The following is a 144179-nucleotide window of genomic DNA, read 5'->3' as shown; positions in this document are numbered from 1 at the left end:
TTTGTCTTTTTGTCCTTATTTGCTATATCCATGTGGTTGTTTGATGTAGAATTCTTCTTCTAGGTAGTTACTAAGGAATGCTAACTTCACGTCCATTTGATAAATCTTCTATTTATTTTGTGTTGCAATTGCCGTGAGAAGCTTTATAGTGTTAATTCTGGCGACCGGAGCAAATACCTCATCATAGTCCACTCCATATCTTTGCTTGCAACCTTTTACAACTAGTCTTGCTTTGTATTTCTCCATTTTTCCTTCTCTGTTGGTCTTCGTCTTGTACACTCATTTGACTCTAATTGGACTATGTCCTTCTAATAGACTTGTTAACTCCCATATGTCATTTCTTCTTATTGCTGCAATTTCTTCATCCATTGCCTTCTTCCATTTGACATCTTCAATTGCATCTTCATATGTTATCGGATCACATTCTGTCATTAAGTAGAATAAAGAATAATCGAGTGTTGTTTCTATGGGTTCTGTGAGATCATAAATATTGTGTAAACTATGCATTCTTGCAGGTGCTTCCTCTGAGCTGCTAGTACTGCTACGAATTAGTGATGATGATATTGTAGGAGTTGTTGCAATAGGACTTGATGGAGGGCTTTGATCGTTACCTCGTTCTTGATTAATGAAGTCGTCTTTGTCATCACTAAAAAATAATCCTTCAATTTTCTTTTCTTCTTTGTTCCATCTCTAATAATCAGCTTCATCGAATTCTACATCTCTTTAAATAATAAATTTCTTGGTGAGAAGGTTGTATAGCCTATATGTCTTGTTTCTTTTTTTGTAACCAATGAAAATACATTTCACTCCTTTATCGTCGAGCTTCTTGCTTGTCTGGTTAGGAACATGAACTTACGCGATGCATCCAAAATTTTTGAGATGTTTGACTCCTGGCTTTTCATTACTCCAGGCTTCATTTGGCATCTTGTATTTCACACTTTTTGTTGGATATCGATTCAATAAATAAACAGCACATTGAATAGCTTCAAACCAGACAGCTCTTGGTAAATGCTTACCTTTAACCATGCTTCTTGTCATATCAAGAATAATGCGGTTCTTTCTTTCAATAACTCCATTTTGTTGTGGTGTGTACATAGATGATAACTGATGAATAATTTCATGCTCTTTACAGAAGCTTTCAAATAGTTTTGAAGAATATTCACCGCTTCTATTAGTTTTAAATATCTTAATATAATGTCTACTCTATTTTTCTACCATAGCTTTGATCTCGATAAACTTGTCAAATGCTTCTGATTTTGTTTTAAGAAGATATATCCAAGTTTTTCTATTAAAATCATCAGTAAAAGTAAGATAGTACCTGTTTTCACCAAATGATGGTATATCAAAGGGACTTGCTATGTCAAAGTGCACAATCTCCAATGGTCTCCTAGCTCATTAAGATTTTCCAACTTCAAAACTCTGTCTGTGTTGTTTTCCTTTAATGCAAGCTTCACACAATTGATTAGGAGGATTAATTTCTAGAAATTCATTTACCATTTTTTCTTTTAACAATAGCTTCTGGCCAAAAAATCCAAGATACCCAAACCTTAAATGCCACAACCATGAATCATCGTTGATTGGATTCTTCATACACTTCACTTCTCCATATTTAATGCCAATAGTAAATAGACGGTTACGCGTCCATATCAACTTGGACAATTAATTCACCACTTTTATTTTTTAAAGCGAGCGTGCAATCCTTTATATGTATTTCATATCCTTTTTCTAGAAGTTGACCAAGGCTGATGATGTTGCTTTTCAAAGCTGGTACGCAATAAACATTTGATATGTACTTCTCTCGTTCTTTTATGTAATTGTAACTTTGCCTTTACCTGTGACAGTGGCGTGCTATTCATCTCCAAACATTACTTGTCATTGAATATTCTCGTCCAACTCTGAAAATAAGTTTTTCTGGCCACACATGTGATTGTTGACACAATTATCAAGATATCAAATATTTTTACTTAATTTTTCACTTTCTTTATAAAAAATACACTAGATTCTACGTTTTATTCTTCTTTAGCTGTTGATTTCTCTCATCAACCTTGGGAGTTAATCTACACTCATAACTAAACTGGTCATATTTATTGCATTTATAACATTGTATTTGAGATTTATTTCCTTGTTGAAATTTACCTCTACCTCAACCTCGACTTCAGCCTCGAACTCCTCATCCACGACTTGATGTCTGATATTATTCACTTGTTTGGCCTTTACCATATGATTGATTACCTCATCCACAGTTCCTTGTCCTCCTCTATTTCTACCTCTATATCCTCCATGACATCCTCCAAGATTGCTTGTACATTGTCTAAAACTATTGCTAGCTCCACTTTCATTAAAGGATAGCTTACTTTGCAAGACTTGCTCCAAATTTTCAGTACCATCATTTTGCTAGATTTTATGCTCATAGGCTTGGAGGGAACCCACAAGATCATCGATTGATATTTGTGACAAAACTTTTGATTCCTTCAATGGCGACCACCATATAATCAAATTTTCGTGTTAATGACCACAAAAATTTTTCCATTACTCTTATGTCTCTATTTCTTTTCATTTCATTTACCATTGCTTTCACTCGGGCGACATAGTCATCAACGCTTTCTAAAACTTTCATTTTCAACGTTTCAAATTCGGCTCTAAGGGTTTGTAAATGTACCTTTTTGGCCTTTTTCGCTCTTTGAAGGGATTTTTACAAGATTCCCAACACTTACTTTGATAGCTTCGCATCTGAAATTTTTTCAAAGGTTGATTCATCAACACCTTGAAAAGTAAAAAAAAAACATCGTCTTATCCTTTTTACGAGCTTATTTCAATACTCTCTTTTCTTCGTTTGTTAAAGTTTCTTCGGCAACTGCATTTTCAAGCTCGAAATATCCTTCTTCGACAATGTTCCAACAATCTTGAAAACTGAGCAATGCCTTCATCTGGATGCTCCAATTCTTATAATTTTTCTTTGTTACTTTTGGGACCTGTGGTAGAATCATGTTTTCCATTGTGACATCGACACAAACCTAGTTCAGATACCACTTGTTGGAAGCGTAATGGAAAATTACTAGCTAAAATAATTGTCGTAACCATTTTTTGAAAACAAAAAAAGTTTAGTTGTCGACTTGAAAATGAAATGAAAATTGGAGTCGCCACCGATCTTTTTAAAGATAAGGTGTGATCGGATCACCTTGAAAAGTGGTTGTTTTTAATAAACGATTTGATTTTATTAAAATAATGATTTTAGTCCACGAAATTCAGAAAAACAGGTTCGGGAGTCGATTACGTACGAGGAAGGATTAGCACCCTCATAACGCCCAGAATTGGTACCGAATTGATTGTTTAATATCTTAGTATCGAGAATTTGAAACGATTTTAAAATACGATCCTTTGAAAAGAAAATTTGAATGAAATAAATTGGATGATGAGACTCACTTATTTCAAAGAAATAAATTGTCACACTCAGTAAGTTAGAGTGTAACATTTTAAATCCTCAAAATTAAGTCTATCTTTTGATTTTCAAAACCTATGCATTTTAAGAAGGGTATTTGGTTATTTGTGTCAAATGAAAAATCAAAACCCAGTAAGTTAGGGTTCAATTTTCCAAAATTCCTAAATACCGCATATTGCCTTTATTTTAGAAGAATCTCGAAAAAATAACATGTCATATCCAATGCATTAGGACACAACGTATCGAATTCTCGAGAATGAGCTTTTATTTAAGTGTTTTGATTAAAGCATATCCTCGATTATTTAGATTCAACGAGAAAAATTGGATCACAATACGTTAGAGTTCAATCTTTTCGAAGATCCCAAATGCCGAGTATTGCGTCATTTTTGAAAACTTTGAATAAAAATGCTCTTGGTATTTGAATGATATTGAACGTAATCTTTTGAACAAATTAAACAATGAAATAATAACGTACAATGCGGAATGGTGATTCGTAAATTAGAATGTACATTAATGAATAATCAATAAATAAATTTAAACAAGCATAGCCTTAATTATCTCAACCATATATCATACAAATACCAACATTGGCAAGTAATAGAAGACTAATTGAAACCAAGTAAATTTACATAAACACTAACGAAATATACAAATTTAAACATAATTTAAGAAATAAGTATAATATATGAATTAAAATGTTAAAACAAATTTAAATAAATTAACAATATTGAAATAAGTTGAAATAAATTAAAAATGTCAAAATATTTGAAAGAGATAAAATATCTATATAATAATATGAAATTAATAATAGATTATGTATGTATGGATAATGAAAATAATTTAATATGAAATATGTACGCATATAATATTATTATATAATAGCATTATAAAAAATATTTACAAATCTAAAAGTATGTAATGAGTGAATTTAGAGGAAATATATTATAGAATAAAATATTAAAAACATGTATATAAAACATATTGAATTTACATGAAAATATATAAAAATGTGGAAATTTAGATAATGATATATATTAAATTTTGAACAATAGAACATGGTAAATTTTATAATATAATAATGATAGATTCAAAATAGTAATATATTATAATATTGAAATAGTATTGATAATAAAATTAAAAATATATTAAACTTAAACAAAAAAGAGTTAAATTTTAAAACAAATATATCAGAAAAAATAAAAATGTAAACAGCATAAAAAATCAAGTACATTAAATTAAATAAGTATGGGCAAAATTGTATTAAATTCGAAATAAAAAGGAAAATAAATGAAAATAAAGCAGAATTGAGGACCAAAAAAGGCACCCGCGAATAACATGGGGGCTAAAGAGGAAAATATCCTCAGCTCCAAAACGCCGCGTTTCAGCCTGGACAGAATTGAAACAAGCAATGAAATATATGGAAAAATTAAGAAACCTAAAAGGATCAATTTAAACATGTTACAAAAATAAAGGACCATTAACGAAAATTCCCCTTTAATCCATAGATGCGCGGATCCTCCCCGGGTCAAGTCGGATCATCGGGTCTCATATTTAAACGGTGTCGTTTTAAAGCTACTAACACAGGCTTTGAACGACACCGGTTTATACATTAATAAATGCCAAAGCAAAACCCTAAAACTATCAATCGTTTTCCTAATCTAAAAAAGAACTAAAGAAAAGAGAGAAAAACTCTCTTTGCACCGTTCCAAAGACTGGCCGTCCAAGGGCTCTCTGAACGATTGTCTGGCTCCGATTGCAGCGGAGTAAACGTCGCTCAGATGACAGGTAAACTCTCACTCTTCCTTTGTTTCTTTTTTTCCAACAGTGAATAAAAGAAAAAGAAAGCAAAGAATCGAAAAAAAGATCGAGAAAAAAAACAGAAAATAAAACTCGAAATCACCTTCAAAATCTGATTTTTTTTTCCTCTTTTTTCATTCAAAATCGTCCCTCTTTTTACAAACGAATCAACAGGCTTTATATAGCCCAAAATACAGAATAAAAAATAAAAGAAAAATACAAAATCCTCTCTGCTATTTTGTTTCTTTCTTTTTCGTTGTTTCTGTTGCGTTGTTTGGCTCTGTCTGCAGGTGCGGCATACGGGGACCTATGCGGAGGTACGGAGGTGTGCGTAGCTCGTAGGGTCTGTGAGTGAAGAGGCGCGTGCGGGCAGCGGCTCAAAGGCGCGGTTCGTGCGAGGGCAGAGCCTGGTTGCGGCGCTGGGGGTTTGCTGCTAGGGTTTCCGCAATCTCTTTGTGTTGGGCTTGTAACACAATTGGGCTAGGGATTGGGCCATTCGGGTTTAGTATTGGGTCAGATTAGGTTTGGGCTTAATTGGGTTTGGGTTATAATTTTGGGCTAGCTAAAATTTGTTAATAGACTGCTATTTCATTGGACTCTTTTTTAATTTGGTTTATTTTATTGTGTGGACCCGGGTCAAAATTGGGCATTACAATAATAATTTTATTTTTCACAAATAAACACAATACAAATGCAAACTCTCTTTTTCTCTCTATACTAGCTACTACTAGTTTTCTATCTCTCACAATTTTTTCTCACTTTTACTGCACTTTTTTTTTCTCTCAATGCTCTCTCACATTTCAGCAACTATTATACTAACCCATGAACCATATTTATAATAATGTTTAACCGACATTAACAATTTTTTTCGCCTAAGACCGTTCAAACATTGATGCCATAATTATCCTATCATCCTTATCCTTTAATATTTCATGAACCTTCCAGCACATTTATCATTATCATCATTTGTCACTATTGCCACGTTATTGATTTTTCCAAGTTGCAAAACCAATTTTGACAACTTGTTATCCACCTTGCAAGCCAATCTCTTTGCTTCCTCATCTACATACTTAATGTACTTAAGAAATTATATTAGTAAGTTGCCAAGTTACTAAGCCACCTTATCTGTATGCTTAGATGACTTTAAAAGTCGGTTTGATTTCTAGCATAATCTCTTCGAGGTTTGGTTTCTATAATAATCTCTTCGAAAATTTAGAACTCAATGATGGTTTTCCAATGGTAAGATTGGAGTTTAATAGAGAATTCACTTCTAAAGTAGATATTTATGACATTAGAATTCCAGTTTGTTTCTTTAACAGTGTAAAAAAACTAGTCAAAGGGGTGAGAGATGAACAAAAGTGTAATTCGTAGAGCCCAAAGCTATGTTCTTCCTAACCTCTCTTGGCTTGTAATTTTATATTTGCTAATGGGTGTTTGTTTACATGTTTTATTCTGAAGATTTTGACTACATGTTCTCCTCACCACTCATTCGATCCATACTCTTTTACGTAAGCACACCACAAAACGTATTCTTCAGTTTTCCACCACCATCTCTTCTTTAGTTTAATATATAGTTTAATATATAGTTTAATATAATGTTTGTCTCTTTTTGGCAGTAACCAGGGACAAACTATACTTATGAAAAACTAATGAAGATTTCAAGGTGTATATCAATACCACTTTCTTTAAGTTTTTATTTGCCTCCACCTATATCTTGGTATGCAAAAAAAAAAATCTAAAAAATAAACCTCAATGGTACAATAAAGCCTAATGATTGTCTACGTTTTGCACTAACGAAAACAATCCATTAAGCATTGACTGCAGTATAACAAAAATATCAATTTCCATAAAGAAATTTTGTAGTAATTTTTTTATAAAATAATCTAACAATAATAAAAAGTGGAGGAGAATCAAAAGAAACAAAAGTTTCTATCTTTTTTGTGTCAAACAAATGAAATTTGACTCCTATTTATAAGAGTTCCTCTCTCTTCATAAAGGTATAGCCATCTATAACATTTTTTAACAATAACACAATTCTTCAATAGATATCTATTTGAATAATTATAACTTTTTGTTAATAATTCAGTAGCATACCTTTTGGTAACAAGAAATATAACTCATCACTATGAATAGTAACAACTTTTGGTTAATAACAAAGAGACATAATGTTTGATTACTTATAACTTTTTATTTGCAACTATTGGAACACTATATATATTTTGAAAATGTTCCAATAATCTCCTCCCCATTTCAAAATGTTCCAACACTATATATATTTACAATTAAAAGCCCTTTTTTTTCAAAATTTACCAAAATGAGCTCGGTAAATAATTATTTATCGGAATGGGCCATTTACCCCGAAAACGCAACCACGTTAATGTGCTGTCAAGGTACGTGGACAGAAAGCGCGCTGACGTAGACGTGTTTTGTTGCCACTTCAGCGCGTCCCAGAGGACGCATTTTTCCCGCACGTGAACAATGCCAACGGTAAAAAAAACTATAAAAACCCCCCAGTCCTTCATTTTTTTCACAAATTAATCATTTCTAAATTATTTTCTCAATTTCCTCTCAATTTCCTCTCAAATTGCTCTCAATTTCCTTTCAAATTTCTCTCAAATCCATATTTAATCTCAATTTGCTCTCAATTTCCTCCTAAATTTCTCTTAAATCCCTATTTTTAATTATTTTTAAAAAAAATTTAATTTTTTTAAATCGTAAAAATTTGTACAAATTTAGTAATGGCCGGAGAATTGATTCATCTTGATAACAAGCACATATCCATCGAACAAATGAAAATGGTAAGTGTTAAATTTATTTTTTAAATATTATTTAAGATTTTTTTATTTATGCATTTTTAAATAATTATTAATTTATTATTTGTTATAAAAGTCTGTAGATCGGATATTGGAATGCTATATCCGAAATATGCATGGTCCTCCATCACCGTTGGTAGAGAATTACCTGCGGGAAGCGGGTTTTTGGCACGTGGAGACGGTAGGCTAGGGATGCAAGTTAGACCCGAAACTTATCAGTGTGTTGGTTGAGAGGTAGAGACCCTAGACGCACACATTTCATCTTCCATGTGGAGAGTGCACTATCACTTTGGAAGATGTCAATCTGCAATTGGGATTGCCGGTGGACGGGTACCCAGTCACCGGGTCTGTTCAATCTGGAGATTGGGGAGCGATGTGCTATGAGCTTTTGGGCGCTATTCCAAAGAAAATTAACGGAGGTCAGATCGAAATGGGCTGGTTATGAGACAAATTCCCAGATCCGAATGATGATTCAACTAAAGTAGAAAGAATCCGATATGCTCGGGCATACATTCTTCAGATAATTGGAGGTTATCTGATGCCGAACTTGTCACGGAACCTCATACATCTAAGATGGCTGCTGAAACTCGTTGATTTTAGAGCAGCTGGTGAATTGAGTTGGGGGGTCTGCCGTGTTGGCAACATTATATCGGGAGATGTGCGAGGCGACGTGACCAAGTAAAGCGAAAATTGGAGGTTGCCTGTCACTACTGCAATCATGAGCATGGTTTCGCTTTCCATTTTTACGTCCTCGAGTGGACCACCCATAAACATTCCCACTCATAACGAGGTAAATTTTATTTTAGATTTTACAATTATTACGTAGATTTTTAAAAATAATAGTATGCTAAAAAGTTTATTTAATTAGGTGGAACCATCCGGCAAGTTATGCTCGATTACCTTCCTCTCCTAAAGATATACGGCTTCTATTGGACCAACGATCGGAAGCACAAGTAAGTATTAAATAAAATAGATATTTCCATAATGAGATAGTCGATTGGTATTTAGTATTTAGTATTTAGTACATAACTAATGTTTCCATCATGGTCATATAGTTTGAATGGACACCATACGAGAATCTGGCAATTCGGGCAGTAATTCATGATGAGTACTTCTAAAATTGAAACGGTTAGCATGTGAAAGTCCCATTGGTCAACTTTACGACTGTAGAAATGCACCAGTCGGATAGAGTATTACAGCAATTTAGATTCCGACAACCGAATCCCATGGCACCTGAGGTGTTAGATGATCATCACAAAATCGATCTATGGTAATTGTATTCGGATTGGCAGAGATTCTGGTCACACTACATCCAAATGTGGGAAGATCGGTATGACTATATACCTACTTGGGAACCGATCATTGTTTCAGAATTAGCGTGCGTGCCGGAATACATGCCATGGTTTAGGATCAATGAGAAGCCGTATTTACTCTCACCAGATGAGAGGCAGCGGTAATTGCGTGTCCAAAGGGAACGACATGGCCATTAAAATCCAAGAAGAGGGGATGACGACGCAGGCCTATCAATGAGGCCCAGAAATTCACACAGTCCATCATCAGCGCCTATAACTTTATTAGGCCCGGCAACAGCACCAACACAGTCACCCGACCCAGTAGTTCAACTGACGATACCTACGGTACAACCTTTTCAGATGATGCCAGGTGCGTATCCTAGCCCTTTTATGTATCCTAACCCTTATATGTTTCCTTTTTCTAATCCCATGGCTGGTTAGAGTCAATGGCCCGGTTCATCTCCATTTTTGATTACGCCAATTGGACTGTCGATGTATAGGCCATCGTCGCAAGAGGGATCGCAAGAGGGGCCATCAGGGAGCTCTTCTTTTTACCAAATGCCATCACCATATGGGTTTCAAACACCTTCACCGTTGGTGATACAAACACCTCCACATTCACAATTCTATCAAGTTGGCTCATTGTCCCAATACCGACAACCAGATCCCCTACCGAATGAACCAGAATCCCCGCCAGAACAACCACAACCCCTGCCGAAAGTTGGACAAAGAAGAAATCTAACGCGTAACCGTCGACGACCACCATGTGGCACTGAATTCGGTGGGCACGGAGATTGATTTTTATTTTAAAATATTTGTGAAAAATAGTTTATTTTAATGTAATAAAATACAAAATAGTTTAATTTGAATATTTTGATTTTATTTGATGTAATAAAATACAAAATAGTTTATTTTGAATATTTTGATATTATTTGATGTAATAAAATACAAAATAGTTAATATTCTTAATAATAAAAATTATTTTAAAGAACTCAATATGTTGAACACTTGGCATATTATTTCATTTCACAAAATAGGAAAATATTCTTAATAATACAAATTTGTTTACAATGACATTCAACTATTGCGATTTGGCCATGATCAGCTTGTATGGCCTGGATTCCTACACCATCCGCACAACTTGCCTTGACTGGCTGTTTCTTGGATATCCATATTGTTACGTATTCTAGTCGAGCAAGGTTGACCCTTCGATTTGCAACGCAATTCTCTATCTGGTAACAGCTTAAAAGGAGCAATCAATACGGGCGACCACTTACGTTCATCTGGGACCGGTGGGAAAACGTGTCTCCAAACGTTGTACATGTTTTCTAATTTGTACACTTTGTCGACATAGCTCATCAGATCCAGACGGAGATTCTGACAAGCTGCAATTACATGAGCGCATGGATAACGAAGTGCATCAAACATCCCACAGTCGCAAGTCTTATTTCACAAGTGTACACGATATTGCCCACCGATAACACCTTGGTGCGGTCTGTCAAACTCTGTAACGTGAAACCATAAGTTATCTTGATCGTGACACAATGTGAGCATGGTGTTCGCCCGCGCCTTGGCCTTGTTAATTTCTTGCACTACCTTACTGCACCATACATGGCCTCCTTGCATCTGGCCTGCATAACTTGCTGCTCGCTTTGGAAATAGTGCTGCCAAACGAAAATATGCCTCTCACACGTAGATGACGCGTTCCTTTTAGAACAGAATTTATGCATTCAGGCAGGTTTGAGGTCATATGACCATATCGGCTATTGCTAGCAGTGGCACAGGATGTTGCAAAGGTAGTTCGCGCCTTCGCTGTTAATTGAACGCAAAACTGACAACATCTCGTGAAAACGGTCTTTATTTATTTCATACCCTGCCAATATAAGTTCATAGTGAATATTACATACCATTTTTTCATTTACAATAAATTTAAAATGACAAACGAAATAATATTAATAAAGACTAAATACCCATGTTGGTCACTTGTCGTCATTCGCTTTTAGATGGATATTGCCTGTAGTAGTTGGAAGCAACGTGCCTTAGGCAATATCGATGGTGTGTGCACTGCGATAAGCTTCCCTTCGATCAAATACAACTAGTATACCTGTACCCCGATCTGAAATAACACAGATATCAGGTTGGGGGTACACATGCCTCCTTAACCTAGATAGAAAGAAATCCCAGTCATCAGATGACTTCCCCGGTGTAATTGTAAACATAATTGGAAGCATTCTCCCACCGCCATCTTGTGCCACTGCAAGCAATAGTTGATGAGTATACCTACCAAACATAAAGGTACCATCAATTTGTACCAACGGCTTGCAGTATGGAAATGCGTCTCGACATTGTTTAAAGGTCCAAAATAGGCATTTGAACACTTGGCATCCATGTAGCAATCGGTCGTTGTAGTACGTATTTTTTGTTTCAAGGTCTGTGATGCGACTTGGGACGTATCTCTCTAGCACTTGACACCACTGTCATATTTTATTATATAAAGCGTCCCACCCACTATGCATCTTCTCCAACGCCTTCTGCTTAGCTATCCAAGCCTTGCAGTAAGAGGGCGTATACCTCATTTGACTACGAATATTGGCAATTAAGACCGGAACTGAAGTCCTGGGATTTGCCTTCATCGTGGGTAGTATTAAGCTAGCTAACACAGCTGAATTCATCTTGGGATGATCTTGTAAAATACCTATAAATGGAGTATATTAAATAATGCAACATTATATAATAACAGTATTATTCAGAAACCATCAATACTGTACCTGTAGCACATGTATGTGGACATTTGTACTCTTTTATCTCCCACAACCCTGTCTTTTTCCTCAACGAGGTGTAGATTTTTCATAAACATGTGCCGTCTTGCACTGCACACTTTACCTCAAGTTTATCAAATTTGGATTTAACCACGTGGTAGTTAATACCGTTGGTGATGCTATGTTGTTTCAAAGCACCAATAAAACTATCCTTGTTGAAAAACTGATTACCAACTTCCAATTCACCCGAATCCAGCCCCGAACTTGTACGATCACCCAACAAGTGTGGTAGCTTTAGAAACTCCAACGCATCATCTGCAGACAGATCGACATTATGCATGTGGGCTGGAGGTGAGTATGCTCTGAATCGTGGATTTTCTTCTTCATCTGAACTCATTTCAGCATCTTTAGGTTCTGGTGGAATAGGCTCCTATTCAGAAAATAAGCCAACTTCTGTACCATCGGGCTCGGGATCTCGAAGTGGATCCACATCGGAGTCATCTTCTAACCTAGCATCATCTGCAACGTACGAGGTCCCCTCACTGGTTCACGTCGTAGGGAATACATCATCCCTTCTTTTAGGTAATTCATAACGTCCCCAATTGGATGTAGATTGCCAACCACTAGAACTTGATGTCATTCCCCAGTACATATTTCCAGCATCATACATCGAGCCACCGACGTACATGTCCCATCCACTGACAGAGTGTCTTACAGGGGATGTGCATTCCACATCGCTACCAAACATGGCATGTCCGTGTTTTGTAACCCGCTAACCGAGTGTCGGCCAGGGGTCGTGTATACCTCTCGAACACCAGTCGTAAGTACATCATTTAGCGATGTAAATACATATAACTCAATATAAGGTGCTCCACTAGCAAGATGAGTCTGCACCATCGCCTCCAAGCTACGAGCACCTTTTATGTCGAACGAGTCATATGTCACCGGATCAACAGAAGAACAAAATCGATACATAATAGACAACTTTCATTAGCGTCATTTCAAAAATTTTACGCCTAATTCTTTTACGAAGTTCTATCAAATTTATGTTCTGGTTAAAAACTAGTCGTATTGTATTCTTCAATAAAAAACAACACTGTTCTCGGTGTGGCAAACCTCGCCATCATAGTAAATAACAGCACTAATATGTTTACTCATCTTTAATTTCTAACCTTCTTAGCCTCTCTAAATTTTTTTTGCTGTAACTTATGCAATCTGAGAACATTTTTTGCCTCATTTATAGCCTTAGCCCAAACATGTTACTATAGCAAAAGTGCGTCCACGTAGGAGCGATTTCAAAAATTCTTCTGATAAAGCATCCTGCTTGAAGCTTTTTTTATACTATTTGCTCAGAAACGTCAACTCAAAATTATTTTTTCAGGACCTACTGTAGCAAAAGCGCGTCCATGTGGGAGCGATTTTAAAAAATTCTTTTGATAAAACATCCTGCTTGAAGCGATTTTTATACTATTTGCTCAGAAACGTTAACTCGAAATTATTTTTTTAGGACTTATTGTAGCAAAAGCGCATCCACGTGGGAGCGATTTCAGAAATTCTTTTGACAAAGCATCCTGCTTGAAGCGTTTTTTATACTATTTGCTTAGAAACATCAACTTGGAATTATTTTTTCAGGACCTACTGTATCAAAAACGCGTCCACGTGGGAGTGATTTCCTTAATATATTTTTAATTAAATTACTCACGTAACCCTAAACCCTAATTTAATTGATTTTTTCTAAAAAACCATAAACACGAAACCTAATCTAATTTTGAAAAAATTTTGAAAAACCATAAATTTTTAATTAAATTACTCACGTAACCTTAAACCCTAATCCCTTATTCGTTTAATTTTTTTCTCTAAAACCTTAAAAATCCTAAAAACCCTAACCCTAACCCTAAACCTAAAAACCCAAAACCTAACGTAGTAGAAATGGGCAAAAAGCGTCCCCAGAGGAGTGCTTATGTGGCAGCAAAACGCGCCCTTGAGGGAGCGATTTATGTCCATATAAGCAAATCGCGCCCTCAGGGACGCGTTTTTCTGTCACATCTCTTGACATTGCGCTAACGTGGACGCGCTTTCGGGGAAAAGGGTCATTCCGGTAAATAATAAAATACCGGGCTCATTTCAGTAAATTTAAAAAAAGGGGCTTTTAATGGTGTTTTTCCTCTTCTCCCCATTTTCAAAATATTTCAAATTTTGAGAATCTTAAAAATCAATTACATAAATGAAAATGTCTTACGATTGAACCTTTACTTAGTGAGAACATGTTAAAGTTAATCGAAATTGCATGGTAGACTATGCTTTGAACCAGTTATTTCATTTGATTGACCGAACACATCTCACACAATGATTTCAACACCAGTCAATGCACACTATCCAGGGACATTGTTATGGTTATGTGCATGTAACCCCTGTAATATCCCGATTTTCAGTGATGTCAGAAATAATGGTTCGATGCCACCAAATCTGACAAGTAAGGTCGTAAATTTTATTATTTAATATTTACGAGTCAAATATGGTTTAAAATTTTTTTCACTTAGTAATTTATGTCTTATAATGAATTATTAAATTCGAGTAATAAAACTCTAGTTCAAGTGGTTTTAGAAAATGAGGTATCAGGACCTCGTTTCTATAAATCGAGTCATAAACATTTTATAAATATTTACGGAGTGTCATTAAGATAGTATGAAGGTTTCGTTGAAAAATTTTCATGTTTCAATAGTTAATTAATTAAAAAGGATTAAACTGAAAAAGGTGCAAAATTTGCTAATTATAATAATAATGTGACAAAATGGCTTGATTAATAAATAAAGAAATACCTAAACAGCACTTATGCCTAAATGAAAAAATGAGGGGGGCATAACATGGAAAAAAATAATAAAATAAAGCCATTAATAGCAAAATTGAAATTAAATTGAAAATAAAATAAAATAAAATAAAAGGGAAATTAGAAAGTTTTTAGGCAATTCTTTATTCTTCTCCCGATTTTCGGTTTGAAAACAGACCTGGGAGAGCTCCTTGAGCTAGTTCGTCAATTTTTCTTCATTTGAGTTCAATTCTTACTCATTTCTTGTAATTTTAATATTTTTGAGATTGTTACAATTAGGTCCAACTAAATCTTACTCTAGTTTTTTTATTTTGTTAAAGATTTTGAATGTTTCCATTGATGAATCTATATGATTTTAGTTATTAAATGATAAATTTGAGATGTTGGTTGATATTTAAAAGTATTTTATTAAGTAATTTTGATGAATTTTTTATTAGGGACTAATTTGTTGAAATAGTAAAAATACAAGGGTTTGTTGTGAAATTATTGAAAAATTTGGGCTGTACTAAATTCCATGAATATTCAGCTAGCATGGGTTTGCATTAAAAATGGTTAATTTGCATGATTTGGGCTTAGGGACTAAATTGAATAAAAGTAAATTTTTAAGGGTAATTTTGTGAAAATATCAACAATGACCAAATTGCATGAAATGAATTTTTTTATTATTTAAATTAATAAATTTAATGAAATATTAATTTAGATCAAGATCGGGTGGAAAATCAAGGAAATGAAAAATTACCAAAATACCCATGTATCTTGGTATTTCTGCAATTTAGCCTAGTAAGTTCGTATGAACTATATTCTGTATAATTTTGATTAAAGTGAATGTTATTTGGTGATGGATATTTTGTATATGTGTTCTATTGTTAGAATTGAATTATTATTGGAAATATATTATCGAATTTAATACTCAATTTGGATTGAACGCGGGATTGAGTACAATCGTTCTGTGGCAAAGGATGAATTGACGGATAAGACCATAATTGGGTTATGGCACTATGAACGTAAGACCATGGTTGGACCGTGGCAGTGTTTATATGTAAGACCATAGCTACGCTATGGCATTCTGATGATAAGACCATAACTGGGTTATGGCACTATGAAAGTAAGACCATGGTTGAACCATGGCAATGTTTATTGTAAGACTTGTAAGAGCCCATTTTTACCCGGCCCAATAACCCAAATGAAAAACCAAAAAAAAATAATACAGTCCAATTACAAAAAAACAAGCCCAGATTCCACTACCCAAATTACAATTCCCAAATAAACCAAAACCCTAAAGCCCAAATGGCCCAAAATCTAAAACAATTTCAGCCAAACAAAAAGAAAGGCAGAAACCCTAGGTGCGCTGCACCTAGGTCCACCCCGCATGCCATCCGCGCCTCTGCCGCTCCTCCTGCTACCAGCCATCGTTCGCGTGTGCGCCCCCGTACAGCTGGCCTTCGTACGTGCTACGTCTCTGACACCGTACGCCGTACCTCCACACAAGCAACAAACAAACGAGCAACAGAAGCAGCAAAAAAAGAAATAGAAAAATAGAAAAGAGAGAAAAATAGGAGGGGATTTTTTTCTTCATTTTTTTCTTTTTTCGATTCGGCTATAAAGCCAAATACTACAATGTAAAAGGGGGGGAACACACAGACACACACGCATATTGTAATAAAAAATATTCAGAGGAATCAAAAACAAAAAAAAATTGAGAAGGTGATTCGCCATTGTTTTTCTTTGTGTTTCTTCATTTTTTTTTTCTCTTCTTTCTTTTTTTATACGGAAAATAGAAAATAAAAGAGATTACCTTCATTTTCCACCGCAAAATCCTTGTTGCTTCGCCGTGATCGGAGTTTGGCAGAGATTTCAAAGCCGAAAATCAGCAGAGTTCTGAAACGGCGCATCCAGGCATGAGAGAGCCTAGGGTTTTTTTTTTAAACTTTTGTTTTAAAATGAAAGGAGGCTGCTGTTTCTAGGTTTTCCTTTAGTCTATATGCAGAGGAAGAAACGTCGCCATTTGATACCAATCTGATGGTTTCAAAACGGCGTCGTTTCAAGGCTTTTGGCCTCCGACCCGACGACCCGACCTAATGGGCAAAGGATCCGCACGTTTTAAAGACAAATGGGCTATTTGCTCTTTGAGTCCTTCTGCTTTGTCGCTCGTTTTCGATTCAACCCCCTGTCCCTTGTTTTGCGTTTTCTAATTTTGCCCCGTGGTCTTTATGTTTGTTTTAATTTGGTCCATTGGTATGGTACGAAAAGGGGGGAATAATTTCTTTTATGATCCCTGCTCTTTTCCACGCATTCGGTCCAAGTCCTTGATTTTTTTTATTTTATTTTACAATCTATCCCCTCAGGTTTCATTTTAATTTTTATTAGTCCTTATTTGTTATTCATTTATTACAATTTAGACTCTCAATTTCAATTTGATTTCGATTTAACCCTTAGCCTGTTTTGTCTCAATCTTTTCACAAATTCTTTATTTTATTTTGTTATTTCTTTATTTGTTTTATCCTTTTACCCTAAAAAATAAATTATTCGCATCTTTTAAATTGTGCATTTTATCGTTATCATTTTATTTTTAATGTTTTTATTCTTGTCATTTTATTATTTCGTTTATCGTTTTTGAATATCTTTATGTTGTGTTATCTTAAACATTTCATATATTACCTATATTAGATTATATGTATTATTTCTTTTAAGTTGTTATGTATATTGTTTATTTTTAAATTACTTAAAATTATTTATTTCAAACTATTTATGTTTTATTCATATCGAATTAACTTGTCTAATTTGAAACTTCTTATATCGTTCATTTTAAATATTCTATTTATATACTTTAAATTGTTTGTGCATATTATTTTGTCATTCATCTTTGATTATTGATTATTGTTAAAAATAATGTATGTTGTGTGCTCATTGCCATTGTGTGTACTATGAATTTTTTATTCATATTTTAATATTATTGTCATTCATCAACGTAATCATTTATTCGTACATCAAATTTAACATTACATCAATTTTTACCCAAATTCGTAAAAAAGGGAAAATTTTGGAAATAAAAGCAAATACTCGACATTTGGAATCTTCGAAAATTGAGCCCTAACTTATTAGGTTCCAATTCTCTTCGTCGAATCTAAATAAACGAGAATATTATTTAATCAAAATACATAAATAAAGAGCCCATTCTCGGGAATTCGACACGTTGTGTCCTAACGCATTGGATGTGACGTGTTGTTTTCTCGAGATGAGAATTTTTCTAACAAATAAGAATAAAGGCAATATTCTATATTTAGGAATTTTGTGAAATTGAACCCTAACTTACTGGGTTTTGATTTTCTCATTTGACCCGAATAATCAAATATCCTTCTCACATGCATGGGTTTTTAAAGTTAAAAGATAAACTTAATTTTAAAGATTAAAAATGTTGCGCCCTAACTCACTGGGTGTGACATTTTATTTCTTTGAAATAAGAGTGATTTGTTATTCAATTTATTCAAGTTAAAAGGATCGTATTTTAAAATCTTTTCAAAATTTTGACATTAAGACATTAAACAATCAATTCGGTACCAATTTTGGGCGTCACGAGGGTGCTAACCCTTCCTCGTGCGTAACCGACTCCCGAACCTATTTTCTCAAAATTCGCAGACCCAAAATTATTTTCAAGGTGATCCGGTCACACCTCAATAAAAGATCGGTAGCGACTCCCTATTTTTATTTTCAAAGTCGATCCCGTTTTTTTCGAAATCAAAAAAATGGTTTTGACAAGACTATAGCTGGGCTATGGCATTCTGATGATAAGACCATAATTGGGTTATGGCACTACGAATGTAAATGATGAATTGACAGAAAATGTAGCGGATGAATTGACAGCAAATTACCCAAGTAAACCGAAGTTCAGCATTTGTTATGAACTTTTTTGTTTACTTTCTGTTTAGCTTTCATGAGCTTCTGTTCAGCCTTCGGACTTCTGAAAATGATGTACTCATATTCGTAAGTCATTATTCGAATGGTAAAATAACAAGAGTTGTTTTGGGATGATATATGTATATGAAGAAACAGTAAGAAAATGATATGTGTCATGATATGTATATATATCAATATCTTGATATGTATATATATCAATATATTGATATGTTGATACATGGAAATTATGTAAGTTGTGATGAGTAATAAACTCAAGTGTCATATGTTGATAAAATAAGTTTATCAATGTTGAATTTATATGAAATATGTTTAAGTATGCTAACAAGTGTTGCTGTTGACGCTTAGACAAGTGCCAAGTTGCTGGTTAAATGGTAGTATGTTTATTATATGATGCGTTGAAAGGTTAAGTTCTCAAATAAAAATATACTTGTGCTTATGAAACAGTGGTAAGTATTTAGTTATGTAATTTTTTATAAAATTAGTTATCGTTTGATTAATTCGAAAAAGGACTATGTTTAAATGCACTAGCTTGTATCTATGGTTGAATGATATGCTTATGACTGGTGTGTTATACATATGGAATGAGTGTGGAAAGTAAAGAAACGCAAATGAAAAAAAAATTCATAATGTCCGTACCTCATTAGGAAAGCAATTTTTGGCACATTGGATTCTTTTACTCGCAACTGATAGTAACCAAATCTTAGATCTATTTTTGAGAACACAGTAGCCTCTTTCAACTGATCAAACAAATCATCTATTCTGGGCAAAGGATACTTGTTCTTGATTGTTACTTTATTGAGTTGTCTATAATCAATGCACATTCTCATAGTTCCGTCTTTCTTTTTCACAAATAACACCGGAGCACCCCAGTGAAAGAAACTCGGTTGTGCAAATTCTCTATCGATTAATTCTTACAACTGAGATTTCAATACTTTTAACTTGATCAGAGCCATTCTATGTGGAGTTATTGATATCGGAGTAGTTCTCTGCACTAGTTTAATACCAAATTCAACTTCTCGAATCGATGGTAATCCTTGTAGCTCTTCGGGAAATACATCTGGATATTTACACACAAATGGCACAGATTCAATCTTCTTTTCAATCACTTTTGTATCAAGAACATAAGCAAAATAAGTTTTATACCCTTTTCTCATATCACAGTCGATAACCCATTCAAATCATCTGACTCAATCCGGATAATCTCATTATTCTGACATCTCAAATCGATCGTCTTTCATTTGCAGTTCACAATCGCATCATGTAATGTTAGTCAATCCATACCCAGAATTATATCAAATTCATCAAATGGTAACAACGTCAGATCAGCCGAAAAACAAAGATCTCGTATCATCAGCGGACAGTTCTTGCACACTTTATCTACCAATACACACTTGCCTAAGGTTTTTGATACTCTAATCACAAATTCAGTAGACTCTACAGGCAAAGTCTTACTAGACACTATATTCGTACATATATAAGAATAAGTTGATCCTGGATCTATCAATGCAATTACAGTAGTATCATAGAGAGTCAAAGTACCGGTAATAACATCTGGAGACGAAGCTTCTTCGCGAGCGCGAATAGCATAAGCTCTGGCAGGTGCACGAGCTTCAAATCTAACAGCAGTGTTTTTACTTCCCTTCTGGCTACTACTCACATTACTCGTGTTTCTGGGTGGTCTACATCTAACTACTGTGTTACTCGGTCTCGTATTCTGCACAGTGCCTTTTTCAACCAACTCGGGACAATCACAAATAAAATGATCTAACGATCCACATTTAAAGCAGGCTTGATCACTCAATCTACAATCACTGGGGTGACGTTTACCACAATGTCTGCACTCGGGTCGATTAGGTCTGATGTTACCAATACTAGCTATTGAGGTCGCTTTCGAACTGACAGGTGGTCTGTTTCGATCTTGTCTAGAATAACCCACAGCAGCCTTTGAATGGTAAAAATCATTTCGAAACTTCTTTGATGTCGACTGAAATGGTTTACTCGATGATCATTTTCGTGAATCCCTAGCTTCAAAGTCAGCTTTTCTTTTATCTTTCCCGAGTTCTTCAGCTTTGTATGCTTGCTCGACAAGTACCACAAACTCTTTGATTTCCAGAATCCTGACTAATAACTTGATGTCTTCATTTAAACCATCCTCGAACCTCTTACACATGATTGCTTCAGTTTATACGCATTCCTAGGCATATCTGCTAAGTCTCACAAATTCTTTCTCATATTCTGTCACTGTCATGCGACACTGTTTCAACTCGAGGAATTCTTTACGTTTCTGATCTATAAATTTCTGACTAATATATTTCTGACTAATATATTTCTTCCAAAATTCAGTCTAAAAGAACTCCCAAGTAACAAGTTCCTTAGGAACCACAGATACTAAGGTATTTCACCAATGGTATGCTGTATCTCTAAGTAAGGAAACAGCACACTTGATGCATTCATTGGGAGTGCAAGATAATTCATCAAACACTCGGATAGTATTATCTAACCAGAACTCAGCTCTCTCAGTATCATCATCAAAGTAGCTCTGAACTCTTCGGCCCCATATTTATGAATCTTATCGACAGGTGGCTTACTAGAACGTATTGGATCAATAACTTGGGGAGCTACAAGAACTTGCAGAGGTAGAGGTTGTTGAGCAGTCAGATTCATTCGAATGAACTCTGTAAACCACTCATTCATTATTTGGAAAAAGATTTGCTTTGCCTCTCCTTCGTGGCTACTAGCAACAATTCTAGAATCAGATTGCACTACCTCTTGAGTGGGAGCGGGTGCATTACTTTCAACATCGTTAGCTACGGCTCGATCAGGATCCCTTTGCTATACGGAAACACATTTTGAATTGTCAGGAATTCATCACACTATCGCAGTATATAAATATGGCATGTATAGCTAAACTCTCACATGCTACTTTAGTCCTAAAATCGACTAAACCGTAACTCTAATACCAATTAAAATGTAACACCCCCTAACCCATATCTGTCGCTGAATTAGGGTTACGAGGCATTACCTAACACAACACAGTCTAACACAGTCATTTATCACAATTCATGTCTACTAATCATATCTCATATACAAACCATACTTCTTTTCTGTGCAAACCGATTTCACAATCCAATTCATACACTGAAATTTAACCAAGTCATATCCATTCTACTATTCAAATTTCGAACCAACTAACATACATTGAATCATATTACATTATACACCAACTAAATCATTACTTAAGCCAATTCTTATAACCAAACATTATCACACATATATATTTAGAAACATACTTCCCAAAAGAGCTTATAACATGACCGAATATATAGAATAATTAATATCTTTAACCAGCCATTTCTAGTATCGATAGTATAGATTGTTTAACTCAATCCTATTTCGAATATCATCACTTTTTGGGAGAAAAAGACACCTTACCGATGATAGTGTCAAACAAACTAACCAAAGATAAGGAGGAAAGTTTAGTTTGAGTTTTGATGGATTATAAGAAAGCTATTGGTTGGACAATAGTCGATATAAAAGGGCTAAGTCTATCCACTTGTATACATAAAATTTCCATCGAAGATAACATGAAACCAAATAGAGATGCTCAAAGGCGTCTTAATCCACCCGTGATGGAGGTAGTAAAGAAGGAGATCCGGAAACTATTAGATACTGGAATGATATACCCGATTTTTGACTGTGATTGGGTTAGCCCGATTCATGTCGTGCCCAAGAAAACTTGAATGACAGTGGTGAAAAACTTGTTAGGAGAGATGGTTCCCACCCAAGTCCAGAATGGATGGAGGGTTTGCATTGATTACAGGAAATTCAATGCAGCTACCCAGAAAGACCATTTTCTATTTCTCTTCATCGATCAAATGCTCGAACGATTAGCTGGTAAGACTCATTATTGTTGTCACGATGGGTACTCGAGATTTTTCTAAATTATGGTGCCTCTTGAGGACCAAGACAAAATAACTTTCACGTGCCCCTTCGAAACGTTTGCGTATAGATAAATGTCGTTTAAACTCTGTAATGCTCCGGCCACTTTCCAGAGATGCATGGTGAGCATATTCTCTGATTATGTCGAGAAAATCATTGAAGTCTTTATGGATGACTTCACGATGTACGATAACTCTTTTAATGAATGTCTTGATAATCTTGCTAAGATATTATAAAGATGCCTAGAATTCAATCTTGTTTTAAATCATGAAAAATGTCACTTTATGGTTGACAAAGGATTAATTTTGGGTTATATAGTTTCCTCAGAAGGTATTGAGGTCGATAAAGCAAAAACGGATATTATTAACTCATTATCTTACCCTACATTTGTGAGGGAAGTTCATTCGTTTCTTGGCCATGCAGGATTTTATAGACGATTCATGAAAGACTTTTTGAGAATCGCGCAACCACTTTACAGTCTGTTACAAAAGGATAAAGAATTTAAATTTGACCAGACTTGTAAAGACGCATTTGACGTGCTGAAGCAGAAATTGGTCTCCGCTCCTATAGTGCAACCACCAAATTGAAACTTTTCGTTCGAAATCATGAGTGATGCAAGTGACCAAAGTGTGGGAGCTGTTCTTGGCCAAATAATAGGGAAAGAGCCTCATGTTATCTACTATGCTTCGAAAACTTTGGATGTTGCCCAAAGCAATTACACAACCAGTGAGAAAGAATTATTAGATGTCGTGTTTGCTTTGGACATATTTAGATCTTACTTGTTGGGAACTAAAGTGATTATCTTTTCTGATCGTGCAGCTTTGAAATATTTGATAGGGAAGAAAGAGGCAAAACCTCGACAGATTAGGTGGATTCTACTCCTACAAGAGTTTGATTTTGAAATTCAGGATAAAAAGGGATGCGAAAACTTAGTAGCTGACTATATGTGTCGATTACCAATTCCAGTAGACGACACACCATTGAAAAATAATTTCCCAGATGAAAACCTATTTTCAGCAAATGTGATTCATCATTGGTATGTAGACATAGTAAATTATCTTGTTACAGGTACTGTTCCTTCGAAATTACCAGGGTTTAAGAAAGATAAAATAAAGAAAATGCCCGGTATTACATTTGCGACGATCCTTACCTTTGGAAACATTGCTCCGATCAGGTAATTCGACGGTGTGTAGCAGAAACAGAGGTACAATCTATCTTAACTTTTTGTCATTCTTATGCATGTGGAGGACACTTTGGACCAAAACGCACTGCACATAAAATTATCGAATGTGGACTATTTTGGCCAAACATATTTCCTGATGCCTTTTTATTCTGCAAAACCTATGAAAGGTGCCAAAAAGTTGGCAATCTCAGTCGTCGAAATGAGATGCCCTTTACTCTTATTCACATTTACGAAATTTTCAATGTGTGGGGCATCAATTTTATGGGTCCTTTGTTTCTTCTTTCGGTAATTTTTTTATACTCTTAGATGTTGATTACGTTTCTAAGTGGATAGAAGCGAAAGCCATTCGAAATGATAATGCTAAGACTATGGTTGACTTTCTTAAAAGTTCTATCTTTTCCAGGTATGGCACTCCACGAGCATTAATCAGTGACAGAGGAACTCATTTCTGCAATAAGCTCGTAAGTGCACTTATGGAGAAGTATGGAGTGACTCAATGAATTGCCACTGCTTACCATCCACAGAGAAACAGACAAGTTAAAGTCTCGAATCGAGAAATCAAGTCCATTTTGGAAAAAACTATTAAACTTAATAGAAAGGATTGGAGTTTGAGACTAAATGACGCACTTTGGGCTTATAGGACAGCTTACAATGGACTAATAGGCATGTCACCTTACCGACTCATTTTTGATAAACCGTGCCATCTCCCGGTCAAATTAGAGCACAAGGCATTTCGGGCAATTAAGCAGTGTAATATGGAGATAAAGTCTGTAGGAAGGTCTCGGAAGTTGGACATCCAAGAACTCGAGGAAATTAGAAATGATGCATATGAAAATGCTCGAGTTTATAAAAAAACGAAGGCGTTTCATGATAAGTTAATCAATAGGAAACAGTTTTCAATAGGATAAAAAGTTATCCTATACGACTCCACCTTAAAAATTTTCGCTGGTAAGCTTCGATCCAAATGGTTCATTATAACTAATTTATTCTCGAATAGTGCAATGGAAATTCAAAGCGAAGAAACTCGAAAATGCTTTAAGATGAATGGTCAACGACTGAAACCCTTTTACGAGAATTTTCAAATGCACATAGTTGAGGAGATTGTTCTCGAGGATCCCAGAACTTGAATAACAGGTCGTCGAGCTAACGACGTTAAACAAAGCGTTGTTGGAAGGCAACCCAAAATTTTCCCTTTATGCAAATAAAATTTTTAGAAGGTAAAAAGGAAAGTGAAAATGCATGTCGAAGATCGGTTCCGTCTAAGGAAATACTTGGTACTTAAGAATGTCCATTGTGACTTACCTCTCTTTCCTGGGAACTTACCTGGTGCATTTATCACGACTATTTTATTAAATCCCCTAATCTTGGTTTTTAATAATTTAAGCATAACATTAGCTAAGCTATAAATTCCAGAAATAAAAATTACACATTTTATTTTTATTTTTATTTTTATTCCTTCTATTTTATTTTATTTTGCAAGTAGACCTTGTAAGAAAATTTTGAAGCCCTCCACGTCTGTCGAAACTTGATTAACCCGAATCGAGGAAGGACTCGACTCTTTACGCACCTTAGTAACAGACGTTCTCACACACCTACGAGGCCACCCTCCACGACGTTGAAATACATGGGAAGTTTCTTTTTCCTTTCCCTACTTACTTTTACTTTTTGTCCCTTAATTTAATTCAAATTACATTGGGACAATGTAAAACAAGTAAGGGAGGGGAACATAAATTGATTCTAATTTGCTTATCCCTTGTCGCTTTTTGCATGTTTCTCGTGAAAGGTAAATAATTTCCTTGATAAATTGGGATGGTCCACTCATGGTTTGACATACTTAGCTAGTTAGATCTTTATGTATAAACTTTTCAATAGCCTTGACTTACTGTAAAAAAAGGAATAATAATAATAATACTCCTCTGATATGAACGTTAAGAGTGAAAACTGGGGTTGTACACTGGACCGAGTAACCAGAATATGGTGCTTAGGTTGTCATCACATCTCGCGTAAAAGGTTCGTGTGGCTGTCCAATTTCTTTCCACTCACTCCGCTAACAAGTTATCATGAGTAGGGCAAAATAACCCATTTAGAGACATCCGAATCGAGTAACTGGAACATGGTGCTTGGATTGTCATCATGTCTCGCGTCAAAAAATTCAAAAATGTCCTAAGTACAAAAAATAATAAAATGAGGGGTAGGTCCTTCTTATTTTTTAGGCTTGGTTATTTGAAATGATAATATGTAAGGACTAAATTGTTGAATTGTGCAAACCATGGGGGTTCAAGTCCTATTATGGAGTAAAATTTTCCTTTTGGAGATACATACAAAATGCTCGGGGACTAGCATGAATTAAGTAGGGGGATTTGATTAAATGCTAAAAATACATATTTCATGTAATTTAATTGGTCAATTTATGAGAATGCACCACTGATTTTTCCATGTTTATATTGAATTTTATACAGTGGTGCAATTTGGGGCTAAATAGAAGAAAAATGAAACAATTGGGCTAGATTGAAGAAAGGAGCAAAGAAGGCGGGCCAAAACGGAATTTTTCCAAGATGTAATTAGCTGAAATTTTATTTTGACTTAGTGGGAGATTATGTAAGGATTTTTGATATCATAGGAATATTTTTCCTTAATTTTCTATGGCTAGTGGCCTTTAATTGGGCAAATTTGTTCAAGGCCACTAGTATAAATAGGGGCTACTATGTTCATTCATTCATCAAGTTAGCAATCAAGCTTTCATCTTTGGAATGCAATCTTTCCTTTATTCTCTCAAAATTATTTGTTGTCTTTGGTTTCTTTACTTTCAACTTATTAATTCTAGCCTGTCCCCAACCTACACAACTTACATTTTTCTTTTCCAAACATTTTCCTCATTACGTGTAACCTAAAACTATTCCACATATTAAGCCACCCACTTTTCACCATTTCAACATTTTATTTCCATCCAACCTACTCAAGATATGACCAACTCCAGTATGCCCCAAACCTTAGTTAACTAAACCTATTTCAGCTTCAGGTCGGTGTTAGCTTCGTCAAGATCTGTGAGTTACGAACCCGAGCAATTCAATTCCTAATTTTTAGTATTTATTACTTCTCCGGATTAAGAGTATGACTTCATCAACTCACAAAGTCAAATCAACACTAAGTCAAAAAAGACGTCGTTTGAGTTATGTAGTTAGACGTACAGTTGGAATTCCGAAAGGATCGATTGTCTAATCGGTTTTCTGTGAACACATTGACGTGCCAAGTGGGGATTGCTGTTTGGTTCTGTCAAGGGAAGTAGTAACCGGATTTAAATGTCCTATGCGGTTGAGGACATTAGTTCGAGCTAGGCTCTTCTAGAATGCAAAGTTGTCGAAGTTCTAAACCACGAACGTGTTGTTGGTTGTTTGATCGGTAAGGGTTAGTTATTGGACGTTCAGTAACTAATTTACACAAGGAAGAGTTGGTGTCTGAGGCGTCCTTGGTAGCTATAACTAGCTTATTGGAAAAGAGGAGTTCATCTAATTTTGAGGACTGCTTCAAAGACGAGGAAAAACCCGTGTCTGAAGTTGAGCTAAGTTTAATTGATTTTTCTTCAGAATTATTTAACTATTTTTATTATTTTGTTTTTAGATTTTACTTTTTACGCATTTTTTCCCTTTTTATTTCAGATTTCAAATTTTATCCCCCCAAATTTCTTGGGCAAGACAACTGCCCAGACATAAATCTGGTCGAGAGAGAGAAATAATTTTCAGTAAATCCAGTCTCTGAGGGATCGACCCTACTCCCTATACTGCTCAAGTTTGCAAATTAGGTGTAGGATTATATTGGTGGAATCGACACCCATCAATGTGCTAGCTAGAACACGAAGCAACGATCTCAAAAACGTAAAAATTATCAAAAACTAAGCTCAAACTGTACCTTAATCAAGCTATATGTGTGTCAAACCCTAAGTGTTCATCAATGGTGTCCTTCTTCTTCAATATTCGGCTAAGGAAGAAAAGATGGACAAAATTTTAGCTTTGGTTTTATTTATTTTATCATTAATTTACTTATTTACTATTTTACCATTAAAAACATTAGTAATTACACCAAATGTCACTCCACTATCATCCATTAACTCACAAATGGTCTATTTACCACTTATATTCTATAGCTATTAGACACCTTTAGCTGATAGAACACAACTTTTACACTTTACGCGATTTAGTCCTTTTTACCAAATTAAGCATTCAAACAGTAAAATTTCTTTCTGAAACTTTCACACATATATAATCATATGCTTTAAATACTAAAAATAATATTAAAATAATTTTTTGACCTTAAATTTGTGGTTCTAAAACTACTGTTCCGATTTAACTAAAACCGGGTTGTTACATTTATTCACTTAGTGAGTTGTTAAATATAACTTCATGAGTATTGTGGTAGCAACATTAGATTATTCTTGATAAGTATAAATTTCATATTTGAAAAGGAAGTATTATGATTAAAGATTATACGAGCTTACTAAGCATTCATTTCTTATGTATTTGTTTTCTTCTACTTTTCAGATTGTCGGAAGCTTGATTAGGTTGGAAGCATTGTCAGAGATATATCACACTATCCATTGGCTCTATCGGTATTTTCAAATGTTTTAATTTTGATTAAAATGGCATGTATAGGTATTTTGTTTAATGATGGCTTATATATAGTGTGTTGAGTTTAGCCACTTATTTTGGCTTGTTTTGAATGTCTAACTATGGCTTGTTGATATATGTAATGTTGATTGTAGATAGACACAAAATTGGGTGAGAAATATGGCTTGTAAAATGGCTGATTTTCATTCACACGGGCAGAGACACGGGCATGTATCCCCTACTTCTAAGAAAATTTTTAAAATTTTAGGAAAAATTCCCTGAATGCCCAGTTTAGTCCCTATTCACATCTAAGGTAAATATTAGGCCTTGAAGGACCATCTAAGGGACAATATAAGTGGTATATAATTGATTCTTAATATGTGTAACAAAATTTGGTAAATGTCTGTATTTAAATCGTAAAGTTTGATAATGTTCTGCAACCCTTTTCTGATAATGGATGAGGGTTAAGGTTGTTACATAACCTCTTTTTATTAGTGTTCTTAGAGTCAAGCTCTTGAGCTCCTAGAAGCAACCACACTTCCACTCACATAGGTAGATCCCATCGAGAGCATTCCCGTAATTACAACACTCTAATATATTTATGTTATGAGATTATTAAGAGTGTAATACTCATCTTTCCCCTTATTGTTACAAGTACCTAGCAATTTTCACCAATTATGATATATTATATAATATTTTATAGTACTAGCAGTCACATACTGATGATGCAATTTGCCTTATTGAACTCAAGACTTGATGTTATACCAAGCGTTGAATCAAGTTTCCATTATGGGTGACTCAAATAGTATGGGTTTGTACCTCATCCCTATATTTTCAAATTTCTAACATAGTTATATTAATTTTCTATATCACATAGTGAAAACTTTAGATTTATTTGTGTCTTAAAAGTTCATAAAACCAACATCCTCACCATATTCAATTACTTATTCTTTCACAAAAAAAAAATGCTAAGAATATCATTTGTATGATTCTGAATTCATATTGATCACTTCATTGTTATTATCATGTTTTTGTTATCAAGTTGTTGTAAAGATAACTCAAATCCCTTGGTGAAATAAGACAACATATTTATTATTTTGATAGTTTCTCTTCATAATTAATACCTGACCTTTAAAACTTATCATGTATGCATATTCAAATAACATTATTTCTCGACAAACTAAGGGTGTTTCATATATTTTTGTACATAGTCATATTAAAAGACCATCAACTGTCCAACCATTTTACTATAACATCACATATTTATACTCCTTTTATTATGGACATTTTGTAGTCATTTTGTGATTACAATCCAAACTATGCACATCACCTAAATGGGTTAAATAGCTTCATATTGCCATTTTCATACCCCGGTATCATTTATTTATGGCTTCTAAAATATATTTCATATTTCACTATATCTCAAAATTATAGAACCATGAGATTATAGATCACACACAATCCATATATATCATGTACACCATCATAAAAATCATCATAGATATGCACAATATGATCTCGATTTTTAAATATATGATTACCATGTTCACATTTCCACTAGAAGATTCAATACCAAAATTGAGATTTTGTAATATTAGCTAATGCTTTTCACTATTCTACCTTGACTAGAAAAATTAACCATGAATATACATATGACTTATTTCATTTCTAGTCAAAACCACTTCTAGTCCAATCTTATAACATAAAATAAAAAAAATTGTGTAATCATATAGAAAACCTATTTAGCAGTAAAAGTATAATAGAGGCCTTGTACTAAAAGTTGAATTGTATTTTGATAACTCTACTAAAAAATGGACAAATTAATCTTTATACATTAGTAGACATCTAATCTTAACAATTATGAGTAGAGTTAGTAGTCATCCATAGATGTGACGAATTAAGTAATTGGAGTGAGGTGCTTGGGTTGCCACTCTTCTTCACTTAAAAAGATTTAGTGACACTCTAGACAAGGTTTTCATTTTCTTTGTTAAAAAAAGAAAGAAATTGAACAAAGAGTTGTTTATGGTTGCAAATTTTTGTTTAATTTTGGTTTCTTGATAATTTAGCATAAATTGATATTATAGTGTCAATTATGTAAATATTTGATAATCGTGTGCTTAATTGAATTGTGAATCAACATGATAGCTTGAGGGGGACGGTTATGAGATTGAGATTTTACTAATGCCTATTTACTTGATTGAATTGAAGATTATAGTGATTGAACTCGAAAAAGTTGAGAATAATAAAAAAATGTGGGTGGCAAAAAGATTTTTGACCTCAATGGAAATTAGTGAACCTACAAAACTTTGGTTATTTTTATTTTATTTTGGGATCTATTTGTAAAAATAATGTTTTTAATTTTTCATTAGGATAATATTTTAATTTTATAGTATCTTAATTTTTGGTATTTTTTATATTAGGCTATTATATTTTTAATATATATATATGCGCGTACAATGGGGGGACGTTGAACCCGTGGACTTTTACTTTTTTTCTTTTAATTCTTCTTTATTAGATCTCTAAGCTAAACTTTTCATCTAACTTTAGGCTCATACATAATTTGGCAGATAGTAATGATTTTCAAACCCGTACTTAAAAATTCTCATTCTGGTATTCTGGTATTTGTTGTTTCTCTGATTTAAGAGATACATTGTCACCTCTTAAAGTTATATTGACATCAAGTTAAAAAGAGCTCGTTGATTTTGTATTAGTAGGCGTACAGTTGGAAGTATCGAGTGTCCAATTAAGTAGTTAGTTGAATTCCGTCAAGGAAAATAACAATTAAATCTAAACAACCCGCGCAGTTGAAGTCATTGGTTCAAGATGAGCCCTTCTAATTTGCAAGGCTACCAAAGAGCTAAATCGTGGACACGTGTTTCGTGGTTGTTTGTACGGTAAGGGTTAGTTGTTGGGTATTTGCGCAATCAATTTACACACGAAAGGGTTGGTTGTTTGAGGCGTCCTCAATCACTATAACTAACTTATCGGTTGAAAGAGAAGATTTGTTATCAATGATCGACTCGAAACCAGAGCAAAATCGAGCCTGAAGCTAGAATTTAATCATATCAATTTATTTAATTAAATTTTGTTTCTTCTATTTTTATTTTTATTTCAATTATTTCTACTTTATAGATTTAAATCCCTTGTTTTATTTTTGCACATATTGTCATGGTTGAACCGAATAGCAATTGTAAATATCTTAGTTTGTGTGAGATCGACCCTACTCCCTATACTGCGATTTATTTTTTGTTTAAGTGTACTCTTGTATTATTTTTGGTAGATTCGACACCTATCACCATCAGTAAAACTAATTTGACAATAAAATTACTTCAAAATTATGAATAATTATAGTTGTAATTTGACAATAAATTAAGTTAGGAAATGTTAACAACTTTTTGTATAAATTTATAGATTCACAATTTATCAAATATAAACTATTTGTGAAAATTTATCGTCGATAATGTTGTTTATCCTATAAAAAAAAAAGTTTTACATCATAAATGTTGACGTATGAAATTGATTTATATTTCCGTATCAAAATAACTAAGATTTGATTACCTTAACAACACCGTGAACAATGGATCTATCTTTTATTAGAAAAAATAAATGCAAAACTAAACCAATACGTTTAAGTTAATGTTGAGGCTTCCATGAATTCCAACATCCACTGTGCGGTGACCAGCCAAAGCTCATAGTTATATTACCAGCAGCATTGGGATACTTGGTCACAGCCGCCTTGAACCTCTTCCAATCGCGGAGGACGGCTGTTAGATCCCTAACCTTTGCATTTATGTGGCGGCAACAATTCGCATGGACCGTGGTTACGTAGCTGACGTCTCGACTGTCTTCACAAAAGCCACTGAAATGCCTCGTCTCTAGGAACCTTACTCGGAGATGCAACTGGGTGACGATCCCTTGTCGAAGTAGGTCTATCAACACATCTTGCTCTTTTTTCCACGTAGAATTGTTGAGTGAATACCATTTTTCGAACAAAGAGATGGTCCTATTATTTGATCTAATATGGTAGAAGCCTGTGTTGATCAAATTATGCTCGGGTCGTGGATCACCGTAAAATTTATCCACGCTTATTTGAATATCCTCGGTTCCATTTAAGCTTAGCTTCGCAAATGGATTTCGTAGCCACATTACATCTGTGTCCTAATAGAATCAGCAAAATTTATTAACTGAAAGCTATATATATTTGATCAAAATGGTAATTTACCATCATATTATAACATATTAATATTTTATTAATTTATAAAATATTAATAAATTAAGCAGATTTTTAATTTAGTGGAAGAAACCCTCGGCTTTAAAAAAAACAGAAAGATAAAATTAAGTTTAATCTTTTATAAAATAATCCAATGTGGTTACTTAAGACCGTATATATATTTATATAAGCTTTGGTACGTTAATAAATCGCACTTATATTTATATAACCTATTTAATTTTATTTTTTTGTAATTAAAATATTTAAAAATAAAAAGTAAACCTCGTCATACAAATGTTAGGCTTATTCATAAAGGTAAACTCGTGTAGTGATGTTGAAGTGGGTCAACCAGTAAAGAGATTTCCGCCTAAACTTTTGTGGCAAGAACAGTTACGGACCGTTGAGGAAACCATTTTTTCTTTTCCAGAATTTAATGAAGGAAAGCATATACATACCGTGAAAATGAAACTGTAGCCGCGCCTCAACACATCCAAAAGGAACAGAGTTCTTCTCCACATCATCTTTACAAAATCCCGGGACATGTAAACCTTCTCCTCCCCGAAATCCACACCCTCCGTCACCAACCTGTAACAGTGCAACCGCTTGAACATGCACCGATCGTAAGCCGTCTGATCCACCGTAACCAGAAGCAAGTGCTCCAGCAATGCCCTCGTATCTTCCCCCACCCAAAAGCTCTCCAAGAAAAGGTCCAGCATTGTGGTCTCCGCATTAACGCTTTGCTCAACGTAAGCCCTATTTACAACCGCGATTATGACGGTCTTGTTCGGCATCGAAGCTTCCTCCAACGCCAAATCAAGCTCATCTTTCACAAGGAACTCTACGCCAGTCTTCAAAAAAAAAAAAAGAACCAAGAACTGATATTATAGTCTGCACACACACGCATATAAATATACATGAGAAGAAGTTTATATAAAAATATACTTACATAATTTTTGGGTGAACCATTGGGTTCATGGAAGGGAAGTAAAGGGTTTGAAGGAGACCATACACATAAGTAGAGAAGGCCAGTAAGAAGGAGAAAAACTATGGCAGAAGTTCCTGGACATAAGTCCTTTGGGTGTTCCATTGAACGATGGTTCTAAGAGAGAGAAAGAGAGAGGGGAGTTATAATGAAATGAAAGGAGGTGAGGTAGGTTAAATTCATAATATAGGTAGCATTGTCACACGAAATAGCTGAGGATGGCAGTTTAATTGGTTTTGGGGTATAACTTGTATATGAATATAATCTACTATTCTCTGTTATGTTTATGTGAATTAAACTTGGTTTTTGGCGTGGGTTTGGTGTGCTAACCGCATGATGTTGCCGTGCTGTGGTAAACGAATAGGAAGAGTAGTTTTACTTTTTCTTTTCTTTTCAATTTTACTGTGAATATTACATTTAATTTTTAATTTATTAATTTATTGCATATAAATTGTTTAACTGATAATTTAATTAATTTCTTGCTGCAAATAATTAAATTGTTGATTTAACGATAAGATTTAAAAATATTATTTCATTGAATTTTCGAGACTCTAATTCTGATCAACAAAAGTATGTCTCTCTCTTTTTAAAACTAAAGATGAAATTAATAAGGTATAAATGAAAGTTGGCACCAAGTTATAGCAATTACCCTACTTAATTAACTATTTCTTTACAACTTTTATTTGCTGCCATGTTTTCTCTCTCCATAAGCATGTCAAAAGATTAGGGTTAGGGTATTAAAAGAACACACACAACGAAACCAGAAGGGAAGCCCATATTTTCATCATCGAATTCTTGCAGCATAAACTTAAAAGAAAGCTTTATATATAGTGTTTTAGAGTAGCCTTTGAAAGGATCTCTTAACTAGGTTTGGAAAAGGAGAAGAAGAAAAGAAAAAAGAGAGGGTAATATCGACAATACAAATGCTTTTCTCTCGTCTTCTTGCTCTAATTACAGTGTATTTTCATTCTATGAATTTGGTACTAAAAGGAATAGTGGGGAAAGTAGTGGGAGTTTGTATGGGAAGTGTTAGAATTTTATGACTTCCTTTTCATAGATTTGGTGGTGGAATTTGGAAGTAGTTGATGTAGAGATGGGTCATTGCCTGTTAGTGTTGGTGGGTTAAAGACCTTGAGAGTTCTTAATTTAGGGTTTCATAGCATTAGTGGAGAGATACCAACCAAGTTTGAAACAAAGGGTGATGTTGGATTTGGGTGGTCATCTCGTGAATTTTTGTTTCTTAAAAGAGCTAAAGGACGCCTTTCACTTCTCCAATAGGCGAAGCCCATGACTTTTATGATTAAATGATTATGTTTTATTTTAAAATGTAATCATAAAAATAATTAATACTTAGTCCTAATGGTCAAAGGTGTTCATCACTTCAGGTGTGACTTGAGTTTGAGTCACGTTTGTTGTTTGGATTTTGCCCTGTTACTGTAATTCACCAAAAAACATTAAAATATTATATTATTGAATGTACTAGTACAAATAACGAATAGAAAGTAATGGCTTGGCTCGTGGATAAACGACCAATCCCCGGTAGTAGAGAAGATTCCATTGGAACTATTATTTACATCAGGCTGCTTTTTTATAGGTATAAAATTTAATGATTCTTAAGATAATTTGTTGTGGTCATTTGAGTTGTTAATTTGTTAACAGTAATACTAAAATCGAAAGCAAAATTAATGAGATGAAGCTCTAACCAAAAGTAAAATTTTAGTTTGATTCCTGAGTTTAATCATTGATACAGAGATAATTTCAATGTTCTTTAATGAATTAGTTATAGTTGTTAAAAATGAAAAAAAGCCAATAAGGCATTACAAACCATATGAGTTTTCTTTCACATTTATTATGGAATTAAGTAAATATAATTTGATTTCAATGTAATTGTACTTTGTACTAATTATTGGTAAAATTAAGATTTGATCCCTTTAAAAATTGTATATAATTTAATATAATAGTATAATTTTAACTTAACTCCTTAAACATCTATAATTCAATTATCACATCAAAAATTTTCTAAACCCTGCTTCATGTATCATATCAATTTTGTTAAAATAGATTTAAAAGGAAGAATTCAATCAATAAATGGATCTATTGAGTTGAAAAGAATAATAATTTATATTATCAATTTCGTTGGTAATAGCGAATTATATTTATAACTTTAAAAATAATGCATTCTTTGTATATAAATTAAGGTGTGATGATTAATTTACTCCCCAGTGTTTACTTATTTTGCCACTTTGGCCCTCATACTTTTTTTTAGATTATTTTGGCCCTTAACCTTCAAACTTTAGTCAAATTGTTTTCTTTTAGACGAAAAATTGAGTAAAATATTAAAATTTTAACTGCACTGACATGGCTACTTGTGACACTCCACATATAATTCATAAAAATTTAAATAAAATAATAATATTTTAAAATTGAATAAATTTTAAAAATGTTCATAAAATTTTAGAAAAATTATCCATGATAAAGTATACATAGATTGCCATGTAAGTTATCTCGTTAATGTCATTAAAATTTAATATTTCGATCAATTTTTTATCTAAAAGAAAATAATTTATCTAAAATTTAAAGGGAATGTGATAAATAAAAGTGCTAAAATGAGAGGAAAAGAAAAGTAAACACAAGGACTTTATACCATAAATTTATAACAGTGAATGATGTCATCTGTCAATAACTTTTAATGAGGTGAAAGAGCAAAATTTATTATGAATGTATAATTTTATATATTTTTAAAATGGAAAGGATTATATGAAATAAAAATGTCATATCATTTGTATCTCTTATTAATTATTTAATGTTATTTCTGTATTTTTTTATTCAATTGACACATCATTTTGATACCTGGACCCTAGATCTTATACCTTGAAACCCTGTACCTTAGACCATAGACCCTAGACCTTGGACACTAGACCCTAGACCAAGGTTGAAGGTTTGGGGGGCTAGAGTTTAGGGTCTAAAGTCTAAGATTCAGGGTCTAAGTTCAAGTTTAAGGTTTAAGGTAGGGTTCATGGTCCAAGGTTTAAGGTTTAAGTTCAAGGTCCATTATCCAAGGTCTAGTGTTTAGGGTTTCGGGTTTAGGATTTATGGTCTAAGGTCTATGATTTAGGGTTCAAGATCTACGGTTCAAGGTTTAGGGTTTATTATCCAAGGTTCAAGGTCTAGATTTAAAAAATTATCAAAATGATGTGTCAATTATATGGAAAAAGATGTTAAAATAACATTAAATCATTGGTAAGAGATAAAGAATGATGTGGCGTCTCTTTTTCATACAATCTTTTTCGATATTTAAAAATATTCAAGCTGATAAATGTCTAAATATGAAATTTATTTTTATTTTCGTATCAAAATAACTAAGATTTGATTACATGGAACCACACAAAAACTGTTTATTTAAGATTCTAAAAACAATCAACCGCTAATTTCTTATGCCTTGACAACACATTGAAACTGGATGTATCAAATCCAATTGATTTTTTTTATTAGAAAAAATAAATCAATAAAAACTATATGTTTTAAGTTAATGTTTGAGGTTTCCATGAATTCAAGCATCCATCGTGTCGTGACCACCCAAAACTCCTAGTTATATTACGAGCAGCCTTGGGATACTTAGTCAGAGCCGCCTTGAACCTCTTCCAATCACGGAGGACGGCCGTCAAATCCCTAACCTTTGCATTTATGTGGCGGCAACAATTGGCATGGACCGTCGTTACAGCACCAACATCTTTACTGTCTTCACAAAAGCCACTGAAATGTCTCGTCTCCAAGAACCTTACTCGAAGATCCAATTCGGTGACGACCCCATGTCTTAGTAGGTCTAACAACACGTCTTGCTCTTTTTTCCTGGTGGAATTGTCCTTGAGTGAATACCATTTGTCGAACAAAGAGATGGTCTTGTTGTTCGATCTGATGTAATAGAAGCCGGTGTTGATCAAATTATGCTCGGGTCGTCGGCTGCCAAAGTATTTATCAACACTAATCTGGAGATCATCGGTTTCATTCAGGCTTAACTTTGTCAACGGATTCCTTAGCCACACTACATCTGTGTCCTGAGAAAATTTTATTAACATTTAACTTTCTACAAATAGCATATAACCTGATTTTGATGTCACTTTCAACTTTCACTTCAAAGTTAAAGAAAAGAAAAAGCATATAACCAACTTGCTAGAAAGTAACTTAATCAAAAGTATAGGGGTGGTTCAACTAATATAATTACAGGGTTTAATTGATTGATTGGGATATAGGGTCACATTTTTCATGGTTAGTGACCAACATACAACCATACCTTTATACCACCTAGCATATAGTTGATAAATAAAAATATTTATAATGTTAATGATTGGATTAAAATTTTAAATAAAAAATAAAAAATTATATGAAGCAGAGAAAATCACTAAGGCTATATGTATATATATATAAGCTAGGGTAAACTACAAAAATAGTCACTTATGTTTGCCTCAGATTACATTTTAGTCACTTATATTTGAAATGTTAAGTTTTAGTCACTTGCGTTATCGTTTTGTCATGAAGTGGTCACTCTATCGTTAAGCTCCATTACCTCCCTAACGGTAATCTTACGTGGCAGTCTAAATAGGTTTTAAATGCCAACTTGGATGTCTTACATGGCAATCCAAATTTAATTTATTTAATTAAAAACATATTTTTATCCCAGTAACTAGACATCTAAGTTGACATTTAAAACCCATTTCAACTGTCACATAAGACTGCCGTTAGGTTGGTAACGGAGTTTAACGGTAGAGTGATCACTTCGTAACAAAACAATTACGTAAATGACTAAAACACAATATTTCAAATATAAATGACTAAAATGTAATATGAGACAAACAGAAATAAACTATTCCCTTTAAACTATTAAAATAGTGTCGGCAGTAGAAATATTAAAGCATGCATACATGATTGTTATTCGTTAAAATGTGCATTATTAATAAATTACAAATGATGACAGGTTAGTTAAATAAGACCTATTCAATAGATAAAATTCTGTAAAATAATTTATATTTTATTTTCAAAAGATGATTATTTCATCGTATCAATCCTATATTCCCTTTTCATGTGATTCAGGGAGTAGCTTGCCTAAACTTTGGGGCGCACCTATTGCTCAATGACCGTCCCCCACGTACCATCAGTGGCATTCAATCCTAGAATGCCACATGCTACCTTGACGTAGCTGTCTTTCACGTTGTATTGGACTTCATTTCATATTAGAAGTCAAAACCAAATTTTTAATATCTCCTTAATTAAACATTTCTCCCGATTGGACCACCTACACTACAACCCCATGGCCGTGGACATATATTCCCAGAATTCCATAAATTTCCAAGCAATGCATGTTGAAAATATGATCATAAGTGTGAAAATAAATCCGAGTTTATTCCTATAAAACATAAAATTCTTGGTCTGGCGGCATATTAAGGATTGGATTATAACTTTCAAAGATTATAAGCTCTTTTTCTTTGTTATTAATTAGAATTTATATCTTCGCCTAATTTTCTATGACTACTTTAATTTTTAAACACTTAATATTTATAATATAATTAATTAATTTAAATATTTTATTTTGATTAAAATACTTACGTGAAAATGAATTATTCAAGAAACTTAAATCATATTTTAAGCCTTAAGTTTTTATTTTATAATTCAATATATTTTATTTTATAATTGAAGAATTATTCAAGAAAATGAAAGAACTATTAGAGAAGGTCAAAGAAAGAAGCATACCGTGAAAATGAAACTGTAGCCACGCCTCAACACTTCCGTAAGGAAAAAAGTTCTTCTCCACATCATCTTGATAAAATCCCGGGACATGAATACCTTCTCCTCCCCGAAATCCACACCCTCCGTCACCAACCTGTAACAGTGCAATCGCTTGAACATGCACCGATCGTAAGCCGTCTTATCCACCGCAACCAGGAGCAGGTGGTCCAGCAATGGCCTCGTATCTTCCCCCAGCCAAAAGCTCTCCAAGAAAAGGTCCAGCATTGTGGTCTCCGCATTAACGCTTTGCTCGACGTAAGCCCTGTTGACGACCGCTATTATGACGGTCTTGTTCCGCATCGAAGCTTCCTCTAACGCCAAATCAAGCTCGTCTTTCACAGCGAACTCTACGGGAGTCTTTATAAAAAAAAATCTGATATTACAGTCTGCACACACGTATATATATATACATGAGAAGTTAATATAAATATATACTTACAAAATCTTTGGGAGAACCGCTGGGTTGAACGAAGGGGAGTAAAGGGTTTGAAGGAGACCATACACATATGTAGAGAAAGCCAGCAAAAAGGAGAAAAACAATGGCGGAAGTTCCAGGGGAAAACTTCTTTGGATGTTCCATTGAAGGAGAGAGAGGGGCGTGTTGGGGTTTGAAGTTGCTAAGAGGATGAAGTTAAAAGGCATTGGTTTATATTTGGTGTGTCAGGAGTACATGAGGTGAGGTCGGTCAAATGCATAATTTTGGTAGAATGGTCACACGAAGTGGCTGAGGGACAGACCAGCCGTTGACTTGGCATGGGTTTTAGATAAAAGTATAATGATTTTTTTTGCCTTTAGTTTTATAAAAAAAAATTATTTTAGTTTTTTATTTAATTTTTCATCTTTTTTAACTCTAACATATGTTTATTTGTTAAATTATTTCAAAATAGATGAAAAAGTTAATATTTGTTAATTTTATTGACATAGAATACACGTGAATTGCCACATGAATGTTACGTCAGCAATTAATTCTTTAAATTTAAAAAATTCAAAAAAAATTGTAAAATTATTTTAAAAAATTTAAAAATTGTTAAAAAATATTAAAAAATTTAATTTTTTTTTTATTTTTAAAAATTAATTAATTACATACATGGCATACACATGGTAATTCATGTGTATGACACATCAACAAAATTAACAAACGATAATTTTTCTATTCATTTTGAGGTGATTTAACAAACAATCCAAGTTTCAGAATTAAAAGTGGTGAAAAATTAAATAAATAGTTAAAATTACTTTTTTTTATAAAGTTAGAGGTCCAAAAAATTTCATTTTACTTATTATTATTATTATTTGTTCAAGGCATAGGTTTTACTTATAGGTTAATAACTTGTAAATGAATATATTCTACTGTTATACGTTACAAATACGATTCTTACACTTCGCATTGGGTTGATTATTTATTTGTATTAAATTATTGAGTAAAATTTTGAAAGTTAAAATATGCTTTAAGTCTCCATATGCTTTGTACATTTGAAATTAGTCCATAATTTTATTTTCATGAATTTAATCTTTCTACTTTTTTAAATTTTAAAATTCATGTCCAAGTGTTATTACTATTAAAATTCTTCTATTAATTTTACTTGAGTGACATTTTGAAATTAAATATATATATTCACTTGGTAATCATGCAATAATAAAAATAATGTTGAAAATACTGATTAGGATTTCTTTTCTTATAAATACTCGTTCGAACTCATCATTAGAAAATATTTTTTGGTCTAGTGTTCTTAAGAAAAATTGACGTCGACATTTTATTGAAATAAGTAAAAATATTAATTAATTAGACTAACTAATGGTATTATAAAGTAGAGGAACCAAAATATATAAATAATTAAAACAAATATATTAAAGCTTAAGTTTTAGCATAGTATAGGAGTCAAAGTTGAAATTTGACCATTATCTTATAATGTTAATTAAAAAAACAAATTATTAGTTTTTGAGTCTTTTACGTCATTCAAATTATATATAATCATGTAATATTTTAACAAAAAATTAACAATATTAATTATTTGAACTAATTAATAATATTATAAAAAAATATAGAGGCAAAATTACATTAGAAATTAAATTAATTTATGATAAATCCCTTCAAAAATAATGAGATAATAAATTAATATATGATTTTGCAAAACCACATATTCTGTCACCTGGCCATTAAAATTAATGTTGAGAATGACTTATCATTCAACCAATTAATGAAAATTTTAAGAGAAGAAAACCCAAGTTTTGTTTGAGGGTCATAATCATAAAAAAGATTAGTAATGAGAGACAAACAAAATAAAATAAAGAGCAAAGAAGAAGCAAAAATCTAGGATTGGGTGGCAGGTGTTGACAAACCTTACCACATAAGATGCCCTCACTTATAATGCAATTATGAAGGGTCTCTCATGCTGTATTTAAATAGGAGTGGTTTTAATATATTATGGATTTTAAATTTTGTATTGGTGGCTAAGGACATGATTTTATTTTAATTTAATCACATTATTATTGCTTAATCAAAAACTGACCCACACCTTCTCATTCTCCCCAATAAATAAATTTATAAATGTTTCTCTCATTTATATTACTTTAGACAGGCTGAATTGGAATGTGGTAATGTGTTATTAGTGGATGTTTTGTGGAATGGACTTGTAGCAATAAGTAGTATTGCCGAAATTAAGTTGATACATGAATAGTGCTCCAAGGATTGGCAAATTAAATTTCATCACATTTCACGGGATAGTAACAAAGTTGCAGATCGGTTAACTAAGATGGACGAAGACAAAATTAATTGTTTGGTCACACTTGAAGATCCACCCCTGTCTATGCGAGATCTGTTGGAGAAGGATATCTACGATTCGAGCATGGATGAGAGTTGAAGCTGTTAAGCTCGTTCATTTAGACATGTTCTAATTTATTCTTGTATCAATATATATATATTATTTTCTTAAAGTGTATTATTTCTACTTATAACTTAAAAAGAAAAAAGAGTAATTCCATGGGAGCTATGGCTCTTTTATGGCAGAAGGCAGTAAAAGACACCAAAGATTTGGAGAGATGGCAGCATGCATTACCTTAATTTCGGATCAAAACTTCATTAATTTAACATCAAGTTTTAAATCATTTCTAACTTTTCAATTTCATCCCAACTTTGCTTCATTAATTAGAGATAACAAAACTCAAACCGTTTGATAGATTCTATACCAATTTACTCTGAATGGATAGCAAATGTTTTCTTTTGAAAAGTGGATGCGAGCGAGCTCTTTTAAATAGTTAGTATGAAATTACTTACTTCACCTTAACCCACTTCATTATATAAAATTCTGATTTTATCTTTATATATAAACAACTGAAAGGGCAAAAATGTAATAACATAATATAGAAAAATCCATATACTTTATGTTTAAATATTTTTGTGAAGAATTATGTTTTAATATTTACTTGACTTTAAAAAGATTGAAAATATGAAAAATAAGTAACAATATTCAAATTGAAGCGGAGCAAGGTGGGACAGGGATGGATGTATCCAACATTTATAGAGATGATAATGGTTTTCAATATTATACATCCACAGTGAAGAAGGACAGATAGTGGAGCATACTGTACCAACTATATTTATAATGAATTTGGTAATATTTGCTCCTCCGCGTTCCATTGTCATCCTTGTTATTAACTATTTTTTTAAGAGAAGATTGGCTAACAACATGATTTCTTTAGAAAATATATGCTGTATGTTGAGGCAACTAATTTTACATTAAAACTATTCAAAGAATAAGCTATTTATACTATTATAAAAATTTTAATTGATTTAGTACTATCAATTAATTGCACACAAGCACAATTAAAAAAACTGAAATTTTAATTTATTAAAAAATAATTATTGTTGTTATAAAAATATTTTTATATACTTACCCACCATAAATAGACTATCATGTGATTCGAATGTATGATAGTGGATTTTTAGGGTGAACAATCAATATAGTTACAAAAAGTTAGGTTCACTTTCATAATCGATAAATATATAATATTTGATATACTAACAATTTTTTTTATTTTACTGACAACCTTAAAAAATTATTATGTATTTTTTTTAATATTTTACTATACTCCTATAGGACGCTTGTCAACCCCCTGACTTTACTTGTGAAGTCTAAAAACTCCATTGGCACTGCACCAAATATTTTCTCATTAAAAAATATCACATCCTTTTAAAATTTTACCATTTATTTAAGGATTAATATTTAATACATTGACAATATATTTTTTTTATTTCACGAATAACCTTTAAAATATGTCATGTCTCTTTCTTTTTAATATTTTACTATACTCATTTAGGACACTTGTCAATCTTCTAATCTTTCTTGTGAAGTTTAAACACTGCACTATGGTGTACCAAATATTTTCCTTTTATTTAAATAAGAAATATATTTTTAAAATTTTTAAAATACTTTTTCATATATATATATATACACTCTCTTTCAGGTGTACCATAGGATATAATGTAATTTAGGCAAAAGATTACTGTGGAAGCCCAATATATACTGCTCTTGAACGATTACTTAACATGGCCCAAGTTGAGGTAAAAAAATACCAATTAGAGCCCATGCCATATGTCTTCAACTATAACCAAAAATGGAAAGCAAAAAAAAAAAAAAAAAAACAGGATGACAATGCCCTCAAATCATTCCAATAAGCAGCAATTTACAGAACCCAAAACATCCGTTGAGTTCTTGAAGGTGATAAATAAATGGGGTTATAATCGACGGAATCAACACAAAAGAAAAATGTAACAAGCCAGAACAAGACAAGCATATGGAGAGAATTGTAAGAGGAGAACCATCATCGTCAACTTGACACTGTTGTCCCAAAAGGGTGTTTATTTTAAAGAACACGGCATACACTTGGTCTTTTCTTTTGCTTCTTTTGCTTTGGAGGCTGGACAACCACCTTGATTGCACCATCAAATACAGCTTTCACATTCTGCAATTTTCAAACACTAATGAATGCTATTATCCACTAATTTCTCCAATATCCTGTTTGTTTAATTAGTGTTGAGATTTCACTTGGGAAGGACCAAACCAAAAAAAAAAAGACAGAATCCGGTTGGTGTATGTAACAGCCACTTTAGGTTAACAGATGCAAGATGAAACCTGTTGTGTCTTGGAGCTGCATTCTATGTAAGCCAGTGCTCCTACTTGTTTCTTTAGTTCAAGACCCTGCCCAAAAATGATAAAAAAAATTGAAACATCTAATACTACAATATAATACAACAAATTTGACATCTGTGGTTACCTGTTCTGTAGAAATAGTTGATGCCCCTGGATAGTCCAAGTGGAACTGTCTATCTTCTCTTAAATCTGCATCCCCATTTAAATTTATTAATATAACAAAGCCATGCTTGTCTAAACATGGCATGTTCATATGCTGCACTTTATGTTCACATTTTGAATGCTTATGAACCATGCACCTAGGACTATCTTATAATGATAACTTGTTTAGAAAGGGAAAAGAATGATTGTAAGTGTAAGAAGTGGAGAAAAAAGAACCAAGGACATGCTCAATTATTGAGAGCATCTTGAATCTTGATTGATAAGCAAAGGCATGGTTCTTGAAACATTCATTTAATTTGCACAAAGAATACATGAAGAAGAACAAAAAAAAAAAAAAAGGCATTTTCATCACCTAGTTTTGTTCCCACAAGAACAATGGGCACTGCTGGGGCATAATGTTTCAGCTCTGGAAGCCACTTCACCAGCACAAGGACCATAATGAAAAAAGAACAAAACATGTAAAGGAATCAGAAAAGTTGTAATAGTATACAGTATATTAGCATAAGCCATAAGCACAAGAGAGAAACTTACTTTTTTTGTTACATTCTCATAGCTAGGCCTACTAATGAGGGAGAAAGCAAGAATAAACACATCAGCTCCTCTGTAACTTAGAGGCCTCAACCTGTTATAGTCTTCCTGACCTGAACAACTCTTACTATCAGCATTATGGAAAAATCTGTTTCGTTTTATAATCGAATCGATGGACGTTAACTCAAGAAACTAGTATTCATTTTATGATATATGCAAAAGAACTTGAATAAGATCAATGTATATGGAAGAATAAAGCAGATGAGCATAATACCAGCAGTATCCCAGAGACCCAAATTCACAGTCTGCCCATCAACCATAACATTGGCACTAAAGTTATCAAAAACAGTAGGAACATAATCCTGTAAATACCCAGAAAGCAACTCAAAATTTAAAAAATAAAATGAAAGATGAAATGTAAGAAGATAGTAGAGAAAGAAGAAGAAAAGTTGATACAGTTGGAAAAGTGTTGGTAGTGTAAGAGATAAGGAGACAAGTCTTCCCAACAGCTCCATCTCCTACTGTAACACATTTTATGAATCTTGTTTGAGCTGTAGATGTGGCTGCTGCTGTTGTTGCACTTGCAGTACTCATTGTATGCTAATACCCCTCTGTTTGAACTCTCCTCAAACCTGAGAAGTTTCTGAGTTAAAACCCAAACATTTTTATGAACTTGGTGAGGAAACAAACTTAAATGGAGGGATTCATCATTTAATTTGAGCTGTCAGAGAGCCAAAAGGAGAAAGAAAAAGGAATACTTACTCCCTTTGTGAATTTTATTTTAATAGCAAGCCCTTAAGTAGCATGTGAACAACCGGCTCCATTGAAATGATTGAGGACTTTGCTCTATTGAATTTTGACTTTTGGCTCCACTTTTTACTCCTTTTATGAGCACTTAATCAAGGTTGTGAATTTGTTGAGTCAATAAAGATGGACATGTTACTCTGGTTTGAATACTCCCAGTTTTTTCTTTTTCCGTCAACCGTGTAGGAAGGTTGACGAGACGACTGCTTTTCAATGCATGACATAACCAAGACTTTAATGTTTCCATGATATTGAACATTGTGCAAAAGATAAAACAAAGTTTTATATTTCTCAGAGAATTAGTGGCCGGAGATAAGGAGATAGTGACATTTGAACTAAGGAAAATTAATGTCACCCCATCATTTTGGTGACACCTCCTGTGTTTTTGTCACCATCTTGGAATGGAATGGATCTAGGTTTTACTAGATGAACGTTGGACTTCAAAGTTAGATTAAGTTTTTCAGTCTTGTAAAAGTAAGATTAGGTAATGGCAATCCGATTAATCATCCTAATATCTATGAAAAAAAGCATAATTTGGTATGCGATATGCAAGCCTCGACTTAGTAAAGAGAGATTTATTACTAAACACAACATCGATAACTATTAACAATTTTATTAAAAGGTATTGAAATTTATTTTGCATCAATGATTGAACTCATAAGTTAAATTTGAGATTTTATTTTGATTAGATTCTTAGCATGACAAATTTAATTTTTAATTTCAAAACTTATCATTTTTTTTACTTTTTTTTATTAAACACGTAACATTGTTATCAATACAAGAGGATTCAACTTTTCTTGCTTCTATATATTTTAGTAAGAATTTATTTTTGTTGAATTCCAACCCACCAATTAATCCATATTTGTTAAATAAAGGATAAACATGTTTGACCGCAATCGAATCCACATCATCTTGTATTGACAAGAATATCAATATTAATACCTATCAAACTAAGACTATAAACTTGATCTATTCTCTTATTGGAAGGAAGGAAAAGAAAAAATTATAAAATGAGTTGCGGAAAGTATAGATTAGTGACAAGAGATACGAAGAAACTAAATTTCGTCCATTGCCATGGAAAAATGGTAAAGCTAAAATTATTAAATTTGTAATTCGTTAAATATTTTTAATATATTTCAAATAAGAGAGACGTTCGAACCAGCATTGGAAATGGTAACAATCACTTTTCCTAAAAGCCATTAATATAAGGTGAAAGTGGAGCAAAGGCAGCTTCATTAGAAAGAAACAGAATCATTGCTCACAAGTCGAGCAAGACCAGCAGGTGGAAACAAAACCCAATCAAAAGGGCATGCTAAAGTTCGAGTCATCTTTGCAACCCCTGATTTAGAGATAAAACTGAAAACATAATTAACAGAGGCTAATAAAGATTTTATATCAGCTTCAATAGCCTTTGATCCCCAACAGTTGTCGAGATCCGCTTCAAGTGAGGTCATAAGTTCTTTGTTATCCGATTCCAAAGCAACATTTGACCATTGTCGGTGAACGGCCAAAACAGCTCCCGAACGCACCGCCAACGCTTCAGCAACCCGAACAGAGGACACTTGAACACAAGCATTCAGGCCTTGGATGATTTTCCCAAAACTGTCTCTAGCAACTGTTGCAATTCCCGCTGTTTGGTTTGAGGGGTTCCAAGATGCGTCACAGTTGATTTTAACTGAATTTGGAGCAGGGGCTGACCCTCGTTGGTTAAATTCCATAGCTTCCCTCATGGCTTTCATCCAAATGGAGACAGGATCTTCATTTTTGTTTTCGAAGATAAATCGATTCCTAGAATTCCAAAGATTCCAACAAATGTAAGCAAGAAGTCCCACTTGATCTTTGGCTTCAACAGAATCAAGCCATAGACTGGTATCATTCCACCAATTGAACATCCCCTTGAAACCTTCCCTCTTACGACAATAGCTAAAGGTAAAGATCTTCCGAACGGCTTCAACAAAGGGGCAAAAAAATAATATGTGTTTGATGGGTGTTCAATCCACCAAAAATAACATTCCTACCCCTGAACATATATAAATAACAGTATAGAGAGTAGGATTTATCCTACACGGATTGGGATATCTAAAATTATTGTTCGATTTAACAAGGTCGCGCGGTCAAGCAACTATCGTGCTCACGATAGGTGACGATCTGTGCAAAAATAAAAAGGGAAATTTAAATATCATAAAACTAAAAATAATAGAGATAATTGAAATTGAAATAATAGTAAAAATAAATTGAAAACGAAATTAAATTGAATAAACCAATATGATGAAATTCTAGTTTCGGGCTCGATTTTTGCTTCAACTTCTAACCAATCCTTGATAGCAAGTCTTCTTCTTCAACCAATAAGTCAGTTATAGTGATTGAGGACACCTCAAACCATCAACCCTTCTGTGTGTAAATTATAATTATTCAGCTCTTTGATAGTCTTGCGAACTAGAAGGATCCAACTCGAACCAACAACCTCAACCACTCAGGTCATTAAATCCGATTGCTATTTTCCTTGACGGATCCAACCAACTACATAATTGGACACAACAATGTGTTCTTCAATAGATCGAATACAACAACCAATCATAAAAGAGAGAGGTAGTGTTGGACCAAATTGAATGAAAAATTTTTGAATTAAGCGAGTTAACGAGTCTTATTTTAGAGAGGATGTAAAGATAATATTGATTAACAAAAGTTCTCAATAAATCTTAAGAGAAAAGATACTACAAATAGTAGTGAAGAGATAAATTATGCGAGTAAAGTGTAACAAGAAAGAAAATTCGAATAAAGAAATCAAGAATGTATCAAGTCTAAGAAATTGGTTGTAATTAAAGAAATGTGATGTACTAATAATGATAAATTAACATAAATAGTGTCTTTGCTAAAAGACAATGAAGTTCATGGTCGAGAAAAACGAAGGAAATTTCGAGGATAAAATTTATTTTAAGGGGGAGAAATGTAATACCCCTAAAATCAATATATTATAAAAGTAGTATTAAATTGATAGTGTATAATTGATTTTTTTTTCCAGTAAAGTGAGAAAAACATGTAAAGATGATAAAAGAAAGGTTGAGTGATACCAAGGAAAAATTTGAAATAAGAAGTATGTTGTGAAATATTAATTTGAGTTAGAGACTAAATTGTAATATGAAAAGTTCTATGGCTCAAGTGTAAATATTGAAAATGTGAGGGGGTTAAAGTGTAGATATAAAAAAAGTTGAAGGGTCAATAGTGCAAATATCTTAAGGGTGGAAGAGTTTAGAAAATAAGGAAAATGGATGGATAAGGACTAAATTGAATAAATAGAGAATTTGAGGGACTAAATCATAATTTTACAAAATTAAGTGATTATTAAGGATGAAATTTTTAAGGATTATAAAGGGTAAAATGGTCAATTAGCATGAGAAAGAATTCTAGAGTGTAATGATGACATGTGAGATATTTTAAATTAAATAATTAGATAAATGTTATAATATTAATATTTTAATTAGATTTTTGTTAATATTTTATTATGAAAATGATTGGTATAAAAAGAGAGGAAAGATGAAAAGAAATCATCATCTTTTCACGTTCAACGTGAGAGAGAGCTAGGGAAGAGAAAGTTGTGTTTTTTTACAATTTAGTCCTTTACCATGAAAACCCACATTTTCACCAAAAATTCATGAAAATTTCCTTAGACACCAAAGAGAAAAGATGAAGTTGAGATTTTAGAGAATATGTTCATCAATTAAGGGAAAGAAAGAGGTGAAGATGAGGAAGGAAAGGAAATGAAGAAGAAAGGAAGAAATTCTTGACAAAGGGGGATAAGTTTTATACTAACCCTACTTGTATTTCAATAGATTGAGTTAAATATGTTGTGAATGAGATGTATGAAATATGTATTTTTAATCTAACTAGAAATAGAAAGTATTTGATAAAGTATAGAGATTTAAAACACTAAATTGGTAAGTAAGAGAAATTGTGATTTGTATTGTGAAAAGTACTCAAATTAAAAAATGAATATGTAATCTACACATAAACATAAGTGATTAAATTGAATATTAATCAAACGTATGGTGATTATGTATGATTGAATAAAAGATAGTGAAAAGAACTATGAAAAAGAAAATATTTTCATTAAAATAATTTGGACAACAGTAACGGCTTAACTTTGATAATTCACAAAAAATCATAAAAAATTAGTTAGAGATTAAATTAAATATGGAATTAAATTTTATTGAGCATAGTTTCATATGAAAGAAATGGTGTAAGCAATGAAATTGTAGACCTTAGAAAATCATAAAAAAACTTGTACAAAAATTATTAAGGGATGAAATTTATATGTTTAAATTACTAATGAGTCTATTTTCAAGAGAATCTAAAGTAAACATTATCTGAACCCCGTATTAAGAGATAATTACATTTTAGTAAAGAAAGGTCAAAGTTGTCAAGTAATAGAATAGGGGAAATTTTGAAGAATTTGCTGTATTGATTTGCTAAAGTAGAAATTCTAAAAAATTTATGGTAAAAATATATTTGAGCCTAGTTTCAAAAACATCAAGCGGATCTTAATTTCAAATTCTGTAATTCAAGATATAAATGATCTAGTAACTATGACACAAGTGGACAATTTTGATATGAACACATAAGTAAATAATGGAATTATAGTTAATGTTACGTATATGCATGTCATACTAAAAGCTAAAGATTCTAATATATATACATAAAGGGTGTGGAATGGAGAGGAGGAGGAAAAAATAGTAGATGAATTTGAAATGTTATGAAATGGTTATAAGTGATGGACTGATAAATACTTGTGAGAATGTTTAAACGAATTGATAAAATAATAAGTGAGTAATTGTTAATTGATCTGATTTTAGAATCTTGGCTAAAAGTTTATGAATAATTAAATTAATTGACACAATTTAGAAATAAATATGAAGTATACATAAAGTGGGTAAATTACTTTAGAAAGTGCAAGTCCTCCAATGGACTTATTTGTAAAACTTTAATAATTGTGTTAATTTTATAAACTTTATTATATTTGATTGAATATCATGTTTTAATGAGTTCCTTCAACCCATAAATAGTTCTGTCATAAATTCAATTATTTATAAAATGAGTAAAATGGTATGCAATAATCAAATAATATGATAAATCGATTTGAAATATTTGTAGTTGTTTCAACAACGAATGTGACATCCCGGTACCTTGACCTGACGATTGAGTTAGGTATGGGGTGTTAAATTTAGTGGTATCAGAACTCGGGTTTACTAATCCCATGATCATGAGTGAGTCTAGAAAAACAAGATATATAAGAATATATAATATAAAATATAAAATAATGAAATGTGAATCTGAAATTTGAAAAGATAGTGAAAAAAGCTTTAAATTGTTCCTGACTAGATAATAATCTTAGTATGATTCACGAAAATAGGTATGAAATATAAATATATGAGAAAGAATAGAGGTTGAACTTGAGAAAATAATGAAGAAAATAATGTTATAACTAGATATGGCATGAGATGATGAAGAGATGATTAAATTGAGAAATGTGGAAAACTTGATAAGTGAGATTAAGTGTTGTGAACTGAAGTGTGGAAGAAATATATTAATTGTTAGGAAAAGAAGTAGTGAAATGATAGTGAAATTTTAAGTATAAGAGATTGAATGACGACAAGGACTAAATAGAAAAATTGTGAAATTTGAAATGTTTTTAAATTGATCTCAGAGGAGGATGTGTTAAATATCTTAACTCAATTTAGTTAATTGGTGAACTTATAAATGCAGACTATTTGGGTGGCTAATAATAATAAAATAATATGAATGTTCAACGGATAGTATGGACGGAAATGAGATGCAAACCACGTTATCTTCATCGATTGCGATATAATGGCCAAAAAGCAAGCCTATTATGCGGACAAGACTAGATCGCGTGGTCATGATGCTCGGATTAAGTACAAGGATTTTGCGAACAACCTTCTGCATTCATTTGGAGGATAATCATTTGGCGGACAGGCTTTGGGCGGACATATTCTAGCGAACCTCCTTGGCGTGCTTCGTTTAAAACTATAAATCACCTGAAACTAAGGATATTTGTTATAAAACTTAATTAGTCTCACTTATGTTATAACATCTATTATATGTGTGTGATCTAAATAAAATTTTATTGACATTAAAAAGAAATTTATTCGATGATTGTGTATGTGAATGTCTCTATTTTACTAAAGCATTTCGTAACTCGGGTTCGACGACCAGACTGGGCGAGGGATGTAACAACAATCGTGTCAAGTTACCCGTTCATGCTAAAAATTTAATGACACATCAAATTGCTTGGCTAAGCTGAAAATATATATGTCAAATTACTCGTCCGGGCTAAACCTTTTAAAGGACATTAGACTAATCGTCTGAGCTAAACCTCTGTCACATTTACCTTTGAGTCCGCAAAAAATGCTAGATCTTGGTAATCAATATGTATCAGTGTGCACAAGACCTTTGTTGTGATCAGGTCTATGAGAAGAACTGAGAACAAAAGAAGAGAAAGTAGACCTAATAACCCAACTTATTCCTTCGATAGAAACTCTGAAACAAATAAAATCCACCAAACCCAGCAAAAGGAAGGAGAACCAAATACCAGAAACCGAAAACAACACAATAAACCTAAATTGTTGTAATCAGATCTATGAGAAGAACTAAGAATAGAATAAAAGAAAGCAAACCTAATAACTCAGTTTAGTCATTCGATAGAAACTCTGAAACAGACGAAATCCACCAAACCCAACCAAAGGAAGGAGAACCAAATACTAGAAATCGAAAATTGAGAGGATTTGAAGTGGTAGAAAACCAACTACCAACAAGACCCATGGAGAAAATTGACAAACAAAGGCGAGATGCGGCTGCATTGAGACAGTTCTTCTTACTCAAACAAAATATAATCACTAACATCTTTAAAGAAACAAAAGCAACCAAGGAATCTCAACAGGAAACCAAAGGCTTAAATGAGATCCGGAGACAAAATGGAGAAAAATTGGCGAATGACAACAAATTGCAATGACTTCGGGAAGGTTCTACTCACGAGGAGAGAATGACAATTGACCTAATTTTTCGAAATGTAACAAAGAGCATATTCCAAAAAAAATGGATGATTCTATCGAACAAAACAAGTGGAAAGTATGTATGAGGTAAGTTTCATTCAATCCGAAAAAAAACCTTCATTCAAGACAATATATTGTTCAACCATGTCCACATTCACTGCATTTACCAAATACTGATAAATTAGTGTTTTCTTTTGTCTTTGTTTCCTTTTCTTCTTGTTTTTCTCATTTGCTTAATAAACTAGATTGATTTTGTTAATCCCAAATTATTGTCGAATTCCTTTTAATTCTAGTTTCGAATTTTGATACTTGTCATTTTTTTAACTTGTTTTTTATTAAACACATAAGATTGTTATTAATTCCTGTAAATTCAATTCTACTCACTACTATATACAAATTTTATATTTTTGAGTCAGAATTTATTTTTTTTTTAAATTCAAACCCACTAGTTAGTATGAATAACTTACTAGTATCAAAGGAAGTATAGGATAATGCCTATAGAATAAAAAAAATCTTTACAAAAGAAATATAAACAAGTTTCATCATTGAAACTTTATGCATAAAAGCCATGTTGCTAAAAAATATTCTTAGCCGGTGTATTTTCAATATGGGTATTGATAATGCACTTAAAAATTTCATATGCTAAAGCCTTCAATTATGCAATTGATTCTAGTTTTTATCAATTTTCTTTAATCATGAGGTGTGGTGTGATTGTTGCTCACATCATCCCTTAACCATAAAGTTGGATGTTTGATCCTTGCCCATGAGAATGGAGCATATTTAATGACCAACCGTTTACTTCTTTGGAGAGCACCCACAATAAGGGGATTAGTCATTGTTACCAGCGGTGGACTCCCTAGTTTCAACTCCTCTCCAGTATTGTTTGAATTGGACTGATCGGTCTGACTGGTTGGATCAAGAAACAGTTAAAGTATCAGTTCAAAGAGTGATAAAATATCAATTAACTTATGAAGTAGTACAAATCGATTGATTTGGATTTTTATTATTATTTAATTAAATTTTTATTTTTAGTAAATTATTTACTTTGAACTAGATACATCAATCAAATCGGATGAATCGAAGATCGATGATCTAATAGACTATCAATTTGATTCTTAAAATATAAGTTCTCTCTGCTCGAGAAGTTGTGTTCTCTTATGTACTTGAAGATGTTTGCATTAGGAATTGATGTATACTCTTTTAACTTGTTTAAAAGGCTTAGGGAAATGGTAAAATTATAAAATGATTTGTCCAAAGTAAAGATGAGTAATAAGTATAAGAAATAAGAAAGAAACTAAGGAATTTGTTAGTATTGCTTAAAAAAAGTACTTTTTGGTTTGAAAAATACTTTTAAAAAAAAATTTGTGTTAAACAAGTTGTTTTTTACTGAAACTTTTAGCTTTTGAAAATGAGTAGCTAAAATTTTTAGCTTTTTCTCTACCAAAAATACTTTTGGTGCTTAATTACTTTTTCACCTCTCCAACAACATGATACTTTTCTTTTTCTTTCTTGGTGCTTAATTACAAATGTATTAAAATCATTAATTAAAAAGAAAAAAAATATTTTTTTAAATAGTACAAATGTGTTAATATCTAATTACAAATATTTAATGGTTATACTTAATTATTTAAAATATAGTTTATATATTCTAATTAAATTTTATAAATAATTAATATTTATTGCTTAAAAATATTTAAAATTTATATTTCATATATTAAAATATCAACAACAAGTTATAATAAATTATTTTTTATTTTTTTATTAAAATATAATAATATTAATTTGAAAATTATTTACATATTACTTGATAATATCATGTCTAAAATAAACATTTTATTTTTCAAAATCACTTTTTAACAGCAATATTAAAAACCAAACTTCTTCTTTTAAGAGCAATACAACACTAGCCCTAAATATATTCCATTTCCATTGAAAAATGGTAAATTATTATATTGTAATTTGTTAAATAATGTTAAGATTTGTCAAATAAGCATTGGAAATGGTAATGAAAGCATGGCAAAAAGCCTTTAATATGAGGTGAAAAGGGATGACTGAATGGGACAAAACAAGTGAAAAGTATGTAGGAGGCAGGGGTCCATTCAATCCGACAAAAAAGCTTTTGCTCAAGACAATATACCGTTCAACGATGTACACATTCACTGCATTTACTAATTACTGATATATCTTGTTTTTTTCTCATTTGCTTAATAAAGCAGACCCTATCGCGATGAGCACAAAACTTTGCCTTGTTACGATCTCATTCAAATTTAGTTATCACACATCATTAAAAGGTAGCTTTCAATTCTCAGGAATACCGGAAATTATAGATCTCTGAATATTTTTCATTGATGGAAACTACACAATCTGATACCTCCCGCTTCCTCCCTTATCAACTGTGAGCCCCAATAAAAAACGATATTACAAAATTCCATTCACGGTTTTCTTTTTCCTTATCTTGTTTCTCGTTTTTTTTTTTCAAAGTTGATGATACCATTATCACCCTACTAAGAAAAAAATAAGCAAATATGTACTACGACACCGTAATAGTTCCCGTCCGAACAGTTTTGTTGGGTGTAGAGGTCTTGGAATCCGATTTCCTATGTGATCTACCAAATTTCAACTTCTTTTCTCTGGCTTCATCCATCTCCATCTGTTCTTGTCTACACTCTTTGCTGCAAAACGGTGTATTCCCTCTGCAATTTAAAAAATACCCATCAGGAAACAAAATTATTTCATACTCAAACACGATTCGAATTTTAAAATCAATACTAAAGAGCAAACCAACCTGTACATGAAAATATCGGAATTATGAAGCGATTTGCCGCAAACGGAGCAGGCATCCAGATAGTGAGCCCCGTACTGATCTGGGCACCCTGAGTGATAATAATAACCCGACATATTAACTGCTTGCTACTTGTTGAATTTCGTAAAGTATGGCCGGAGCTGAGGGCGGCGCTGGTAGCTGAAAAAGGGTGGAAGAGAATAAAAGAGTGAGTTTGATGGGCGTTAAAGCTTGGCAGCTATATATAAAGCAAACGGAGGTGATAGCTTGGATTCTGAGTTGGTGCACTCAGGTAGTACAGGGACTACAGTAAGACTATGTAGCCCAAACAAATGGGAGAGGTGTTAGATCAAAGCGGTTTGGTTTTATCTTTTTTACTTTCTGCCGAAGTTGTTTTTATAAATATACTAATAAAAGTGGGTGATTTTGTGTCACGGTCTGTTGATTATGCATAAGAATCAAATCAAATTAAAAATAATGGTGAAGAAGGGTGAATGGTTGGATGTGCGTGTGTCTCGTAAGCAACATTGTTTTTCAATTACTTAAATGTGGTTTACGTCACCCATCAATATTATTTTTAAGTATTTTAATCACCAAAAGATTCTCTTCTCTACATTATTTCATATATTTACGAGCGTGCATTTATTACGGTTCAATGAACTCAACTACAAAAAATTTGTCTACAAGCTAATGTTACACTCAAAAATCACTAGACGGTTTGGTCAAGGCGGGTATTCTAGATGGATTGTTTCTATTACAAAATAAGCGTTATGATAAAATATTGGAAATAAGTCAATAGGAATTTGAATATCCTTCCATTATCAAGATCATCTATTAGACAAGCACTCCTGACAAATCTCTCATTCATTGATAATATGATAAGCCGTTAAATTATAAATTGATCATCTATTAGAGGGTCGATTTTGAATTATAAATTTTTTAGAGATAAAAATATATTTTTATCATTATATTAATTTATAAATTTTTTAAAATTTTAATAAGACTTAAAAGACAATTTTATTTTTTATTAGGGTCAAAGTCACTGCTCGCCCGCCTTACATTCGGCCAATGCCCAATTAAAATTCGTTTGATGTATATATAAAAGGCATAACCAAAAGAAAAAAAATTATCCCATAACACAAGTTTACTTCAATAGCTCACCTACGGCAATCACCGAAGCAGCTCTTCCATAATCCGCCTACAAGGCCCTATATCATTTTCAGCCAACCTCGAGAACCTACTTCGATCGACACCATATTCGCATTCCAAGCCATTATACCCTCATTCTCCAACCATGGAAGATGTGAAATGCCTAAAAATACATGACTTTGTGTCACTATTCCATGTTCACTCGCTTGCTTCTTATTTTCTTTCATTCACAAGTTCATAGCCATTTTATGGTATTGCTACCATAGATGGACTTTGGGTTTTCAACAATCAGCTTGATGATTGGTCTCCATCTGAAAAGCAACCCATAAGAATTTAAACTTTTAATTTTTATAAAAAAATATGAACCCTTTTTTATTTTATTTACATAATTTTTAAAGAATAAGCACCAAATTCATAAAAACTATAAATGTTGATGGGTAACCAACTAATGGCAAAATTGGGTGGAAGGTAGATTTTTACTCTCAAAATTAAAATATAGTATTTAGATGTTAAATTTTAAAAGGTTATCAATCTATCTATATATATATGTTGAGGTAAATTTTTGAAGTGGTTGATGGAAATGATCATTTTCATCATAGTTGCGTGAAACATATAACTTGTCTTATTTGTTGGCATGTTTGATCAAAATATTTTGATGATTTGTTTATCTCTTTTTGAGGATTTTATGCAGCCAATCTTATGTTTATCACTAGAGAAGAGATTGAATAAAGCAAGATTACTTTTCAAGGATTCTTATGTTATTTACTTACCTTGTACACTGAGATATACAATCCAAGAAGATATAAGTTGACTTTATAATCTTGTGTATCCTTATATTAAATATAATTGATTTGATGAGATTTAAGCATACCAAGATAGATTAAAACTTATCTTGTGAAGCAAAAATTATCAATTGTGCTCAAAATATGGAAGGCTTGATCAACATTGATAGATGTTTTATTGTTGAGGCAAGTGTTTTTGAAGTGGATGTCAAAAGACTAGTGGAAGTGGCCACTTCAATCTAGCACTTCGATGGGCAACATAACTTGTCATATTTGGAATTGGAAATCTTTTCAATGTGTATTTGGCTCATATTTGAAGATTCATATTGTGGAGCAACAAATTTTTGAAGATTTGATTGAATCGGATTAAGCAATCGAATCCTTTAAAATATGGAGATTAGATTGGGATTACATTGAAGACATATCTCCAGGGATTCTACTTTACATTGCACTTTATCAATATATTATATTTTGCTATTTAATAAGGATTGAATTGTACTTGATCTCTAGTATATTATCAAGTCTTAAACATCTATATATGTGAGAAACTTGTATAGTTTTATGTACTATCTGATTCATTGAAGAATGTACTTTTGAGTGCAATTGAAGTGCAAAAAGATTGTGCTTACAATCTAAATTCTCAAGAGAAAAGTTTAGAGGTGAGTTTTAATTTTTAAGTACAAAGGTGAGGTCTTTATACTAGGAGTGAAGCGTGATTCACTTTTATTTTTGTGGGTCAAAAGATAGTGAAATTACTCATTGTGTTTAAAAAAATCAAACTACGTAAATAACCACTTTAGATTCAACTTAATCAATTCAAACAATTAACGAATTTAGATTCCAACTAGCATGTGCATATGGAGTAGTGCAGGGACTACCAAAAACTTGACCGATAATTTCTATTATGTCCCATTAATTAACTTCCTATTTCCAGGTTTTCTCCATTGTCACAATTTCTTTTAGGACAAAAGCATATATCCATGGAGTATAAATGGGCTATGTTTTGGGCTTATGATGATTAAACAAAGATGAATCGCCACAATTTTTTGGACTCAGAAAGCCAATTATTGATATTAAAAAAATAAATAAAACAAATCATTTGAACTAGAAGAACGGAACAAAGACGAAGAATGGCTTGCAGGTGTCATGTATGCCCTCCTCCTCTGTTTGGGAGCCTAGAAAATATTTCCATCTCTCTGCTCGACAAGTTGTGTTTTTCTTGAGTTCTTGACGATATTTAATTTCGTCTATTGCTATGGAAAAATGAAGCTAATTTATTCCATTTGTAATTTGCTAAAGAAGAGATGCCTTCGAACCAGCATGGAAACGACACGATTCAATCAGGGAGGGTCCATTCAGTACAGAATAAAACAAAAAGTTCTTTCCAGCTCCAACTCTGGTCCGAAATTTACAGGAAATCGGTAAAATATGATTTTCCCCCTTAAAAGCTATTGCCCAACACTCAATATACTGTTCACCCATGTCCACATTCATTGAATTAAGCAAATACTGATCAATCAGGTTTTTTTCTCCCTTCTTACCCTTATACCCCTTAAAAAATTATATATCCATTTGCTTAATGAAAGAGACAACATGTTAGATCGAATGGTATGATCTCCCGTAGTCCCGTTGTTACAGATTGGTCGGAAAGGAATAAAAGAGGGATCTTTGGAACTTGAATGCTTCAAAATTTTCAAGAATACCAGAAATTATAAATCTTTGCACATTTTCCATTAATGAAAACTGCACATCCGATTCCCCCCCCCCTTATAAACATCCACTCCTCTCAAACATCATACCCAATAATAAAACGAAAATACAAAATTCCATTGAAGGTTTCCTTTTTCTTTTTCCCTTCTTGTCCCGATCTTGTTTTTTCGTTTTTTTTTTCAAAATTGATGATGATACAATTATCATATATAAAAAGAAAAAAAAAGAAGAAGCAAAGATGTAATTACGACACCGTAACAATGCCCGTCCGAACAGTTTTGTTTGGTGTAGAGCTCTTTGAATCCGATTTTCTAAGAGATCGGCCAGATTTCAATTTCTTTTCTCTGGCTTCATCGATCTCCATCTGTTCTTGTCTACACTCTTTGCTGCAAAACGGTGTATTCCCTCTGCAATTTAAAAAATAAGGATAGCCATCAGAAAACAAGATTCTTTCATAATTAAATCCGGTTCAAAATTCAAAATTCAAAATTCAACCCACCTGTACATGAAAATATCGGAATTATGAAGCGATTTGCCGCAAACGGAGCAGGCATCCAGATAATGAGCCTCGTAGTGATCTGGGCACCCTGAGTAATAATAATAACCCGACATATTAATTGCTTGTTTAGAGTGGCCGGAAGTGAAGAAGGGTGGAAGAGAGTGTTGTGAGTTGAGGAAGGTTGGCAGCTATATATAAAGAAAGCGTCAGCTTGTAGATTAGATTTTGACTCGGTGCAATCAGGTAGTACAGGGACTACTGTAAGACTATTGTAGCCCAAAAAGGGACAGGTGTGTAAATTTGAGTGGCGATGTTGTAAAAGTAAATGCATTATGATACGCACAAATCCAAGGGCGGTATTGGAAATGAAAAGCGGTATTATAAAAATGCTTGATTATTGATACGCTATCTTTCTTACTTTCTGCCAAAGTTATTTATTTTATATTTTAATTAATTAAATAAAGTGAGTTGCTTTTTCTCTCTCTGATGATTACGAATGGGAATCAAATTTTATTTTTTTTAAATATGCCAGGTGTCTGTGTTTAACTAGTTACTGGTTTGGGGTTACCGATGAATATTATTCTAATCTGTCTTCAAGCCACCAAGAGATTCTTGTGATTGTGGTTTTGGTTCAATGAACTCAAACTCTGCCGTACGTTGTGTTGGATCTTTGGGTGGAGAGCTAAAACACGTGCCACAATCAAATGAAACTTTGTGGCGGATGATGTTCGTAATTACGTTTGTCATTTTACGACATGGTCCATGTTGTGTTTATGCCATGTTTTTTTGGCTTCTAATTTCATTATCAATATGTATGAAAATCGAATTATTATAAAAACTGATTATAAATTAAAAATAAAATTATTAAATTCTCCAATAATTATAAAATTATAGTTTTTTTTGTGCATATTAATAAGTTATCAACTTACGCCTATAGAAGGGGAAAACCAAAGTTGTGGGCGGTTCCTGAATTCTCCAGAGGAAAGAGGACCACTTGTTTTTTTTTTTTTTTGGCTGGTTTTTTTCCCAACTGGGATTGAGAAATTGGTAGGGTCCACAAGTAGAGGAAAACAAAAAACGAACTAGGAGCTGAGTAGACGTAGGCCCCACCGATGGAACACAACCCGACAAAAACGATCGAAGAAGGGGGCCCGCCTGACTCATCATCTTGCTGGCTTTATTACACCTAAAGGTCCATGCATGCTGCCCGTGAAACCCGGGCAGCGTCCCCCAACGTTCTACCATTCCATTGCCCGTGTACGTTGCGTCCCGATTCGATCGCCAGCGCAGCACCATAGAATTATTTGCCGCATCATACGTGGCGGATTTATTGTAGCGGTCAGGATTGAGATCAATGGCTTATGAGTTGGTGGTGGTGGTGCTCACGGTGGAGTCGTCGCCATAGTGGGAATCAATTATTGAGTGGACCGCTTGCACATGCTTGTTCCCCCTATTTTGGAGCTCCACTGTAGTAAATGCTCTTTAAATTGACTAGTTTAAGTATCAGATCCCTTCGAATTTAGGAAATTTCAACTTTTTCTTTTTCTTTTTTTTTGGGGATGATTTCATATCAATTTTGGTTTAGATTTAAGTTATTTTATTTAGTATTAGTTTTAAATTCACGTCACTTTGTTTCCAATGATTTAGAATTATTTAAAGTTTAGAATTTAAATCATTCAAGTGGACCTTACTTATTAATCATCATATTTGACATATGAATCTATCTTCTTCTTCTCCATTCAAATTTACCTTAGAACTGTTTAATTCGTATAAAAGTGGAGGGATTTGGTTTTTTTGGAGAAATAAGAGTATGTCCAAAAGTAACGTCTAACCTGAGCTTCCAACTATTGTAAGAAAAGCAGTCCAAAAACGCAAAGGAACTAAGCCAATAATTTCAAAGTAGGATACAAACTTTCAAATCAAAATAAACAGGTCGGATTCAAGGATAATGTTTTTCTTTCCCTTTCCACTTTTAATGCGATATTTAATTTTCTGTCCAAAAGGTATAGTTTGAAGTTCAGTATGTAGAGTAAATTGAACTCAATTTAATTTTATAAATGATCTATCATTGTGATATTACGTCATGCATCCAAATTTCAATTTTGTATTTTTAAATTTGTGGTAATCAAATATTTAGCTTTTTGTAGCTGCCCATGCCAAAATTAGCATCTTTATAAAATCTTTACTGGGTTCAATTTTATTATATTTACGGTTAACCAATTTAATAGTCAACAAAGTTTATAGAGTAAAAGTATAGAGACGGAAAATGCTTAAGGGATGTAAAGCTTTTTCTTTGAAGTTATAGCACTATATTTAATAATAAACTTTGATTGTAACGTGATTTATTCCAAAGCTAAACAATTGGCAAACATTTTCTCACCAAGTATTCTTTCTTAAAAGGAAAAACCCCCCAACTGCAACAAGACAATATAAAAAGCAATGTGACTAGATGCTATGCAAGCTCAGGAATTTGTTTAATCATTTATTGGATTTGGAAGTAAAAAAACACCTTTTTCTTGTTTTTAGGAGTGACGATAATGCTTTTCTTTATTTATGAAATATATAAAAGTTGACATGGCAAGTACACCTTCAAGTTCCAAGCTTTTATTTTAAAGTCATAACTTGGATGATCACCGGACAACAAATAGCCCACAATACATCATCACCTTCGACACCTTTTGAGTCTGAGTGGTAAAAAATTTAATGCCTTTAAGCAAGATTCTAAATTTAAGTTTTTTGAATTTTAAAAAAAAAACAGTACAGAAAGAGCTTGCCCTCCGTCGACTTGATTCTAGATTTAATCAAAACCCAATGTGGCAAACGGATACCAAAGTGTGTCAGACCAAAAAGAACACACCACCTCCATTTTTTATAGATGCTAAATATTAGTGCTGAGATTTATGAAGTGATTTTCTCTGTTTTATTAATTCCCTTAGCTTTAATCCCTGGCCGTTGCTGCTTTTATGCTACTACCACTAATACTAGTGTCTTTGATTATATATCAAATCAAAATCTCCAGTTTCCTCTTTATTAATCAAGCAGTATCTCTTTAAATATTCAGAACAAATAGAACCACTGTATTCAGAATAACATCAGCATCCATGAGATAAACCTAAAAGAGAAGGGGACAAATGGACTAACCAATGAACATAATGGCAAACAACGGTTAGCCTGTGAGAGCTGAGTTTAGTGCGCTATGAACATCAATCCCAATCTGTGCTTCAGCTTTCTCCAATTCAGTTGTGGCTGAGCTCAGCTTCTGGGTGAAATCTGCAAGCCCTTTCTGGACAAGATTTGCATCAATCCGATCGAGTGGCACTGCCTCGACAGCAATTATATCTGCAAATGAGTTGGCATGGATAAAAACAAAACCGCTGCTGACAAAATACTTTGTAGTTTCACTTCCTTCATGCACTGACAGCACACCAGGCTTCAATTCTGCAATTGTTGCTACATGTCCTGGAAGAAAACCCATCTGTCCGGTTGTGGCTGGTACTATAACCATGTCAACTTGGACACAGGGAGTTCAAGATTTAAGAGATTCATCAAAAAAGCAACATATAGTCAATGATTTCAGACATTATTATTATTTTCCCTTCATCCACCTCATTCTTTTTTCTCTTACGCAGTACAACAACACCATGAAAAGTTGCATTACTGTTCCAAATTACACAGGCCTAATATTCATGGGAGAACCTACCATGCCCCTCAGCCAAATCCACATTGAAAACAAACAAGAAAAACATAAAAAACACACATGCATTCCTCTCTTTCATTGTTTCATTTATTATCAATCAGAATGGCTTCTAGGGCAGGGACAGTTCACTATTGTAGCTTTACTTCATTATGTTTACCATTGCTCAAACTTAGCAAAAGAGCAAGAAAAACAACGGTGAACTTAGGTTGAGTCATCCAAGTTGAATGGAAGAGCCATATAAGGTCCGATTTAGTTGAAAATCGAGGAAATTCCCTTAATGGTCTTGGTGTTGGAATTTTCTGAGAGAAATATAGATGGAAATGGAAGAATGTTTAAAATACAGTATCTTTCGATCACAGCAAGGATTTAAAAACTTGATCAAATATCAGCATGGTCACCATTCTTGATGGAACATAAATAAGTGACAGATTCACTATTGGTTTGGCTGTTAGGGTGCAATCTTTTTGAGTTGCACACCTCCACTTTCTCAAAATCAATCTGTAATCATAAGGCTGAAAATAACTATCTTTGTACAACTTATAAGGGGTTCCATTCAATGGCAAAATGTCTTGACAAAACAAAAAAATTAAAATCAGAAATCCGTAACATATTTAGGAATATTAAGGAACTAATATGTTAACAAATAGGCATCATTCTAATAATATTGCACCAAATACTGAATCTTTTTGTTGTTGTTGCCTCAGAATTACTTACAATTATCTGGCTAAAGTAAATCCAGCTTTCCAAAGTCCATACAAAATACGCTGTTTATACTTAATGACAAAGTTACGAAATGCAGTTCATAAGTACAAAGCAGATGTCAATCAAAACACAACCCCTCACTCTCTTTGTAATGGCCATTATCAACATTACCACATTTCTAATAACCATTTTTAATGAAGTTACAACTGAACAAGCATGTTATACGACTTTAACTCCTACATCTAAAAGGGGTAGTTAAAGTGGCTTGGACAACCAAGACATGACACATACTAAAAACCCATTTAAAAGATTTTTTTTTTTTTGGGGGGGACAAATGGGGCACCGGTGCAAGGTATGAGGCATCCAGAAATGACTTTCTGGAAAGTCTAGCATACATCATCAGCCAAGGCAATGTGAAGAAGACCGTGAAGTTAAAAAGTTAGAATAATAAACTCTAAATTGAGAGCAATACTGCAACAACTTTAGGTTCAGAAATATGTAACCCAATGTAAGGAATAGAGATGCATTGCATGGTTTCATCATCACTAATATATACCTATAGGAGCTTTATAAGGTAAAATATTCAAAATTGGGTTTATCACCATTGGCATTCTGTTGACCACAAAAAAGAAAAAGCCTTAGCCCAGTAGCATTTTCTATGCCCAACCTTACTAACCTTCAGCATTAAAGACAAATTGAAAATGCCCTAACTAGAAATCAGAACGATTAGGGAAAAAAAGGAACCCAAATGTTACCTCTTTGGTGGACAACTCAGAAGCATAAGGAAGAACGAAATTGACAGTGAGTTTGGGAGGAATGGAGGAAGGGGTAGGCGGGCGAGGGTGCATGAAAGATAGAGGGGTCTTAGGAGGATCCATGTTGGGCATGACTTTGTTCCAGGCCTCCATAAAGGTGGCATCGGCAGTGTGAGCGGCGGGCAGATCAGTGGAAAAGGATCGAGCCCTTGCAGCTGCTATGGGTCGGGGCAAGAGCCCCAATGCTCGACGCAGCATTCTGGGAGGGGCCGCTCGGCTCTCGCAAGGTCGGAGACTGGGAGTGTGAGGGTCTTTCACTCTCTTTATTCACTCTTTTCTCTAACACAGCATTGTGATGTGATTTGGAAAACGGAGAGCAGAATCTCAATTCCACTCCCCTCAAATATCCCCCTTTTGGACTTATTGATTCTGGGCTTATAGGAACCCTCAGCCCAAATATTTGGGCTTTATATATTTATTCCATGGGCCGTCACTATTCACTCAAATAGTATAGACCATATTTAAAACACGTGGATAAAATTCTAAACATTTATATATATTTATCCCATGTAAAATTTTTTTTATTTTGACATATTAAAAAAAAAAGATAGTATCAATAAAAGTGTGATCTCTTTCTTTTCTAAATAAGTTATATTCAACATGTAAATCGATAATTACATACGTATTTACAAATTAATATTCATGTTTTAAATATATTTCACATTCGATTTGAGTTGGCATTTAATATGTAAGTTTATCGGTAAATTGATGGAAGAATCTTATTGATACAATACTAATATTTTAAAAATTCATTTAGAAAAATTTAAAGTTTGAGACCAATTTAAAATCTTTAATTTAAATATGATCAGTGTGAATAATTTGACAAAATTTTCTGGAAAGGTTTATATAACTTTTAGTCCTTGAACTTGACATTTAGGGCCACTTTGATATCTATACATTTTTTTATCCGCTGGTACTTGAACTTGGAAAATGTACATAATTTGATGGTGTGGCACTTTAGTACCGTATTATATTATCACTTGAAAATTTTAAGAATACTTTTTAAAAAAAAATTCAAGAGATGACATGGCACAATCTCATCATCAATTCTTGAAAAAATCCAAGCTGGCTCATTAAGAAATAAAGGCAAAGACAAGATTGATGGATTCCTTATAGTTCCCCAAGTGGGCTGAAAATAGGCAACCCACACGATGACTATTTGTAACTCGATCCATTAATAGCCCATAAGCAGAGAACTGAAATTTGCAAATGAAATCCCATATGCATATATAAAGAGGACGGTTGCGTTGCAGCCTCCTGCCATTAGGGTTTTTGTGCTGTGTCTTTGCAGTGTATCGGGTAGTCCTTTCAATCCTCAGCCATGGCGGAACAGGTCCACATTCCTCTTTCTCTGCCTTTTATCTGTCTTATTTTTATGTGTTGAAACTGCTTTGATCTTTCTTTTTATTGTATATTAGACGGAGAAAGCATTTCTCAAACAACCCAAGGTGTTTTTAAGGTGAACTAGCTTCTTCCATTGTTATATATGTTTTACTTTCTGGCTAATTCATCTTACTCAGACCATTATAATACCTCTATCAGCTCTAAAAAAACTGGGAAAGGAAAGAGACCTGGAAAGGGCGGGAATCGCTTCTGGAAAAGCATTGGGTTAGGCTTTAAGACACCCAGAGAGGCCATTGAAGGTTTGCTTTGCTTTGCTCTTCCTTATCATTACTATTTTGCCTGCATATTGTTATTTGATTTGGCAATTAGAGTATATGCTTCTTAGCCATGCTTCCTTGTGTTCATCACTGAATATGTGTAATGGTAATTACTTGTTCTCTGCTATATTTTTTTATTGTTAAACTAGATAGTCTAACTATGTTGTTCTTTTTGGAGATTTCGGGACAACATTCATCACCATTTTACTGTGTTTTCTGCTTGGAACTGTTTAAGGGTATTGATATAGTAAGTTTATTGCACTTCATGTTAGATGCTTTCTCTTGGGGTTTTATTTGACCGATGTGATTACACTGTGGAGGCCATGTTTTTGGCTAACATGTTTCTGAGATCTTACCTTTACTCAAACAGTTCATGTCATAGAACCATGGGGCATCCATAATTTTTATGGATGTCTAGCCCTTTGTTGATTCATTTTCATTGTACTATTTCATGTTGCTTCACCCTCACCCTCTCTACAATTGCATTTGTTGACACTTACATTGGATTTCAATGTTGTCCAGGAACATATATTGATAAGAAATGCCCATTTACTGGCACTGTTTCTATTAGAGGCCGTATCCTTGCCGGTACTTGCCATAGTGCAAAAATGGTAAGGACCATTATCGTCCGAAGGAACTACCTTCACTACATCAAGAAATACCAAAGGCAAGATACCTTTTTATTTTAATATTTCCATTGATTTGCTAGATATTTTGGTTTTTACAGAAGAATGTTATGCACATATATGAAAAGCCCTCATTGATGTCATTCAATATGGTATCACAATTGTTTTCAGATACGAAAAAAGGCACAGCAATATCCCAGCTCATATATCCCCCTGCTTTCGTGTTAAAGAAGGAGATCATGTTATAATCGGGCAATGCAGGTTTGTTATTTGATTGCATTTTATCCTTTACATATTTACTGCCACAATTGTGCCCCGATCTTAACTTATGAAACAACTTTGTTGCAGGCCTTTGTCGAAGACGGTGAGGTTCAATGTCCTAAAGGTCAATCCAGCGGGGTCTTCCGGTGGTGGGAAGAAAGCTTTTACAGCCATGTGAGAGGTTAGCTTTTGAAAGGCAAAAATTGTAGTGTTGAGGTGTGTGTTTCGCTGTATGAACTTTGGTTGGTTTTTGGTTTAACTGTTTTATTTTGATGGAAACCATCATTTTGTTGTTTTCGAAATCTCCCATTATTACAATTTAGAGGATCTATTTATGTTGCTGGGTTTTGGATTGTTGGTATTACATATGATGCCTGTCTTCTCCTTTTGTTGGAAAAAGAGAATCTTTGCCAAGAATCTTTAATTGAAGACCATAATCATATAATATAAATTATAAATATGTTTTAATTAATTGAACTGAGTGAAATAATCAGCAAAATGAAACTGAAATCTCGGTTGCATAGTGCTACCAAGGTTTCATATTTACTAAAAATGTTAACTGCAGGATGAATAGAGGATGATTAAACCATAAGTATATAAAAGCTTATCGTCCTTTAATAGCATAAATCCAATCCAAATGGTGAAAAGTGGGAGAATGTAGGAATTAAAGCAATGGGCCTCACCCCCCCTACTAAACCTACCTCTTTACGCTCTCTCCAACCCTCGTTTTTTTCATTTAAAATGACTTGCCTATTTTCTGAGGCGGAATACCTCCTGTGGAAGATGGTGAAATGAGCATATATTATATTATGGGATTCTGTATTAAGCTTGCTTGCTGGGGTTTGCCCCACCCTTTAAACCAATCCATTATGTCGATGCTGCTCACAGGTCAGAAGCCTAGAAGGATGGCTATATATAGACATATACGTGCTTTAACGTTTACTTATTATTTCCTTGTAACTTGCAATAATCCAACGTCTCATTCACTGTTATGCTTATTTTTCTATCTTATCTAGATTGCTTGATTTGGACTCATGAGTGGATTAGATTATATAATATCTAACTACACCCCTTCAAAAAGAATTTGAACTAAGTTGAACGATAAAGGATTTGTGTTTTAAGTTTATCGTTGACATTGATTCTAGATTCAATCTTTAGACAATCTCTATCCCTATCTTTTTATATTATTGTTGGAGCGAATTCTTTCAAGAAAAGTTTACTGGACAGACAATCGAACCCTTAACTATGGTGTTTTTTGTTCTTAGTTGGTGTTTTGTCTCCCTTCTCCTCTTGAGACCCTTGAGAGGAGGAGCAACCTTAATCCATGAAGATATAGAGATATGCTTCACAAGAGCATAGCATTAATTATGTAAATTCACATGTTGATTAATGTTATTATCAATTCTCAAATCGAGTGGGGAGCATTATAAATCATTTCCATCCCCTCCATTAGCCCTACGAGAATAATACCTACAATTATAAAAAATTTGACTGATTACCTGACAAATAACATTTGAAAATTTTCTCCCCATAAAATGTTATTTCATTGAGATAGTCAAATTAATGAGGTTGGAAGAGTCATATAAAACGACAAGGAGAAACAAGCAATATTGTAATTATCCATAGAAGAAGAAAGGTATGTATGTATTATAAAAAATGACAAGAATTAATAAATGTAAGAAATGGACTCCTTACTTTAGATTAGAGGTGTGATTCCACAACCAGAAATTTCCTGGTTTTCTCGGATTGACAAAAATATTAGTATATATCATTACATCGAACCAAAGCGTGAGTGATTGAAATTCACATCCTTTTTCTTGACATTTCTTTCATGAGTCTCCAAATTATAATATTATATTCAAAGATAATTGTCCCCTCTACTTGATTGTTTTGTTTGGTCCAATGTCTGAATCAACCCACAAATAAATTTGGCATTTCATACAATAATCCAAATCTATAGAAATTAACAATGGACAATCCCAATTGCATTCATATTGAATTTCGATTAAATTCAAGAGAACAGAAAAGGGACCAAACAATAAGGATTCCAGGGGGACATTCCATGAGTGCAAAGGAAGCAAAGTGAGGAAAGAATGAGAAGGTTAAAAATGAGTCGAAGCTTTTCTATTTTTAAAACTGTCAACATTGGTGGTCAAATATTAACCATCAAAGCTTTAAATGAGATAGGTTAATATTCTGACGAATTAAAATACAGGGTGTTTTGCTGTCCTAACCCATATATAAAAACATCATTCTTGTTCAATTCCACCGCTGTTCTTTCTTGTCGTAATTTCCCTTCTTTTACAGATACAACAGAAGAAAAACACCAACTCTATATAAATTTCTCTACTCTTTCCTTGTCTTGACTCTGGGCCTAACCTTTCTGACTCGTCAACTACAAGGTTTTTTTTAAAAAATTGCATGGAATTTACTTTGGCTTTTCCTTATTATTTCCTTTCACTTTAATAAAAATAAAAAAAACACTAAAAAAGCATTGAAACTTGACTCTGCTGCACATTACGAGATGAAGCAGTAAAGAAAAAAAAAGGAAATTTAAATTGGTTTATCTAACAAGATCATCAATTAGTAGATTGTAGAACATGCCAAACCATGAACACACTGTTGTTTACCATTTTTGTGTGTGTGTGTACACATATCATTAGCCAAAACTGGTTGTTACTTGTTAGATTAAAACCCCCGGCCTCCGGTCCTGTCGGTGTAGGTGAACTAAAATCAGCTCGCTCTCTCTCTCTCTCTATATATATATCTTGGTTAGACTTTTTAATATTAGTAGGTAATAATTTAGACCATATCTTAAAACCATTCACACCAACATTTATTTTTATCTTTTTTATCACATTCATGATCAAAACACCTTGTTCCACTGCAACCTAAGACTATGTGTATATACTTTTATTTATTTCGTTTATAATAATGCTATGGAATAACGGCTTGCTAGTCTAGCTATGAAGCTATCTATTATTCCTCTAATTCTTTTATGCTCTGTCTACTTTAGATCAATGCAACCCTTTTTCTCTTTTTTCAAAGGAAGATCAATTCAATACTTAATTCCCATCATCAAAGTCAATTAATTAAAAAAACATATAATTCAATTAAATTAACAGCCGACTGAGAATGATCAGATCACAAATCCTCTAAGCAACACTTAATATTATTAGATAAGCATGCAGGGAGAAGAGATTATACGTGATTTATCATTCTCCTGTTAGAAAAAGATAAAAATAACATAAAATCACAATTTCATACAATTTTAGACAATTTTACCGCATTCCAACGCACAACGAAACCAGAGGAGCTACCGAAAATGGTAGTAAATGAGTGAGTAGGACCAGGTCTGGGTGTAGTACTACTTACATATTGAATGGGCCAGCTGTTTGTTCGTTGAAGCGTCTTTAATTTGTTAAGTTGCCTCTGGTAGGCGTCTTTAAAATCTGCGACACCCCATTTACTGCCCCTCCTTCCTCCTTTCCTTCATTGTTTTGGACAGTTTATTCTAATTAAATGCTGCCTCTCTTTCTCTCTTTTCCCTCTCCTCCCTTCTCTGCATTTCATTTGCATCCAAAATTGAACCAACAACGCCAATCTCTCCTTCCTTTACCCCCCCAAATACAATTCTGTTCCTTACACGTCATCCTCCTCCACTTGTGATACAGTAAGGACCAAGAACCCATCAATGGCGTCGCCGCCACCTTTGTTATACGGAGTTATTGGAGGTCCTGTGGCCTCCTCGGAAAATAATAGCAGTGAACGCTCCCATTCTTCTTCTTCTTCAATTGAGAGTGCAAAGCCGAGTATTATAATAATCATTTTGATCCTTTCTATAACCTTGCTTGTTTCTGTTTCTCTTTGTCTCCTCTTGCGTCATCTCAACCGCCGTTGCTTGCGTCACCTCTCTCGTTCCTCTACCTCCACTATTGTCGCCTCCGCTGCCAGCCACCGTGTCAGTCCCGAACAATCACCGACGGCTTTGTTGCTTGATTCTCTTCCTCTTTTTACTTTCTCTTCCATTACTCGCCGCCGCTCCAACGGTGATTCAACGGTTTCCGGAGATTGTGCCGTTTGTTTGTCGAAATTTGAACAGCAGGATCAGCTCAGGCTTCTCCCTATCTGTTGTCACGCATTTCACGCCCAGTGCATTGATACTTGGCTTACTTCAAATCAGACTTGTCCTCTATGCCGCTCTCCTCTCTTCGCTTCCGAGTCCGATCTCATGAAGTCGTTGCTTCAGTCTTCTAACGCAGCCGCACCGATCGGAAGTGGCGGAAGCGATAGTTTCCGGCTTGAGATCGGTTCTGTAAGTCTCCGGCAACCAGGCTCAGAATCAGGTGAGCAAAGAAGGTCGTATTCCATTGGCTCTTTTGATTATATCGTCGAGGAAGAATCAGAGGTGACTAGGAATCAAACTCATCAGAGAAACGTCTCCGATAAAGAAGAGGTGGTCGGAGGAGCTGAGGCAGCTTCGGAAGCGAGCCTCGCCGGCGAGGTTGCTACCGGAAGGAGTTGGCTTAAGGAATACGTGGATAGGCTCTCTTCTTCGCTATCGTCTCGTGCGATGTCATTTCGTAGCTCAGGTAGATTCTTCACCGGGAGCAGTCGACGAAGCGATATCGCCGGCGTTGTCACCGCAGATTACGACGTGGAGGCCAATCGCATCGGCGAGGAGATCAGCGAAATGTTTCGTTGGTTCTCAGGGGTATGAATGATAAAAAAACGAGGTCGTATGGACATGTCCGCGCCGTTTTCTTCATTTTTCTTTTTTTTGATAAGTTAACTCTATTGTTTTGCTCATTCCACTCCGTTCCCGACGGATCGAAAAATCGCAACGCAATAAATGTTGAGAAATGGAGTGGAGATAGCAAAATTTTTGAGTCCAGGTGATTTTCTTTTTTACTAACTTATCGGCTGTAGATAAAAAAAAAAGCATTTACATCTTAGATTTTACCATCCATGGTGATTTTTTAAGTAGTTTGGCGCGTTAAATTTGGTTTAATGATCCAACGGAAAAATCTAACGGTATTAAAAGAATGGAGTATAAAGTTAAGTGAGTTTAAATGGAAGAAACATTTATTATCGTCACTGTAAAAATAACAGTAACAATGAGATTAAATACTGTAACGTGAGATAAAAAATAAACTAAATGTATCACACTAAACCTAACCCAATCGCCTATCTAAATTCACTCTATATATATATATATTTTTAAATATGGTATTGATAGATTTGGTGTGGAATATAGATGGTTATTAATTTAAAAGATCTGAATTACTATAAGAAAGCATTTGATGGGATGCAAAGAGGTAATTTGTTTTAATTATAAAAAAAAGGAGTTAGATTTGATAGTACTAAAAAGAAAGGTGTAGTGCAATAAGTGGCAGGTACCAACCAAGGACGTCTTGGTTTTTGGTTAACTTAATATCAATTTCCTACCAAACCTAATAAAACGGTTTGGTTCGTGGAACCTTTTTTTCTTTTCTGAGAAAATCATTGGGATGGGTAGTTTAGTTTAGGAACTTCAATTATAAATATTCTCCTTTTCTTTTGTTTTAGACTGTTACAAATTAGTTGCTTGCATCCAATGTAAGTTTTACCTCTCTGTTCTTTCCAATTTACAACTTTTTTTTACTAAAAAGGTTAAATGGGATTATTGGTTAAACTAAGCATTAGTTTATAGTATTGTTTCTTAAAAGTAACTTTAGAGTCAAAAAAAATTTTTAAAGTTATAAGTAATACTAAATTGACAACTTTTGGAGTCAGAAGTGCCCAAAAAATAAAAGCTTTCATTTTTTTCTGACAAAAACGCTTTTAGAAACAAAAAATAATTTTAACCCCTATAAAGTATTTTATATAATATTAATATTGTATATGTAATTACTTTTCTATTGAAATATATTATATATTTAAATTTTTATTGATTATATTTTAATATTTAAATCTTAGTTTATATATTCGAATTAATTTTTACAAATAATTAATATTAATTACTTAAAAATATTTAAATCATATATTAACATATTTAAAAAAACTATTCCACATAAAAATGACCACTCTTCGCGTATGAAGTTTTCCTTTCTTTTATTTTCATTGTCACTCAAATTGTGGTGTTTATTTATTTATTATTAATTTTCACACTCTCACATCTTTAATAAATTAAAAAAAAATAAATCTATGAAGTGAGTGTCACAATCACTAGTTGACTTGGTCAGTGTTTAAACAAGCGATACCATGGCATAAGCAAATCAAGTTTGAAGATAAAAAAAAATAGTGGACAAAAATGGTTAATGCACTATTTAGGACTTGAATTTGATAATTATTTCATATTCAGACATAATTCTTGTTATCTAATTTAATTCATGACCTTGACAATTATTCTTACATTAAAATTTAGATCCTGTTTGGCAATTGATTGCAATGGTTGGTTTGACCAATTGATTCTATTAACTGTTTATTTAAAAATGTTTGATAAAACTTAGCTGATAGTTAAAAGCTTATATGTGTAAAATGACAAATAAGTGCATGATATATTTTATTGAAGTATTTCTTTGTTTATAATACATTAATGTCTTTATTGGGTAAATTTATTGAAATAAAACACTATTACCAAGGAATTAAAACATCCATTATGGAAATTAATTAGTGAATATTTTTCAAATTTTTCAATATTTTAGCCATAACTTGAGCTGCAGACGTTCGTTTTGAGACGTTCGTTTTGAGCCTATAATATATTGATTCGTAGGGAATTGAAAAATCTACGTAAAGTTATTTCACGGATGAAGCCCCAAAACATTAGAAAGACATCCAAAAATGGCTTCAAAGTTTGACGCGAAAATAGTCGAAAAACCTAAAAAAAACTAGACTTTATTTAATTAAAGACACTTTTGTATTTTCTTCATTATATTATTTTAGTCATATAAATAGACATGATTAGGTTAACATTAGTGAGACTTAGACCTAGCCGTTTTTAGTTTTCTTTTGTTTTCTTCATTTTATGGGTTTCTAAACCCTTTTTTTTTCTAGTTGAAGTATTATTCGAAGTTTGATTCTAGAAATTTGTGAGATCGAATTGCTTCTAATCTTTATTTGCTCTTTAGTATTTGCATGTCTTCTGGTTAATTACAACTGTTCAAGTTAGTTAAATAGTCGGCCAACATTTGATAGCTTAGAATGGTTGCTTTGTCAATTAGATAATTAGTCAATCAATTAACTTCTAATATTTGTGACGACTGCATGATTATTTATGTAGTGTGGGCATGCAGTCTAACTTAAATAAGCCATGATAGTGTGTTTGTTGGTTAGAATTGAGTCTCTTTCATTCTTAAAGCTATTGATAAATAAAATTCATAAGCGATTGTTATAAGGTTATTTGCCAATTAGGGAAGTAATTAATGGAAATTTTCGTGATTATCATGAAGGTAAGAAAAAATTAGGTTACTTGGCGTGTAATACCCTTTACTCAATCGATTGACATGTCACGTTTGTCGAAGCAACTATAATCACTTCTAATAAATTTAATTTTTTTTTCAAGTTGTTAAACCTAAAATACAATTAAAATATTATTCAAACACTTATTCGAGCTTAAAATGAGCTTACGAAAGCTCCTAAGGTGATCGAAGGTCATTTAGGGTCCAAATTGTAAAGTCCATACAATTGCTCGTCGCAACTTCATGGAATTCTACGTCATGACGTCCATAGCTCATCGCAACCTCAAGAGGTTTCACGTCGTGATAACACTCTAGAATAACGTATTTTTATGTATTAATTATGTATTTATTCTGAGTATGATCCTGCTAATTTGAACTATTTATGATCTTTTATCTCATAGGGACTAAATTTGAGGCAAAAGCAAAATTAAGGGCCAAAAGCGTGAATTTAGAGATAAAATGGGCCAATGTGCGACACAAGGAAAAGTTGGCGCCAAAAGTGCAAGCATGGAGGACACAAGGGTTGAAATGTAAAAAGAAGAGATTTTATTCTATTAAACTCTAATTTAATTATATTAGGATAATTAAATAATTATTAAGGATTTTTTAGGGTTTTTTTTATTTATCTTTATTTATCTTCAATTAAATGTATTTATCTTTTAGGAATTTAAGTAGGATTAGACTATCTCCCCTAGCACTATAAATAGGGGGTGAAGTGACTCAAAAGAGATTCGATCTTTTTCTGTAAACACTCTCTCCCCAAAAGTCTAGGCTTTTTTTCTTCTCATATTTTCTTTCAATAAAATCTCCATTTTTATTTTATTTATTTTCTTTTCCACCACAACCATGAGCCACTAAACCCATCTAGCTGAAAGTTGTCAATATTTCCCAAAAAGGGTTCATGAGGCTTAGAGTCTGTACTTAGCCTCCTCACTGAGTATTCATCGTTTCTCCGCACTATGGGGCTGACGCTTCCGTCCATGTCCCTTAAGAAGTAAGCTTTTCAACGTATGCAAAGGCGGCCGCTTTGTATGTTTTGGGAAGGTTACACAGTCGGTTCGTTAGCTTATTGCGTCAGAGGTTAGCGAGCCCAAGAGACAAAATGGCGTGGGATTTGCCATTGAGAAGCGTTGATCTAGTATAAGACGATTCCACAGAAGCGATTGTTGGCTAGAGTCAGGTTCCACCAAATCGTAAGTCTAAATCCTTGGAGCTGGTGGTCGTAGGCGTCCTCTTCCACTATAACTGGCTTATTCGATTTGGGAAGGATCATCTAAAAGCCGAGGATTGAACCCAAGGCGGAACGAGACAACTGGAGGCTGGAATCTCCCATAAGAATCTCCTTTCTCTCAACTCTATTTTTAATTTCTCGAATTTTCGATTCAATATTCTTAATTCTGTTTTTATTTTATTTTTCGTTTCCAGATCCAAACCTTTAATTCTATTATTTTCTTATTTTTTCTAGGAATGCAGGTTTTCTTGGGCAAGATTCTGCCTGGGATTTCACAGAACAAGATATTGTGCAAATCCAGTCCCTGATGATTTGACCCTACTTCCCTTTTACTATTGTTTTTCATTATTTATTAGGGATAGGATATTTTTGGTGCTTTCAACGACCGCATCATGTCGCTAGGTGACTCTCTGACTCAAGCTCGTCGTAACTTCAAACACCCGATGCTGCGACCTGTAACACCCCTTACCTGAGACCGTTGTCGGAGTCGAGCATGAGGCATTACCTAACTTAACTTACTAGTTCGGAGCATAAAAATTTGCTTTTAAATTTTTTTTCACTCACATTCATTCAATATGTCCCTAAAATGGAATCTCAAGACCCTAAATCATGCAATAGAAACAGTTCGAGTCCAAACCGGGAACATTAATAAATTTTCAAATACTAAAACAAATTAAAACAATTCATTTCATTATTCACAATAAAACTGTCCACCTGCGCAATAGTCACTAATTTAATTATAAATCAAGTTACAAAACTCGAAATTTAGATATGTAAATTTTCCCTGAAACTATACTCACATATCTTCTTACCATAAAATTTTCAGAATTTTTGGTTAAGCCAATTAGTACAGTTTATTCTTTAAAGTCTCCCCTGTTTTACTATTCGACAGCTCTGATCCCTCTTCACTAAAAATTAATTATCTCATTGTAAAGAATTTGGATAACATTCTTGTTTGTTTCTATTGAAAATAGACTCACTAAGGAACCTATACATATAAATTATAACTCTCAATTATTTTTGTACAATTTTTAATTATTTTCTAAAGTCAGAACAGGGGATTTCAAAAACTATTTTGACCCTGTCTCACTAAAATTAAAATATTTAAAAATATACAACTCTTTTGCTTACTCTATTTCTTTCATGTGAACATAGACTCATTTATCTTTAATTTCATATCTCACTCAACTTCTAATTCAATTTTCACCATTTTAGTGATTTTTCGAATTCACATTAATGCTGCTGTCCAAAAACTGTTCCATTGCAAATTTTTACTCTTTTATTATTTCTTTGCATTAACTATCATTTAAGCATACACAATACCAAAACACATTCTTATATAGTCAATAGTTAATCATTATCGAATATTTACTTGTTACTTCTTAGCCATATCATAAGAATACACACAAACTGACCAACTCCCTATACATGTCATATAAATAAAAAAGTTGTTTAACAAAATCTACCGGAGTAAATCTGGATAGTGTGATCGTTGATGTAGATCCGATCCTCCGAAAAATATATATATATACGTCAATCTACAAGAAAAAATAAACACACACAAGTAAGCTTACAGAAAGCTTAGTAAGTTCATAGGCTCATAATAAAATCTTACCAAAATTTCACTAACAACATTAATAAACAAATAAAAATTCAACATTTCCTGCCAACCACAATCTCAAACAATGAATCTATCCAATCGAGCTCAATATCAGATGTCAACTTCTATTCTGACATTTAGCTTCAATTGCACTTACAAATACCTGTCAAATTAAGGATCGTCTTACGGAATTGAGTACATCGTTTGCCCGGTGCCACAATTTGCTTGAATATTTCACAAGGTTATAACTCAGTATGGTTTTTTTCACGGAAATACCATCCCTTCTTTTCACAACTCAGTATGGTTTTCTTTACCGAAATACCATACCTACTTTTCACAACTCAGTATGGTTTTCTTCATTGAAATATCATACCTACTTTTCACAACTCAGTATGGTTTTCTTCACTGGAATACCATACCTACGTTTCACACTTTGCCATGGATCCACCATGGACTTATTCGCCAATTCATCACTGGTTACCGAATGTATGTATTCAATTCTGCATATCCTTTAATTTGAACTAACAATCTCATTTTATTCTCATTTTTACCATAATCATAATTCAACAACAATATACAGATTGATACATTATATCATTCTCACATTAACAATTAATCATAAAAGTTCAGCCGTATGAACTTACCTTGGCCAATTCGTAGAAGTTGTAAAAGTTCAGAAACTAGTTTGATACTTTCTCTTTTTTGCGGTTATCTTCGGATTCCCGATCTATAATATAAATTTTTCCATTCATTAGCATCCAATTCAATACTAATTTACTTCACAATTTATGCCTTTTAATTTTTTAAATTACACTTTTACCCCTAAAATTTACAATTTTTACAATTTGGTCCCTACTCAATTAACCCTTCAATTGATTTAATTTTCTCAATTAACACCTTATCCAACCATTTTAGATTACTATACAGCCTTTGATATTTAGAATTTCAGGACAAAACCCTAATTCCTAACTCTTTCACAATTAGGTCCTAAAAATCATTTTATGCTAAAATCACTTAATAAAATCATAATATAATGAAATTAAGACTTAAAATATATATAAATTCATCATAAAATTCCAGAAATTATTCATAGTAACTTACAAAATCACCCATGGAATCAAAAACTAATGAATTCAATAGTTGGACCTAGTTGTAAAAGTCACAAAACATAAAAATTTCAAAGAAAAAGCAAGAATTGAACTCACATGGTATAAAAATATGAGAAAAAAGCTTGTTTAAAATCTCCTATGGTGTTTTTTCTGATAAATTATGAAGAAATCTCTAGATTTTTCACTTCTATCTTTGTTTTTTATATTTAATTTGTAAAATTTCCAATTTTGCCCTTGTTTCTCCTTACTTTCTTGCTGATTTTTCTTGCCCAACCGTCCAGCCATATAATTTAGGCCTAATTGCCTTTTAATTCCCTCCTTATTAGTCACTTAAGCTATTTAATCACAATTTAACAAATTTTACACTATTTTCAATTTAGTCCTTTTTAATTAATTGACTATCCAAACGTTAAAATTTTCTAACGAAACTTTTATACCAACTCAATGAGTTATACTAACTCAATGACACTCCATGAATATTTATAAAAATATTTATGGCTTCGTTTATGAACTCGAGGTCTCAATACATCATTTTAGACCCAATTTACCTATTAAATTCTTTTTAAATCACAAAATTCAATAAATCACAAAATTCACTAATTCAAAAATTCTTCTAAATTCACACTTGACCCATAATTTTTAGTTTATTAAATTTTAAGACTCATTGGTCGGATTTAGTGATCTCGAATCACTGTTTCCAACACCACTAAAAATTAGGCTGTTACACGACTTCAATCCTGCAACCTCAAAACCTGCATGTTTTTGTTCCTTAACACCTAAAACTACTTCTGTATGCCATATAACCTCCCAACATCGAATACCACAATCAAATATACCAATTACCAACTTCAAACACTACCCAATTCAACATAAAACAACTTCATACATAACCAAAATATAAAGCTCACAATAAAGATCAATATCCAACGATTTTATCCTTTACATAATATAAATAACATTCTCAATGAAACCCTATGTACATGTCAAATATAATGCCCAAAATTTAAATTCATACTTTTACCAAGGTTTAAGATGTGATGAGATGAGTTGGAGATGATCTTCACCTACACGTTTGAAAGAAACACGTTAAGCTCACGAGAGCTTAGTAATCATATCAAGAATTCAACTGAACATTTAAAAATATTTTAATTTCCTATACTCACACATACATAACCATATGTATATATATTACTATCATTAATTAAAATCATCATGCACAAATTTTGTTATAATAATAACTATAGTAAAACACTAATTCCACAAGTTACAAATAACTTATTGATGTCATTTCTAAGTTCACTTACCTTATATTTCTATTGTCCAATTGTAGACTTAATAGAACACTATTGTAACAGCCCGATTTTAACCCTAATCAGACATAGTAGTTTCAGGAACACAAATTCGAGTCGGAAAAATATTTTAATATTATTTTCTATGTTTATTATGTATGAATTTGATTGTGTGAAATTTTCGTGTTTTAATTTTATAACAGCCCAATTTTGACCCTAATTGGACAAAGTGGTTTCGGGACCACAAATCTGAGTCAGAAAAATATTTTAAAATTATTTTTGACATATGCAGTATGTGAATTGCTATGTGTGAAAATTTCGTATGAAAATTTGATCGTTATGTGTTCAATTTGATAAAAAGAGTTTAATCGCGTAAAATAAAAATTTAGAGGATTAAATTTTGAAAGCACCCAATTGTAGATGTCTCTTAAAAATGAGGGTTTTAAATGGAAATTAGGCCATTTAATAGTTAGTGGGTGGCATATTACATAAGTGACCTTAATATATATGTTATATAAATTAAATTAATTAAGATTAAATTAGTCATTTAGTAAATATATTACATATTAGTTAAAATAAGATGAAAAAAAAAGATGATTTTGTTCATATTTGAAAGCCGAAAGTGGAAGAGAAGAACTCATCCATGGCTTTTGAATGTTCGGCACTTCCTTAGCAAAATTAAGGTATGGTTTGATTTCGGTTTTTGATGATTTTTACGTTTTTGTGATCGTTGCTTCGTGTTCTATCAAACCCATGCTTTAATTTTAGAAATTGATGGTGATTTTGAGATATGCCATTGATGAATGCTTGAGCTTTTTGTTAGTTAATGGTGAAATATGGAAGATATGTGAAAGATTAACATGTTTTGTGTTTGAATTTTTGGTGAAATTGAGTAATTAGGGCTAAATTGTGAAATTAAATTTTTGGGGACTAAAATGTAAAATAAATGAAATATGTGGACTTGTATGAGTACTAGGGATATTCGGGCTTTGTATAGTGTGGGCATATTTTGTGTATTTTGTGTTTTATGCAATAGGGACTAAATTGCAAAAAGTGTAAATGTCAGGGGTAAATGGTAAATTGCCCATTTATGTGATTTTGGACTAAATTGAATGTAATAATATGTAAACTAGCTCATTTTGAATATGTCTAGATCAAGAACCAAAGAAATCAGAGTTAGATCAGGGAAAAGCCAAAGTCGTCGACTAACTGTTCGGTTTCAATTTTTCACCATCCGAAGTAAGTCTATTAGCTATTTAATTTTATTAAATCAATTTATATGTATGAATATCAATTGTATTTATGTTGAGTTAAAATTAAAAGTATATAAATCGAATGGAAAGTATGAAAATTATATATATGTATGTGTTAGGTTCGAATGAGTATGAATATACAAATATATATACATCAATGTCCTTGTAAATAATTTAGGTATGGAACTATATAGGTATGTGATGTATTCGAACATAGGTATGTATATGTGTGAATAAAGTTTGAATTTAGTTAATGTTGTTTGTTATATATGTTTACATGATGTTCGAATAGATATATAAAGATATATATATGTGTATCAAACATTTGTATAAGTTGGATTGAATAAGTATGTATATATATGAATAAATACTTATATTGAGTATAAGTATGCAATTATAATTATAAATGTGTGTTAATTTCGAATATGTATGTGTATAATGTATAAAGGTACAAGTTCTTGTTTCGAAAATAAGTATAGAATTATATATATATAAGGTCTTGTTTTGAAATTAAGTATGAATTTATTTATGTATATTATAAATTCGAATATGTATATATATACGAATAGGTATAATTTCTTGTGTCAAAGTTAGGTTAGGAATTATATATGTACATATGAAGTCGAATGTATATGTATATATGTATAAGATTTGCATTGAACAAAACGTATGAAATTGTTAGCTTAGTTTATTTAATATGTTCGAGTGTTAAATGTATATTATTTAAGTATAATATAAGTTGAATATTATGATAGTAATATTAGAAATCTATAGTATAAAGTTATATATATGTATTCGATTGAATCATTGAATTAGTAAGTTGGAATTGATGATCGAGCTTATTATATATTCATGTGTATCAAAGAATATGAGTTATGAATTTTAAGCTGAATCTTTATGCAGGGATTTTGTATGCATATATAGCTCGAAAATGAATTATATCTTATGTGAATTGAGTGTTCAGGCTCAGTACCTAGCAAGCTTAATGCCGGTGAAATAAATTTAGACTTTACGTCTAGTAGGCTTAATTTCGGTGAAATAAATTTAGACTTTACGTCTAGCAGGCTTAATGCCGGTGAAATAAATTCAGACTATAAGTCTAGCAGGCTTAAAGCCGGTGTATTGAATCAGGTTTTAAACCTAGCAGGCTAAGTGCCGGTGAATCTGTTAGATTATGTGCGTACATGCACTTGATATGTCTATGATTTTAATTATAGGAAATTGATGAAACATAATTATTCATTTTTTACATGTTTGGTGAGTATACACATACATTCGGGATTTGCATTGGTTAAATATAAATGTATGCATTCGGTATATGCATTTAATAAAGGCATATGTACATTAGGTATATGCGATTGTTGAATTTACAAATGCATATGGTGATATGCGGTTGTTAAATATACATACATTGAGCCAATGTGTTTGATAATTATCTATGTATGAAATTGAGAGTTAAATATAAATGTATTCATCTATAAGTATACGAAGAATAAGTAGATATATATATTTGATTAAATGTATTAGCTATGCGTTCGGGTATAATTTTTAATGAGTACATATGTATACAAACGGATTCGAAATGTGTTTGGTATATATGCACATGATCGATTATATGCACATGTTAAGTACATATGTGCATTTGGATGTATGCATGGGACAAATATATATATTGATGAAATCGGCTATTTATGTTAAAGTGTATATACATTTGGTTTTAAATGTGGATAATTATGTATGCATCTGTCTAGGAATTTGTTAACATATATGGTGTTTGCGAATCCACTAAGTGTACCTGGAAATTTTATAATTATTTATATATTTTTGTCATGCTATAGACTTTCTAAGTTATAAAAACTTATTTTGTTTGTTTATGTCTTTCCGTTTTATAGACTTAAAGATCAAGCTTCAAGCTCGGGGATCGTCAGCAAGATCATCACTCTATCTATTGTCTCGGTATTAAAATGTTTAAATTCTAACATGGCATGTACAGACTAGATAAATGTTTTGAAGGTCGTAATTTGTTATATTGTATATGAATTTAATAGCCATATGAAAATGGTTTATTTTCTTATGGTTTTGCTAGTTTGTAATGTCTTTGTTTTGTTTTAAATGGTCAAAAGAGAAGCTTAAAATTTCGCATGTTTAATATTAGACCTAGCTTATCATATGTAACTGTTATAATTATTGAACTTTAATGAATGTCTGTTCTGAGTTGTGTTTTGATTAGTAATGCCTCTTAACCTTAATTCGGCGACGGATACGAGTTAGGAGTGTTGCAAATTTTGTCGTTTGAGTGACCGATTAAAGAAAATGGCTTAATCGTGTAAAATGAAAATTTAGGGGTTAAATCTAAAAGTACCTAATTGTTGTTGTCTTTATCAAGTGGAGGATTTATGATGCAATAAGGCCAATATATAGTTAGTGGGTGGCAAAGGACAAGTATAACCTTATATATATGTGTGTTTATTTATTTATATAAAGGTTAATTAGGTAAATTAATTATTAAAGTTAATATATGTTAAATATAACAAAAATTAAGCCATATTCATCATCTTTTAACTTAAACTAAGAAAGAAATAGAAAGGCTTTAAGCTTTGGTATTTTCGGCACATGCAAAGCTTGATTAAGGTATGGATTTTGTTCGGTTTTTGATTATTTTTACATTTTTGAGATCGTTGCTTCGAATACTTCAAAACCCATGTCTTAATTTTGTGAATTGATGATGATTTTGAAATGTGTCATTGATGAATGTTTGAGTTTTATGATGTTAGTTGATGAAAAATGAAATATATGTGTTAGATTAACATGTTTTGTTTTTGAATTTTTGGTGAATTTAAGTAATTAGGGCTGAATTGTGAAAATAAATTTTTGAGGGACTAAAATGAGAAATAAATGAGATGTGTGGGCTGGTATGAAGACTATGAATATTCGGCCCTAGCATGATGTGTGCAAATTTTGTGTATTTTGTGTTTTATGCAATAGGGGCTAAATTACAAAAAGTGTAAAATGTTTAGGGCAAAATGGTAATTTGCCCATTTATGTGTTTTTGGATAAAATTGAACGATTTGATCAATAAAAGGGTTAAATTTGAATATGTTTAGATCGAGAACTGAAGAAAACAGAATTAGATCGGGGGAAGTCGAAAGTAGTTGATTAGTCGATATCCGAGGTAAGTTTATAAGCATATAAATACTGTTAAATTTAATTATATATATGGATTACATGAAAAATGAAATTTTATGCAATTTAATTGGTGTTGGCCGAAAATAAATTGAGCAAGAGAGACGTATTTTGAGTTTGATTTGATCAGGTTTCAGTATCCGAAAGCCCGTACGAACCCTAGGAATAGATAGGATACTTATGTCATCACATAGGATTTCCGATATGTGTTTTCGTGTAAGACCACGTCTGGGATGTTGGCATCAACTTGTGTTTACGTATAAGACCCTGTCTGGGACAGTGGCGTCGATTTGTGATCACATATAAGACCACGTCTGGGACGTTGGCATTGTACGAGCTTTTCGATTATCCGCGTATCCTTTTTAATTCCGAACGGTTCAACGAGCAATGTTAGGTGTGAGACCGAATGTGAAAACGAAATACAAGTTTCAGGTATGTATTTATACCATGCTATGAAATTTAGGTAAGTATGTTTGTATTACCAAGTGACTTGGCTTATTGAAGTAATTGTGATATAAGAAGATTTGGCTTATTATTATAGGTGTAACTTATGAAATGATGAATAAACATGTATATGAGTATTTAGGCATCTAACTTATTAAAGCTAAATGCTTAGTTATAGTTGATTTAGTTGGCTTGGCAAATTGGTTTGAAATTAATGTTAATATGAATAATGTTTGCTTATGACTTACTAAGCTGTGAAAGCTTCTGTGTATATTTATTCTTCGTTTTATAGATTTTAGAAGTGGTTACGAGCTCGGGGATCATCAGCAAGACTTATCACACTATCGACAGTTTCTTTCGGTACTTTACTAAGTTGATTTTGAATATATGGCATGTATAACATAGTTGGAATATTGATTTTGGATCAAGTACTATTCGTAAATGTAAATAATAGCCATGCGAAAATGGCTTATCTTCTTTTAATCGAGTTTGGTGTCTATGCATATGGTTTTAATAGTTATTAAAATGGAGTTTATATTTATGCCTATTTGATTATGGTATAATTTTGTGATAGGTAAGTAAGTGTGATGTTTATAACTTGGACATATTGATTTCGGTTGAGTAATTAGCATATGTATATTTTTATATATTGGTTGATGTTAAGTGAAATGTATGTGTGGATAGGTATTAGAAAAATATGTCTTACTTGTGTGGTAATATTTGGTTTTGGTATTATATAGGTTCGGTTATGGTAAATAGGTATAAAGTTATGTTAGGTCCTTAAGCCTTTGATAAATTAGTTTGAATTAATATTGTTAGTTATGTTTATTCGGCTATAGTGTAAGCTTGTAATAGACAATTAAATGTGATGCAAATGGATTTGGTTTTGTGTTTTGTCCATGAAATTTGTTATAGGATCGAATGTGAATGGATCATGGATCAAATGTTTTTAAGTTGAATGTGTATTGGTTTGCTTATAATTTTGATTATTTAAAATCACGAACTTATAAATGGCCCTATGAAAATAACCTATCTTTTTTTTCATGCTTGTGTTCGGTTTGTTAATTAAGATATTGATATGAGGTATTATTAATGGAGTATAATTGAACATGTTTGATTCGATGATGTATGTGACTATGGGTTTTGGATTGGTGCTTATATTATATTAATGAGCATGTATTATATCTTAATAGATAAAATGGTATAATTGGCTAAAGCTTGAAATTTTTTTTAATGATATATATATGTTTTGGTAAATACCATGAAGACACAAATATTCTATGGATTGAGAGTTTATAATAATCGTATATGCATTAATTAACTTTATAATAATTTTGAATTATGGGTTTACGAAATGGTTAATGGTATATATATACATAAATATGGGTACGAGTTAGTATATAATTAAAGTGTATATCTTTGGTTCTTTGAAATGTTCAATATAGTATATGTTATTTTTTTTATTTTAGTCATTTGGTTTTAGGTTATGATTAGTTTTAAAATGTTAACAGTAAGTATATTTTTAAGTATAAAAGTTGTTAGTAAATTATTATTATAGGTTCGAATAAATATAGTGTATTTTGATTTAGTTGTAATGGCAAAATGTGCACTTTTATTATTTTTGAATGGTTAGTATATGTAATTGGATTGATTATTAAGCATGTAAATTTGGTATAATTTATTTGTTTCATTTTGTATATGCTACATTACTAAATATTTATGTATATACAGTACATTATTTGATTTGGTAAAAAAAAAACACTTGTAATAGGCGTTATTCCCGGTAATGCCTCGTAACCCTAATCCTGCGACGGACACGGGTTAGGAGTGTTACAACTATAGGATATGTAGAAATATCGATAACATGCACTAAAGTTCCCCTCATCTTCGCACAGATGTGTGGATGTCACTTTGCACTGAAGTGCCATTAACACTTATAACGTAATACCGATTTCACTTGTATCGTAATGCCACTATCACTTGCGCGCATAGAAATTTTTGTTAAAAGGCATTTGAGCTATACAACTTTATTGCACTTTCTCAACAATTAACACAATTCAAACTTTACCAGTTTTACAATTTAGTCCTTATTTGAATTGAATTAACGATCATCAAATTACACTTTGACATATATTTATTAACACTCAACATTTCACTTAAATACCTAGTACCAATAGCTACTTCACCTATCTAACTTTTACACTCTTTACAATTTAGTCATTTTTCATCAAACTCACTACATGTACTCCTTCCAATTCATAACAAAAATACAATTTCATATTCAAATAATTCCATAAAATCAAATCATCATTTTCATATGTAAATAAATCTCAAATAAAATGCTAAACCAATTTGTAAAATTTTCTACTTAGGGTTTGATTAAATGAGAAATTCTTGATATACTTACTATAAAATGCTTGAATAAATATTTTCTTCCTTCTTTACTCCTTTGCCTTTATCCCTAATTTGTTCTTCACTTCTCTTCTCTTTCTCTTCATTAACAAAATAAACATACACAACATTTATATATTAATACAACATTTTCATATCACTTCAATGCATATGAAATTTCTTAAGAAAAATCTCATCTTCCATACCTTAAAATTTCTCTAAATCCCTAACTCTTTTCTCTCTCTCTCCTCAAGTATATATTCTAGATAGCTCCACATAAAGCTTAGTTACCATGAAGTTATTCTTGTGATTTCACTAAGGATTTATAGAGGAACATTGGAGTTTTGAGTTTGAGATGATGAAAAATGGTGGAAAAAGGACTAAAATGGAAGAGAAGAAACGTTTGCTAATGTTGGGAGGGTGAGACGTGAGAGAGAAGATGGAAAGATGAGGAGTGAATTTCTTTTTCTTTCTTTCTTTTACATCTTAGGGCTAATAAGAAACTTGGGTAAAAAAATTATGTATGCTTCAAATATAGGTATTCTAAAACCTAAGTTGAGTTCAGTTTCAAATTATAATATACCATATTATAAAGCTAAAAAATCTGTATTTAAAATTTTAATTAAAAAATGTAAATTTATATAATTACTAATATTAAATAAATATGATATATTTTTAATATATATATGATTAAGCTTAAATGAATTTGAGTCAATCATTTACAAATATAGTTTCGATGGAATCAACTTGTATATCATACAATATAAACCCAATACAACTCAACCCGTAAATTCCACTAAAACTCCAGGACTAATTTAAAATCCAAATTTTGTTCAAATGGAAGGGAAAAAGAAGAAAAGCGAATTGTTTACATTTTTTGTCAATTTAAATTAGTCAAATTACTTTTTTTTTAAAAACAAAAATGTTAACTAAAACATTATTTTTTGTAACAATGTTGACATGACAAATCACGTGTAAACATGATACCATTTGTCTTATATTCCATATCAATAAATAATTTAAAAACTAAATTTGATATCAGATATCATGCCTCGTTTAAATGTCCATCTTCGAACATATTTATTGAGTTGTGTTTTGAAAGAAGTTCCTAAAAATGTGGAGATGAGACCTAAACACAACACAACAAAGTTAGCAACTCAGCAGCAAGACTTTTATTCACAATTGGGTTCAAATAATTATATAATTAGAAGAAATAGGCATTATTAATTTCCTCCACCAACACAACAAAACAATCATGAGGCATTGAATCTGCAGGGGGTTAGAATTCAAACAGCCGCAATTCTATCATCCCTTCTTTTCTCTTTCGAGAAAACCATGCTACCACTTTTCCAGATCGTAGAAGCCTGAAGGAATAGCTGGGGCTGTATATGAGATCCTCAATGTGAGGGTCTCCTTTCCCCAATTTCCGATCCAGCAACAACTTCGAATCTATTCTACACACAATTGGCCCTGCAACCTGTTGTTGGAAGATCAAATTTAGCCTCGAAAATGATAGTGAACTGTCTGCACTAAACCAACAGCTCTTCACAACTCTTTTGGCAATCGATGGAAGCGAGCATATGTCCAAACGAGCATCCACTCGGGTTAGGTCACCGTATAACTTCCAGAACTGGCCGTGCTGAAATGTGTAGCAAACCGAACTGAATAAATCCATGTTCAAAGGACTTTCCTTTTTGTTAGTCGTGGGACTGTTACCCCCTTTCTATGATTCACCAGCACTTGCGGAGTCTTTTCCGAACCAGGCTGCAAATGAGCCTCCAGGAAGAAACAAACAAGAGATTGAAAAAGAGACCTCCAAAACAAAGCAAAAGCAGCAAACATATGAAAATTTCAGGTCAAATATGGATGTAGCCTTTCCTTTTCGAAATGTGTATTTTTAGTACTAGGTCAACTTCTTTTTTCTTTAATTCTACCAAATAATCTGACATGGATTACTTTTTAATAAACATTTGATGAGATGACACAAATCTTGACCTTTTTTGTACAATTGAACAAATTTGCACTTCAAAAAATAAAAAATAAAAAAAGTTGAAAAAAGACTATTTGTCCAATTGTGAAAACAAAATGCCATGGAGTACTGTAGCATTACACCATGGCATGTTTTTTTTTAAAAAAAAAACTCATTCAAACTATTTGACTGAATTAACAGGAAAAAGTTGGTTTTAGGACTAAAAATAGACATTTCAAAAAGTAGAGCCACAATTATACCTGCCAAAAATACATAGTATATAGACCTTCTATACATTTGACCTGACACTATTGCTAACCCTTCCCACAAGCAAGCAAAAATGGAAGGAATAGCAATTCCTTCAAGGCTCTGGTCCGACAGCATTAAGCTTAACAAGAACTGCAGTAATGGAAGGCACCATAAAAACCAATCTTATACCATGAAATGCAAAAAGTTCACAAGGTTAACATAGGGAGAAATCAGGGAAATGCCGAGAGTGGCAAACAAAGTAAACCATACCTATGATTCCGGATATTGTTGCATGAGGTTCTTTAAGATGGGTATCATATGATGGTTGCCAAAAAGAACCATCGTCTGTCTTTACGATGAGATCCTCTTTTGTCTCCTTTCGCCTCCAAAAATCCTTTTTCTTCTCGTAAGAGAATGCAACCTTTGCACATAGTCCTGGCATTAAAGCAGAGGGTGCCTCGCTATCTAATGCATTGAAAGAATGGGGGAGCCACTATTTTTGTGCATGCAAAAACGATATAACAACCCTGAATCAGAAGGAAGAGAAGACATGTCTAACGATATTGATTCTGGAACCTCCTAATATCTTCCTTTATGGTCCATAAAAAGCTCAGGCCATGCATCATCCAGTGTGATATCATGATCAGGAAGCTGTAAATACACAACAATGGTTCAACAACATAGTTTTAAAACCTCTCGTTCACGATCATGGAACCAAAAAGACCAGCATTATTGTTTACGCATTTTTGGTGATGGACCAAGCCGAGAAATGTTCTTTGAAGAAGAAAAAATGGGGTTTTCGGGTTCCTGCAAGAAGAATGTGAGCTTGGAGGGCGTTAGAGGTTATGCTCTGAAACGCTCTCCGATGCTTAAGTTAGCATAATTTTGTCGTGAGGAAAGCAAGAAGCTTGAGCTAATAAAGAAGCTGAAGGAGGGAGCTCCCTTGGAGGCGGAAAATACATTATACATGTGTATTTATGCTTGGTCTAAAGGCTGCCTTATTATTGGTTTGTAGAGTTTTCCAATGGCTAGCTTTGAGGCTATTATTATGCTTAACAACTAGTATCATTAATATTTGGCATTAGGATTTAACTGCAAATATAAACTTGATCTAATACACTCATAAATATGTTTGAGTCATTTCTTCTTCCCACAGCATGTGCAACTTTTGTTTTGCTTGTTCAATCTAGAAAAATTCGTTAGTGCCATCAATTTCAAATGAGTCATTGTTCACAATCATGGATTTCAACAATTTATACAAAGCTTCCCTTATTGCACTTTGTGATATGCTTTTGATCATTGGATGCAGCAGCAATGAATGAACTTCCCATTGACAAATAGACCAGCAATGTTTTTTACGGCTTTCTTCTAATGCTATATCATCGTTCTTCCCTCGTTTTTGAATAAGATTGTCATTACAAATCCTCATGTGTAACACCAGCTCCAATAAACCTCTAAAGGTCACCTAGAGTTTTGTTAGATCAAAATTGATGTGAACATAAACAACAACTGCTACAACTTCCCCAATATCATATAAAACCTTGGGTATTTTCCTTGATTCACCATGAGCCGTTGAAACAACTTCAACAAATTCCTTAATCTTTTGTTTGAGTCCAAGAGTTTTGTGTCAGACAAACTAGAAAGGATGGTGTTTGACAATGATGCGAGCAAGTTTTTTGATCGAAATCAAGCTTGGGGTAAGCCAAGAAAAAGATGACTAGTATTCGTTGGCAACACCACTCTAGATCTAATGTTGTCTAACTATGTTTTCCTGGCTTGAACTCAAGCAACTTTTGTTGATCCAATCAACAGACATAAGCATTGAGAAACTTGCTCGTCTTCATCAAACTTCGCCTTTTTCATTCATTCCACACAATGATATTGGTCTCAAACAAAAGGTTAAGGAATTTGTTGAGGTTGTTAGTCAATAAGATGATCCAGCAGCTCATGGTGGAACAATGAGAGCACCCAAGGTTTTACTTAATATTGTGCAATATGTAATAACTATTTTTTATGTTGACATCAACTCATCTAACAAAACTCTGGTTTAGTGTTAGACAATTATTGTAACTAATGGTTACACATAAAGATTTGCAACAACCACCTCAACTGATTTTGTTGTTCAAGATATGTCAAAAGCAAGGAAAGAACGTTAACATAAAGCATTGAAAGAAAGACAAAAAACATTGCTAGTGTATATGTCAATGGTAAGTCCGTTGCTTTTGGCTCCTCTGATAAGAAGGATATAATGAAACTTAATGCAGTAAGAGGTGTTTTGCATAAGTTGTCATAACCAATGACTGTTGACAATGATTCATTTGGAATCGATGGGATTTGTGAATCTTTTGATATTGAAGAAAAAGAAAAGCAAAAGTTGCACAAGAAGAAAAATGGCCCAAGCCTATCCATGAGCTTGAGAAAGAACTCGCATGAAAAGAATTATATGTACAGTTCAAATCTAATCGAAGTGTTATGCCAAATATTAAATATGCAAACTGTCAAGCACAAAAATAGTCTCTACTATAAAGGCTGCCAAACTTGGTACAATGTTAGGCCAAGTGTTGGCCCAGTATAAGCTCCAGTGCACCCTTAACTCACGTTTGTCTTTCAGGAACTCAAGTGCATTCGAGCCCATTTCATCTTCCTTGAAGGACATCTCTCATTCTGATCGATCACCAAAAATTGCGTAAATAACTATGAGACAAAAGACTTAAAAACACAGCAATGTCTTAAAGTCATGCTTCTAAATCAGAGGTAGTCTTGAAATTTCAATTGGCCGGCCTTCTTACTTGAGGTTTTGAATAGGAAAAACTAGACTTGAGATTGGCTGAGCTCACGTCTAGGCACTAACAACTGCTTAAATACTTGCTCATCATACTAGCTCTATTACACTTTGAATTCACCTATGCAAAACCACTACAAAGAAAATAATACTAATAACACCTTATTATCCATGAGGTAGACATAGAACAATAGAAGTGTAGCAAGTACAACTAGTTATAAAGATGAACCATGGAAAGATAGAAGTGTGGAAGATGTGAAAAGGGAGCATAAAACATGAATGGGAATGAAATACGTGCCTGGTGATAAAGCTTGAACTTGTTCCAATAGCCTTTCTTTTCGCCCTGCAGTTCAGTGCACCACATTAAGAAGGAGGCAAAGAAAGCTGTGTGGCTAAGGCAATTGAATACAGTGACTTGTCAAGGAAATGATTGGCTGCATCTCTAAAAACAGAGAGCTCCAACTCGTCAGCACTCTGAAGCTCTGTTTTAATAGCAGAAATCAGTTTTTTGGGCCTAAACTGACCAATTAATCCAAGCCACCTATATGGGAAAGAAAGAAGAAGAAAAATAAAACCCACTTTTTGAGGCATTCATCTCATAGCATTGGAGAAATAAAGTGAGAAACTTTATGCAACTCGATCAATTTTCAAAGCTAAACCTTGTATTACAGTTCACGATTTAATAAAGTTTCTACATTTTCAAATAGAAGAAAAGTCCAAGAGAGAGAAAGTGGGATTGTGGAAATACCAGTTAGAAGCGGAGGGTCAGAGCAAGAGAGTCTGAAGAGAGAAGGATCCCAAGTCTTTGCGGAAGGAGGAGACAAAGAAGGAATGATGCCCAAAGGGAAACCATTTCTGAGAAGAGAAAGCTGCTGAATTCTAAGGGTTTTGCTGGCTCGAGCTCCATCAAGAGGAAAGGGCTCCCCGGGAACTGACTTTGCGGAGCCTTCCAAAATCTGAGGAGTAGATATGGTCTGATCCCAAAACGCAGAGCCCATTGCCGAGTCCAAGTTCGCCATTTTTGGCAAACACTTTTGCCCCTGACCCCTTGTAAGTAGTGGCTGGGTTTTTAGCCTTTTACGTTAGGGTTATTTGGATGCATGTGTGCAACATTCTAACTTCTGAGATGGTGAGAGAAAAGGGTTTTCACTTTTCAGTTTCGGTTCTTTTGCTTTTGGCATGGAGTGGGAGAGGGTTGTGTTTTCAAGGTGAGGGTCGGGATTAAGGATTTTTTTCCTTTGGGTGGTGCCATTGGTCAAGCTTGCAACTGGAATCTAAATTTACTTGGTTAGCTATGAAATTGTATGCAGATTTTTTGGTACAAGTATACAGTTTTAAGTTCTTAAGATATACTTCTTATTGGGACAAATGAGTTTTTCACTTACATTTATTAGATATTTAAAGAGTATTTGCAATTATAATTGTAATTATTACTTTTAAAAAATCTACCTTTTTTTCAATTTATTAAGGGAAAAAGTATTATAAAGACTTTTAGATATATATATATAGATAAAGAAGCTAAATACATTTAGTCATAACAAAAATTGACACCAACACTATCTTGTAGAACCTCCATCACGATCATATTGAGGAAACATCATAAATTCTCAAATCAATAGGAACATTTCTTCCTAATGCTACCATTGAATCTGCAACCATATTTGTTGTACGTAGAATAAACATTACATTCATATGTCAATCCCTTGCTAACAGCTTTTTGACGATTCATGCTAGACTCCCTTCTGTCTCCTTTGTCTGACCATTAAGCATATTGACCACAATTAAACAATCACTTTTCACCAATAACTGCTTTACACCTCTTTTTCAAACTATATCAAATCCGTCCATGATTACCCATAATTTCGCATCAAGTACAGGACAAATGCGAACTGTAACCAATAATCCATTTACCTTGATGATCCCGAAACAAACCTCCAGCAAAGGCTCGACTAGTAATCAAGTGCCTTGATCCATTCGTATTCTATTTGCACCAGTCGATAGCTGGCGATTGCTAACAAATAAAATACATTGCCAGATCATTATGCTGATTTCTCCTACTGTTCGCCAACATGATTGATTTCGCAAAGGCAATAATTCCAGTAACCTCAATCTCACCAAATTCTCCATTGAATAGCGAGTTATTTTGTCATTTCCATATTCTCCAGGTTATAATCTCAAATAAAATTGAAGTAAAATTATATTTTATTTTTTCTTAAAAATAAATAAATTAATTTTTATACGTTAAATCAATTTCTATAAATAAATTTTAAAATTTGACATGATTGATAATGTTCATACTGTTGTACAAAAACTAATCTTAAACAATAAAAATAAATGAAAATTTTAACAACTTTTTCGTAATGTTTTGACGGGGCAAATGTTATGCACCTATGATTATTAAGGTAAGATTTGAAAGGGCAATAATCTTGCGAAATGACCACTACTAAACTTTTGTTGCTAATTTGACATTATAGTATATATACTCAAAGCCTAATGCCCTAAACCAACATTCTAAAGATATTAATATTCTTCCTTGTAAATTATAATACTAAGTTATTGACATTACTAATATCTTCAACATTTGGTTAAAAATTCTTCTTCCACCCCCACCCCCCCACCCCAGTTTCCTTCTAATGGTGCGTGGGGAAGCAACAATGAACTGAAGTCTGAAAGGCCAATTCTCTCTGCTTTGTTGTTCAATAACAAATGAACAGTGGCTAAAGCCTGCTAATTTGTATATTTAAGTAGCTTCTGCAACAACAAAATGATTTACTTACTGAATCCAGAAATCCAGTGCTTGAAAGAAGCAAGTTTTACTCCCTTTACGGTCTTCAAAAAGGTTAAAACGAAACAAGAAGCATTAGCAAAGGGCAGAAGTTAAAAATAAACGCAAACATATATCACAACAGTAGCCAAACAAAAGAAGAATTTGAAAGGTAAGATAACATCCATGCAATACAGGATGTTTATTGCAAGTTGAAAACTCGAAATCTGTTGCTGCTTGGTGTAGAAATAAGTTCAGGTAGTACCCCCGCCAAACAGTTTCAGATCATCAGTCTTAAAATCCCATTATGAAGAGTAAAATTCATACAAAATGCCTAAAATGTCGAACAAGAACAGAGCAGAATATCATCCTTCTTTCCAAATGAAATTCAAACAAGAAAACACCCTTGCTGTTATTAACCAGCCATTGGATGGTTGTATATGTACTCGATAGCAAGATTGCATGAGTCGATTTTGTCAGCTTCCTTATCTGGAATTTCCAGCTTGAACTCTTCCTCTAAAGCCATGACAATCTCCACATTGTCCAAGCTATCTAACCCTAAATCTTTCTGGAAATGAACATCAGGTGTCACCTGCATGTGATCGATAAGGACAATTCAATCCCCAATAAGTAGCAAAAAGACATTAATAAAAAATCCTAATGGAGATTAGAAAGAGCAATATGTGGAAATAAATAGGGAAGAAACTAGCATAAAGATGGGAAATAAAAGACAAGGATGCTGCTAGAATATACATAGCGGCATATAAGATAATACTGAATATCAATACCTTCTAACTTATGATATTCTACAGAAAAATGAAAACTAGACATCATTTGCCCCTTGGATATTGTTATTTGTTCTAGCATTACAATGCCAAGATATCACACAATCAACAAATGAGAGAATATTTAAAAGATCTAAGATCCATCTTAGTATGGAGTAGAACGAATGAACTCAAAGTTACGAAAATTACACTTCCCTCCTACTCTCGGTAATGAATTATGCCCTCAAATATTCACGAGCTTCCAAGATTCAAGGTTATGCGTCTTGCGATAAGAGAACTTAGTTTAAAAAAAGCCAACACCTTGCATATAAGTCCTTAATGTCTACCCTAAAAGAAGTACATTCATCTATAAAATCAGAAAACAAGTAAAATAATTGACACCTCCATTGAATAACTTATCTCAAAGTCATGCCAGCATACAAAGCAAATGATCCATCAAAATAGGTTTTGAGACCAGTCCATTGTTCTTTTAAACATGCATAACAATATAAACAACCTCAAATTTTGCACAACTCTAGGAGAGTAATTTCAATGGAATCTAGAATGCAGAATCAACTGCAATGCAAATGCAAGCTTCAGCATGCTAATACTACTACTGAAATTGCTTCCTATTGAGACAATCAACCTGAACTTTTCACTTTCACAAATGGATAACCAATAAACATAAAATGCCCACAACTTAGAATTTTACGGCTATTTTAAGTACCCACATTTTTTCTAGAACCCAGACAAAGACACCAGATCAACCAATCAAAAGGGTACCCAATCGATCCCAAATATTCGATTAAGGGAAATAAAATTAAATCCGATTCGCAAACTATAAATCGGGTGAAATATCAAGTAGTTCCAGAAAAGAATAACTTCAAAATCATTTCTTCCTAAGCACCCAAGCACCGAAATATAAAATCCAACAATAAATCGTGACATGGATGTGAGAAAAAGGGGTGACCTTGGAAGGATCGACTTTGGGGAAGCTTTTGACAACGTCGAGGACTCTGTCGATTACTTCTTCTTTAGTAAGGTGATCGTCGTGCGATGAGAATAGCCGGAGGAGACTCCATTGCGACGGAGCTCTTGAAGCAGTTGGCTTTAGGGTTTGAACAGGCAACCGAATGTGGCGAAGTACAGCGGCTCTGAATGCCATTCCTATTTCCTACAATTGTTGGGCAAACTAAACGGTGAATTTAGCCATTTAGAATTTAAGGCTAGTAAAAGTAAGGCAACGAGGGCGATCATGCGCTTTGCACGTGCTTATTATACCCGTCATAGTTGTATATGGTGAGTTAAACTCTCCAGCGACCAACTCAACGATTCTATTTGGTAGTCAAGCGGGTGAGTGTTTTACTACACACCGTTTAACCGAACACTTCAAATTCCAACTTTATGGATATCTAAAATTCGAAATCTTTCTAAAATTAAAATATTTAAAATTTTATAATAATTATAAAATAAAAAACTGCTATTATCTTTTTAGTTAATCATTCTAGATTAAACATCACTTTTAATTTTCTTCAAATAAAAATAAATATTAAATTTTACTCTTTCGAATTTCAATAAAGCTTTTTTTAGATGGATGCTGTGTTTACCTTTGCTGAAATTAAAAACAACGGTGTGATAGTGAGACATATTATAACAATGAGATTAAATTCGGAAATGAGGCGTGTGTGTTTGGATAAAACGTACTTATAGGGATAAGAAAACAAATAACTATTAACGACATTACATTAAAAATGATATACAATAGAAATTTTAAATTATTAAAAATATATGATTTCTTAATTTATTCAATAAAATAATATATATATATATCACAATATTTTTATAAATATTTTAATTGTTAAATTTAGCTATTAGTCCTAATATTTTGCAATAGTTATGGATTTAATTCGTGTATTTTGATTTGGTCTTTTTTCCAAATTTTAAAATTTTTAGTCCTCACCAAAACGATAACTATGAAATTAATTAAGTTAAGCTTTGTTATTTCCAAAATTTGATGCGTCAAACATATTATCATATGTGTAATGCAATATCAGCTTGTTATTTCAACATATTATTTACTAAAAAACCAACTAATGGGTTAATCGCTATCATTTATGTCAATGCTGAAATTTTAAAATTCGAAAAGTATAGAGATTTAAAATGAGCCAATTGGGGAATATTGATCAAATCTACAACTGTAGGCATAGTATAGAACTAATAATTGTATTTAACCAAACGAATTCAAATGTTATTATTTGGGTTAGGACTAAAATTTAAATTTTTGAAAAGTACAGGGACTAAAATTTACCAACTCGAAAAGTACATGGACTAAAATTGATCAAATCAAAATAAATAGATTAAATCCACAACTTTGGTAAAATAAGGGATTAATAGCAGAATTTACTTAACTTTAAAAAATTGGTTTATAATAATTTTAAATTATTTATTATATTAAATGATAAATAGTTGTAATTGCTTTTATAGTCAATTAGTTCTTTTTATAACAATGTTAAATATTAGTCAACTAAGTTTAGTTTGTATAGGATCGGCATTGTTGTTAATGTAAGATGACGTCGCTAAAAATTTTAAAAAAATATTTTTTAAACCTAAATTGTTATCGACAAATACATATTTTAAATATTTTTTGCAGTAAATTTGAACTTATATTTATGTCCAAACTGCTAAAAAGATTGATTAAAGAACCCGATTGATACAATTTTTAATACTTTGATGATTCAATTACTGAAGACTAATTCAAAATTTATCACATAATTTAAACATGTCAAAGGTATCCTTCTCCATTGCATTTCGGGATTCAAAAGTGCTTTTCTATCTCAGAAGTAACGAAGAACACCTGATTATTTGAACAAATGTAGAAAAATGTTTTTCCATAGAAACACAAAAGTTGGGGTTGATTTTTGCATTTGGAAGTGAAAATTATTAAAATTATTTTATTTAGATTATATATTACCATTAGTCACTAAACTACGAGTGAGTTTTCGTTTTGGACACTTAGCTAAAAAAATTACAATTTGGTCATTGAACTATTTGAAAGTTTTCATTTAAGTCACTAAACTATTCAAAAGTTTTTATTTAAGTCACTAAGATGTTCAGCTTTTTTTTTAAGTTTCGCTAGTGAGTTTCAGGTGACAATTCGACGACCGGTATAGTGGATCAATACCCATTGATGAGTAGAAGAACATATCTTAGATCCAAGTCGATCTATCGGTCAGTGTTGGAGATTGGAAAACAAACTGTTTGAATTTTGGTCTACAAATTAGTGATGTCCAAAGTTATTTCATGAAAAAAAATTGAACTGTAGAAGAAAAGTGGAAAGAGATTGGCGTAGCCAGTGCGAACAGAAAAAGCCATATAGCATCAATTTTTACAACCCAATGACTTAAATTAAAACTTTTGAATAATTCAATGACCAAATTGTAATTTTTTTAGTTAATTAACCAAAATGAAAATTTACTCATAATTTAGTGATCAATGGTATAGTTTACCCTATAAAAATTGTATTAATTTGTATTTTATGTAGCATTATATGAAATTATTTAAGGGTAAACTAAAAAAAAGTCACTTTTGTTTATCTCAGATTACGTTTTAGTCACTTATGTTTGAAATGTTAGCTTTAGTCATTTTCGCTATTGTTATGTTACAAACTGGTCACTTTATCGTTAAACTCCATTACCTCCCTAATGATAGTCTTACGTGGCAGTCCAAATGGGTTTTAAATGCCAACTTGGATGTCCAGTTGTTGGGATGTAAATAGGTTTTAATTTAAATAAATTTAATTTGGATTGCCACGTAAGATATCCAAGTTGGCATTTAAAACTCATTTGGACTGCCATGTAAGACTGCCATTAGGAAGGTAACGAAGCTTAACAATAGAGTGACCACTTCGTAATAAAACGGTAATGTAAGTGATTAAAACGTAATATTTCAAACATAAGTGATTAAAATATAATCTGAAGCAAACAAAAGTGATTATTTTTACAGTTTACCCATGATTTAAATATCATTTATCATTATATTAAATTATTTAAATATAATTGATTATTATATTAAAAATTTTAAAATATTTTATACATTATTAATTTTAGAAATAATTTACATTAATTACTTAAACTGTATTTAAAATTTATACTTAATATATTATCATATTAAATTACTTAAATATTATATAACTTAATTGATTTTTAATTTTCTTGTAATAAAAAAAAGTATATTTTACCCCAAATTTTTTTTATAACAATAAAAAGACACACATACACCAAATTTGAAAAAAGTTTGAAATTTTTGTTGGGCGAAATCCATTTTCAATTTTAAAATCTTTCTCGCTTCTCTGCCCCCCGAATATAAATACAATCTAAAAGCACAGAACTAAAATTTAAAGGAAAAAAAAGAGAGAGGGGCAAGGGATCTCGATTTCAATCTCGTTCTCTCCGGCAGCACCGTCTACTTGTTTCCGGTGAGATCTCGACGTTGGATCTGATCTCGACCCGTTCCATAGCATCTCACTGAACTAGATCCGATTAACCATGGCTCCAGTTTCAGCTCTGGCCAAATACAAGCTGGTTTTCTTGGGGGATCAATCTGTTGGGAAGACCAGTATCATCACTCGCTTCATGTACGATAAATTCGATAACACCTACCAGGTATTTATTTCCTTATTTCCTTATTACACCAGTCACTTACTGCTCTTTATGTCGAAATTATTTTCTCCTCTTTATTTGATTGGGATCTTAGCTGTTTGGATCTGTTTCCTATTTGATTGTTTTAGATCCCTTTCCCTCCAATTGTAAGTTTATTTTATTCTCTACTATCTGTTAACCAGGCTACCATTGGAATTGACTTTTTATCGAAAACAATGTACCTTGAAGATCGAACAGTTCGATTGCAGCTTTGGTAAGACATGAACTGTAATTGTTTACTTTGAGCTACTTTATTTGTGAGTTTTAATCGGATTCTGCTTGTTTTTCCGTGTATGTTTCGAGTTCTCTTGCAAGGCATGCTTTGTTATGTAGTTGGTGTCATGCCTGGGCAGAGAACTCATTTCGGTCTACTAGCATTCAGCATCGAATTACTTTATTGCTAGTTGAATTTCGGACTATCTCGTTTGATTTCGGTTGCTTTGGTTAGTTGGATAGCTTCCTGCTAGATATTATAGATGTCAATATTCCTTGGAGTTGCCAGTAGTAGATGATATAGTCAGTGACACCATTTCCAGTAGTTGAATATAGGCTGTAATGATAAAACGGTTTCTCTCGCTTGTTTGTTGTTTTAATTCACTGACAAGCATGCGATAACTTTCTCAAAAGCATTTTGACAAGATTGGAATCTCTGATCCTTATTTGCATCATTGTTATTCCAGGGATACTGCTGGGCAGGAAAGATTCAGGAGTCTTATACCAAGTTATATTAGGGATTCCTCTGTGGCAGTCATTGTCTATGATGTTGCAAGTATGTTATCTTTTCACTTTACCCTCCTGCTTTGTAATGTTCATATATCATGTATTTTCTTGTTCAGTTATCACGTTTTTGCATGTTTGCATATGCAATACTGTGGCACTTGCGAAATTCAGTCTCATGAGCTTCTTGGCATGCTTTTGTTGATTGTTCATTTGCTTAATGGAAGCCGATGGATTTTACCAACTTTAGGTTTGATATTGTAGGCAGGCAGTCCTTCCAAAATACTTCAAAGTGGATTGAAGAGGTGCGGACTGAACGGGGTAGTGATGTTATCATTGTGCTTGTTGGGAACAAAACGGATCTTGTGGACAAAAGGTAAATACTGATTTATTATCACGATTTGACTTTCTCGTGAATGAGGTAGAGTGTCCTGGCATTAGGTAGTGGTTGTTGTTTGAAGAAGGAACATAGTGATCCGAAGTTTTCCAATTTTACAGGCAAGTCTCAATAGAGGAAGCAGAAGCCAAGGCTCGTGATCTCCATGTTATGTTTATTGAAACTAGTGCCAAGGCTGGCTTCAATATCAAGGTAAAACATCGGTAGTCTACTACTAATATCCATAGTAATATCATGTTGACTGTATGCTAGATCCGAATGAAATTTAGTCTAGATCCATGTTAAATACTATTGGCTGCCTTTGATTTTGCATAATGAATTGGAGTTAGACCAATCATCTAATCTCCGAAAGTTTGATCAGTCTTTTTGTCTCACATCTGCATCAACTCCCTTAGATCTGATGGATTGCATGATTTATTTAATATGCATCTTGAATCCGGCACGATCATATTACGGTTGCTGAGCAATCTACCCAGTTCCCTGTTTGACTTGCTATTTTCTTTATAATTTTCTCCATATTCCTCCATGACTGTTGTTGAGCAATCTATTGAGTTCCCTCTTTGATCTCTTTACAGGCTTTGTTTCGGAAGATTGCAGCTGCTTTGCCTGGAATGGAAACCCTTTCTTCAACAAAGCAAGAAGACATGGTTGATGTCAATCTCAAGTCTACCAACGCTAATGCATCACAGTCGCAGCAACAGTCTGGAGGATGTGCTTGCTGATATGAACATCCTGATCTGAGCTCATCTTTTCGACATTTCTTTTACGCTTCTGAGATCCTGCAAAGTGATTGTAAAAAATCTATCCTCCCCCCTTTTTATGCTGTATTGGGCTTTTTGGATTTGGTATGTTTAAGCATATACAACTTCACAGAGATTTGTTATGGTAGTTAGGCTAGCCCTAACCTGTCCTATATGTGTAAGGTTCTTGTGATCTCAAAAAACTGGGCCAAAATTTATGGTAGTAATAGTCATCATGGTTTTGTTTTTGAAAGTTTAGTCAAATAAATAGTGGATTTGCTCTAAACCATGTAAAGAATGTTTAGCTTCACATTAAGAAATTTTCCTTGTCCATTGGGTGTCTTATTGAAAAGGGTTGCGGATGTTGAAATTAAAATTTCAAATGTCATTTTGAGTTCCGGGTTTGACAATGGTTACTATCCCTAACAGTATGGGTTAATCCAGTAACTCATGCCCGGAATCAAGCTGCTCGGAACATATTAAGGACGCATGATATGTATACTTTTATCACTAAGTTTTTATTTTTTCTATACGATATTAGGTAGAATGAGGTAATACGATCTGAATTCGTGTTAAACGAATATTTAGTGAGAGCTTTAATCACTATTTATGAATTAGAAAATATTAGGCTTCTTTGGTTTTTTGACAATATTCTATTTTTACTTTTTTTTTATAATTATTTTCTATTTTTAAAATTCTCAAAAGACAATTTATTTTGAATAATGAAAATATGAAAACATGTTTAATACACTATTTTGTTATAGTAGACACATGACAATGAGAAATAAAATAAAATAAAATACTATATTTATATAGATTAAAACTAGTAAGAGGTTTTGATATTTAAAATTTGCAGAGAAAAGAAATATTTATACGTTTAGGGCTAATTCATTAATTAAATTTAAAGTTAAAAAAAAAAATCTTGTTTTCAACTCTCTCAATTGTACAAAACATTTTTAATGTTTTATTAATTTTAAATTTTCAAAAATAAATTTCAAAATTTTTAACCAAACAAAATTTTAATGAGAAATAATGTTTTCTATTTTCCAAAAACAAAAACAAAATGATATTTGTTTCTTGAACCCAAAAGTAACCTTAGTGATTGGGGTTGGGTTGAAGCACATGCAGTAATTGCAGCACTTAGAATTGGTTAGGATGAAGCACATGCAGTGATTGACATTCATAATCTTTGCTAAATTAGTAATAATGATCAAGTAAACCATACAAGTAACAGCCTGAAAAGAGAAAAAAGAGTAACCATATGATACAAGTAAAGTAACGGTTGAATAAGCAGAGCATATAAGTAAGCTAGACCTACATCCTCTCTCTCTCTCTCTCATGCCAGAATGATCTGTCTGGTCTGGTTTGGTCCCCATATTCTTAACTTCAAATGTTCATACTTTGTCATTTATCAAAAAGTATTAAATTATATTTCATTTGAAAAAGCCAAAACCAACTAGAAAATCTAAATCATCTTCTCGAAGGACTTTTATAATTAAAGATGATTTTGATAACCATGCAAAGTTTGACCTATAACTATCTTCGCTAATTTATACACTACTCTCTTTTTCTTTTTTCTTTTTGCTTAGAAATTTATATAGATGCATTAAATGCATTCACATGCATGATGTGAGTCTAGCTTTTAATTTCTAGAAGAAAAGAATGGTGACGTGGTGTTGAGGTGAGGTCCAGGATTAAGTCTTCGGGAGGAATTAATTGATAGTATCGAAGGACATGCCGTCGGCGATAGGGAAAACACCTCGGGAACGAGTCGCAGTCATAAAATATTGCAAATCAAACACGACATAAGACTGGACTATATGCTAGCCAAACTTCTTCCCACTGAAAGTAACATTTGTTGATGTTTTTCTATCAGGGGAGAGACTGAGGACAAAAAAAAAACCTAATCCGTAGTAAAGAAGGTTGTTTATTGCAAAATACAGTAATGAAAATCCGACAAAGGGTTGATTTGGATGAAAAGTGAGATTGGAGTGGTGATGAAGTTAATTACTATAGTTGTAAGATCAGTACTAAATATATAGCGGTGAAATGAAAAAGAAAAATATATATTATATTTATATTAAGGGCGGTACATAAAAATATTTATATGTATTTGAATGATATTGCAAAATTACAATATTAAAATATTATATTTTTACTCAATTGTGGTGAGATTGAAGTTAAAAGGTAGTTTAAATGTACTAAAGCAACACAGGTAAATTTTGGTGAAGGAAGCCTAAGATTTTCACATATGATTCTTTTGGAATCGAACTTTTCGATATTCGATAGTTATATTGAGTTTAAATTAATTAAATTAAAGATAAATGCGTTAAATCTTTAAATAAAATGTGAAGTTCTTCCAATAACATAGTTTTTCTTTTACAAGATTTAAACTTGAAATCTTAAAATATACCAATTTTCTTTTATAGTTTTCATGTCTGTTTATTATTCATGTTGGGGGTTCAGGGCTACCCCTACAACAATGTCCAATATTCGAATATGGATTCTCCTTAGGAATGCAATGGGTTTTACTGTTGCACCCAAAATTTGTTGATAAAAGACATCAACCTTTTTTGGCATAAGAACTTATTTGACCCTCAAACTTTTTAAAAATAAAAAGGATTCATTTTAGCCCTTCATTTAATTTTTTTTTTATATTTTAAGTTTTAAACTTGTGTTATTTATCAGATCACCCCAACAAGGATGAAAAAGTTAACGTTTATTAACTTTGTTGACGTGGCATAATCCACATATATGCCACATTAGTTTTATAATTTTAATACTTTTAATGATATATTTTTTTAAAAATGATTTTTATAATTTTTGTGAATTTTTTAAATTTTTAAAAAGTTAATCAATTGGCAACGTGGTTAATATTTTTCTATCCATTTTGAGGTGATTTGATAAATAATGCAAATTTAAAAACTAAAAGATGAAAAAAATTAAATGAAAGGCTAAAATAATTTTAAAAAAAATAAAATTAGAGGGCTAATAGCTATTTTTTCATTATTTGACCCAAGAGATGTTGATAGATTTTGAGACCTATTACCTTGAATGTTGTATAACTTTATATATAATATTTACCTTTTACCCATAAATTCTCCCTAAATTACTCAATAATAATAAGAGTAAACTACAAAAATAATCATTTTTGTTTGCCCCAGAATACATTTTAGGCATTTATGTTTGAAATGTTACGTTTTAGTTTTTTACATTATTGTTTTGTAACAAATTGATCATTTTACCGTTAAGTTCCGTTATCTCCCTAACGACAATCTTATGTGGTAGTCCAAATTAAATCTATTTAATTAAAAACCTATTTTTATCATAGCAACTAAACATCCAAGTTGACATTTAAAATCTATTTGGACTTCCACGTAGGACTACCGTTAGGGAAGTAACGAAGTTTAACGGTAAAGTGACCACTTAGTAACAAAACGATAACGCAAGTACCTAAAATGTAATATGAGGCAAATAAAAGTGATCATTTTTATAGTTTGCCCTAATAGTAATAACATCAACTAAACTAAGGATTATTCCGTTGTGAATAACTGAATGTGATTAAACTTGTCCAGTTCTTGTTACCAGGGGAGAAATGTCCATTTTACCCTTATTTTTTGGTTTTTTAACCAATGTTTGGTTGTTGGTTATAAAATAACCGCATTCAAAGGTATAAAAGAAAGGCTGTTGCCAAGCCTTCATTAATTGAATTATGGTAAGAAAGGAAAGCTATAGAGCAAAGCCGGGTGAGAATTGTCTTTTCCATCCTATTTTTTGCATAATATCTTTTTTATTCTTTTAACCCTTAAACTTACATTTTTGTCAAAATCACCTTAAAATAAATAAAACAAATTCACATTTATTAACTTTGTTAACAATGATACATCGACATTTAATTAATTTTTTTAAATTTTTTAAAAATTTAAAATAAATATAAAAATAATTTTTAAATAATAAAAATAATTTTTTTAAATTTAAGAATGAATTAATTGATGATATATCATCCACATGGCAGTCTAGGCCATGTAAACAAACTTAGCAGGTGTACTATTATCTTATATATATATCACATATTCACATAGATGTGATTTTAAATATATGCACATGCACTAAGAGGTTTAATTTTAGCTTTTGCCTCTCTATTATGTTGGAATTTATGATTTAATCCTTTAATTTGATATAATTTAATCGTTTATTTTTATAATGGTTTTAGTAAGTTCGAATTGATAACACTCTTAATTAATGTCGTTAAAATGATGTGAATTTTTTATTGATAAGTTTCTTAAAATAAAGATAGTGTGGATAACCTTCTTACAAAAAAATCCACGTAATCACTTTAATAGCTCAAGTCAACACTATATCAACTACTAATAACATTGCAAAAATAGAGTGATCAAATTATGTCTAATTAAAATAGAGGATGATAAGTATCAAAAAGTAACATATTTTAACCTCATTCTTAGTATATTTTTGGGTGATTATTGACATTAATTGTGAATTATATAGTCCAAATAATTTGTACTCATGTTTTGATGTTTAATAGGGCATTTGGGAGTAATAGGAGTAAAAAATGGGTGGAAATTAGAACATTGGAGCATTCTAAAAGTTGAACACATGCAGCAGAGTTTCATGCACGCGTTTCTAGGGCATGTGGATTTCACGAACCATGTGTGTTAACAGTTGGAAGTGACAATTTTTAGGTTTTTTGGCACTTTGAGAACATATAAATAAGGAAATACAAGAGGAGAAAAGCAGCCGTCACAGGATAGCACGGAAATTACCCAAAAGAACACTATTGAAGTCGATTTCCAAACAATTTGCCATCAAGATTCAAGAGTCTAAGCTGATTCTGAAGGGAGCTATTATGTATTTCTTTTATTTTAGTGGTTATATTGTATTTGTGGTGTTTACTTTTGCAAGTATGAACTAATTCTTTTAATACCCTAGGATGAATTCTATTGTTTGATTTCTAGTTTTATGCAATAAAACCTTAGTTTTTTTTTCTCAATTATGAATGCTTAATTGTTCTTGGGTTGATAATTCTAGAGTGTTGATCCATGTTTGATGTGCTTAAGTCTGAGGTTGAATAGACCCTTCCTGAGATTAGATCATGCATAATTGAATGGAGTTGCATGCAATCCTAAAAATATGACAATATAAATCTACCAGATTAGAGTCAAATCTAATAGGGGGATCCATAGAGGAAATTAATGCAATAATAGGTTTTTTAATTAGAAAGAAATTTCAATTAATCAACCTAGAGTTAGTTGTTCTTATGCTCGAAAGAGATATTAGCATATATTAGAGGTTTCTACAGATTAAAGAACTAAAAAAAGAAGCTGCATAAATTAGATTAAGAATTATAGATGAAACCTAAGTGGATTTTTACCTAGGTATTATTTTGTCACTTGGTTGATAAATTAGGTGCATACATTAGTTAATTTTAAATTTTAATTGATCCTTTAAATTGTTAGGTTAAATAATAGAAAGATGATAATTACTAGTAATTATAGTTCTCGATCGAGGGAATGATTTCTGTACTCATTATAACTATATTATTAATTGATATGTGCAATTGTCATAGTCAATTTATTAATTAGTTTAGTACATCTCAAAATAATTTAAGATTAAAACCCCTATACTAAAATATGAAAGTGGCACATAAAATATTAGAAGAGATAACAAGCATTTACCACAACTGTTCCCTTTCATTGCACGAATTTAACTCTCTCTTTTTTATATTAATTTTATACGAAACTGAATAATAGTATACCATTGTTAAATAGGGTACCAACAATGGCTATCATTTTGTTATTGAGTAATTTGTCCCCAGTGTTTTGCTTCAAATGTAAACAAATTTTGGGTAAGCATTGTTGTCTAAGATTTTCATGTCCCACTTTCTATTCAACCCAACATTGATTATGATGATGATTAAACATTTTTTTGACATTGCTTACATATTTGCTTCAAACTACTAATTAAACCCTTATTTATGGTTCACAAAACCCCAGCACATTGTAAAGTACATATACCTGGCCACCTGGATTACATTTATATTTATCAATTTGTCAAGGTTTTCTTCAGACAGACTTCTTGGAAGCATCTGAAAAAAGAACAAAGTTTCTTGTATTTTAGTCCTACTGTTCTTCTGCCCTTTTCTCTACATTCAAGTTTCAACCATACTCTTTACTAGATTATTTTGTTGAAATTAAATATTTACAAAACTCGAATACAAAATCTTATATAATCAATATCTTCATATCTTGTCTTCAGGCTAGAACAAGCTTAGCCACCGATAACTTATCGCATATTAATTTAGTTAAAAAATTAAGGAATACATTTGTAATTAAAAAGATAGTGACATCAAACCAACGAATTGGAGAGTTTTCTAGATGGAAACAAAGAAGTAGTAAAATATTAAAATTGGAGTGTGGTTATGGTACATCCACGAAGTACATCAAGAATATTATCTTCATAATTAAATACAACTTTTGTTGAAATTTCAAATTTGAGTTTTTAATATATTAGTGCTCTGGGTTAAACTCTTACTTTTGAGTTTTTATTTTTTATAAAAAAAATTAAAAATATACATTTATAATAGTATTTGTTATTTTTTAAATAAAAGGATTTCTTTTTTCTATCAGACTCGTATTTGGTTGATTCATGATATCAATCCGATTAAGACTTTAAATATAATATTAAAATATGCTTGTGGAGATCACATATTTAATAAACAATATACAGTAAATAATGAAATGATATTTCCGTAATTTTGTTAACTGAGTTGGTGTCCAGTTGACTCGTGACACCAACTCAGTCTCGTGGTTAAATAGTAGTATAGATATATTATTAATAATATATACAATTGGTGGAGGTAATAAAATGTTCATATTAAAATAAAAATGTATTAAAAATATCAAAATAAAGTTTTGGTTGAATGGTAATTTTAAGGTTTTTACTAACTTAATTGGCAAGGGTTCAAATCTTATTTTATGCATAATTTTATTTATTTATTTAAATAAAAAGGTAAAAATACCATCGAATAATAGAATTTATTATAATTATAAAATGATATTTTTATAATTTTTAATTGAATTGATGCCCAATTGATTCGTGATACCAACTCCACCATACTTAAATAATAGTAGGCACATCAATCTTATTTGAACGTGCCGAAAATAAACCCTAAAGAAAATAGATTTCAATAAAAGATTAAAACGTATGATCTTAGAGTCCAAACTAACATGGCAGCTGACATATTTATCCTATTCACAAATAGTATATATCCATTTTTTAAATTAATAGAAAAATAATATTTTAAAATTAATAGAAGATAATCTTAAAATTATAATAATTAGATTTTACACCCTACTTTACTTAAAATACAAATACAAAGACAAGTGTATAATTAGATAGTCCAAATATATATAAATTCAATTAGTACACATAATATGTGTATATATACGAGTATGTGATGAGTATATAAATTAGTAAAATAATATAATAATATAAATTAACCTTTAATTTATAAACACAATAATAAATATCAATTAAAGTAAAAGATAATGACAACTTTACACATAAAATATACATTTAAAAATATATATATATATATATATATATAAGAAAAGTCGGTCATCTGTTTAATTAATTTTTAATTTGGCATTAATTAGGATGAAAATTCTAGAATTGATATTCAATCTCACATGGAAAACCTTTCCAAAAAATAAATGAATGTAAGATGGAAAAGGTCAAGGCAATATTAATAACCCAATCTTTCATAAGTGCTCTCTTTCCTTACAATTATTTTATTAGACACTTTTGCCCCCCATGAATTAACTATAATAGAAACCGCCCCATGCGAATTCCAACCAAACACCAAGCCATATTATTTTATTCTATAAAAATAAAAATTCATTTTAGCCCTTCATTTGTTTTTAGCTCTTGAATCAATGGCAAAATCAGAAATTCGAATTAAATTGTATATTTTTACGATATTAAAACTGCAATTTTACTATTTTAATAGCCTATATCTTTATAATTTTTAAAGGATTAAATTAAAATTTTATCATTTCTGGGGGGTCAAAGTGTAATTTTATCATTACTAATTTAAATTTTTATAATTTATAAATTATAAATGGACCTAAATGAAAAATTTTTCATTTTAGGGGGCCAAAGCCCCTGCTAGCCCCTTGGCATCACCACTGCCTTGAACTCGTATTATTTGTAAAATATCCTCAAAATAGATGAAAAAATTAATGTCTATTAACTTTGTTGACGTGGCATCCATGAGGCAGTTCACGTGTATATTACGTTAACAGTTATTAAATATTTTTTATTTTAATTATTTCTAAATTATTTCTGAATATTTTAAATTTTTTAAAAAAATCAATTAATAGTTAAAATAACATCCATGTGGTAATCCACGTGTGGCTATGTCAACAAAGTTAACAAACATTAATTTTTCTATTCATTTTGAGTGATTTGACGAACGACACAAGTTTAACGGCTAAAAAATAAAAATAAAAATAAAAATACTTTTTTTTATAAAATTAAAAATCCAAATAATAATAAAATTTAAATAAAATCGAACGGTTTAGGGTAACTAGAATTTAAATTAATAGTATTTCTTTTTCAAAATTATGAGCTGAACTTAAAAATAGATGACAAATGAAGATGATGACAACAGGTTTCCATAAAGGGTGACCCATTAAAATTTTGTATATGTGTAATTTTATAATTAAATAAATAATTTATTTCTGAACTTATGGAAATTGAAAAGATAAACAAAATTAAGAGGATGAAAAACATAATTTTATTTTCTATACGTGTATTCGATAGGAGAGATGGAAATGAAAAGATAATTACTTTTTTTTTCCCTCTATTGCTTGGTAGAGTTGAAAATACAGCATTTGAAATATGTAACTAACATGCACGTCTCTCTCTTTTTCTCTTCTCTCACTATCCCAATTTAAAAGAGTTAATTTTTATACATTATCTCTCTTATTTTGTTTTCTCTCACTTTTCTTTCCAACAAATTACAATTAAAATTTAGAAATTACTTATTTTTTGAAATAACTGGCTTTGTTTTTTTATCATAATTTGTTTATTAAATTATCGATGAAATAAATAAATATATTTAACTCCTGTTGATGCATCTTATAAAAAAATGTCTCTTGAGTTCAACCACGTAGGCTTTGCTTAATGTTTACAAACCCAAGTGGATGGATTTATTAAACTTTAAGGTTGTCTTAAATTGTCCTACCATTACTATTAATGTTGTAAGAATCAGATTAACAGTTAAATAAATCAAATCATCAATTTTTGGAAGATTGTTGATTTTTATTTAATAAATAATAATAATAATAATAATGTAAACATTCGTTTTATAAATTATAACAATTACAAGTGTAAATAAATTAGGCTCAAATGAATGAAGCTTTATTCGTGTTCGTTTGTTTATTTAATGTTTAGTTTGTGTTTGTTTAAATTTTTAGCATCATATTTATATTTGTTTAAAGTTCATAAACATATACGTTTATATATTTACCAACATTAAATGAATATATTAACATTAAACCAATCTAACAAGAAAACTAAATAAACAAACCAATTAAATTAAATTAACATTTCAATAAAAATGGAAAAATAAACCGTAAAAAAATGTAAAATAAAAGAGTTTTAGATTTTATTTTTCGGACTAAGAAAGAGATAAAAGATTTATTGTGGGTCTGCCTCGTATTTATCGGATATGTTATAGGCACCTTAGACGAGAATCAATGAGCAACCGAAGAAGGGTCAAAACAGGCCCAATGTCGGGACGACACGATGGACGACATTGTGATGAGGCTAATGGGACGTTGTGATGTCATGACGTGTTCTCCTATTTGGCAGCTGTGTTTTAGACGTCAAGTAGACCTTCTTCCTTAGTTAGACTCTAGTGATTAGAACTCTAATCTTAGCCTATTTAAAAGGGCTATTGTATCCCTATTTTGTTAAGCCAATCAAGATGTAATCGTAGGCTTTTTCTTTGAGGGCGATAATATGTAGTCGCATATGATTTTTGGTGAGAGTTTCGTGGTAATTATGGAGAGTGTTTTTATATCCCTTTTATGAGTGCCCTATGAGATTTAGGATTTTGTTTATCAGTTTGCTCTTTAGAGTTTTGAGCTTTGTATTCGGGGTTTTGGGTAATGTACGTTTAGTACATGTAGGTTTATTTTCTCCATATTGTACTCTTGTTTGTTTACTCATTTAGTGAAAAGTTGAAGCCTCCTTTGCTCGGGGTTTTTCCTTCTTTGAGGGTATTTCACATAAAATATTTGTGTTCGTTCTTCTTCATTTTTATTATCTCGTTGTTTATACAAGTCGATCCCCAACACTTATGTTAGTGTATGCCAACCAATGGTACAGTTTTATATTTTAATTTTAGTTCTTATTTGAAGTATTTTAGTTATACAGTCAACTGTCTATATAATAGTATTATTTATTGTTGCATGTTATAGAGAGATGGAAGTCAGTGGCGAAGCTAGAGAGGCTGGCAAGGGCCCCTATTCTCCTAAAATAAAAAATATACATATTTCTATTTAGACCTCTTAATAATTTATAAAATTTTAAATTAATAATAGTAAAATTGTACTTTGGCTCCCAAAAAATGATAAAAAATTAATTTAATTCTTTAAAAATTATAAATATATAAGCTATTAAAATAGTAAAATTATATTTTTACTATTATAAAAATATATAATTTAATTTCGCCCCAAAAAAAGTTTTTTGGCTTCGTCCCTAATGGTGATTATACAGCTATAACAACATGTTGTTATAGAGAAATAATTGTTGTAGTCTTACCATAAAATTCATATCGTGAATTTCCATCAAATAAAGAAAGTGTGAATTATGTTAAAGGAAGAAGAAGAAGAAGAAGAAAAAAGTGAGAATCAAATCAACAAATTTAAAAGACATATAACAGGTGCATGCGTTATTGCTTTAATGCACATTTTATTTTACATTCTTTCTCATGATCAATTATAAAATTCATAAATCTAATAAATTCAATTAACCAATATGAATTATCAAATTAAATTAATTAATTTATCATGAATTATTAAATTCAAATAATCAATTTATAAGTTTATGATATACCAAATTGGTAATAGAATATTTAATTAGATAACTTAATAGTTTATTGAATTGATATTTTTAATTCCACCTATTGAAGATTGTTTTTATTTAATAAAACATGATTAATAGATTTTTCACATAAAATTTAATCATTCTATTGAAATAATATTTTAATTAAGATCAGTTTTATTTAATAAATAATAATTAATAGGTTTACTTATATGGAATAACTATATTATATTTAAAAATTTAGACAATATGCCGTTATAGAAAAATAATTTAATAAAGAATGTATTTCATAGCTATAGATGTTACTCTTATAAGTGAAAAGTTGTTATAGAGATTAAATTAAAACATAAAAAATCAGTTCTACTAAAAACTTAAATTTTATAAAGAAATACTATTATAGCGAAGGATTATTATAGAGAGAGTTGATTGTATAATTATCATTTCACCGAACATTTTGTCAAATTGTAACCGATTGCAAGTATATAAATTTTCTTGGAAAAAGAGTCCAAAGTTAAATATAGAAACAAAAGGAATATATTATCAAAGTATTTTTCATAGGAAAATATAATTTTTGAATAAATGAGTTTATATATAAATAGATAAATAAACGAGTTTATTCGTAAATATAAATAAACCGAACATTTTTAACTAAATGATTTTATAAACAAATAGATAAATAAACAAGTTTGTTCATAAACATAAATGAACCAAACACACTTTTGTACAAAATCGTTCGTTTAATAGATAAACATAAATTTTTTTGTTCATACTCACTTATATAGATTAATAAATAAACATTATATGAATGATTCACGAGTAGTTTGTTGAACGCTCCGGTTTATTTTCTACCCTAATAACAACAAAATTAAATATTTAATTTAATTTAAATCCGACTGAAATGGTTTTTTTTTTTTTTTTACTAATTTGACCGGTTTTGCATTGGTTCAACCTTCCTCTAATTTTTGGGCAGCCACCAGAGAAGGAAGGGCATGATGCGGCACAGACACACGTGCCCCTCACCAGTCACCACCTTCAGGCTTCAGTTGATCATGTTGTGAATGGCCCCCAACCCCCCACCAAAAGAGAAATGATTCATTCATCATCTTCGTCTTCATCCAACGGTATTGAACTTTAGACCAAATTCCCAAAGTCAATCCTCTTTTTTACTCTCTAATGATGCCACTTTGAACCCAACCATATCCAAATGTTTCGTAATAATGACAGCTACTTCCATTTACCTAAAAGCCCCCTTTATAAATATCTAACGTAAATAGATTTTATTTTTTAAAGGCATTAATTTACCCAAAATCAATCCTTGTTTTTGACAATAGTGGTAATTTGTATTCGGTAAAAAATATATTTTTACTGGGATTACGAATCACAGAAACAGCAGATAAGCAATGGCAAAACCGTAGTTTAAATCAATTTACTTGAATTATCTTTCAATTTAACGCACTCAACGGTTACGATTGACTCTGCCAAAATCAGCAAGCTTCCTGGACCGATTCGCGTGGAATCCTGCGGCGCTCGCCAGATGGGGCTTCTTCGTCGACGGTCGAGCTTCTCCGCTGAACGACATGTCCGGTGGCAATCCGCCCTTCTGGTTCCAGTGCGTGTTCGGGCTCGGCCTCATGAGTGGGCTTAAGCAAAACGCTAATCCCGAAATGTTGTTCCTCGTCCCGCCCCTCGGTCTCCTCGCTGCCGTCGGTGTCATTTTCCATCGCGGCGATGCCTCCGGCGAGGCTCCAGATGGCGGTTGATCACACTCGTCTCCTGAATCCACTTCAATCGCTGGCGACATTCCCCGATCTATGATTCTACATGATCTCCGATCGCCGGGACCGAATTGCTCAAATTGATCCACGCGAGATGTCTTCGATGATTGCTGCTTCTTCCGACGAACGGGAAAGATTGCTGCGAACCATGACGGGGATGCCGATGATGTGGAAGGCTCGTCGCACGATTCCCGATGAAAATGAACCCTAGGATCGGAATTGAACTTCTCGGATCTCGACCTGAACAGATTCGAAAAAAGCGAGAACCTGTTCTTCTTTTTGAACGATCTGGTGGCTTCAAAATAGGTGGTGGATGTGGTGCTGTAAGTTGGGCCCACCTGAGGAGTGCTGTAGAACCGTTGATTGTGGATCCACGTGGCACTATTATCATCAGATTTCCGCCGACTGACATAAGGAGAAACAGACCGAGGGAAAATCAGCGGCGGAGGGTCATGTTTCCGACCATCTTCAACGGCAGCGCGCGCTAATTGAGCCTGTTGGGCTTGCGCCTGAGCCTGCGCCTGAGCCGCGATGAGCTCCAGAAGACGCTCCCGGAGACAAGTGGCACACACGCCAACGCCGCTACTCAAGTCGGCAAGATGTTTCTTGCACCTCATTTAAAAGATTGGTCACAAGACAAAAACAAAAACAACCAACACCCCCTATGCTCCTCTTTCTTAAGAATTGTGTCTGTGTATTGTGATTTATGAGCAGAGATATATAAACTAGAAAAAAAGGTATTATGTACTGAAATAGTTTGAAATTTGAATGCTGTGTAAAGAGAAGAGAATAATTGCAAAAAAGAGGGGCATTAGTGGGTATCGTGTTGCTGTAAAACTAAAGAGGGGATCTGATGAGGAAATCAAAGGAGAAGGTTTGTCTTCTTTCTCTGTGTAAGAAGAGAGAGAAAGACAAGAGTGCTTGATCTTGATGCTTGTTGGTGTTTATTGATTTTCATGTAAGAATACACAAAACAATAGGAGGTAGAGAGAGAGAGAGAGGTGAAGTTGGAGTATTTTGTTTTGTTGCGTGCTTCGGCTAATTATTTGGGTTTTACTTATAAGGTTTTTCATGTTTTTGACCCAATTACTCATAACCTTCGCCTATATAATAATCTTGTTAGGAAAAGTATAAATGGATTTTTTATTTATTTTACTTTCAAATAATAATATCAAATCATACATTTTTTTAGTAATGTCTATGTTCATTTTGAATACTTCCTTTATTTTCAAAATATTGTTTACATTTAGGACACAAAAGAAACATTGTTTATATTAATATTTTAAAATGTTTCAAAGAGTAGTATTATTTGAATGTAAGGTTTTAAAAAGTAGTCTTTGTTATTAAATTGTTATAACAACAAACTCATATAAAGTGAGACGGTTTATTTGTAAGAGTGCGGAGAGCCATTAAAATAAGGGTAGTCCATATTATAGGTGGTGCAGAGAACTACTGCAAATGGTGACTTAGATATGTTGAGATTGTTTTTGAGTAGAGTGTTGGATATACAGTCTTTGTGAATTTTTTATATAATTTATAAAATGAGGTTGGCTTGGTGTGAGTCCAACCATTGAGTTTCCTACTTTATAGGCGTGGGTGGTAAAATAGTGATTATCAACTAAGGGCATTGTTGGAGTCGACTTGAAAGAGCTGATCGAGGTGTTTGTCAAGTTGGGGGTGTAATGGATTGATGGATGTTGTTAAGAACTTTTATATATATATATTCCAAAGGTCATGTAGGCTTGCCTAGCGTGATGTGAAGTTTAGGAAAGGCGTTCTTGATATAGGAATTATGCTTTCAACGTGGTCATAAGGCGAAGCTTTGTTCCTATAGTTCTTTGGGTAGTTTGGTGAGGCATGCTATGATGAGGGTACAACAATTTCCTCTTAATGAAAGACAGGTTATGAAGTAACCTAGATTAAGTTGATTTTCTAGTGAGGCTCATTGAAGGTCCTTGGCAAGGCTCATAGAGAGTTTAAGACTTCAAGGTCGAAACTCTTTCTTGCTACCCTTTTTTTCTCTGCGTCCTACTCTCATTTGTCGCTTTTTGTTAAAGAGCTACTTTTTATTTTATGTCCTTTTATTTTTTTTTTCATTCTTCCTTTTATAATGGTCATTGATCCTCTGAGATTCCAAGTGAACGTCTCATAGAAAACGAAGAACGATTGTGCACCACTATCATGAAGGAGACGACAACCATGTTGGTACTACAATGTCTAAATCACATAATTATAGATATAACTTCTTGATTTTGTCAATAGTTCATCGAATGAACAAAGTTATGACTAATTTGAGGGGCTTTTATCTCCCATTGCACCTATTTGAAAGCAGGTTTTTTTTTTCATCTATATTTCATCCTTGGTTTATAGAGATACTTCATTTTTTCATGTTACCCCTGGACAATTATTAAGGACATCTTGGCATCTATTAGTGTTGTATTTCTTGGATTGCAAGAAGCATAAGGAGGATACTTCTTTAAATAGTTATAGCAATTTGTTCACCCTTGTTTTTAAGGGTTCTCCTAGTGTGGGTCAATTTCAAGTTTTAACCACGAGATAGTTACGACCCAAAGGTACACCAATTCTCTAAGAATTTTGCATTTTATTCCCACAAATATATCTTGATAAAGGATAAGTTGTCAAAATTTCCTTTTCTTTTAAAGTGGACTGTTCCCTCATATGTGAGGTTTTTTTACTCATCTCTTTGATAGATCCCTCACCTAGGATAAGTACCATTGCCTAAAAACCAATTAGGTTATTTTTAGCAATATGTGATCTCTAAGTAACTTTTAGAGGTTCTATTTTAATGAGCATAGTCTTAATGATGCGATTGGAGGAGATGGTTGAACTTCTTTATGTGTTAATTATTGTTATTCCATTCATGTCACATATGGCGTGGCTAAGGCATAACATTGACCTCTTGGCAAAGTTAATGCTTAGGGAAGAGAAAAAATCTCCTAATTTTGTTCACCAACATGTGTATTGTGACCCTATGAATGTGGAGCCTCCATTACCAAAAACTGTATTGAAAACTTTATGAGGAATTCTATAGAGGCATCTGACATGGGTTTGTGATCTTAATCTTTGCTCGTAGAACCTTATGTTATTTACTATGCTTACCACATTTTTTTTACAGAAAGCATGGCTTTTATTTATGAAGCTTACGCCTTAATCTTGGTTAAGCTTTCTGCTGAAACTTTTATTTTCATTACCATCTAGATTTACGCCTATTTCAAATTTAACCTAATCTCAGTTTAAGGACTCAGATGCGCCTCCAGATTTAAGCCAAGGGCTATTAATATAAGTGTTATTGGCATCACCTTCCCCATCGTGTCAAGTAGTTTAATGGTTTCCTAACCTCCTACTTAGTGCAATGTGATCTTCAGTTGGTCATTGTCCCCGAAACTAATCTTTGAATGATTTTCTAACTAGATCACAAAGGTAGAGTCGGGAGGTACTCAATTGTGCTTTCCCTTTAGGATTTCTGTTAACATAGTTGACACTTAGAATTAACACATGAGCAAATTAGAAAATTAAATCGTAGTATTTTCCTAAATCAAGTTTTACTCCTGTTTCGGTCACTAAACGATTAACCTATAGATCTCCAACCCATATAAACAATTAGCTCATTATAAATTGACAAAAAAAACATAAAATATAAAATGATAAATGTAACACCCTATACTCGACCCGATTGTCGGGTTCGAACTATAGGATGTCACATTTGTTTTCGAAGCAACTACTATCAATTAATTAACTAATAAGCAATCATACATGTAATTCAATATTTTTTAAAAATCTAAAAATATAATAAATGATTAATATTTAGATCTTATTCAAGCTTATGAAAGCTCAATACTAACTCAATGTTGAATTAGGACTAAACTACAAACTTTTCAAAATATAACAACTGGGTATTACGATATCCTAAGTTGGGTATCATGGCACTAAAGATAGTAGCCAAACTTTAATTTCATCAAGTGGGTATCACGATATCCAGGGTTTGGTATCACAATATTGAAGACAATAGTCAAGTTGCTCAACCTGGGGATCAAATTGTAAAATTTTCAAAAATAGTCAGGGTTGGTATCGTGATATCCAAGGTGTGGTATCGCGATACCGAGGACAGTCCATTAAGTCCCTATTTTGACAAAATGCACATTTCAAGTACTTAATCTAAAATTACCATTTCAACTTTGCAAAGATACTTTATAATACCATCCAATTTATACATAACAAATGCCAAATCACACATTTCTGAATCACTTACCAAAACCAACATCTGATTTACATAAAATCAAGTTTAACACCACATTCAAACCTTTAAAGGCAACTTATATGCATTCATAACTGATGCATTTCATTTAACCCATTCACACAAGTACCTATTTCATCAAGTTCTTATATAATTGTAACTTTCATGCCAATTCTAACAATCCTAACTCCATTGCAAGCTATATATATCTAACCAAAACTAACACATTAACCATTAGACATAAAGTGCATTTATACATAGATTTTATACCAATTGAAACCTACTTAACTCATTTACAATTTATACAAGACCTCATATTCCATTTCAACTATGATTATTAAACACATACAACTACAATTAAGTTAAACAAATATACACAACCATTTGGCTAAACATCCATCATAAGGTACCAAACTCTAAAGGAACATGCACTTAAAAGCAACCCAAAACTTGACTCGATTAGGTACATGCCAACTTAAAACAAAAACATAATATACAAAATTTGTTGAGTTTGGGATTGTTGACTGGCTGCTAAAGTCGCTGCTCAGGATCTCAAATTAAACCTAACATGTGCACAAAAAATGAACCGTACGCTGAGTAATTCGTTCAGTAGTAATCTATGATTCAAGATAAAAAAAATACAAGTCAAAGCTATTATGCATTTATTCATGTTAACATACAATTCATTATATATTTATATGCAAATTAACCTATCCTTTATCATTCATTTCATATCAACTACTTCAACTTATTCCACCATTTATTGATACAAGTACAAATTTAATGTTCAACATTATCAATTAGGTAACTATATCCTAATCCATACTGGTATTTCAACCATTTCTGAGCCTAATAGCTCTTTTATACATATTCGACCCGAGGCTCGTTTTTAACTCAATCAAAGAACATCATAGTTTATATTTTCATTCCATTTCATTTCTTTACCACTTAACCAAATCTTGAATTTTAAACCTTATTAACTTGACATAGACTTGGTACAGATACACAAATCTTTTTGATCTGCTTTAATTTGGTGTAGCAGATTAAACTAGTTTTCGTACTTGAGTAGCTTAAGTACGAGCAATTTTAGTATGGTTTAGTTATGTTTTCTTAGTTGAGTTTAATTCAAAAAAAAGTGCATTTTGAGTCTTTTATTGACCTTAGGCGCCGAATGAGGCATAAAGGCGAGCTAACATACTTAGTAAGTGTGCAAGAAACCAATCAAAGGCATAATAACTTGAAGATGATCGTTGTATTGAAACATTGGGCGCTCGATGTCTCAATATAAGGAGAAGAATGCCAGAATTGCTATACTACCTTGGATGTCGCGACATAGCCAAGGGGTGTCGCGGCACACCCTAGAAGCTACCACTGAACCATGCATACTGGCTTCAATGTTGCGACACAAGGGCTAGGGTGTTGCGACGTCAGTCCTGTACGGTAAGCACTTACGAGCTAGAGGTGGTTTGGTCAGCACAATGGAGATTAAACACGAGAACGTCAGCTGACGTAGTGTTGTGGATGATGACAACCCTAACTCTATAAATAGACTCTTAAGACACTTGTTGAGGGAAACTTTTCAGACTTTCAGTTTTTTTTTAATTTTAGTTTTTAGTTTTTCTTTCTTTTAGGCTTTATGTTTATTTTTAGTTTTTTTTCTTTTTAGTGTTCTTCGGAGAACGTGATTTGTAAACATGATCAAACGCTAATGGATTGTTTGCGCTTCATCTAATACAAACAAGATTATCTAAACTCTACTATTGATTCGTGGTTTATGTTTATCTTTATATTCAAGATTATTGTATTTATGAGATCCATGAGGAATTAATCCTCTTATAGGGGATTAACGAGTGAAAGTGTGATTAATTGATTATTGTGTAAGGTTTTCTTAGCGAATTAGCTGTTTGGGAGAAGAAGAACTTAAACCCTAGGCTTGGCGACCCTAGGAAGTCATTTAGGGGGAATTAACCCAAAATAGGTATGACCTATCTGTGAACACCTTAACCCAAATCGGTCTAAACTGTGAAGTCAAGCGATAAGTAGTTCTTGCCGACTCATTAGTTTAGTGGATGATCGAGAGATTCTATTGGGGTAATGACTAGTTGATTGAGTAGAAACCCCAAATAAGAATTAGTTATGACCACCGAAGTGAGCTAATTACCCATATCTAGAATTGATTAAAGTCTATAAATTAAGATCCCGAAGTTCTTTATATTTAGGCTTTTGTTATTTCTTTTTAATTATTTATAAAAGCCAAAAAACTCTTTACTTTATGTTTTATCATGTTACAATTTATTTAAATTACTAATTACTATTATTTACGTTTAAGTTGACATTAATTTAGTAGTTCGCCTCCTTTGGGTACAACCCTCGGAGTACTCACCTACGTCGTTGTAATTGTATTACAACCTGACATGTATACTTGTAGACACTGCCTCGATTTTATTTATTTTATTTGCATTATTCACACTCTGGAAGTTAGTACGTCTAGAGGAGGTCAAGTTGTTGGTGCTGTTGCCGAGGAGGCAACGCTACTAAATTGATTTTAATTTTTACGTTCTAATAGAATAATTAGAAAACTAATAAATTATGGATACAATTTTTTTTTAATTTCACTAACATCACTAACATCTTTTATTTTTTTTGGTTTCAGTACATGACTTGTAGTAGCGGAACACCTATAGAGCCAGTTACTGATCCAGAGAGATTAATTTGCCAAAATCAGCGACAGTAATAGCAAATGCATAATCAACCACCTGCTACAGGCAATTTACCACACGATAATTCACTGTTTGACGAGATTAGCAATAATAACCCACAAGACTTACCCCCACCATCGTAGTTACTTGAAAATATACGTATGTCCTACAACAAAAGAACCCTAAGGGACTATGCACTGCCAAATTTGAAGATGGTTTAAGGAAGCATCACAAGGCTAGCCGTCACGACTAACAATCTTGAAATAAAATCGGCCATGATCCAGAATAATTTACAGTTTAGAGGCACAATGACAGATGACCTAAATCAGCATTTAAAATGGTTCCTTTAGCTTTATGATATATTTAAATACAATGGGGTCACCAATGTCGCTATTCATCTTTGACTGTTCCCCTTATTCTTAATCGATAACGCTTTCTCTTGGTTAGATTTGCAGGCACCAGGATCCATCATGACATGGGATAAACTTGCAAGAAAATTTCTATAAATGTTTTTCCCTAATAGCAAGACAATCCAATTAAGGAGAGATATTGCAATGTTAAAAAAAATAGAATGAGAGAGCTTTCACGAAACCTGAGAGCTTTTTAAAATGCTAAGATAGAGATGCCTACATCATGGATTACCTGAATGGCTGGGGCTACAAGTGTTCTACAATGGGTTGGATGTGCATGTAAGTTTAGGACTAGATGGAGCTGTAGGAGGAGCTTTAATGAATAGAACGCACAAAGATGCTTGATAGAAAATATAACGATGATTCCTGCCAGTGGCTAACCGAAAGCTATAGATATGGTCAGAAACTATCTACAAAAAAATTTGTCTCGTAGGATGATAAGTACCAACAAATTATGGACAGAGTCAACCGCGTAAAGTCCTCATCTAGTGTGTCATCTATATATGGAGGAGACAAACCGCTCTTTCATTACATTAATAATCCAACTGAGGATGTCAACTATGTTGGAAATAGGGGTGGAAATCCTTATTCAAACACTTATAGTCCCAGTTGGAGAAAATACCCAAACCTGAGATGGGGCGAAAATCAAGGAGGGGGTAACAGAGCACAACCAATTAAAAATACTAATTATCAACCTTCTTATTTGCAGAAGCCTTAGGAAAGGGCCAACCTAAATGATCATACTACATGTGGTTAATGCTTGGATCGGATCAAGGGGGAGATACAGTTAAGGAGGATTAAAGTAAAATAGGTACATTTTGAGTGCACTATCATTACGAAAACATTGAATAAACTGGAAGATCAGATGAACCAATTTATGAGCATGATGAGATATATCAAAAGAAAAATTGGCAATAAAATCACGAGCAATACAGAAAATAATCCTCAGAAAGAAGGGAAGGAGCATGTGAAAGCAATCGCGTTCCATTCGGGTAAAATATTGAGTATCCTAGAAAAATCAGCTTATAAAGAGAATAAAGAGGATTTTGAGGATCTTCTAGAAAATCCCTAAGAAACTGAGACTGAACCTGAACTAGAGGAAGAAACTGAGCTGAAGGACGAGCCAATCAAGGAACCTACACTGACAAGGGTACCATTCCCTTCATGGATAGAAGAAAAACAAAGACGGGATGAGGCAGAATTTGTAAGTTTTCTAAAGCTATTTAAATCCCTAAATATTAACTTGTCTCTAATTTATTTAATTGAAAAAGTTCCTAAACACATCAAATATTTAAAAAAAATAAGCCGAGGCGTAGGAAAATAAAAGCAAGAGAGCAAGTTAAGATAAGCCCCTCATGTAGTGCGATCATATCCAAACAGATGCCCCCAAAACTAAAAGACGTGGGAAGTTTTACAATACCTATAGAGATAGGATATATACATTTTAACAAGGCTCTATGTGATTTAGATACTAGTATTAATTTAATTCCCTTAACTATATATGAAAAACTTAGGTTAGAGGAGTTTAAAAACACTCAAACCACAATACAGTTAGGTGATAGGTCTTCAGTACGACTGAAAGGAGTACTTGAAGATGTGTGGGTCAAAGTGAGGAGCTTGATCATTCCGGCTGATTTTATTATCCTAGATTTTAAAAAGGACCATGAGATACCCATTCTTTTGGGTAGACCGTTTTTAGCGACATCAAGGTCCACCATTAACCTGGAAAATAACGAGTTAAAAATAAGGCTCAATGGTGAGACAGAAACCTTTAAATGTGGTTATCGACAAAATAAGGTAAATAAGGAGAAATTAGGAAAATAATATCTTGAAATATTTGTAAAAATCCCTAATTACCCTGCGCCAGGGGAAGTGTTCTTTGTAATCAGTGCAGGTAGAAAAAGCAAGTTCAAAGAATGGGACAAACGAAGAAAGGTGGAATGGCACGATAGATGCTGGACAAACACTGATAGAAACGAAACATGAAGAGCATCCTCGAGCACACTGATTGAACTGACGGATGAGTCCGGCAGCAAAACTTGACATTATTAATTGAATTTGAATTTTGTACATATTATTGTATTTTTAACTAACCGACAGTTTAGACTGTAATATTTATTAAATTATTGTTTAAATAGAAACTAAGACACTCCGAAATGAGGAGGTTTGGGCGAAAACAGAGTCAATGTCGGAACACGGTACCACCATGTCGCGACACATCATCCAAAATCAGAAGAATTGAGAAAATCATCTCGCTGTCACGACACAGCACCCTTTTTGTCGTGACACAAAGGACAATTTACCTAGGTTTCCAAATTTCTGAGTGTGCTACAACATCGGTATCCTTCTAGGGGTGTCGTGACACAAACATCACTGAAATTTTTTACAGGGGCGACCCAACTTGATTGTGCAACCCACCGACTTTTAACTTAATGTTACTTGATTTTTGACCTTAAAATACCTTTTTAAATTCTAAAAACTCTTTTAACTAAACCATAAACCTCTTTTAATTTCTAAACTCTCTTAAATCATCTCAAAATTCTTCAAACCCTAACTTCTCATTTTATTTTTATTTTGGTGCAGGTTATACATCAAGCATTCATACAGGAGGTCACAACAACACCTTTAAAGGAACCAAATAAGACTTCAAGGATAAGGTTAAGAGTTCCAAACCTCAAATTTTACTATTTTATTATTTTTGAAATAAATTGTTTAAATTTATTAGTTTTTCTAAGTTTTAATATCGAACATGCCTCCTAGGAAGAATAGAAAAGCTAATGTACAAGAACCATTGACGGTTTCAAACCCTTTAAAATTTCAAAACCAAAATGCCGAAAAGTATTTCTTCGAGCTTCAATGCAAAAAATTTATTCAAAAAAGGGGGATTCGAACCATTGATGGTTCTTTGCAATGAAAATTGGTCTTTAATATGATATCATAGATGTGAGTGTTTCTACATGATCCCAAAAGAAAATATTATTCCTATTGTGTAAGAATTTTTTGCTGCTCTTAGGGACGAGAAAACCTAGAAACCACACGGTGTCATGTGAAAAATGGTAACAGTGCGAGGTAAGGATATGCTATTCTCCCTGAAAAAGATTTGTAAATATTACGGTGCTCCATATAATGACTTTAACTATTTAGAAAACATTGATTTAACGAGATTTCAAGATGTTGATATAGAAAGCATTGTTAAATACTTAATTGAAAATCGTGGTGAATGAAACCTCTAGCCAGATATTAGACTACCGACTAATTTCAATCAAGCTATAATGTTTCCGATAGCTAAATTGTGGATGCAATTTTTTTGCACTAGAATTACGCCTGCTCTTAATGTTTCTAATGTCAATACGTTTTGAGCTATTTTTTATATGAAATTTTACAAAAGAACTAAATATGTATAGAGTAATGGATCCATCAAAGTATGAAGCGTTATGTTAGTGGCCAAATGGGCGGTATTTTCTTTTCCCATCTCGTGATGACACTTTGCAAGAGTGCAGAGGTTCCAATGGAAGAGAATAAACAATTCATACGCCCAACAAAAAGCTTAATAGGCGATTATATGTATACTCAGTACGTAGAGCTCAACTGAAAGCAAATCATAGATTAGAATCAAAGGAGAAAAGAAAAGATGGACGTCTCGGCCTTACTTAAAAAAATTAAAACCGACATCTAGATAAGAAAAGGGTTAGAGTAGTAGTGCAAAGATCAACGTAATGATAAGATGGATGCAAGAAATAGGCTTTGTTCTTCAAGAATTTGCTAGATATGTTCGGCCCGATGCATCTAGAGTTTGAAGAAGAGGAGCAAGAGAGTGAGGAGTAGGAAGAAGGCGGGGAGGAGGAAGGAGAAATGAGAAAGGAATGAGGAGAAAGATTTGATGATTCGGATGATGATTGAACTATTAATTTTTTTATTTTAGAATTGTAATTAATTTTTGATAATTTTTAAATTATTTTAAATAAGTGAAGGTTGAATGACAAATGGTATAAAATGACAAGGATTCATATGAAAAATGGATGAATTTTATGGTCACATTATGTTAAAGTACTAATTTCTTTGAAATGTTGATAGATTGAGTATCAACACATAAAAGTGTTACAGACGTTGCGTGAGAAACAGTTATATGTGAAATTTAGTAAATGCGGGCTCTGGCTATGAGAAGTGAGATTTTTGGGGTATGTAATTTTAGCAAAAGGTATTCGGGTTGATCCGAACAAAATCTCAGCAATTGTAAATTGGAAGCCTCCGAGAAATGTTTCTGAAGTACGTAGCTTTCTAGATTTTGCTGGATATTATCGACAATTCCTTAAAGTTTTCTTGATGATAACTTTACCACTAATGAAGTTGTTACAGAAAGATGTCAGATTTGTTTGGTTAGCCAAATGCCAACAGAGTTTTGAGTAATTGAAAGCCATGTTGATAGAAGCTCTAGTCTTGACTCAACCTGAGTTCGAGAAGGAATTTGTTGTTTTCAGTGATGCTTCGCTTAACGAATTGGGTTGTGTACTAATGTAGAATGAAAACGTAATAGCCTATGCTTCTCGACAACTTAAACCGTCTGAGAAAAACTATCCTCTTATGCATGATCTAGAATTAGGTGCGGTTGTGTTTGCTTTGAAGATTTGGTAACATTATTTATACTGTGAAAAATTTCATATTTTTACAGATAAAAAAATATGAAGTATTTGCCAACACGTAAATAATTAATTCTAAGACAGTGTAGATGACTCGAGTTGTTGAAAGATTAGGATTTGATTATTCATTACCATACGATTAAAGATAATGTTATAGCTGATGCTTTGAGTTGTAAGTCTCTGTTTGCTTTGAAGGCAATGAACACACCTCTAACCTTATAACGTGACAGTTTTATTTTAGCTGAGTTGAGAGATAAATTGGTATTTCTTCAGAGAATTTGAGAATCACATTAAGACGACCCGGACTTGCTAACAAAAGGAAGCTTATTGAAGTTAGTCGAACCATAAAATTCAGTATCGGTGGTAATGATAGCTTATATTTTTGTGATCGATTATGTGTACCAAAAGATTCAGGCTTGAAGCAAGACATTTTATGCGAGGCTCACAACAGTACTTATTTGATACATCCGAGTAGGAACAAAATGTAAAATGATTTGAAGCAAGTGTACTGGTGTTTGGGAATGAAATGAGAAATGTCAAAGTTTGTGACAAAATATTTAATGTGCCAGCAGGTGAAAGCCGACCATCAAGTTCTGTAAGGTTTGTTACAACTTGTGATGATTCTAGAATGGAAATGAAAGCGAGTCATGATAGATTTTGTATTAGGTTTACCTTTGTCGCCAAAAAAAGAAAGATGCAATCTAGGTAATAGTTGACAGATTGACTAAGTCTTCACATTTTATTCTGATCAAAATTTATTATTCACTTGAAAAATTAGTTGAATTGTATATCTCAGAGATTTTTAGATTACACGGTGTACCTGTTGGAAAAAATCCAGTTTGAAAACGATTTTTTTGTACAGAGTAAAATTAAAAATTTGAAAACCGACCCGATTTGTGATATTTATAACAATACACCTTAACCAAATTCGTACTTATGTTTTTGGTTAAGCGGATCCTTGATGTTTTCCGACTTTCAACCAAACGATTTTTTTCGCTATTCTCGTACCACGAACTGCTTCGATTGTGAGCTTGAATCAATTAGATAAAAAATACAAAACTAGAAAAATTTTTGCTTTTGGGGTGAAAACATAAATTCTCACTTCTTTAATAGAAACCGGTAAAATTATTTTTCTGAAAAATATGTTTATAAGTGAGAATAAATTCTTTTTATTTTTTGACATAATAATAATATTTTAAAAGTTGTGTTAATAGATCTTCCGGTGTCATCTATTTATAGGAAGAGAAGGTAGAACCCTTGTAGAGTTGTGGAGTTTTATTTTAAATAGAAAAACAACATCCTACTAAGAGTAGGAGAGGGTTGAACAACTCATCTGTGTATTTCTACTAGGGTTGCCGTCCCCTTCATGTTATATGATGAGTTTCGGGCCTCTCTCATATCGGGTCCAATTATGAGTACTTCCTAGCCCTTTTTGATCTAGTACTGTGCAATATGATCCAATCTGATTAAAATTTTCTACTTCCTAAAAGAAACTTTAATATTTACATATTAAATAATTTTTTGCTCCCAAATTTACCCCAATAATTTTTTTGACAATGTTACCCCAGGTAAAATTTTGACGATTTTATCTCTAGCAAAATTTCGAGAAAATTTGTTCAATGTGTCACAAGTCATTTTCGGGCTTTAAAATAGTCCAAAAACATAAACTCATTCTTTCATCATTTTTTAAGTAATCCTATATAGGGTTGTAAGTTTCCATTTCTATTTTTGAAACCCTACATTCATTTCGAAATGATTATATTTCTCAATTTTGGAGAAACCATAATCATTCCAGAATATTTCCCATTTCTCTTTTCCTATCCATTGCTTTTATTTTTATTCAAAACACGCAATTCTTTTTTAGTTTTAATGAGCTAGTGGAGGGATCGATTGGACATATGTAGTTGAGGCTTAAATGATTTATAATTAAGTTTCAGCTTTTCGCCTATTAATTATAAACTCATTTAGTGTGTTATCCTCAATGACATACTATTACAAAAGCAACTACTCAGTGCTCGTCCAATGATTTTGTCATAAGTGTGTTACCCTTATAGTATATCCTTAATCTTTTTGGGATAATATCCATTCTGCAAATATGATTTTATTTTATCTCATAGTAACCATTACATCTTCCTGCATGAAAAGTCAATCACTATCAGATAGAGATCAAGTCATCCATCACAAAGATGAATGACCTATAGTCACGTTTACTTTTCATCAACTAGGCAATGCCAATGAGAGGATATCATTTTACTCATATTTTGGGCTATGAATTCCACTATTGTGAATGACTCTACCTACTACAAAAGTCGTACACCTAACGCATCAACTTTCGGTTCCTTATCTATTTGAACTTAGGCTTTTACTTTCATCAAAGTGTACGAGTCACACATACATAGTCTGCCATCCACTCAGGATTTATGTATGTCACACTATGAACGTCACAAGTGAATAAATCCATAAACAGATTCAAGATCTATTCTACTTGGGTCTTGTCCGATGTACTGTTAGTCCAGTCAGTCACATCTATGTCTCTATCTTTTAGGAGTCATCCGCTCCGATACCCATGACAAGACATTTTCCTAATTAGACTTTATAGACGACATGTTAGTCTTTCAATCAGTTTGCTCATTTTCAATTAGACTAAAGACATGTTTATGTTCGTCTTCTAATACAAGCTACCTTTTCGTATTACGATCTAACCACGTAATACAACTTAGTATTAGTTAAATGTTAGACAACGAATGAGCAACAATTGTGTCCATTTTGACAACTAGGGAAAAATCATAAAACAGGGTTATGTGGCTGTGTGCTCAGGTCGTGTTACAAATTGCAACTATGTAAGCTGGAGTCATACGACTTGTATCCAGGCCATGTAACTCATTGAAGATGTGTGGACCTAAATGCAAAAATTTACAAATAATTACACAATTGTGTGGCTAGGTCGTATGTGAGATTGAGACCATATCTACAATACTAGATAGGCGTGTGGCTAGCCCGTGTAAAAAATTGAAATCATGCTTAACTTAAATTTCCAAATTCATGAAGAGCACACAGTCGTGTCACATGCGCGTGTGTGACACATGGTCGTGTGTTAGCCCGTGTATGCAATTAGGTGCATTTTTATGCAAGTTATAAAACCAAATTTTCAAATATAACATAAGTATACACTTAATCAATCCTTAAACATGCCACAAGAAATCATCACAAACATAAATTATATCAAAGTTCATCCCCATTTATGCCAAGATAGAAAGTGACCATACATGTACCCTATACACAAACAAAATAAAACTTTCAATCATCTAATATTGACAAAAAAAATGCCAAATCTATAACCTATAAGTTTGATATCAAAACTAATTCACATATCATGCCTAAAACATCTAATCAAATTATTAAACTTTTATGCCATAATCTCCAATACAATCTCACCTATTTAAACATCATATATCATAACCAAACATGCCAAACATTCATGTTAGTCTATCACATTTTCCATACTTATCAACTATCTTCAAAGTTACCATTGAAGCCATAATCCAACATATCAAGATGTCAACAGGCAAACATACTTTTTATAACACCATTCACACCTTACTATTACAAAACACTTATATACAATTTAACCCCTATTACATGCCACATAACCGAATTGAATGTTTAAAAGTCTACCAAAATAGAGGCTGGATAGTGTGATTTTTGAGATGATCCGACCATCGAGTTCCGCAACACGTTAACTACAGGAAACAGAAAACGAACAAAGTAAACTTTAAATAAGCTTAGTAAGTTCATATATTCAAAATAATATAACTTACCTTAATTCCTACATTTACATAATAAAACAGTTAACTAAATAATTTTCTCTATTACTACAATTCATATAATCAGATGAGTTCATCATATAAAAATTGTATAACATTCCATTCGATATAGTTCAATCTCAATCAAAGCTATATCAACGACCATTGAACATATGTACTTTTTCATTATGCATCTATGCTTTATATTATTATAATACTTTTACCATTCATTATTATTGAATTGCAACAACAGTTTAGCCCGATAAACTATAATGAACAAATACAGATACGTGGGTAACCACCTAAAACGCACCTGATTGCTCAAACTAGCCATACCATCCATGAACACACCTGGACACTAAGTGCCAAGCTCATAGGCTACATATCCTTCCCCAAAAACACAATTGGTAACTGTAAAGTATGACTCGGTAATTCGTAATAAATGTTAGATTCCGGTACTATTAGTGAATACATAGTACATCATTATCTAATCTCATGTCATACCCATACAATGTGTGAAATAACCCTATTGGCATGCCAATTGTATTTTATCCTCTGTTCATCTGAGATCAGTACATATAATAGTAATTCACTTTTCAATTCAGTCATTTTTTTCACCTTTGTAACAATTTGCAACATTTTAATCTATATTAAAACATTATAAAATACACAATTCAAACATAAAAAATACAAAAATACCTATAACTATATTGTATGAACTTACTAGGGAAAAAAACAAAAGTAGGAGTGTCAAGGACTAATCTGTAATTTTCCTTTTTCCTCGATTATCTACCGATTCTTGATCTATACAGTAATTTATTTCCAATTTTTAGTTCCAAACACCTTAAATCATCTCATTTCATGTATATGACATCTTTTATTCATTTTCACAATTTCCCTAATTTGTACTTTTTATTAAATTTAGTCCCTAAAATCGAAACAACTATCTCTTTCACAATTGAAATCTTTTTTTTACTTTCCAGTTTCAATTATAACCTTATACAGCCCTATGAAATATGAAATTAGCAAAAAAAATGCTAATTTTGAATTATTTTCATTTTAGTCCCTACATTCAAAACTAACCAATTTCACTATACAAATTAGTCTCTAATCATTTCTAAACTTAAAACAAGCTAATCAAAAATAAAAGCTTCCAAGAACATGAATGGTAAACTTTCAAAACTTTAACAATTTTGAAAATGGAGATACAATTTAGTTAAATCAAGTTACAATGAACTGAAAAACAGACTTGAATTGGACTTGCATGCAAGAATAGAAGCTTGGCCGAACCTTAAACTCCTTAGAAATGGTGAAATCGGTTGAAATGGATAAATGAAGAAGATGATGACTTTTCTTTTTTCTTTTTGTTATTATTGTAACATTTACTTAATTATCATTTTAACTTTAAATCTAACTTACAAGTTCATTAATTAAATGCACGAACCATCCAAAATTTAGCACTATAGTCTAACTGCCTTATAGATCCTTAAAAATTTACTAAATAAGTATTTTAGCTAATAAAAATTAGTAGCAAATAACTTTTATGATTGTTACGATTTAGTCTTTATACCTTAATTAGCCATTTAATCACTAAAATTTCTGGACTAAAATTTAATTCACCTATATTATATCTCTGTAAATATTTAATGGAAATATTTACTAGCTCAGTTTATAGAAACGAGGTCTTAATACCTCATTTTCTAAAACCATTGACTTAAAGACCAAACCACTTGTACTTTGATTAACCGTCTAATTAGAAAAATGTATCAAATCAAAATTCACTATAACATTGTATTTGACTCATAATAATATTTATGGACTCACTCGTCAAAATTGTTGTCCCGAAACCACTATTTTCAACACCATTGAAAAACGAGTTGTTATAGTATTGAAATTGAAATGGTACAAATACAATAATAATTTTGTGTGAACTAGTAAATATTTAGGGTATGACTGGTATGCCATTATGGTCCGAAAATGAATTCGGTGTTTGATCAGGAATTAAATGACCAGTGGCTTGAGATCCAGCACATTTGGGTTAGTTGATAAGTTGGCATGAAATGGGCACAAAAATGCAGATTTTTGACATTTTTGCCTTGAAGTATCAATACCTTAGGAACAATATTAGTACTTTGGCAAATTTTCTTAATTTCCAAAACTTCGAACCAAAAATGGTATCAATATCAAACTAAAGTATCAATACTCTGTACCAGGGTACCGATACTTTACAAGGGTATCGATACATTTGACCTTTGTTTAGTTTTAACAAAAGAAACAAAATCGTAAAATGGTATTGATACTAGAATAAGTATCGATACTTTGTAAAAGAGGTATCGATAACATATGACAAATATCGATACTTGTGATTTAATGAAGAATTTTCTAAACGTCGAAACTATAAATGGTATCGATACCATTTCAGGGTTATCGATACATGTTTTGAAACTTTGGAGCTTTCCAATTTGGTCTTATTTCATGTTTCAATTTAGTAACTAAAATTTTGTAAGCTCGATCAAACCCGTAAAAAGATTGTACAACGTACTTATGAAATGTTTTGATTATGAGTGCTTGTATTATGGTGTAAATCAATTATTAAATGTTGTAACTGTTTCAGTATCAATTGTAGCATCTTGTAACTTAGACCTAAAAATTGGGTCGGGCGAGGGGTGTTACACAAGAAATCATCGATACTCACTTCCAACTCTACATAATGCAGAATGATATAAATATGCATCAAATAAAAGATTCTCGAATCAGAAAATTAGAAACTGAAAATTCCAAACTATTCATCGACGACTTTGGATTTTCCTTTCCCTCTAGACGAATCTAGGTCGGCGTTAGCTACGAATTAACATAAACACATAGCACTAACAAAAAATAGCCAATTCACATTCAATTATCAATTTATACAAATTTTCAATTTATCCAATTTAATCTCTAAAACTAGAACTAACATAACTTCCAATTTAAAGCTCCAAATTTAAATTTGATTTCATTATTATCCATTAGGGGCCTCCTATTTCTTATTTCTACATTCAATTTTACATTTTATTCTGTTTAGTCCATAATGTACGAAACTATCAATTAAACTTTACGATTTAGTCCATTTTTATATCTAAGCTTAAAATATATCAATTTAACACCCAAAACATCAAGAAATTAATAATGGCAACTTCTTAAATCTTTAACAATTTTACAAATTGGTACATGGGGTAGCTAAATGAACCTTTCAAGACCTCAAAAACATAAAAATTTCAAGAAAATGACTAAATTATACATACCAAATTAAGGCCGAACCTTTAAGCCGTTACTTAGGTTTCCTTCTTTCAGCTTTCGGTGTTTGGGGAAGAAGAAGATGATGTTCTTCTTTCCTCCCCCACTAACTTTAATATATATACATATAATTAGTTTAAATTATACTTAATTAAATTAGTTAAAACCTTAATTAATTACCATTGACCTTTTTAATCCACCCTCCAATAGCATAGGTTTTCACATGGTCTAATTGCTATTTTAGACATTTGACTAATTGCAATTTGAGTCCTCAATTCATTTTCTAATTAAAAATTTATAACAATTGGACTTTACAATTCAATCTCTGAGCCCTAATTAAACACAATTTCGGTTAAATTACTTATAAAAAAATTCAATTCACTTATATAATAATTATGAAAAACATTTAATAAAATATTTACAGGCTCGATTTACAGAAATAAGGTTCTCTAACTGCATTTTTTGGTAACACTGGAAATCAGGTCGTTACAATGAAGCATAATAACAAAAAAAACTAAAAGATCTTGATATTAAACAATCTCTGAAAGAGTTGTTACAATTTATAAGAGAATTAGGAATTAAATGTAAACATGACTAACCATAAAACTGAAACTAAACTTAAAAACTAAGGAATCACACTTGCTTATGCTATTTACAAAAGTTTTTTAGGGAAAATCTTGAGTTATGAGTGAAAAGACCAAAAAGCCCATAACATTGAAATAACAATAATTCTAGAAAAATCAAGTTAATGTCGCGACATTAAAAGTTCAATATTATGGCATTCTCTGGCATAATGTAGTTTTTCATGTTCTAGCTTTTTCCTCACTCTACCTCTTTTTATTATGCTTTTGTTTTCTCAATCTCGATCTATTGCCTACAACAAGACATTGCAAAAGCTTATTTATTCAAAAGCATTAAAAATAACATAAAAATTATAAAAAAAAATAAAAATTCAACTTTCGACTTCATCCTCCATGGGTCAGATCGCATGGGTAGTGGGGTTCATTTTGAGGAGTATAATGATGGGAGTGGGTGACACCCTTTTTAGGTTCTTTGAGTGTTGGTAGTTATGGTGTCTTATTGTGACATTATCTTTTCTCCGTTGATGAAACACTGATTTGATTTCTTATGAGTCATGGTTATACTGTTGTCACGGGGATTGTTTTTGGCCCTGAGAGGAATATATTTCTCATTTTTTCAATTGAGCCTAAAGCAACTTTCTTTGGGTTTGCAACTTTCAATATTGTTGGATGGTAAGTTGAGAATTTTTTTCCGCCATTGGACCTTAGTAATATTCCTCCACTTGGTGGTTTGTTGGGGGTTGACAAAAAATGGATGAGATTGCTTGTTGCTTTATGTTGAAATTAAGGATAAGATGGATGATAAGCCTCTATTGCATCATTTTGATCACATCATCTAGATCATCCCGGTGTTTGTCGTGAGAGACATATTGGTCTTCTTGCTTCTACTGATGATAGCCTTCATAAGGTAATAACATAGCGTTTTTGTTTGTTTTCTGTAGACGACACCTATTATTATAACAATAATATTATACCAAATGTAGAATAATAAAGTTATAGTAATATTTGAGATGCTCTTCATGTTGGGGATGCAATGGATTGATGAGAGCTATTAAAAACTACTCCTTATATAACTTTTGAAGATTGTGTGGGTTCGCTTAGTGTGACATGATGTTCAAGCAACATGCTCCAGAGATGGGAACTATTCTATTGGGAAGCCATAAGGCTGAGCTTCACCGAGTTTCCATAATCATTGGATAGTCTAACAAAGTGTGTTATGTTGAAGGTATAACAAAAATATTTATTATTAATGAGGCACTTTTTTTAATTAAAATACATTAATTATTAAAATGTGAAAATTTTCTTTTAAAATATAAAAACACTAGATTTTTAAAATTGAAAGAGATTACTAATTGGATACAGTATTCAAATTATAAAACTTTTTTTAAAAAAATTAATAAGGATTAATAATATTATATAAAGAACCCCAAATTATAACCTATTGAGAAGGAAATAGCGTAAATTTGAATTATGGTTATAAAAAATATATTGATTATTAAAATAATATTATCAAAGTGGAGTTTAAGGGTAAATTAGTTTATTGAGTAGTAGCCACTATTATTGAAAGACGGTTAAAAATTATGAATTTACGTGAATTCGTGTGCGTCATGTTTGTTGAGATTTGAGAGTTATAGAATAAAAGGTTTGAAAAGACACTCGCAAGCTTAATCATTAATCCTAACTGTTGCTATTTTTCTCAAAATTATTATATTATATTATATACCTATTCAATTCAATCATCTGTATACTAAGTTAATTCTGATAAAATTTCATTGATCATTATACGTTAACAAAAGATACACATGACACGTCAAATGTCAATCACATTAAATTTTTATTATATAAAGAGATAAATGTATAATACTTTTAACACCAAATAATAAATTGTTTAAATTAGTAGGAACGGAGATAGAGGCAGAGTCAAAAGACGGCCGGATGTTCAACATGACGCCACCCTATTAACAAAGTCGACATCTGCAGGAGAGAGCGGGGCCTTTTTTTCTTCATTCTGTGATTGAATTATTTTGATTATTATAGATGTACTGGATTAAGAACCGAATTTAACCAATTCTTTTGTAGACATCAACTTCTTTTAAAAGTAAATTATTTTGGTTAAAAAAAATTCAAGATTTGATTTGTTCTGTGTTGTACTTTCATTAAGGGCCAAAAATTATATTTCATAAAATAATACCTATATTTTACTTGTATTAAATATTTCTATAAGATGGTTTTCAATTTATCTACCAAACAGACACTCACTTATTTATTACTTTTGTTAGCATATTATCTTTTTCTCGTATATATATATATATATTAAATAAGCTTCCCCTTATGTTATTAAGTTAATAACTAAACGAGGCATGGGTATTTTTTTAAGTTGGTGTCACCCTCGATCGAGTCACCAACTCAATTAGTGAAATTACGAAAATATTTTTCTGTAATTAAAATAAATTATATTATTAGAGTATAATTTAATCTTTTTATTTAAAAAGATAAATTAAAAATATATATGATGGGATTTGAACCTAGAAACCTTTAATTTACCCCTTAGTCAAATCTGTATTTTAATATTTTTATACATTTCAACTTTTATTATTCACACTTTTTTATCACCATCAATTGTGTGTGTGTGTGTGTATATATATACATATTAATGTATTTGATTGAGTTGATGTCACAAGTTAACTCCACACCAACTCAAGATTGATGACAATATCATACTAAACAATTTTAATCTTTTTATTATTATTTCAACATTGTACATGTTTCGTGTGTTATTATTAGTTTCAAACTATACATTTCATTATTTATTTATTGTATACTATTTTTAAGAGCATATTTATATTCTGAATTTTTCATTTCCACACACATATGCTTGTGATAGGATTTTTAATATATTTTAAGTTGTTATACTTTTTATATATTTGAAATTCGGGTTTTTTTTTTATTTTAATGAATTTAGTTTATCTTTTTTACTTAAAATGCAAGTCCAATTGTTTATCCCATTAAACTTATTCTTAAATAAATTCAAGTATATTACAATGCCATTTTTTAATTACATTGCTATCATATAATTTTTTTTTAAATTTAAAGTATCACACTAACAAATTTAACAAAAAAATATTCTAAAAACATTAATAATTAGAGCAATATTTTGAAACTTGAAAAATAAATAAAATAATTTTTAAAAATAAAATAAATATACTAAATTTAAGGGTATACCTCTTTTAACCAATTATATAGTTGGTTAACATTACCGTTAAATAAACTAATATTTGTACTAAGTGTTCTGTAATGTGGGCAACTGGGCATGGAGTCATGAGGCCAGGCAACTCACACGCGTGCTTGTCTGTAGGGGTGAGCATTCGATCGAATCGAATCGAAAAATTTCGAGTTAATCGAGTTTTCAAATCTCATTTTATCATCCTAACTTTATTTGAAATTTTATCAAATCAAATCGAGTGAGATAGAAATCGAATCGAATCGAATTATTTGTTCGAGTTAAGTTTAAAAATAAAATAAAATTATTGTTGTTTATTTTTATGTAATTTTTTAAAAAATAATTTTCTTTAGAGCATTTAAACATAACCATACAACAAAAAATTGAAGTAAATAAGTGAATAAATAAAAGTAACACAACATCAACCCAAATAAACAACATGATTCTAAATAAACAACAAAAATAATACAAAAAGATTATAATAAAAAAACATAAGTACAACATTATAATAAAAAAACAAAATATAAGCAAAAGTCTAAAATACAATAGAAACCTACACCAAAAGAACACAACAAAGGTCCAATTAACCAACAACAATAACTAACCAAACCATTATAGAAACGTTTAAGTTTTTTCTTGTGCTTCGAACATCTTTGATAATCTTGAAACATCTAGTAAAAGTATTGAATGAATTAGTTAAATAATAATTTTTTTTACAAAAATAAATTAAATAAACATTTAACTTTATAAACTAATGCTAAGTATGTTACCTTCTTGATCTTCGGGTATTTTGAATAAGTCTAGCAAATTTAAAAACAAAAGTGTTAGTTAAATTATGGTACTAATATAAAGAATACAAAAGCTTATTTTATAAATTAAAATTTATATATTACCATCTTCCATTGTTTGAAGTTCATCAAAATAATCTTCAAGATTGATGGCATCATTAGATTTCCGAAGCCAATCTTGTGTGCAAACCAAAGCTTCGACCATGAGAGGAGTTAGAGAACTTCTAAAACTATCGAGAACACATCCACCTGTGCTAAATGCACTTTCCGAGGCAACTGTTGAGATAGGAATAGCAAGAATATCTCGAGCCATTTGTGCAAGAATAGGGAATCTAGGACTGTTCATTTTCCACCATAATAGTAAATCAAATGAACTTGAATTGTTTACTTCTTCATCCTCACCCAAATATCTATCCAACTCAGATTTGCTTTCTAATCCAACTTGTTTCTTCTTCTTAAGGTATTTTTGTTTGGCCAAGCCCGTTTTCATTTCTGACTGATCTATTTCCATTGAACTGCAAAGATTTATCGAAGAACTAGATCTACCTTCAAACAATTCAATTCTCCCAGCATTAGAAGAATACTCATTGAACAAGCAATGCAAATCTTTAGCAATCATTTTCATAATGTCATTAGCAACATTAGGAAAAAGCAAGTTGACCCCAAAGTCCAAAAAACTCATTTTACATCGCGGATCAAAGATGACCGCCAAGTAAACTAGCATGTTGATCTTGTTTCCTTCACCCCAATACTTATTATATTTCTCTCTCATTTTGGAAGTCATAGAAATTATGTCTAGATCTCCACAATCTTGTCACCCATAAAAAAGACAATGCACATCCGTCAATACTTCAAAAAGTGAATGAGAGGTAACATGCAAAGATCCGGACACCTTCAATGTAAGATGATAAAAAAGCTCTAATACTTTTATAATTCTTCGAACAAATTTCCCAATCATCAAATGTAGGAACTCCATCTCCAGCAGTAAGGTCAAGAAAAAAATTATGGTCATCACGTACATATGAATCAAATGCACGCTCATATTTTTCGGCTACCTTTAACATCATATATGTTGAGTTCCATCTAGTAGGCACATCTAAACACAATTGAGTCTTACTATCTATCATTTCTTCTTTTACCCGTTGGTTGAATTTTGTCAACCTCGATGGTGATGCTCTTATATACCTCACAGCACCTCTAACTCGATCCATAGACACAGAAGCATCCTTAATACCGTATTGCACAATGAGATTAAGAATGTGTGCAACACATCTCATATGAATAAATCTTCCATTTGCAACAGAAACATTTCGATGATTCAATTTCTTTCTCAAATATTCAATGGCAACACTATTGGCGGATTCATTATCGACTGTAATAGTGAAGACCCTCTCAATCCCCCAATCTCGAAGACATTTTTCAATGGCTTGACCTATGCTTTCACCTCTATGAGCGGATATTGGGCAAAAATTTATAATCCTTTTTTGCAACTTCCACTCATCATCCACCCAATGTGCTGTTAAAACCATATAAGATATCCTCTGCAATGAAGTCCAAGTGTCTGTCGTCAAACAAACTCTACTTATATCTTTTTCAAAACAATTCTTCATCACACTCTTCATAGAGTTAAATAAATCAAGACAATCCCTTCTAATTGTCCAACGAGATGGAAGACTAAACCGTGGGCATGCTATAGAAAGAAAGTATTTGAAACCCTCTCCCTCTACAATTTTAAAAGGTAGTTCATCCATAATTATCATACGAACCAATGCTTTTCTAACAGCATCTTTATCAAACACCCAAGTTGATAAATCCGTAGTTTCTTGGCTAACCTTCACAAATGTTAATTCTGATTGCTTCGGATCAAAAGTATTACCTCGAGGTCTTTTTAGGCATACTTTCAAATGGTTATTCAAATTCGTTGTAGAATCCGAAGTTGATTCCATTGTGTAAGTAACATAACATGCATTGCACCTTGCTCTCTTCTCCCCCTCTTCAGTCACAAACTCTACTTATATCTTTTTCAAAACAATTCTTCATCACACTCTTCATAGAGTTAAATAAATCAAGACAATCCCTTCTAATTGTCCAACGAGATGGAAGACTAAACCGTGGGCATGCTATAGAAAGAAAGTATTTGAAACCCTCTCCCTCTACAATTTTAAAAGGTAGTTCATCCATAATTATCATACGAACCAATGCTTTTCTAACAGCATCTTTATCAAACACCCAAGTTGATAAATCCGTTGTTTCTTGGCTAACCTTCACAAATGTTAATTCTGATTGCTTCGGATCAAAAGTATTACCTCGAGGTCTTTTTAGGCATACTTTCAAATGGTTATTCAAATTCGTTGTAGAATCCGAAGTTGATTCCATTGTGTAAGTAACATAACATGCATTGCACCTTGCTCTCTTCTCCCCCTCTTCAGTCACAAATTTGGTGAAATGGTTCCAACAAGCTGACCTTGGAATAATCTTTTTTCGAACATTTTCCTTGGTTGTTGTTTGATCATCTCTACTTGGGGAAGAATTTTGTGAACTTTGAGTTGAACCATCTCGCTTTGGATCACTCATCTACAAGTAAACATTTGTTGCAATCAGTAACCATGACCAAAATTGGTTTAAAATCAAACTTAATAAATTGATTAAATTAAAAATTAATTAATATACAGCAGCACAAATTAAACAAAAAAAAGTATGTTAAACTACATTTATAAAAAATGGTTGAATTGTTAAACAAGACAAAAAATGACAGAAACCAGAATTTTTTATGCAGTACATTTTATGTAGTACATGAGTAATGTAAAATACAAAAAAATGCCTATTCCAGAATCCAGTGTATTCATTTCAAAAGAATAAAAGGAAAAACACATTGCAGTGCACAAATAAAATTATCACCATTCTAATAAATTTAATAAACTCAATGATGACACTAGCAGCAACACATCAGCCATCAGCAAACAATTGCACATGATGATAAAATATAGATTAATAAAATTCTCACCATTCATGTCGTGTTTTTTTTTTGAGATTGTTTCTCATTTGATTTTACAAATTGAAAAAACATAAAAAAAGCATTGAAAATGGTAAAATCATATAAAAAAACCCATTTTTTCACCTAAGTTTCAACTATGATTAAAGCTTTTTCAATCAATTCAAAAGAGATGAACCCTACAAATAAAAAAAACGAAACGTGAGATGGAATCAGACAATCAGTAGACAAAAAAGGATTAAAAATGAAATTAGCCCTTCATATGTGGATACCATCGCTACGGTTGTCTGGCCACTGCTTAATCCTTGGTTTCTTTGTTTTAAAAGAAGCAAAAAAACAAGCTTTTTATTTCTGCACTCTTGTTAAGAAACAAAGCATTAAAAATTGTTCCTTTATTTCATAAGTATACAATAAGTGCAGATTTTATTCAAAACCCAGATAAAGTAAATGGGATTAGGGTTCACATCTAGTGTAAAGATTGGATTTTTAACTCATTTTGGGAAAAAACCCCAGATTGAAAATGGGAAAATAAAGAGAGAGAAAAAAATGAAGGAAAGAATTACTCTCTGCGAACTGCGAAGAGAAAATTTCTAAAGAAAAACCTTACACGAAAGAAGGGTTTTTTAGAAGATACAAAGGCTTAATGGTTCTTGTAAGTTGTAACATACCTCTGATTTTGGAATTGGGTGGAGCCGTCAGCCGTGGAGGACCGGAGGTGGATCGGTGGAGGAGGCCGGAGGGTGGACCGGAGGTGAAGTTTCGAATTGGGGAGAAAAGGGTGGAGGGACTAGGGAGGGCACGGGCTTTAGTTAGGGATTTTGTTTTAACTTTTGATTTTTAAATGTAGTGTTTTACTGTTTTTTAAAAAATAAAAAAATATGTGGTATATTTTAAAAATAAAAAATATAGTTTATATTCGAATTATTTGAATTATTCGAATTATTCGAATTTGAAAATTCAACTCGATTCGAACTCAAAATTCGAAAAAAAAATTCGAATTGATTCGATTAACTCGATTAACTCGATTCAAATAATTCGAAATTTGAATTTTTTTCGATTTTTTCGAATCGAATCGAATTTTGCTCACCCCTACTTGTCTGTTTCTAAAGCCATTGCACTCGCTGCAGTAAATTAATAGACCAATGGAGTAACTTCTTTTTGCTGTACTTTTTCACCGTACTTTTAAAAGCATTTCAAAATGAGAAGTTAATAGTTTTTTTATGTTAATATTGTATATATTTTATTTGTTATTATTAATAAATTTTGAATTAGATGTTTCATTGTATGCTATTATTAAAAATATATTTGCATTTTAAATACGTAGTTTCCACATGTATACATGTGTGATAAAATTCGTTGTTGTTGTTATTGTTAACATTTTTAAAAAAATAAGGGTAAACTATATCTAAGGTCACTAAACTATTAGTACGTTTACGAATCGATCACTTAACTTCAAAAAGTTACAAAATAGTAATTGAATTATTTGAAAACTTTCATTTAAGTCACTGAATTATACGAAAGTTTTTCTTCAAGTCACTGGGTTGTTAAGTTCGGCTATCCAAGTGATGATTCAACGATCGATATGGTGGTTCAATATCCACCGATGAGAAGAATAACATACTTTAGCTTCAAGTTGATCTGGTGATTAATGTTGGAGATTGAAGAAGAAAG

At 32.3% G+C, this 144179-nt stretch overlaps 12 protein-coding genes, 1 long non-coding RNA gene and 1 pseudogene across 19 annotated transcripts; 4 read left to right on the top strand and 10 right to left on the bottom strand.

Annotated features, from left to right (window-relative positions):
• The first annotated feature begins 4705 nt into the window (after positions 1-4705).
• On the top strand, positions 4706-5974 carry LOC107915978 (uncharacterized). Its single transcript, XR_001689345.2, has 2 exons — positions 4706-5224; positions 5527-5974. It is a non-coding gene; the product is annotated as an uncharacterized lncRNA (long non-coding RNA).
• Positions 5975-32068: 26094 nt separating this feature from the next.
• On the bottom strand, positions 32069-34043 carry LOC107915986 (uncharacterized protein At1g28695). Its single transcript, XM_016845158.2, has 3 exons — positions 33722-34043; positions 33231-33623; positions 32069-32723 (listed from the first exon to the last, which is right to left on the bottom strand). The coding sequence occupies exons 1-3, from the start codon at positions 33860-33862 to the stop codon at positions 32199-32201; spliced, it is 1059 nt and encodes a 352-aa protein (XP_016700647.1). The 5' UTR covers positions 33863-34043; the 3' UTR covers positions 32069-32198.
• Positions 34044-37074: 3031 nt separating this feature from the next.
• On the bottom strand, positions 37075-40172 carry LOC107915994 (uncharacterized protein At1g28695). Its single transcript, XM_016845167.2, has 3 exons — positions 39978-40172; positions 39503-39895; positions 37075-37812 (listed from the first exon to the last, which is right to left on the bottom strand). Exons 1-3 carry the CDS (start codon positions 40116-40118, stop codon positions 37279-37281), a joined length of 1068 nt encoding a protein of 355 aa, XP_016700656.1. The 5' UTR covers positions 40119-40172; the 3' UTR covers positions 37075-37278.
• Positions 40173-44188: 4016 nt separating this feature from the next.
• On the bottom strand, positions 44189-46392 carry LOC107916005 (rac-like GTP-binding protein ARAC4). 3 transcript variants are annotated; one of them, XM_016845188.2, is made up of 8 exons: positions 46138-46392; positions 45832-46018; positions 45650-45737; positions 45379-45488; positions 45200-45263; positions 44810-44874; positions 44668-44733; positions 44189-44497 (listed from the first exon to the last, which is right to left on the bottom strand). In XM_016845188.2, exons 2-8 carry the CDS (start codon positions 45967-45969, stop codon positions 44399-44401), a joined length of 630 nt encoding a protein of 209 aa, XP_016700677.2. In that variant the 5' UTR covers positions 45970-46018; positions 46138-46392; the 3' UTR covers positions 44189-44398. The 3 variants fall into 3 exon arrangements, with proteins under 3 accessions (XP_016700677.2, XP_016700671.2, XP_016700665.2); XM_016845182.2 differs by having other exon boundaries at positions 45832-46007; XM_016845176.2 differs by having other exon boundaries at positions 45832-46146.
• A 1003-nt stretch (positions 46393-47395) lies between these two features.
• Positions 47396-53281, bottom strand: LOC107916028 (uncharacterized). 5 transcript variants are annotated; one of them, XM_016845208.2, is made up of 4 exons: positions 52869-53281; positions 52583-52671; positions 52015-52235; positions 47396-48699 (listed from the first exon to the last, which is right to left on the bottom strand). In XM_016845208.2, exon 4 carries the CDS (start codon positions 48069-48071, stop codon positions 47415-47417), a length of 657 nt encoding a protein of 218 aa, XP_016700697.1. In that variant the 5' UTR covers positions 48072-48699; positions 52015-52235; positions 52583-52671; positions 52869-53281; the 3' UTR covers positions 47396-47414. The 5 variants fall into 5 exon arrangements, with proteins under 5 accessions (XP_016700697.1, XP_016700702.1, XP_016700688.1 ...); XM_016845213.2 differs by having other exon boundaries at positions 52015-52229; XM_016845199.2 differs by having other exon boundaries at positions 52129-52235; positions 52583-53281.
• Positions 53282-55555: 2274 nt separating this feature from the next.
• LOC107916063 (FCS-Like Zinc finger 3) lies at positions 55556-56590 on the bottom strand. The gene is made up of 2 exons (XM_016845234.2): positions 56029-56590; positions 55556-55936 (listed from the first exon to the last, which is right to left on the bottom strand). The coding sequence occupies exons 1-2, from the start codon at positions 56139-56141 to the stop codon at positions 55774-55776; spliced, it is 276 nt and encodes a 91-aa protein (XP_016700723.1). The 5' UTR covers positions 56142-56590; the 3' UTR covers positions 55556-55773.
• Positions 56591-59315: 2725 nt separating this feature from the next.
• On the bottom strand, positions 59316-60401 carry LOC107916073 (FCS-Like Zinc finger 3). Its single transcript, XM_016845247.2, has 2 exons — positions 60166-60401; positions 59316-60073 (listed from the first exon to the last, which is right to left on the bottom strand). Exons 1-2 carry the CDS (start codon positions 60276-60278, stop codon positions 59911-59913), a joined length of 276 nt encoding a protein of 91 aa, XP_016700736.1. The 5' UTR covers positions 60279-60401; the 3' UTR covers positions 59316-59910.
• A 2763-nt stretch (positions 60402-63164) lies between these two features.
• LOC107916081 (ATP synthase subunit delta', mitochondrial) lies at positions 63165-65705 on the bottom strand. Its single transcript, XM_016845258.2, has 2 exons — positions 65320-65705; positions 63165-63676 (listed from the first exon to the last, which is right to left on the bottom strand). Exons 1-2 carry the CDS (start codon positions 65575-65577, stop codon positions 63332-63334), a joined length of 603 nt encoding a protein of 200 aa, XP_016700747.1. The 5' UTR covers positions 65578-65705; the 3' UTR covers positions 63165-63331.
• Positions 65706-66520: 815 nt separating this feature from the next.
• LOC107916092 (40S ribosomal protein S11) lies at positions 66521-68262 on the top strand. The gene is made up of 6 exons (XM_041099759.1): positions 66521-66712; positions 66798-66838; positions 66922-67022; positions 67563-67707; positions 67838-67927; positions 68015-68262. The coding sequence occupies exons 1-6, from the start codon at positions 66701-66703 to the stop codon at positions 68103-68105; spliced, it is 480 nt and encodes a 159-aa protein (XP_040955693.1). The 5' UTR covers positions 66521-66700; the 3' UTR covers positions 68106-68262.
• A 2845-nt stretch (positions 68263-71107) lies between these two features.
• Positions 71108-72913, top strand: LOC107908469 (E3 ubiquitin-protein ligase ATL4). The gene has a single exon (XM_016835649.2). It carries the CDS (start codon positions 71622-71624, stop codon positions 72645-72647), a length of 1026 nt encoding a protein of 341 aa, XP_016691138.2. The 5' UTR covers positions 71108-71621; the 3' UTR covers positions 72648-72913.
• A 16123-nt stretch (positions 72914-89036) lies between these two features.
• On the bottom strand, positions 89037-94190 carry LOC107916103 (protein TRIGALACTOSYLDIACYLGLYCEROL 4, chloroplastic-like; annotated as a pseudogene).
• A 1613-nt stretch (positions 94191-95803) lies between these two features.
• Positions 95804-97807, bottom strand: LOC107916111 (acyl carrier protein 1, mitochondrial). The gene is made up of 2 exons (XM_016845277.2): positions 97365-97807; positions 95804-96222 (listed from the first exon to the last, which is right to left on the bottom strand). Exons 1-2 carry the CDS (start codon positions 97557-97559, stop codon positions 96046-96048), a joined length of 372 nt encoding a protein of 123 aa, XP_016700766.1. The 5' UTR covers positions 97560-97807; the 3' UTR covers positions 95804-96045.
• Positions 97808-100683: 2876 nt separating this feature from the next.
• Positions 100684-103278, top strand: LOC107916121 (ras-related protein RABH1b). The gene is made up of 6 exons (XM_016845288.2): positions 100684-101055; positions 101235-101305; positions 101772-101860; positions 102073-102184; positions 102307-102397; positions 102781-103278. The coding sequence occupies exons 1-6, from the start codon at positions 100939-100941 to the stop codon at positions 102925-102927; spliced, it is 627 nt and encodes a 208-aa protein (XP_016700777.1). The 5' UTR covers positions 100684-100938; the 3' UTR covers positions 102928-103278.
• An 11674-nt stretch (positions 103279-114952) lies between these two features.
• On the bottom strand, positions 114953-116976 carry LOC107916134 (uncharacterized). Its single transcript, XM_016845296.2, has one exon. It carries the CDS (start codon positions 116465-116467, stop codon positions 115532-115534), a length of 936 nt encoding a protein of 311 aa, XP_016700785.1. The 5' UTR covers positions 116468-116976; the 3' UTR covers positions 114953-115531.
• Between the last annotated feature and the right edge of the window lie 27203 nt (positions 116977-144179).

Source organism: Gossypium hirsutum, chromosome D08 (genome assembly GCF_007990345.1).
Source record: "Gossypium hirsutum isolate 1008001.06 chromosome D08, Gossypium_hirsutum_v2.1, whole genome shotgun sequence".
Lineage (NCBI taxonomy): Eukaryota > Viridiplantae > Streptophyta > Magnoliopsida > Malvales > Malvaceae > Gossypium > Gossypium hirsutum.
The sequence above is the reverse complement of the archived record's forward strand: the minus strand, read 5'-3'. Positions and strand labels throughout refer to the sequence as shown.

Coding starts and splice junctions, on each gene's coding strand:
- LOC107915986 (XM_016845158.2), bottom strand. CDS start 33,862: ATGGAACACCCAAAGGACTTATGTCCAGGAACTTCTGCCATAGTTTTT. Junction 33,624..33,721: donor ATGGTTCACCCAAAAATTAT/GTAAGTATATTT, acceptor TTTTTTTTGAAG/ACTGGCGTAGAGTTCCTTGT. Junction 32,724..33,230: donor GCTACAGTTTCATTTTCACG/GTATGTATATGC, acceptor TGATTCTATTAG/GACACAGATGTAATGTGGCT.
- LOC107915994 (XM_016845167.2), bottom strand. CDS start 40,118: ATGGAACATCCAAAGAAGTTTTCCCCTGGAACTTCCGCCATTGTTTTT. Junction 39,896..39,977: donor GCGGTTCTCCCAAAGATTTT/GTAAGTATATAT, acceptor TTTTTTATAAAG/ACTCCCGTAGAGTTCGCTGT. Junction 37,813..39,502: donor GCTACAGTTTCATTTTCACG/GTATGCTTCTTT, acceptor AAATTTTCTCAG/GACACAGATGTAGTGTGGCT.
- LOC107916005 (XM_016845188.2), bottom strand. CDS start 45,969: ATGAGTACTGCAAGTGCAACAACAGCAGCAGCCACATCTACAGCTCAA. Junction 45,489..45,649: donor GGGTCTCTGGGATACTGCTG/GTATTATGCTCA, acceptor AGAGTTGTTCAG/GTCAGGAAGACTATAACAGG. Junction 44,734..44,809: donor CAACTATTTCTACAGAACAG/GTAACCACAGAT, acceptor ATTTTTGGGCAG/GGTCTTGAACTAAAGAAACA.
- LOC107916028 (XM_016845199.2), bottom strand. CDS start 48,071: ATGTTCAATTGGTGGAATGATACCAGTCTATGGCTTGATTCTGTTGAA.
- LOC107916063 (XM_016845234.2), bottom strand. CDS start 56,141: ATGTCGGGTTATTATTATCACTCAGGGTGCCCAGATCAGTACGGGGCT. Junction 55,937..56,028: donor TCCGATATTTTCATGTACAG/GTTGGTTTGCTC, acceptor TTTAAATTGCAG/AGGGAATACACCGTTTTGCA.
- LOC107916073 (XM_016845247.2), bottom strand. CDS start 60,278: ATGTCGGGTTATTATTATTACTCAGGGTGCCCAGATCACTACGAGGCT. Junction 60,074..60,165: donor TCCGATATTTTCATGTACAG/GTGGGTTGAATT, acceptor TTTAAATTGCAG/AGGGAATACACCGTTTTGCA.
- LOC107916081 (XM_016845258.2), bottom strand. CDS start 65,577: ATGCTGCGTCGAGCATTGGGGCTCTTGCCCCGACCCATAGCAGCTGCA. Junction 63,677..65,319: donor CTGAGTTGTCCACCAAAGAG/GTAACATTTGGG, acceptor CCCTGTGTCCAA/GTTGACATGGTTATAGTACC.
- LOC107916092 (XM_041099759.1), top strand. Junction 67,708..67,837: donor TACATCAAGAAATACCAAAG/GCAAGATACCTT, acceptor AATTGTTTTCAG/ATACGAAAAAAGGCACAGCA. Junction 67,928..68,014: donor GTTATAATCGGGCAATGCAG/GTTTGTTATTTG, acceptor ACTTTGTTGCAG/GCCTTTGTCGAAGACGGTGA.
- LOC107908469 (XM_016835649.2), top strand. CDS start 71,622: ATGGCGTCGCCGCCACCTTTGTTATACGGAGTTATTGGAGGTCCTGTG.
- LOC107916111 (XM_016845277.2), bottom strand. CDS start 97,559: ATGGCATTCAGAGCCGCTGTACTTCGCCACATTCGGTTGCCTGTTCAA. Junction 96,223..97,364: donor CCAAAGTCGATCCTTCCAAG/GTCACCCCTTTT, acceptor GATCACATGCAG/GTGACACCTGATGTTCATTT.
- LOC107916121 (XM_016845288.2), top strand. CDS start 100,939: ATGGCTCCAGTTTCAGCTCTGGCCAAATACAAGCTGGTTTTCTTGGGG. Junction 102,185..102,306: donor ACGGATCTTGTGGACAAAAG/GTAAATACTGAT, acceptor CCAATTTTACAG/GCAAGTCTCAATAGAGGAAG. Junction 102,398..102,780: donor AGGCTGGCTTCAATATCAAG/GTAAAACATCGG, acceptor ATCTCTTTACAG/GCTTTGTTTCGGAAGATTGC.
- LOC107916134 (XM_016845296.2), bottom strand. CDS start 116,467: ATGAGGTGCAAGAAACATCTTGCCGACTTGAGTAGCGGCGTTGGCGTG.